Raw genomic sequence first — 143316 nt, forward strand, 5'->3', positions numbered from 1 at the left:
AAGACATCCAGCAAGTTAACACATAAAATTAACCATCACACCAGATCTGCTCAATCTGAATCTACATTTTAAAAGGATTTGCCAGGTGGTAACTCTACATAATCAAGTTTGAAAACTGCATTTTTCTACAACCCTTAGAGAGTGTAAAAATCTACATGGTAATTCAGTAACTCAGAAACAAGGCTTGATTTGCTGCTTTTAACTTGAGAACTTTCCTAGCATTTACTCATCTGGAGGTAGGGATGCCTACAGAAATCCTCGCCCTCCCTTCTAGGTAAAGGACCCTCCCCTTTGTTCTCACGTGGACCTCACTAAGCTTCTAACCTGGTTTACTGAATTAGTGGTTTGCGGGTCTTCCCTGTCTACACCAAACTCTCCGAGAGCATCTACATCTTATTTTCTACCTCCACAGAGACAGCCTTTATTAGCGGATCCAGATCTGCCCTGCCAAGGCAAGCTGGGTTTTCCTAGTTTCACTTTCTCAGAGTCCGCAATTGCTAGCACAATCTATCCAAATTCTATCGTGGAGATATAACATGCACACATACATCAGAGGATTCCATAGGTCGAACCATATGAAACTACCTATGTTGATTATTTTTACCTATAAAACCAGCAACATCATAGGACTCAACAAATTTCCATTGCTGTTTTTCTACCTAAAAGCTATTTTAGGACCAGGAGCAGTGGCTCACGCCTGTAATCCCAGCACTTTGGGAGGCCGAGGAGGATTGCTTGAGCCCAGGAGTTCGAAACCAGCCTGGGCAATATAATAAGACCACGCCTCTACAAAAATAAAAAGTAGAAACAAAAATAGCCAGATGTGGTGCCATGCGCCTGTAGTCCCAGCTACTTGGGGTTGCTGAAGAGAATCGCTTTGAGCCCAGCAGTTCCAGGCTGCAGTGAGCTGCGATTGCGCCACTGCATTCTAGCTTGGGCAACAGAGCAAGACCCTGTCTGGGAGAAAAAATAAAAAGCTATTTTAGGGACAATATGCCGTCACAGTCACGGGGTAGATCGTACAAAGGTTGCTAACAGTATGGCAACTGACTGCTAACAAGTGAATGTCAAATTGTAAAATGCACACCACCCACTTCCCTAGTTCGGTCGAAGCCCTCCCCTTAATTATGTGCAATTCAAGTCCCCACTGCCCGCCCGCAAGCTCCCACTCATCCTCGCTGCGGGAAGGGCGGCCCCTGCACTTTACAAGCGGGTGCAGGAGCGGGAAACAGTCGTCCGAACACCGGCTCCCCGGCATGCTTAGACCGGCAGGGCGGGCTCACTTTGCGCCAATCCTACGAGAACTCCCGGAACTCCCCGAACTCCGCTTCCCTAGTCCAACCCACACCTAAGATGGCGGCGGGGGCGGGGTCGGCGCCACCGCCTCTGGGCGGGACCGCGGCACTAGACGTGGCCGCTGGGCGGTGTCATCGCCCTCGCCCCGCCCGGTCCAGTCAGCTTGGCCCAGGGGCTTCGGGCTGTCGGGCCGGCGCGCACTTCTCTGCCAGGTGGCGAGTACACCTGCTCCACGTAGGCGTCATGAGGTCTCCGGTTCGAGACCTGGCCCGGAACGATGGCGAGGAGAGCACGGACCGCACGCCTCTTCTGCCGGGCGCCCCACGGGCCGAAGCTGGTAAGCGGCGGGGTAGTCCAGGGGCTTCGAGTGGGCGGCGGTCCCGGGGGCGGCGGTCTCTGGGCGGGCATGGCCCGGGTACCCCCACCCTGCGCCAGCGGGTCCGGAGCTGCTCAGGCGCGAGGGGACATTAGGAGGGGAGCCCGTTCAGAGTCCCGCTCACTCCCGCCTCCCTCGGTGCGCAGAAGCCCCTCGGGGACCCCGGGGGCCGCGACCGTGATCGCGGAGCCGAGCCGAGCCGGAGCCTCGGCAGGTGCGGCCCCACGGGCGGGGGGGGCGGGGAGCGGCGGTGCAGCCGGCGCTGAGCTGGTGGTTATTTTGGGTAGTGCTGAGCAAGGGACCCAGCGGAAGAACGAACTGGGAGAGAATCATCAAATCAATGGGCTAAGGTCCGGGCGGAGGACCCCGGTGTAAGAGCAAACTGGAGGAGAAACCTGGAGATCAGTAGGCAGAGGGCTGTCCTTCCCTGTCACCGCTAGGTTTCCGCCACTGCGTATCCGCCAGCATGTGACCTGGTAGCTTCTTAGGCGGGGAGGGAAGACAAAAAAGGACTGGAGTTAACATTTGTGAGTATGCAGAGGGCAATTATTGTATAACCCAGCGAATATCTTGACATTGTGCAGTAAGAGACTAAAAACATTGAGTACATTTTTTTTTCCGTCTGGCAGTCTATGATTTAAGTTAGGAAAAGGTTCAGTTATCCTCGAGATACCTATAGAGTTCTAAGGTAATTTGCCAAAGGTCTTGAAACAAATCGAAAAGCAGGTACTTCATAAAGCATCTTCCCTGAATTTGAGAAAATTACAATATTTTGCTATTTGACACTTTTGTAATATAGTTCATTTAAAAGTAACGAAAACTAAAGAACAAATCAGTTTGCATTCTATAGTTTCAAAGATCTGTGTGTGAGAAAGAGTTGCGTTGGAAATTTGACTTTGGCTGACCCAGAATTGCATAGTTTCTATATTTTTATTTGTTTTTAATGTTACCAGATGGTGGCAGTAGAGGTGGCAACATTATAGTTCCATCTGGCAGCTGGGAGCTTATTTTAGTCAACACAAACTGTAAATACCATACCATAGTTACGTTTTACCTGGAAGTCGGACTTAGTTCCATAAACTGATCATTTTCTGTGGCTTGTAGTGTTCAAATTGTATAATATTCCTCATAAAATAATATAGAAATACAGAAATAAGTTATAATAAAGATATTTGCCAGAGACTATTACATTGTTACAATTGAAAAATATGTATATGTATAATCAAAATTTAGCACAAATGTTAAACATTATTCTCAGGAAAATGCAGATTAAAACTACAACGAGGCACTATACACCCACTAGAATAGCTAAAATCCAAAAGGCTGATAATACCAAATGTTGACAGAGATGTGGATAGAAAAGTTATACATCTCAATAAAGATTGAGATGGACAAATGTATACATTTATCATGTAAATTATACTTCAATAAAGTTGATTTTTAAAAAAGTAGCTTATAGCATCACTTTTAAAAACAATCCCTACTTGATTCATGGGTTGAGTGTATGGATCTTATGGTACTGGCCCTGTCCTTCCTGGCTTGAGGTGGCTACCTTTGTTACAACCATTTCCTTTTTTATTTTCTCTCTTTACATACCCACTGGAGAGCAAGTGAAGTGGAAATAGTAGTAACATACTGTTTTTGCTGTTTAGAATATGATAAGTTTTACAGAGGAGGAGCATATATGGCAATTAAGAGAAGTATATAATGAGCCCCCATGTAACCAGCACCCAGATTAAACAGTTATCAATTCATGGCCAGTCTTGCCTTATGCACATACATACTGTGTATTTTGAAGCAAATCCCAGATACCATGTCATTTCATATGTAAATATTTCAATTATTTACCTCTAAAAGATAAGGACTCTTTAACATAACTACAGTACCATTATCACAGCAAATAAAAATAATACTTACGCACTTTGGGAAGCTGAGGCGGATCACCTGAGGTTAGGAGACCGAGACCATCCCAGCTAACAAGGTGAAACCCCGTCTCTACAAAAAATACAAAAAATTAGCCGGGTGTGGTGGCGGGCGCCTGTAGTCCCAGCTACTCGGGAGGCTGAGGCAGGAGAATGGCATGAACCCAGGAGGCGGAGCTTGCAGTGAGCCGAGATCACGCCACTGCACTCCAGCCTGGGGGACAAGAGCAAGACTTTGTCTCAAAAAATAATAATAAAATAATAATAATACTTACAAAATACTCAGTGTTCATATTTCCTCAATTATGTCCTGATTTTTTTTTTTTTTTTTGAGACGGAGTCTTGCTCTGTTGCCCAGGTTGGAGTGCAGTGGTGCCATCTCGGCTCACTGCAGCCTCCACCTCTCTGGTTCAGGTGATTCTCCTGTCTCAGCCTCCCGAGTAGCTGGGATTACAGGCCCACGCCACCACACCCAGCTAATTTTTGTATTTTTAGTAGAGACGGAGTTTCACCATGTTGGCAAGGCTGGTCTCTAACTTCTGACCTCAGGTGATCCACCCGCATTGGCCTCCCAAAGTGCTGGGATTACAGGCGTGAGCCACCGGGCCCGGCCTATGTCCTAATTTTTTATAGTGTGTTCAAAGCAGGATCTCAATAATGTCCATACCTTCCAAATGATTGAAATGTTTTTTGTCTCTTTTAATCTGTTTCCCCCGCCCCACTCCTTTTTTTTTCCTTGCAATTTTATATCCCTATGTTGTCCTTTAACATCTTCAGCCCTCCTGGTTTACTGTAAATTGGTAATTAGTAGATCTGAAGGTTCGATAGGATTATGAGTCTGTCTGTCTTAATTACTGTCATGAGTATTCCATAAGTAGAATGCAAAGTGTAGAAAGTAGAATTGTGTCAGCATGCTACTTCTCCCATACACTGCTCTAGACACTGGAGATACAAAGAAGTAAACACAACAGAACACAAGCTCCTGCCCTTATAGACTTTTATATTCTAGTGTGTATTTTCCTAAACTTTCAGCCCTCTCCATTTTGCTTTCTTCTTGGGTTACAAAGTCCAACACTTTATTTTCTTTTTTTTTCAGGGTCTCACTCTGTTGCCCAGGCTAGAATGCAGTGGCACAAACAGGTCTTACTGCAGCCTCAACCTCCCAGGCTCAAGTGACCCGCCTACCTAAGCCTCCTGAAGAACTGGGACTACAGGCATGTGCCACCACGCCTGGCTAATTTTTTTCTTTTTTTTTTTTCTTTCTTTTTTTTTTTTTTTTTTGAGACGGAGTCTCACTCTTTCGCCCAGGCTGGACTGCAGTGGCGCTATCTCGGCTCACTGCAAGCTCTGCCTCCCGGGTTCACGCCATCCTCCTGCCTCAGCCTCCGAGTAGCTGGGACTACAGGCGCCCGCCACCACGCCCAGCTAATTTTTTGTATTTTTAGTAGAGACGGGGTTTCACCATGTTAGCCAGGATGATCTCAATCTCCTAACCTCGTGATCCGCCCGCCTTGGCCTCCCAAAGTGCTGGGATTACAGGCGTGAGCCACCGCACCCAGCCTTTTTTTCTATTTTTTTTGTAGAGACAAGGTCTCACTTAGTTGCCCAGGCTGGTCTCAAACTCCTGGGCTCAAGGGATCCTCCTGCGTTAGCCTCCCAAAGTGCTAGGATTACAGGTGTGAGCCACAGCACCCAGCCCAACACTTTATTTTCTTGCCAATACTCTCAATTCCCTTGCCCCCTACTTTGTCATCACATCCATCTCAGTGCCAGCTATCTGCTTTCTTAGTGCCTACTCCTGAGCACAGGCATGCAGTGCTTATGAAGTTACACACTGGGGCAGATTGTTCCCACCAATTCTGTATGGGTATCTGCTCAGCATTCCTGTGTTTCACTGAGAACCTCATGCCCCCACTCTCTTCAACAATTTCTTACTTTTCCCGGATCCCAATTTCTCACAAATGAGAACTAACCTCAATTCCTAAGAAATAACCTCAATTCCTAATTTCCAGGAAAAAAAGCCATAATAATTCACAGTTACTCTGTGCCAAGCACTCTTCTAAGTATTTTTCATTACTAACTCAGTGAATCTTTATAATAACCCTAATTCAGGCAAAATACTTGGACTAGTGCCAAGCATATAGAAAGTGCTTAGTAATATTTGTTTTTTGAGACAGAGTCTTATTCTGTTGCCCAGGCTGAAGTGCAGTGGCACAATCACAGCTCACTGAAGCCTCAACCTCCCAGACTCAAGCCATCCTCCCACCTCAGCCTCCCAAGTAGCTGGGATTACAGGTGCACAACACCACAACCAGCTAATTTTGAAATTTTTTGTAGAGATGGGGTTTCACCATGTTGCCCAGGCTGGTCTTGAACTCCTGGGCTCAAGCAATCCTCCCCCATCTCAGCTTCCCAAAGTGCTGGGATTACAAATGTGAGCCACCATGCCCGGCTTGTAATAAATATTATCTATTATTGTCCAGGCATGGTGGCTCACGCCTGTAATCCCAACGCTTTGGGATGCCAAGGTGGGCAGATTGCCTGAGGTCAGGAGTTTGAGACCAGCCTGGCTAACATGGTGAAATCCCGTCTCTGCCAAAAATAGAAAAATTAGCTGGGCATGGTGGTGCATGCCTGTAGTCCCAGCTACTCGGGAGGCTGAGGCAGGAGAATTGCTTGAACCTGGGAGATGGAGGTTGCAGTGAGCTGAGATCATGCCACTGCACTCCAGCCTGGGAGACAGAGAAAGACTCCATCTCCAAAAAAAAAAAAAAATTACATATTATTTTATGTTATTAATACCCACTATCCCACTCAATAGTGTTAGTTCTTAGAGTTACTACAGTACATAATCTAGATACTGCAGATCATTTAGAATGTCCTGCTCTCCCTATGTTTATCTGTCTCGTTTCCATACCTCTGTACATGCTGCTGCCTTTGCTTGGATTGTTCCATCTGTCCCTACAGGTGACTTCCTGCTCCTTGAAGACTTCTCCAAGAGGCCTTCTCTGACTGTCTCCACTGTCCCCTCCATCAGATTAATGTGCCTCTTTTGTTCCTTTTTTTATATATGTACATAGTACTTTGTCTTATTGGCATAACTTTCTCCAGATAAAAAGGAGGAAGAAATCCTTTTACTAAGTGCCTGCTATAATGTCTTGCAGTATTTCATTTAATCCCCATGCAGCCCAGTGAGTAGATGGTGGTCTCTACATATTATAGCTAAGAAACCTGAGGAAGAAAACTATTAAGTAATTTCTACAAAAGCACACAGCCAGTGAAAAATCAGAAACAGAGAGATTCATTCCCAGGTCCCACTCTAAATTAGCCTGTGTACTTTCAGTTACACCCACACACATTCCTAAGTTTAAAACATATTTTAGAAGCTGATGTTTGTTTTGATGGGTGCCATGTTCCTTATGCAACCATCATTTTGCTTTGAACTTGATGCTCAATGGATGTTCTCTCTCCTGGTCATGCAAGCATGCTTTTGTTGGATCAATTTCAAAGAATATTCACATTCACAGACATGTTTTTCTTTACTGCTATGCCTTCTTGAAATAAAAATTTTCTGATTGAATATATTTGTAATCAGCAACCATTTTATTAGCTAGTAATTGTTTATTTTTAATATTTCTTAGAATCTCATAGTAATATACTTTGTGACACCTGAGTTGGCTTTTTATTTTTTTTTTTTTTTTGAGACGAAGTCTGGCTCTTGTCCCCCAGGCTGGAGTGCAATGGCGTGATCTCGGCTCACTGCAACCTCCACCTCCCAGGTTCAAGCGATTCTCCTGCCTCAACCTCCCAAGTAGCTGGGATTACAGGTGCCTGCCACCACGCCCAGCTAATTTTTGTATTTTTAGTAGAGATGGGGTTTCACCATGTTGGCCAGGCTGGTCTACAAACTCCTGACCTCAGGTGATCCACCCGCCTCGGCCTCCCAAAGTGCTGGGATTACAGGCGTGAGCCACCGTGCCTGGCCGCTTTTTATTTTCTAATTATTGACTATGCACCCAAAAGTTAAAGTTGCCTGATCTATAACTTGTAGGTCAGATTTCCAAGTAATACCACGAGTGATTTGAAATCATTTTACTTAACTTTCTTTCACTTCTCAACCTTCTAGCCCCTTGTAATTCACATGATAAGATATATCATAGTCCAAATAAAGCATCACTTAGAGAAAACTAATAACATACAGTAAAACAAGATAACTGTAAATAAGGATAGAATGAAGTAATAACATTACAAATTAGAGTAGCATAAAATACAGTTTTTTAGAGTAAGAGAATTACTAATAACTGCATCCCTCCCCTTCACTTACTCCCACATCTAACATTTGGGCAAGGCCTGTTAATTCTGCCTTTAAACATCTCAGATCTGCCCATTTTTCTTCACTGTTGCTTTCACTCTAGTTTAAGCCACCTTCATCTCTTAGCTGGAAAGCTACAGTAGTCCCTTAAGTGATCTCCCTGACTGTACATTGCTTACACCCTTCACACTTCTCCTTTGTATGGTCTCCATGCAGGGACCAGATGAGCTCTTTAAACCATCAACCAGATAAGCTCTTTAAACCATAAATCACATCTCATCACTCCTTTGCTGAAATAGGTAATGATCTTTTTAAATGCTGTATTGACAAAACAGACATAGTATGTAAATCTGGATTTTTCTTGCTCCAAATTGCTCAAAGTAACACATTTTAATGCACGAATTTAGTGAGATTTTTGAGTCCCCCATCCAGACTTCTAGGTAATATCACCTGACACAGAGCAATGATAAAGAAAACGTGTTCTGCTGGGCACAGTGGCTCATGTCTATAATCCCACTGCTTTGGGAGGCTGAGATGGGAGGATTGCTTGAGGCCAAAAGTTCAAGACCAGCCTGAGCAAAATAGTGAGGCCCTGACTCTGCAAGTAAAAATTTAAAAATTAGTCAGATATGCTGACATATGCCTTTAGTCCCAGCTACTCAAGAGGCTGAGGTGAGAGGATCACTTGAGCCCAGGGGTTCGAGGTTACAGAAAGTTATGATCACCCACTGTACTCCAGCTTGGGCAACAGAGCAAGACCCTGTCTCTAAAAAAAAAAAAAAAGAACAAAGAAAATGTGTTTTTTTTACAAAACATGCCTCACAATATCCAAACTGTCATTAACTGGGCAACTGCCCATTTGGTTGCGGCAGAAAGCAAATTCGCCTAGATTCTAGTAATAGAGATAATGTGAATAGAACTTTAGAAATTCAGTTCTTACAGATCTGGATCTAACTATGGTAGTGGTACCATAAATTTCATAGCTGTACGCCTGAAGAAAGGATTTAAGAATGCCAAATGAAAAGTTTCCTGTTAAAAGAAGTAAATCTTACACAGGGAAAAAAAATAATAGCAGTTGTTAAACATAGGAGGTCATACAGAAAAGTGAGTTGGATCATAATATATTAATATAAACCTAAGTATAGTTGTGCATATTCATTAATGTTTCAGTCTAAATCAGTTTGTCTAAGCCAGTATCAAGACTTTTGTATTCTGTAAAATATATTCTCTCCTTTGATGCTAGGTTAATGAAAACACCAGGATTCTTAAGTAGGGGAAAAACATACACACATTCATATGATGTTGATGTGTCATTACCAAATAAAAGCACACATTTTCATTTAATTTCAATTTTAATATGTCATTGCTTAATGAAATACATGTTTATATCTTTAAAGAGATATTTATCAGCCACTCAGAGTTTACTAAACTTAAAGATGTTCAGACTCTGGATTAGCTAATTTCTCTTTGTTACTAAGAGGTTGATTATCCTTAGTCAGCATCCTGAGTCCCATCCCTCTCCAATTCTGCAACTCAGTAAAAGAAGAAAAAAGAGAAACTATGCATAAGCCCACAGTTAGAGTAATAAATAGGTCAAACTCCTCCTCTCACATGATCCTTTTATTGGTTCCTCCAACCTACTCTGCATTCCTTTTTCTTTCTTTCTTTTTTTTCTTTTTTGAGACGGAGTCTGTCTCTGTCGCTCAGGCTGGAGTGCAGTGGCGCGATCTCGGCTCGCTGCAAGCTCCGCCTCCCGGGTTCACGCCATTCTCCTGCCTCAGCCTTCCGAGTAGCTGGGACTACAAGCGCCGGCGACCACGCCCGGCTAATTTTTTGTATTTTTAGTAGAGACGGGGTTTCACCGTGTTAGCCAGGATGGTCTCGATCTCCTGACCTCAGGTGATCCGTCCGCCTCGGCCTCCCAAAGTGCTGGGATTACAGGCGTGAGCCACTGTGCCCGGCATCCTTTTTTTTTAAACATCCTGGTACATTCACTGATTTCCCTTTTTACTGTGAGCCCTTTAGGCTTGATAACTACTGAGCAACTGTCACAGATGCTGCAACTGTCATAGGTTCTGCAAGTTTGCTTCTAGATTCTTAAATGCATTTAGTTTATGATGGCTTTCAGTATTAATCATGGCTTCTGATTCAAACCCAGCCTTTGAGGATACTCTTCGAGGTAAGAAATTTCATGCCCTACCCTTGGCAGTAAATTTTTTTTGCTATGCTACATTTAACAATGAGATAGCTACTAACTCATAATCAGTAATATATCATGTTATTGTAAGTACTCAAGTACTTATTGACCATGTTTCAGATAGTTTTTCAGAAATAGTAATGCCATTAAACCTCCTTACCTGCTTTTCTCATGCCATATATCTTTGCCAGCTGACAAGGAGTAGCGGTTCAGTTTGAATCTGGAATAGATCTTTTTCTCAGCAAAGGTGATAAAACTACTACCTCCATGTTTTAATGAACTTTCTTATAGTTCAGGCTCTCATGTGTGAAATTTTTACCAAAACTACGGATACGAGGAACAGCTAATCTTTGATAAATGTTTCTTAGATTTGCTTAATCTAAGAATATTCTTTAACATTTTTTCATAATTATTTTTGTACTTTTAAAAAGCAACCTTTTTCATTATTTAGACAATATCATATAATTAACTCTTTTAATTAAAGCAGCTGGGTGTGGTGGCCAATGCCTATAATCACAGCACTTTGGGAGGCTGAGGTGGGTGGATGGCTTGAGCCCAGGAGTTCAAGACCAGCCTGAGCAACATGGCAAAACCCTGTCTCTAAAAATAAAAATTTAAAAGTCAATAAAAATTTTCCCCAATCTTTATTTCAGCTCCAGTGTGCTGCTCTGCTCGTTACAACTTAGCAATTTTGGCGTTTTTTGGTTTCTTCATTGTGTATGCATTACGTGTGAATCTGAGTGTTGCATTAGTGGATATGGTAGATTCAAATACAACTTTAGAAGATAATAGAACTTCCAAGGCGTGTCCAGAGCATTCTGCTCCCATAAAAGTTCATCATAATCAAACGGTAGGTGCTATTTTTTAAGGAAACAATTTTAATTATTCTAAAATACTTGCAAGTAAAAATATTAAAAGATCTTTTTTCATCCTACAGAAACCATACTTCGTGTATACTCTGAATCACTTTCTTTTTGTGTTTTCCCAGGAACTGATTGGGCAATAACTTGTAACTATAGCTACTACTGCTATGCCATAATACACCTTCATCTGTTTGAAAAGTAGTTCGTCCATTCCCCCTATAAACATACCATGCTTAAAGAAAATTTGAAAAAACCTGTTTTATATAACAGAAAATTAAACTGTTTTAAATTTTCTAAATAGGTTTTATAGGAGTATTATTTATAACCCTATATCACTTACAGGGTTACAGCTGCAAGAGAGTTTAGGTAATCTCAGTTGCAAGATGAAAAACAAGAACTGGCCAGTTTCTTAGGACATTCTTTTCTGAATGTACACGTGCCTAACCTAAGCTACATAAGTCATTATGCCTGCCTTATGTTATAGTGGAATTGATAAATGTGTATTCATCATTTGTTTATAATTAAGTTATATATACTTCATTTTATGTTGCTTATCACACAATGAGATAGTACAGAAAGAAAAGCTAGTATTCTTTTTAGAAGTACATTTGCAGGCTGGGCACAGTGACTCATGCCTGTAATCCCAGCACTTTGGAAGGCTGAGGCAGGTGGATCACCTGAGGTGAGGAGTTCGAGACCAGCCTGGCCAACATGGTGAAACCCTGTCTCTACTAAAAATACAAAAATTAGCTGGGCATGGTAGCACACACCTATAATCCCAGCTACTCAGGAGGCTGAGGCAGGAGAATTGCTTGAACCTGGGAGGTGGAGTTTGCAGTGAGCCGAGATCACTCCATTCCACTCCAGCCTGGGCAACAAGAGCAAGACTCCGTCTCAAAAAAATAAATAAATAAAAAATAATAAATTTTCTGCTGGGCGCAGTGGCTCACGCCTGTAATCCCAGCACTTTGGGAGGCCGAGGCAGGCGGATCACGAGGTCAGGAGATCCAGACCATCCTGGCTAACACGGTGAAACCCCGTCTCTACTGAAAATACAAAAAATTAGACGGGCAAGGTGGTGGGCACCTATAGTCCCAGCTACTCGGGAGGCTGAGGCGGGGGAATGGTGTGAACCCTGGGGGGGCAGAGCCTGCAGTGAGCCGAGATCACGCCACTGCACTCCAGCCTGGGCAACAGCGAGATTCCGTCTAAAAAAAAAAAAAAAAAAATTAAAATAAATAAATAAATTTTCACCCATTTTCAGTACTCACGAAGGTACTAGTTCATACTTAGGTGAATCTCCTCTATCATTCACAAGCAGAGCATTCAAGCAGGAAAGAGGGTTTCTCTCTAAACAAAATAAATCTCTCCAAAAATCTTTTTTTTTTTTTTTTGAGACGGAGTCTCGCTCTGTCGCCCAGGCTGGAGTGCAGTGGCGCAATCTCGGCTCACTGCAAGCTCCTCCTCTCGGGTTCATGCCATTCTCCTGCCTCAGCCTCTCCGAGTAGCTGGGACTACAGGCGCCCGCCACCACGCCCGGCTAATTTTTTGTATTTTTAGTAGAGACGGGGTTTCACCGTGGTCTCGATCTCCTGACCTCGTGATCCGCCCGCCTCGGCCTCCCAAAGTGCTGAGATTACAAGCGTGAGCCACCGCGCCCGGCCATCCAAAAATCTTTATATTTGACTTTAATAATGTTGCTGAATAACATTTGGGTATACATCACTCACTTTCTCCACTCCAACCTGTGACCTTCAGGGACAATACTGCTGGATTGTACATGAAATCCTAGAATTCCACAGATAAACTGCAAATTGGTACCCTAAATGAGGAAAAGTAGGAGTTTGCTTTGTGTCTTTTTCTTTGCAAAGTGCTTTTGTTGACCCTGCTACTTATCTTCATCTGCCTTATATATCAGCAGTAGAAAGAAATCCCGGAATGGTTCTTGACATGTTGGCTTTGTTATACAGCTACTCTGCATTAAAGATGTCAGATACTCAGATCAGTCACTAAATCTTCATTAGTAACTTACTATGTACTGCTACTAATGAAAACACAGGTTCTATTCACATGCAGTTTGTGGCTTGATTTAAATTCTTGCTCTTTGGAATTGTTCCATATGCTTGTTTAAGTGCTTGGTCTGAAATGGGGAGATATTATTAATATCTATATTTATGCATGTTAATAGCCAGCATTAAGTGAACACTAACTGTACATCAAGACTTATTTTATGTGCCTATTTCATTTCCTCTTCCCAGATCACACATTCATTCGGTAAGTAGTAGATCTAGGATTAAAACCAAGCCTGGTTCCCAAAGCCTAGCTCAGCCACTACAGTTTTCTGTTTAATAGCTTTCTGGATTAAGCCTGTGACTCTTTTTTTGGGAGGGGGAGGCAGGGCCGGGGGGATGGCAGCCTCCCGAGCCATAGTAGGCTCAGAGATACCCAAGCCTTTTTTGTGATTCTTTTGTGAGCCTTCTTGGTCATAGTTATTATAAAGCTTCTGCAGCTCATCCTGCAGTCTAGTTTTATAAAATTGCAAGCCTTCTTGAAGTTTATGACTGTCAGTTCTTTTTCATTCACTTCTAAATACTATATGTCTGTATTGTTATGACTCACCCACCTACTAGAAAGTTTGCATGTTCTTCAGTCCAAAATAGTGGTTCAAAATCTCATTTATATGTACTTACATGCCAGTAAGAGAAAAGAGCTGCTCTGTGAAGGTCTTAAAGGATTGTTTTATTCTCTTCTGATTTTTGTAGGGTAAGAAGTACCAATGGGATGCAGAAACTCAAGGATGGATTCTTGGTTCCTTTTTTTATGGCTACATCATCACACAGATTCCTGGAGGATATATTGCCAGCAAAATAGGAGGAAAACTGCTGCTAGGATTTGGGATCCTTGGCACTGCTGTCCTCACGCTGTTCACTCCCATTGCTGCAGATTTAGGAGTTGGACCACTCATTGTACTCAGAGCACTAGAAGGACTAGGAGAGGTAATTTTCTTTTCTCTCTTGTTTTACTTCTTACCCTGTGTCTCCTTCTCTTCTTCTTAAAGATGTCATTCTTTGGTATGAATATGAACCAAAAAATAACATTGGATGATAACAGGGGTTTATTTTCTAGAGAAAGGACTAACTAGAAAATTACCTGAGTAGGTTTTGTTTGTGGTAAATGAGGTCTCTAGTAGGAGCACCCCGAAATTGGAACCTTTACTCAAAAACCAGAGAAAACATTTTTCCAAAAGAGACTTCATAGCTCATACTGTAGGAGAGAAGAAAATAATCCACTAATAAATGGTTAAGATCGGCCGGGCGTGGTGGCTCATGCCTGTAATCCCAGCATTTTGGGAGGCCGAGGTAGGTGGATCACCTGAGATCAGGAGTTTGAGACCAGCCTGGCCAACATGGTGAAACCCCGTCTCTACTAAAAATACAAAAATTAGCCGGGCATGGCAGTGCACACCTGTAATTGCAGCTACTCAGGAGGATGAAGTGGGAGAATTGCTTGAACCCAGGAGGCAGAGGTTGCAGTGAGCCAAGATCATGCCACTGCACTTCAGCCTGGACGACAGCAAGTCTCCGTCTCAAAAGAAAAAAAATGGTTAAGATTGACCGTCCTTACCTCTTGTACTCTTGCCACAGTTTAACTCTGGTCTATCATTGATGCCCAAGTCTGAAGCACATTTTACACAACAGACTGTTGAGTTGCGTTGAATTTCTTTTTTATCACTTATTCTTTTATTTTTTCTGGTCTTGTAACTTAGAGACAAATATTTTATGATTTTATATAACTATCTCAATTTAGTTCTATGATTCTGCTCTTTTTAGAAGTATTATTAATTTTTGCCTCTTTTATTTCCCTCCTCTTAATAGTTTTATCATTTTTTAAAATTTTGATTCTTGTCTTTCTTTTCCTTCCCACTTTTCTTTTGTATTTCATCATGTGTAACCCCATACTTAATAATTTTCACTTTTCCTTTATAACTTTGAACTTCTACCTCTGAAATCCAGGGAAAGGTGTATTTTGCGCTCTTGCATTTCTTTAATTCAAGCAAGATAATGGCCACTGGGCTTGGTGTAGAGCACGAAGATTATTTTAAGTAGCAGTGTATCATGCTGTTGGAGTGAACACTGGACCAGAGTTTGAATAATAGCTCTATTGTATCTAACAGTGAAACCTTAGGTAAGCTCTAATCCCTAGACCTCAGTCCCATCATTTTTTAAACTGGGACTAAAATACCTTCCCTGTTTTCAGTCACAGATTAGATATAAAATTCATATGTGATAAGGATTGCTAGAATACTTTGGAAATTGCCAGGTACTATTTAAAGATTTTTCATTCATCTGAATGTTTTTATTTTGTTCTTATCAATAGAGGTCAATTAAGTAAACCCTTCCTGATCACAAAATTAAAATTATTCCTCTATTACCAGGTTCCTATTCTTCTTGACAAAGTAAAATATACTTAAATCTAGCATATTTTCTCTGATCCTAGTATTGAATCTCCTTGCTGAATGTATTCCCATATTTTACTTCCAGTTTATGCCACTAATTTAACATTATGGCATATTGATCATATTACTACTGTTATCTCAGGTGACATTTTATTTATTCATTTATTTATTTTTTTCTAGTTTTTGAGACGGAGTCTCACTCTGTTGCCCAGGCTGGAGTGCAGTGGCATGATCTCAGCTCACTGCAACCTCCGCCTCCCGAGTTCAAGCAATTCTCCTTCCTCAGCCTCCCAAGTAGATGGGATTACAGGCATGCGCCACCATGCCTGGCTAATTTTTGTATTTTTAGTAGAGACGGGGTTTCACCATGTTGGCCAGGCTGGTCTCGAACTTCTGGCATCAAGTGATACACCCGCCTCCGCCTCCCAAAGTGCTGGGATTACAGGCATGAGCCACCGTGTCCAGCCGACAACTAAATAGAATTTAAGTTGTGTTTATACTCAGGTTCTCTCGTCCTTCTTCATCCCTTCAATATGTATCACAGGTGCATTTCCTCATTCATAAAGGACACTTAGATTACTATCTTGCATTCCTACCATCTGATTCACCATAAATATACCTACATTGTTCCTAGGTTTTATAATAAAGTTTTCTACAACATAATCTCTGTGGGCACTTCCAAACATCTTAAGTTTTCTTCTATAATGACTCATCCTGTGGATGCTCCATGATATAGATTCTTATTGATTTGCAATGTACCTAAATCATCTTTGCCTTCCATTGGTATTACTTTTTTTTAATTCCTTTTGTTTTTGTTTTTGAAAGAGTCAGCGGAAAGTACAAAGTATTAAAACATTTATTCTTCTCTCCACTAATAATAGCACTAGCTACCATTTATCTTTACAACAATTATGCAACCGCCTTGAAGTTCAGGGAGGTTAACTAATCTTTCTGAAGTGACACAGAGGGTGTCCAAGGAGAGCTGTTCTCTCTCACTGTCCTGTGGTATCTCCTCATTTACCCAGTCTCTATGAAACTCCCTGTTTGCACATCCTATTACCTCTCCGTGTCGGTAATTGGCATCTACTAGGCTTGTTATCACAGGAAAAAAAAGAAGAATGGCTGTAAACATGCTAATTGAATTCATCCTTTTTTAAATAGGACTGTTTTTCTGGTTGATTGTCAGCTTGAATTTTTTTTCAGTATCCCAAAGTATTAGCTCAGTATTTTTTAAAGTTATAAGTTAGTAATATTCCTTTTCATTCAGGTGATTAATAAAGTGAATGAGTAAAATTAACGTTGAGCATGATCCCTTTATGTCCTCACCCAGTACAATTATTTTAGATTTATCGTAACCCTTATCTTGTTGTCTTAAAACCAGTTCCAAAATCCATGAATCTTTGGGGAGTTTTACTTTTTTTTTTAAGAGTTGGTGTCTCACTATGTTACCCAGGCTGATCTCGAACTCCTGGGCTCAAGCAATCCTCCTGCCTTGGCCTCCCAAAGTGCTGGGATTATAGGCATGAGCCACCACACCCAGCCCTCAAATTCTGAAAGTACTTCATTATAAGGTATTTTCACTTAACACTGTAAAAATATGTCACTTCATGGAACCTGATTCTGGTTGGATTCTTATCCAGAAAATGCTTTTGTAGCAAAATACTTAACTTACTTTAAAGCATTAACAAAACTACCTTACATTTCATCAGAAATATCATGTTCCCTTCTCTCAGGGTGTTACATTTCCAGCCATGCATGCCATGTGGTCTTCTTGGGCTCCCCCTCTTGAAAGAAGCAAGCTTCTTAGCATTTCATATGCAGGTGAGATAACAATTATCAAATTTTGCTGTAATATGTTATGTATACATCAACTTTGGGGAAAAAGGGCCTGCATACCAGAATGATGCAATGTTGGATTGGATGCCCCTTTGGGGAGAACATTAAGTTTCGGTAGTATAACTTTATTACCAATTTTTCTCTTTGGCTCAACAACTTATAGTAATGTGGCTTAATTGACTAATGTCATTTTCCCCATCTGCCAGCATCTATTTCAAAGTATGTTGCCTTTTCAGCATATAGCAATAGAGATGCTATTTTCTTTTCTGTTTACTTTTTTGGGGTTTTTAAATTTTATTTTTGTTTGGAGATGCTATTTAAAAAAAAGAAAAAGGCCAGTAGCTAGAAAATTGAATGTTTTTGTCCTTAAATTGTGATTTCTGTTTTGATTAACTAATGAATGTATCATGATTCTCAACCCTTCTCTTCATGCATCTTTTTTCCTTTGCATCTTTATTTGCCATCATTTTGATCTACAGGTGAGATAACATGAGTTTTATATATGTGAATTATAATTTTACCAGATTGCATAAGAAATTCTAGCCTTTCTTTCATTGACTGAATTAAAATTTTTCCACCCGACTGCTTTCTAAATACAGTAGTTGAGAAATGGCCTCTCTATGGTACTTTTAAGCTAAAATCTGAAGGATAAGAACAAACCATTGGTGCAGGGAGAAGAGTATTTCAGCCAATCAGAGCAGCATGTACGAGGGCGCTCAGGCAAGAAATAACATAAGGGTTCAAAGAAGTGGAAAACTACTTTGGGTGGCTAGAACTCAGTGAGTAAGGAGGATGATGGCATAAGATGAGGTTAGAAAAAGAGATAAGAGCTGGGTTATATCAGGTCTTACAGGCTACAGGAAAGAATGTAGATTGTTTTTTAAGAGGCAGGATTCAATTACATTTTAAGAAGATTATTCTTGCAGCTATGTGGAGATTGACATGAGAAATCTGATGATAGGTTCAAGAACAAGTACTAAGGTTCCCCTTTACCTATTGAATAAATCCCAAACTCCTTGAACTAGGGGCAAGATTCTTTACAGTCTTCACTACTTTGTTGCAGCTAGCCTTATATCTCTGGCAGATAGTGCCTAGCATGCAGTAGGTATTCAGTAACTGTTCAACTGTCCAACCTATTTTTCCAGCTTTATCTTCTTTTCCTTTCCTTTACCCAAATGAAGTTCCCAAGCCTACTGTCTGCTTTCCTACTTCCATTCCTTTGCTTGTCCTATTACACTACCTCTATATCTTTTTTCTAATCTTGCTTCTATGGGACCAAATTTTAGCCTTTTTTTTTTTTTTTTTTTGAGACAGGGTCTCAGCCCAGGCTGGAGTGCAGTGGCACAATCGCCCCTCACTGCAGCCTCAACAGCTGAAGCGATCCTCCCACCTCAGCCTCCCAAGTAGCTAAGTAGCTGGTACTACAGGCATGCACCACCATCATGCCCAGATAATTTTTGTATTTTTAGTACAGGTAGGAGTTTGCCATATTGCCCAGGCTGGTCGCAAACTCCTAGGCTGGTCTCAAACTCCTAGGCTCAGGTGATCCACCCGCATCAGCCTCCCAAAGTGTAGGGATTACAGGCATGAGCCACTGTACCCAGCCTGTTACCCATCCTCTGTAAGCAGTAGACCTGTCCTATCCTTGTTTCTCTCTCTCCAAAGTTTATAAAATAGTCTTATGTGTTGTTCTAGGAGCACAGCTTGGGACAGTAATTTCTCTTCCTCTTTCCGGAATAATTTGCTACTATATGAATTGGACTTATGTCTTCTACTTTTTTGGTAAGTTTAAAATTTTAACTAAATTATAATGTAATAATAGTAGCCTAATAATGTGTTAAAAATATATCTTCCAAATCACTGAACCACAGTTCTAAAACACTTTCTGATAACCTGTTTTTCAAGTTGGTATGATTTACTTGACCTATTTGAGTTATGAGCTGATGTTAGTTTTGGAATATTTCTCAGTAGAAATGACTATTGATCCTGGACTTAAATAGTACATTTGCTATCAAAAAATCACTATCTTGGGTATTTTGAAGTTCTTCTCAACCAAAGTAGGATGTTCTCACTTGGTAGTTTTAATGTTTTTTTTTTTCTTTTTACTTAGTCCCAAGGCATTTTATTTCTCAATTTCTTTGGCAGCATGATACACATTTTTAATAAATTAGATTTTCACATAGACATGTCATGCAAGAAATATATCTGCAATCAAAATTTAAAAATCAACTAACAAAAACAGATACCTTTGGAAATATGTAGATTGTGGAAATGTATCTTCAAAAAGGTTTGTCTGGTAGACCCTGATAGGCAAAGTCGTGTGGTTAAAAGTTGTTTTCTTCTGGCTGGGTGCAGTGGCTGACACCTGTAATCCCAGCACTTTGGGAGGCCGAGGCGGGTGGATCACGAGGTCACGAGTTCAAGACCAGCCTGGCCTACATGGTGGAACCCCATCTCTACTCAAAATACAAAAATTAGCCAGGCATGGTGGCACGTGCCTGTAGTCCCAGCTACTCAGGAGGCTGAGACAGTAGAGTTGCTTGAACCCGGCAGATGGAGGTTGCAGTGGGCCCAGATCACATCGCTGCACTCCAGCCTGTGCGACACAGCAAGACTCTATCTCAAAAAAAAAAAAAGAAAAAGAAAGTTGTTTTCTTCAAAATGTATAAGCAATAATACAGTTACAGCAATTATCCCATTAAATAATTGAGAGAAACTTGAAATTGAATCCAAACTGAAGTCAGTTTTACATTGAATTTATAGTTACATAATTTTTTCAAGACATGTAAAAATTGTTGTTGGTACATTCGAATTTTGTGTTTTTGTTTTGTTTTGTTTGTCACTTGGTACATTCTAATTATATCTAACTATTATTTTTCTATTTTAAGGTACTATTGGAATATTTTGGTTTCTTTTGTGGATCTGGTTAGTTAATGACACACCACAAAAACACAAGAGAATTTCCCATTATGAAAAGGAATACATTCTTTCATCATTAAGAAATCAGGTATGGACTTCGACACATTTTAAAAATAATATCAGAAACTGTTTTTCTTCAGAATTAAGATATCAATTTTTAAAAATAGATATTTCTATTGTGCATGCTCTAGACAAAGTAGAATAAGCAAATGAAATAAATATCCAAAGTATTGTCTGGCTGGGTGCAGTGGCTCACACTTGTAATCCCAGTACTTTGGGGAGGTCTAGGTGGGAGGATCATTTGAGGTCAGGAGACTAGCCTAGTCAACATAGTAAGACCCTTTCTCTACAAAACATTTAAAATATTTTAAAATTTTTTTAAATACACAAATATGAACAAAGTATCGTCTGAAGAATTTCAGTTCTTTCATTTCTTATAGAAAGTATAGTTTTATAAGCTATAAAAAATATTTTTAAGTCATTTTAAAACCTTTTAGTGTAGTGATTATCAAATGAGTCTTAAGTTTGTTTTTTCCACTTGATTAGTACAAAATAAAATGTGTTATTCATGAAAGGATTCTCATTCTGACCATTAGTTGTTAGAAAACCAACTAGTGTGTTTATACAGTTGTGCATCCCAAATCTGAAAATTCTAAATCCAAAATACTCTGAAATCCAAAAGTTTTTGAGAACCCACATGATGCTCAAAGGAAATGCTCATTGGAGCATTTTAGAGTTCAGATTTTTGGATTTTAAGATTTAGGATGCTTGGCCAGCCCTGATGGCTCACTCCTGTAATCCCAGCACTTTGGGAGGCTGAGGCAGGTGGATTGCCTGAGGTTAGAAGTTCGAGATCAGCCCGGCCAACATGACAAAACCCCGTCTCTACTAAAAAATACAAAAATTAGCTGGGCATGGTGGCACACACCTGTAGTCCCAGCTACTCGGGAGGCTGAGACAGGAGAATTCCTTGAACCCAGGAGGCAGAGGTTGCAGTGAGCTGAGATCGTGCCACTGCACTCCAGCCTGGGCAACAGAGCGAGACTCCATCTCAAAAAGAAAAACAAGATTTAGGATGCTTAACTGGGAAGGTATGTGATACAAATATTCTAAAATCCAGAATCCAAAACACTTCTGGTTCCAAGCATTTCAGACAAGGGATATTGGACCTGTATCTATATTTTAAATGAGTGTCATTAAAGAAAGAGAACAGCACATTTATTATGATATAATATTATAATATGATATACATCTGTTTGCTCTTCTAGAGTAGGTCTTTAGAAAAAAATTTATATCTTACTAAAACCAGATTTCAATCACTTAATCGAGCACAAAGGCAAATCAGAAATAAAAATCTATCATAATTCAATATGCTAAATTCTCAAACCATGGAAACAAAATGTTTGCCTTTTGAGTAGAATAAAAGAACATAAAAACATTAGGAAAGATTAAAATATACACAGTTTGTTTTCAGCATTCTTATTGGCTTCAAAGTCACTTTATTAGTTTAAGAACATAAAATACTTAAAACTTTTCCTATTAAATTATCATGATTGATATTTTATTTTATTTTATTTTATTTTATTTTTTAGAGAGAGAGTTTCGCTCTCTCACCCAGGCTGGAGTGTAGTGGCACGATCTCGGCTCACTGCAACCTTCATCTCCCTGGTTCAAGCAATTCTCCTGCCTCAGCCTCCTGAGTTGCTGGGATTACAGGTGCATGCCACCACTCCCAGCTAATTTTTTGTATTTTTAGTAGAGATGAGATTTCACCGTATTGGCCAGGCTGGTCTCAAACTCCTGGCCTCAAGCGATCCTCCCACCTTGGCCTCCCAAAGTGCTGGGATTATAGGCGTGAGCCACTGCGCCTGGCCCAAGATTGATATTTTAAATATCTATATACAGTATAGCCAGGCAGTAAAATTAAAAATTTAGTCTTGGCTGGGCATGGTGATTTACGCCTGTAATCCCAGCACTTTGGGAGGCTAAGGCAGGCAGATTTCTTGAGCCCTGGAGTTCAAGACCAGCCTGTACAACATAGCAAGACCCCATCTCTAAAACGAAGAAAAAATGTACTCTTTAACATTTCTTTTTAAGTTTTTTTATTTTGCTATAAATGTCTCTACAAGCAGCTGAACTTTAAGAATTATGACCTGTCTTGATCTTTGCCAAAGATTGGCAAAAACTTAGAAACAGAAGAAATCAGCACTGTAATAAAGTTTAACCAGGTGGAGAGCTCATATCCAAGGTTACTTGGGTCTGAGTCTTCCCAAAAAAAAAAAAAAAAAAAAAATTAATACAAATAAAAAAGAAAGTTTTAGCTGGGTGTGGTGGCACACACGTGCAGTTCCAGCTCCTCAGGAGGCTGAGGCAAGGGGACTGCTTGAGACCAGCAGGTCAAGGTTGCAGTGAACTATGATAAGCCATTGCACTCCAACCTGGGCAACAGAGCAAGACCATGTCTCAAAAAAAAAAAGTTAAGTTACTTTGAAAGTTTAGAGTCCTACATGATGTTAATTGAGTTACCTACTTTTTCCCCTTAAGGAACAGGTAAAAAAATTTAACACATTATAAACAGATGTTGCCATGTAAAACTTGATATGTTTTGTCATTTTCTCAACATTGATGGGTAACAGCTTGCTTTCTTCAATATTTCATTTTTATCATGATCTTCCAGAACTTATAAAACTTTTGAGTTTGTTTAAATTTTTTAAAAAGCTTTCCCTTGGCCAGGGGTGGTGGCTTGCATCTATAATCCCAACACTTAGGGAGGCCAAGATGGAAGGATTGCTTGAGCCCAGGAATTGAGACCAGCCTGGGCAACATGACGAGACCTCATCTCTACAAAAAATTTAAAAATTAGCCAAGCGTGATGTTACGCACCTGTAGTCCCAGCTACTCAACTTGCGAAGCAGGAGGAATGAGTGAGCCTGGGAAGTCCAGGGTATAGTAAGCTGTGTTTGTGCCACTGCACTCCAGCTTGGGAAACAGAGCAAGACCTTGTCTTAAAAAAAAAAAAAAAGCTTTCTCTACATTGATATGTGTCTTAATCTGTCCAAACTTAGGTTGTTTCTCCACACACTTCAGAAAAAAGAATATTCAGAGGCAAGAGAGTTAGGAGGAGAAGCCCAGATTGCATTCTTTTTTTTTTTTTTTTTTTTTTTTGAGTCTAGCTCAGTGCCCAGGCTGCAGTGCAGTGGTGCCATCACAGCTCAGTGCAGCCTCAACCCTACAGGTTCAAGCAGTGTTCCCACCTCAGCCTCTCGAGTAGCTAGGACTACAGGTGCACACCACCATGCCTAGCTAATTATTTTTTGTAGAGACGGAGTCTCCCTATGATGATCAAGCTGGTCTCAAACTGCTGGGCTTAAGGAGTCTTCCTGCCTTAGACTCCCAAAATGCTGGGATTACAGGCGTGAGTCACTGTGTACAACCAGACTGCATTCTTAAAGCACATGACGTTATAGTTGACAATGTCATCAAATGATGTGTTACATGAAGCTCCACCTTTAAATCTTGGACCCAAGAAATGTGCAGCATCTACTCATTCATTCTTTAAACTTTTTTTTTTGATACTTTACTATGACCTAGGTTCTTTGTCAGCTGAGGACTTAAAAATGAATAAGAGGAAAAAAAATAAAACATGGTTCCTGTGGGGCCTGAGGTCTCCAGAGGGAGACAGACATGGATGGACAGAATTTCAATATAATGTAGCCTGCGTAATGCAGTGCTATAAGGTACAGGACATCTTTGGAACAGAGAAGGTGGCAGTCCTCAGCCAGCCTGGGGCAGATAGGAAAAGCTTCCTTGTGTCAGTGCCTTTTGGCCAAAGCCCATCAGGAACACACTTATAGTTGAACAAGTTGGGTTTCTTGGTTCGTTGCAGTGAGGAAGAAAGCACACTATGAAGAACCATGGGGCATCTCAGTGCAGAGCTGAGAGGAACTTGTTACAGTTTAGACTTGCATTAGGTGACTTTGGGAAGGGTTTAAAGAATTAATATTTTGCTCTGGATTTGATAATTCTATGATGAATTTTTATCTAGAAGGTGGGGTAAAGCTGTGATTAGTAAGGGCACAGCAGTCACTCATATTAGCTAGGAGAGGAAGATGTTTCTCGTTTTTTAGTAGAGACGGGGTTTCTCCATGTTGGTCAGGCTGGTCTCAAACTCCCAACCTCAGGTGATCCGCCCGCCTTCATCTCCCAAAGTGCTTGTATTACAGGTGGGAGCCACCACACCCGGCCTGACTGCTTTTTTTCTTTCTCACTTTCCTGAGAGAAAGAGTGATATCTTCCAGAGAAAGAGTGACACCTTCTAGGAAGTGTGGCTGTTGGGTGTTGCTCTCGTGCATAAGGTAAAGGCAAAAAACAGCAGGAGGAGGAACAGGTGGAAGTCAGGTCACAGAGGGTCCTCTGTGCCTCCCTAAGGAGCTTAGCCTTTATCCTTTGGGCACTGGGATGCCATGAAGTATTTGTAAGCTCGAAGTGACAGAATCAGGTTTGCATTGTAGATAGCTTATGCTGGCAGTCATGTCGAAGGAGATCTGAGCTAGACAAGCAAGAGTTGCACTTAGAATGTTTTCTCAGTTATCCAACCAAGAAAAAGTCAGTACTTATAGGTAGAAATGTGATTTCATTCTTACAATAAGTGGATTTTACAATTATGATGGCATATATAGTTCTAATTCTGATTCAGAAATTTCTACAAGAAGAGAAATAGGCTGGGTACGGTGGCTCACACCTGTAATCCCAGCACTTTGGGAGGCGAAGGCAGGCGGATCATGAGGTCAGGAGTTCGAGACCAGCCTGGCCAATATGGCGAAACTCCATAATTAGCCAAGTGTGGTAGCGTGTACCTGTACTCCCAGCTACTTGAGAGGCTGAGGCAGAAGAATCACTTGAACCTGGGAGGTGGAGATTCCAGTGAGCCGAGATCGTACCACTGCACTCCAGCCTGGGCGACAGAGCAAGACTCTATCTCAAAAAAAAAAGAGAGAGAAATAAAAATCTTCATTGCACACTGCAGTTAAATTCAGAAGGACCATCTCATGACTAGTGAGTGCTTCAAGATCATCAGCTACTCCTCTATGTTGAAGATCTCCTTTTAATGAATTGTGGAAAGACATTACCACTTCACCCGTTGAAGTGTTCTTTCCTATATATCTGCTATTTTTGTTGTTCTTCTTCTTTCTTCCTACTTTTTTTTTTTTTTTTTTTTTGAGACAGAGTTTCGCTCTTGTTGCCCAGGCTGGAGTGCAATGGCGCAATCCCGGCTCACTGCAACCTCCACCTGCTGGGTTCTAGTGATTCTCCTGCCTCAGCCTCCCAAGTAGCTGGGATTACAGGCATGCACCACCACACCTGGCTAACTTTTTGTATTTTTAGTGGAGACAGGGTTTCTGCATGTTGGTCAGGCTGGTCTCGAACTCCCAACCTCAGGTGATCTACCGGCTTTGGCCTCCCAAAGTGCTGGGATTACAGGCATGAGCCACCACGCCCGGCTTCTTCTTCTTTTCTTAATTCCGAGGATATCATGGGGTTTTCTTGTTTGGTTGGTTCTGGGTTTGTTTTTTTGTTTTTGTTTTTGTGTTGTTTTGTTTTTGTTTTGTTTTTTGACACAAGGTCTGGTTCTATTGCCTAGGCTGGAGTGCAGTAGCATGATCTCGGCTCACTGTAGCCTCCCTCCACCTCCCGGGTTAAGCCATCCTCCCACCTCAGTCTACCAAGTAGTTGGAATGACAGGTGTGTACCACAAAGCCTGGCTAATTTTTGTATTTTTTGTAGAGACAGGGTTTTGCCATGTTGCCCAGGCTGGTCTTGAACTTGTGAGCTCAAGTGATCTGCCCACCTCAGCCTCCAAAGTGCTGGGATTACAGGCATGAGCCACCATGCCCAGCCTGGAGATAGCATGTTTTGTAACTGTTTTACTTCTCCTTTATGCCTTTTAGGAAGAGTATACAATTTGGCAGCATTGGAAGCAAATCAAATGGGGACCTTGGTTTGAATATTTAGTTGTCAAATTAAGACAGAAATTAAGAGCGTTTTTTACATGTAACTTTGCTAAATCAATTTGCTGTTACTTGCATTTGACAAGAAAATTTTTTTAAATGGCATATTAGAAGATATTCAAGTATTTGTTGAGTGATCTTACCCTCTATATTTCACACATTTCATGACAAATAATTTTTATAGTTTGTCCTTTTCTGTTTCAACTTATATGTAAAAAAAGTTGATTGAGCTATTATTAGAAATTCGATGATACATTCTGTACACAAGATTCAGGATCTCATTGATTTTTCCTTCACAAATTCCATTATCATTTAAATCTCCAAAGTATATTTGCTTTCAAAATGTTGGCTGAGCAAATGATCTGGGCAATTTTAAATTTTTTTGCCCATATGTATTTTCCTTTTTGGGGGGTGGGGGTGGGAAGGACAGAGTCTCCCTCTGTTCCCCGAGCTGAAGAGCAGTGGCACTATCTATAGCTCATTGCAACCTCTGCTTCACGGGTTCAAGCGATTCTCATGCCTCAGCCTCCCGAGTAGCTGGGATTACATGCACACACCACCATTCCCGGCTAATTGTTTATATTTTTTGTAGAGCCAGGGTTTCAATCTGTTGGCCAAGTTGGTCTCGAACTCCTGGCCTCAAGTGATCCACCTGCCTTGGCCTCCAAAGTGCTGGGATTAAAGGTGTGAGCCACCATGCCCAGCCACGCATATATATTTTCTTTTATCAGCAGTGGTATTTTAGAATAATGTAGCCCTCTAATGAGAACTTTCAGGACCAGGTGCAGTGACTTATGCCTGTAATCCCATCACTTTGGGAGGCCTAGGTGGAAGGATCACTTGAGCCCAGGGGTTAGAGACCTGCCTGGGCAACATAGGGAGACCCCATTTCTACAAAAAATTTAAAAATTACCCGGTGTGGTGGCACATGCCTGTAGTCTCAGCTACTCAGGAGGCTGAGGTGAGAGGATCACTGGAGCCCAGGTGGTTGAGGTTGCAGTAGCCATGATCGCGCCTCTGCACTCCAGCCTGCGCAACAGAGTGAAACCCTGCCTCAAAAAATGGCAGGCACCGTGGCTCACGCCTGTAATCCCAGCACTTTTGAGACAGGTGGATCGCCTGAGGTTAGGAGTTCTAGACCAGCCTGCCCAACGTGGTGAAACCCTGTCTCTACTAAAAATACAAAAATTAGCCGGGCATGATAGCAGGCGCCTATAATCCCAGCTGCTCAGGAGGCTGAGTGAGGAGAATTGCTCGAATCCGGGAGGCAGAGGCTGCAGTGAGTTGAGATCGCGCCACTGCACTCCAGCCTGGGCAACAGAGTGAGATTCCTTCTCAAAAAAAAAAAAATGCTTTCATAATTTTTAATTTTTTGCCAACAATTAGAAATTAGATATGATGAAGCCATTGAGAGTATGTGTTTACATTGCTTGATTGGCAAGATAGTAGTGTGTTAGAAACAATAGCAAGAGAATAATTTCTAGATCCAGAACATCAAAAAAAGCTGTTTTGTACCTTCTTAACCCCAACCTTGTGCTGTCCAGTATGGTAGCCACTAGCCCCACGTGGCTGTTATATTTTTAATTTAACTGATTTAATTAAAAATTTAGTTTTGGCCGGGCACGGTGGCTCACACCTGTAATCCCAGTACTTTGGGAGGCTGAGGCGGGCTGATCACTAGGTCAAGAGATCAAGACCATCCTGGCCAACATGGTGAAACCCCATCTCTACTAAAAATACAAAAATTAGCCAGGTGTAGTGGCACGCGCCTGTAGTCCCAGCTACTCAGGAAGCTGAGGCAAGAGAATCACTTGAACCTGGGAGGCGGAGGTTGCAGTGAGCCGAGATCATGACACTGCACTCCAGCCTGGTGACAGGGCCAGACTCCATCTCAAGAAAAAAAAAAAAAAATTAGTTCTGGCCAGGCGTGGTGGCTCACGCCTGTAATCCCAGCACTTTGGAAGGCCAAGGTGAGCAGATCACCTGAGATCAGGAGTTCAAGACCAGCCTGGTCAACTTAGTGAAACCCTGTCTCTACAAAAATACAAAAATTAGCCAGGCATGACAGTGAGTGCGTGTAATCCCAGCTACTCGGGAGGCTGAGGTGGGAGAATCACTCGAACCCAGGAGGCAGAGGTTGTAGTGAGCCGAGATCACTCCACTGAACTCCAGCCTGGGCAACAGAGCAAGACACCGTCTAAAAATAAAAAAATTTAGTTATTCAGGCACACATATGTCACACATATGACAAGGGTTTTGTTTCACTTCATTTTCTTTCATCAACCTGTTAGAAGGACAAGATTTAATAACCGCATGTAACTACTGGTTACCCTGTGGACAATGTGCATACAGAACATTTCCATCATCATGGAAAGTTCTGTTGGACAGCACTACCTTAAACTCTTGAAGGATTTTTTTATAAATGTCTGCTAGATACTCGGATAGTTTCTCCTAGTAACATTTGAAAATTCATCTTTAACTTGAAAGTTTTTATAAATGAAGACTTTCCCCCTGAAATATAACTTGTAATGTGGAAATACTGTAAGTTGATCTTACAATTCATATTGGGAGAACAGAAAACTGTTGTGTTGTACCTAGGTTACAAATGAACACTAAGCTGGAATACGTACATTTCACATTCTTCTTTCTAAGCCTCTAACCCTGTGGGCCTTGTATTTGTTTGATAAGCAGCTATTGAGAACCTGCCATGTGTAGGGCTTATGTGTTAGACATACAGCTCATCTTGGTTGACTGATTGTCCAAAAACATCAGATTATCAAAAACTCAATATTTATAGGTTGTAAAAACATACCACTGTGACTAAAATTAAATATTTCTTATTTCAGGTTATATTTCCAAGAGGTAGGATACATTCTTCAGAATATATTCAGTTTTCAGAGATCAAATATATTTACGCTTGTACCTTTCAGCATAAAAGAATGATTTCACTTCCTTTGTGGATTTCAAAGCCATATAAAAAGAGCTATGTTCCAAATTCCTGCAAACTCTAAAATCCTCTCTGCCCTGAGCTTTTCAATCAAGAAGGATAAGGGCAGACTTTTTAAAATCTAATCTCTACAGCAGTGGGTCCCAAACTTGCTGCGCATTGAAATCACCCAGGGATCTTCAAAAACTAGGGATACCTACCTCCCACCCTCCCACAACCTATTTAATTGGTCTGTGGTGTGACCTTGGTCTCGGTGTTTTTAAGGCTCCCCTGGGTGATTCTTATATGCAGCAAAGTTTGGGAACCCACTGCTCTATAGAATCACCAGTGAAGTCTTTTAAAACTTAGATTCCTTGGCCCTACACTCAGAGTTTTTTTGCTTTACTTGTTTTTATTTTGTTTATTCAATAGGCAGAGAGTAGAACACAGGCCCCTATAATTGTAAAGTATAGCTGGAGTTGAAAACCACTGCTGTAAAAGAATCAATGTTCTCTCTCCTTCTCTTTCCCTATATCTGTACATCTTTGATCATATTAAAAAATACAACCTGGCTCACGCTTGTAATCCCAGCACTTTGGGAGGCCGAGGCGGGCGGATCACGAGGTCAGGAGATCGAGACCACGGTGAAACCCTGTCTCTACTAAAAATACAAAAAAATTAGCCAGGCGTGGTGGCGGGCGCCTGTAGTCCCAGCTACTCGGAGAGGCTGAGGCAGGAGAATGGCGTGAACCCGGGAGGCGGAGCTTGCAGTGAGCCGAGATCGCGCCACTGCACTCCAGCCTGGGTGACAGAGTGAGACTCCGTCTCAAAAAAAAAAAAAAAAAAAAAAATACAACCAAACGCAGTGGCTCACTGGCTCACGCCTGTAATCCCAGCACTTTGGGAGGCCGAGGCTGGTGGATCACCTGAGGTCAGGAGTTTGCCACCAGCCTGGCCAACACGGTGAAACCTCGTCTCTACTAAAAATACAAAAATCAGCCGGGGTGGCAGCGGGCGCCTGTAATCCCAGCTACTTCGGAGGCTGAGGCAGGAGAATCACTTGAACCTCAGAGGCAGAGGTTGCAGCGAGCCAAGATCACGCGACTGCACTCCATCCTGGACAACAGAGCAAGACTCCATCTCATAAATAAATAATAATTTTAAAAAATTTGTATTTAAAAAACACAAGAGCATATCTACAAAGATGTCAAATAAAAAGTCCATATGAAAAAGGCCAGAAGAAGGTTGGGCAATACTGGTTCTTCCTCTTTTTAAAATAACAGCAACTGTGAACTCTGAAGGCAGAAACATAGATTGCTCTTGCTTTTGAGAAAAACAACAGTCTTAGTGTATAGGAAATACAAAAATCTGATGCCCTAAATCGGTGGTATCCAAGCTTTCTTGATCATGCAAGAATCAATAAACAGGTGGGAGGCTCACAATCTGAATGTATGTGTATATATATATATATATATTTTTTTTTTTTTTTTTTTTTTTCTTTTTAGACGGAGTGTTGCTCTGTCGCAAAGCTGGAGCACAGTGGTGTGATCTCAGCTCACTGCAACATCCGCCTCCTGAGTTCAAGCGATTCTCCTGCCTCAGCCTCCCGAGTAGCTGGGATACAGGTCGCGCCACCACATCCAGCTAATTTTTGTATTTTTAATAGAGACAGGGTTTCACCATGTTGGCCAGGATGGTCTTGATCTCTTGACCTCGTGATTCGCCTGCCTCGGCCTCCCAAAGTGCTGGGATTACTGGCGTAAGCCACCACGCCTGGCTGTATATTTATTCTTAAGTTATCTATATGTACTATGATACTTATGTATATCATAAAATATATACACAAATAGACTTTTTAAAGGATGGATAGATGAAATAAACAGAATATACATAAAATTTACATCTTAATAGAAAAAAACTTTTTTGCTATAACTTAAAAATTACAAATAATTTGTTGTTTTTTTTTTTTTGAGACGGAGTCTCGCTCTCTCGCCCAGGGCGGGAGTGCAGTAGCGTGATCTCAGCTCATTGCAACCTCCGCCTTCCGGGTTCAAGCAATTCTCATGCCTCAGACTCTTAACCAGCTGGAATTACTGCTGCGCACTACCACACCCGGCTAATTTTTGTATTTTTAGTAGAGACAGGGTTTCACCACGTTGCCCAGGTTGGTCTCGAACTGTTGGCCTCCAGTTATCTGCCCGCCTCGGCCTCCCAAAGTGCTAGAATTACAGGCATGAGCCGCCATGCCCAGCCATAATTTGTTAATATAATAATGTTTAAAGGGGGCAACGTGTTTGACTATGTTATAGTTAATGATCTGCCATTATTTTGCTTGGTGAAGTAGCTGACAAAGGACTCATCAAGAAAAGTGGCAGCTCGGCCGGGTATGATGGCTCACGCCTGTAATCCCAGCACTTTGGGAGGCTGAGGCGGGCAGATCATGAGGTCAGGAGATCGAGACCATCCTGGCTAACACGGTGAAACTCTGTCTCTACTAAAAATACAAAACATTTGCCGGACATGGTGGCACGTGCCTGTGGTTCCGGCTACTCAGGAGGCTGAGGCAGGAGAATCACTTGAACCTGGGAGACGGAAGTTGCAGTGAACCGAAATCACGCCACTGCAATCCAGCCTGAGCAACAGAGTGAGACTCCATCTCAAAAAAATAAATAAATAAAAATAAAAGATACTTAAAATAAATCACTTACGCTGGGGGCAGTGGCTCACACCTGTAATCCCAGAACTTTGGGAGGCTAAGGCAGGCAGATCACTTCAGGTCAGGAGTTCGAAACCAGCCTGGCCAACATGGTGAAACCCCACCTCTACTAAAATACAAAAATTAGCCAGATGTGGTGGTGCACACCTGTAATCCCAGCTACTTGGGGGGCTGAGGCCGGAGAATCACTTGAACCCGGGAGGCAGAGGTTGCAGTGAGCTGAGATCGCACCACTGCACTCCAGCCTGGGCAATAGAGCAAGACTCCATCTCAAAAAAAAATACATAGGCCAGGTGTGGTGGCTTACGCCTGTAATCCCAACACTTTGGGAGGCCAAGGCAGGCAGATCACCTGAGGTCAGGAGTTCAAGACCAGCCTGGCCAACATAGTGAAACCTTGTCTCTACTAAAAATACAAAAATTAGTCAGGTATGGTGGTACATGCCCATAGTCCCAGCTACTCGTGAGGCTGAGGCAGGAGAATCCAGCTTGAACTGGGGAGGCAGAAGTTGCAGTGAACCGAGATCATGCCACTGCACTCCAGCCTGGGTGGCAGAGCAAGACTCTCTTAAAATAAAATAAAATAGTACTTAAACTGCAATATGTTATAATACTCTGAGGGCAAACAAACAAGTGAGGATGCCATTATTAACCCCTCTGAAATGGGGGACTCATACAATTTGTAATCACCTGACATACTCCAGGGCCAACATATTTATTAAATATTAATAGAGTGTTTTTTTATTTTTAGAATAAAAATGAGTAAAAATAGAAATAAATAGAAATATGTCTTTCCTCACCCCAGCAGATCATCTTGCATACCCCATGGTGCTTTTACCCTGCTTTAAAGACCACTACTGCATATGGCTGCATACAGAAACCTTGTATTGCCTAATTCTTATGATCATTTCAATTGAATAAAGATTGGATAATTAAACATGAATTCTAACAGGACCTTCCAATCTCTTTCCTTTACCCTTATGTCAACCTCTAATTTGACTGTGAAACTATATTTTAGAAATAGAGAATTCAGGCCGGGCACAGTGGCTCACGCCTGTAATCCCAGCACTTTGAGTCGGATCACTTCTAGTCAGGAGTTCAAGACCAGCCTAACCAACATGGCGAAACCCCGTTTCTACTAAAAATGCAAAAATTAGCCAGGCATGGTGGTGTATGCCTATAATCCCAGCTACTTGGGAGGCTGAGGCAGGAGAATCGTTTGAACCCAGGAGGCAGAGGTTGCAGTGAGCCGAGATTGTGCCATTGCACTCCAGCCTGGGCAACAAGGGTGAAACTCCGTCTCAAAAAAGAAATAAATAAATAGATAAATCAATGCTGCAGGTGACTTCTGACATTCATAAAGAATGTTTAGGGTTGACATTATAGCTCTACAAATACGTTTTTACTTTTTCCTCTAATCTGAATCATGGACTTTCTAGTTAATATATTTTTTAAAAAATCAAACAGTTAAATATTTATCATGTATTTTGCTATTTAATATTTCAAAGGAGTTGATTTAAAACTTTGGAATTTACTAATTAAGGTGATATTCTGTATGAATTCTGGATAGAGTTTTAGCTGTACGGTACAGATCTAAGCATTAACATAGCCGTAGTTTATCCTAATTATTCCTGTTTTCTTCAGCTTTCTTCACAGAAGTCAGTGCCGTGGGTACCTATTTTAAAATCCCTGCCACTTTGGGCTATTGTAGTCGCACACTTTTCTTACAACTGGACTTTTTATACTTTATTGACGTTATTGCCTACTTATATGAAGGAGATCCTAAGGTTCAATGTTCAAGAGGTAAGAAAAAATAATCATCTGCTTCTTATATATATAGTATAAGACCATACACAGAATTTGTTCTCAACTGTTTAAAATTCAGTTATTTTGTATCTTCCATTTTACTCTGCTGTCCTAAATTTTAGAGATTCTTATGCATCAAAGGACTATCAAGAAAATGAAAAACAACCCACTGAATGGGAGAAAGCATTTATAAATCAAACATCTGATAAGGGTCTAGTATCCAGATATATTAAGCATTCTTACAATTCAATAATAAAAAGACAACTCAGTTTTTAAAATGGGCAAAGGACTTGAATACGAATACACATTTTCCCAAAGATACACAGATGGCCAATAAGCACATGTATGGATGCCCGACATCAGGCCGGGTGTAGTGGCTCACGCCTGTAATCCTACCACTTTGGGAGGTCAAGGCAGGTGGATCACTTGAGGCCAGGCATTAGAGACCAGACTGGGCAACATGGTGAAACCCTGTCTCTGTTAAAAATACAAAAAAGGCCAGGCGTGGTGGCTCATGCCTATAATCCCAGCACTTTGAGAGGCCGAGGCAGGCGGATCACCTGAGGTCAGGAGTTCGAGACCAGCCTGACCAACATGGAGAAACCCCATCTCTACTAAAAATACAAAATTAGCCAGGTGTGGTAGTGCATGCCTGTAATCCCAGCTACTCAGGAGGCTGAGGCAGGAGAATTGCTTGAACCCGGGAAGCGGAAGTTGTGGTGACCTGGGATCAAGCCATTGCACTCCAGCCTGGGCAACAAGAGCGAAAGTCCATCTCAAAAAATAATAATAATAATACAAAAATAATCCCAGCACTTTGGGAGGCTGAGGCAGAAGGACTGCTTGAGCCCAGGAGTTCGAGACCAGACTGGATAATACAGCAAAACCGTCTCTACTAAAAATACAAAAAAAAATTAACCGGGCATGGTGGCACACACCTGTAATCCCAGCTACTAGGGAGGCTGAGGCACGAGAATCTCTTGAACCCAGGAGGCAAAGGTTGCAGTGAGCTGAGATCATGCCCCTGCACTCCAGCCTGGGCAGCAGAACAAGACTGTGTCCCAGGAAAAAAAAAAAAAAAAATACTAATAAGGCTGACTGCACAACCGCACTGGCTGCATGGACTTACCTGCTTTAAAAACTATTAAAGTGAATCCTCAGTCACTCACATTCCAAAGTATACTATAAACATTGGCCTGGCTATGTGGACCAAACCTTAAAACTTCAGGCAGCTAAGCTGTGAAGAACTCCTCTGTCTACTTCTGAAAAAAACATCACTGTATAGAAATATATCCACAAATTGCACTGACAGAAGTTAAATTGAAATTAGGCTTTGACAATATCATGGGACGGATTCATTGTGAACAATCTTATTTTTCCCAAGTTCTCTGTTAACAGAGCCTGATTATAATCTACTACCACATTTCAACTATAAACTGGGGCTGATTTTTAAAAAAGAAAAAAATAAATAATATACTACTACAGTGATTAATTGCATTCAACTGTGCATTGAAAGATTAATTTGGTAATTATCATTTGGGGTAAAACTGAGATCCACAGGAAGATTAAAAATAGCAAATCCAGCCGGGCCTGGTGGTTCACACCTGTAATCCCAGCACTTTGGGAGGCCGAGATGGGCAGATCACTTGAGGTCAGGAGTTCGAGGCCAGCCTGGCCAACATGGTGAAACCCCATCTCTACTAAAAATATAAAAATTAGCCAGGCATGGTGGCAGGCACTTGTAGTCCTAGCTACTCGAGACGCTGAGGCAGGAGAATCGCTGGAACCCAGTAGGCAGAGGTTGCAGTGAGCTGAGGCCACGCCATTGCACTCCAGCCTGGGCAACAGAGCAAGACTCCATCTCAAAAAAAAAAAAAAAAAAGCAAATTATCAAAATCATATTAACAAAATCTCTTATTTTACTTATAAAGTATATTTAAAGATTACTACACTGATGTTTCTATTTGAGATTTTCCAGGAAGAACTATATATAGAAGAAATAAAATATCAATAGCTGGCCAGTAATTATTGTTGTGTACTTTATTTTATTTATTTATTTTTTTGAGATGGAGTCTCGCTCTATCGCCCAGGCTGGAGTGCAGTGGCACGATCTCGGCTCACTGCAAGCTCCACCTCTTGGGTTCACACCATTCTCCTGCCTCAGCCTCCCGAGTAGCTGGGACTACAGGCGCCCACCACCACGCCGGGCTAATTTTTTGTTGTTGTGTACTTTAAAACAAGGATCTTTTATCTTGCATTTTCATAGACAAAAAGGTTTATCTTAATTAAAATTAAAAGAAATGTGAATATAGGACCTTCTTTCAGTCTGTAAAATAAAAAGAAATGTGAATAGAGTTTGAAAATAATTCTATAATTATATAGCCCATTTTTTAATGGATTTTTTTCTTGAAAATCAATGTATTACATTCATGAAATGGCCTAGGTGTTTTTGTTTTTGTTTTTTTTAAATAGTAGAGATGGGGTTTCCCATTGTTGTCCAGGTTGGTTTCATACTCCTGAGCTCAAATGATCCTCCTGCCTCAGCCTCCCAAAGTGTTGGGATTACAGGCATGAACCACCCTGCCTGGCCATCAAATGGCCTTTGTTCAAAATAAAGTTTGCTTTGAGAAGCATGGTGCAGGCATGCCTCCTTTTATTCCACTTTGCTTTATTATACTCTGCGAATACTGTATTTTTTATGAATTGAAGATTTGTGCTAACCCTGCATGGAGCAAATCTGTTAGCACCATTTTTCCAACAGCATGTGCTCACTTCAGGGCTCTTGATCCTTGATGTTAGTGTTGTAATTGTTTGGGGACACCATAATCCTTCCCCATAGAAGATGGCAAACTTAATAAATGTTGAGTGTCTTCTGACAGCTCTGCCAACCAGCCATTGCCCCATCTCTTTCCTTCTCCTTGAGCTTCCCTATTCCCTGAGACACAACAATATTGAAATTAGGCTGGTTAATAACCCTACAGTGGCCGGGCGCAGTGGCTCACGCACCTAGCACTTTGGGAAGCCGAGGCAGGCGGATTGCCTTCACTCAAGAGTTCGAGACCAGCCCGAGCAACACGGTGAAATCCCATCTCTACTAAAATACAAAAGAAGTTAGCCAGGCGTGGCAGCTCGTGCCTGTAATCCCAGCACCTCGGGAGACTGAGGCAGGAGAATTCCTTGAACCCGGGAGGCAGAAGTTGCAGTGAGCCAAGATCACAGCACTGCACTCCAGCCTGGGTGACAGAGCAAGACTCCGTCTGTACAGAAAAACAAAATAAATAACCCTACAATGGCCTGCAAGTATTCAAGTGAAAGCAAGAGTCACATATCTCTCATTTTTTTAAATCTTTTATCTAAAATGTGTTTATTGAGATGGTTTTCCACTCATCTTGATTCAGAGTGCTCTTAGGGCTGCTTCCTGCTGAAGGAACATCCTTCCATAAGCCTTGCTTTTTCTTCTGTAGGCTGGCAGAGGACAATGGAGCACCCAACGCACAAAACTACTCTTTGTGCATAAGTAAAGACCATGGTGATTTTATAGCATCCTGGGCACTTCACATCCATGAAATAGGAATTGGTGCTCTGCACCAGGCATTTCTTCTTGTGTTTCCTCTTCTCCTCTTCTGGAGAGGGATGGAGGAGATTTTTTGCAAGAGGTGTGTTCTCGTGGGTAGGTCGTCACCACCAGAAACTCATTTTATTTTATTTTATTTTATTTTATTTTATTTTATTTTATTTTAAGACTGAGTCTTGCTCTGTCACCCAGGCTAGAGTTCAGTGGTACGACCTCAGCTCACTGCAACCTCCACCTCCTGGGTTCAAGCGATTCTCCTCTGTCAGCCTCCCAAGTACCTGGGATTTCGGGTGTGTGCCACCACACCTGGCTAAATTTTTTATTTTTATAGAAACACGGTTTTACCATGTTGGCCAGGCTGGTCTCAAACTCCTGACCCCAAGTGATCCCTTTGCCTTGGCCTCCCAAAGGGCTGGGATTATAGACGTGAGCCAACACGCCTGCAAAAAAATTGGAATCAATTTTTTTAAATAAATGAATACAAGGGATCATATCCTTGAAGAGAAAACTTAACAACTGTGGAAGATGCCTGTGGAATGTATAAATGCTGAAGACTTTAGTGTATTTAGGTTGTTGCCCAGGCTGGAGCACAGTGGCGCAATCTTGGCTCACTGCAACCTCCGCCTCTCGGGTTCAAGCGATTCTCCTGCCTCGATCTCCCGAGTAGCTGGGATTACAGGCATCCACCACCACACCTAATTTTTGTATTATTAGTAGAGATGAGGTTTCACCATGTTCACCAAGCTGGTCTCAAACTCCTGACCTCAGGTGATCCACCTGCCTTGGCCTCCCAAAGTGCTGGGATTACAGGCATGAGCCACCGTGCCTAGCCGGCAGTTTTTAACATTGCAACTTGAAGTGGAAAAATTACTAACTGTGAAGAATTATCAACCTTATCCCACCAGGAAACAAAATCAAGATCAGAAAATTCACTTCTCTGATTTACTACAGCTTATTCTTTTTTATTCTCCTACTAATATTTTGAAACCATTTATTCTTACACAGGATTTTGCCACAGATAATGATAGATGTGATCCCACTGTGCAGAAGTCTAAATGGAGTGAAGTGTTTTTTTTTTCTTGTTTTTTGTTTTTTTTCTTTCTGAGACAGAGTCTTGCTCTGTCACCCACGCTGGACTGCACCAGAGCAATCTTGGCTCACTGCAACCTCCACCTCCCAGGTTCAAGCGATTCTTCTGCCTCAGCCTCCCAAATAGCTGGGATTACAGTCATGTATCACGATGCCCAGCTAATTTTTTGTATTTTTAGTAGATACAGGGTCTCGCCATGTTGGCCAGGCTGGTCTTGAGCCCCGTCCTCAAGTGATTCTCCCTCCGCAGCCTCCCAAAGTGCTGGGATTACAGGCATGAGCCACTGTGCCCAGCCAAGCTTTTTTTTTTTTTTTAAAGGAAGTAGAATAGGCAATGCTTGGTGATTGGACGTGAAATATGAGGGAAAAGAAACCATCAAGAAAGACTCTCAGAGGCCAGGCGTGGTGGCTCATCCCTGTAATCCCAGCACTTTGGGAGGCTGAGGCAGCCAGATCACTTGAAGTCAGGAGTTCGAGATCAGCCTGGCCAACATGGCGAAACTCTGTCCCTACTAAAAATACAAATTAGCCGGGCGTGGTGACACATGCCTGCAATCCCAGCTACTCAGGAGGCTGAGGCAGGAGAATTGCTTGAACCTGGAAGGTGGAGGTTGCAATGAGCCGAGATCACGCCACTGCACTCCAGCCTAGGCAACAGAGCAAGACTCTGTCTCAAAAGAAAAAAAAAAAAACGACTCTCCAGTTCTGTTAAAAATAAATGTGTGTGTGTGTGTGTGTGTGTGTAGTAAATGAACATGTAATGCACTTTTGAGTTATGGTTTTACTGGGCACCGATCTTTTAAATGCAAAATATGGCCTAGGTTCTTTAATAGATAAATTGTAAGAAAAAAAGGAATAGAAGGGAACTTACAGATTTAAAGAGACATAAAAGGCAAATCAAAAAAATTTTAATGGCCAAGACTAAACTGAAGTGTCTAGGGATGTACATTTGGGTGATGTAACTACAAATAAAAGTGAGTACATGATTACTATACACCAAAACGAGGTTAACGTTTATTTAAGGGGGGAGGAAGGGGGCTGTGATAGGACTAGGACCATGAAGGGTCTTCTGGCGAGGCTGGGGGGAAAGTTCTATTTCTTGACCTAGATGGTCATTAGAAAGACTCAGGAGGCCAGGCGCAGTGGCTCATGCCTGTAATCCCAGTACTTTGGGAGGCCAAGGCAGGTGGATCACAAAGTCAGGAGTTCAAGACCAGCCTGGCCAAGATGGTGAAACTCCGTCTCTAATAAAAATACAAAAATTAGCCAGGTGTGGTGGCAGGCGCCTGTAACCCCAGCTACTCAGGAGGCTGAGGCAGGAGAATCACTTGAACCCAGGAGGCAGTGGTTGCAGTGAGCCGTGATCGCACCCCTGTACTCCAGCCTGAGCGACAGAGTAAGACTCCGTCTCAAAAAAAAAAAAAAAAAATTTTTTAAATAAATAAGTGAGAATAGAAGATGAAAATGTTCAGTAGGGAGAATCCATAGGCTAACAGGAAGGCTTATCTTCTCCCACAACCCAAATCCCAGAGAAACAGTCAAAATTACCCGAAGCAGACAGGACTAGGGCAAGCCTTATTTCCCTCTGAGACAGACTCTTAGGGACTGCCTTGGACTGAACCCCATAATCCTTCTGAAAGCCAGACTTACTTACTGTAATTATATTAAAAAATTAACAACATATTGCTATGCATTTCCTTTGCTTTCGAGTGGTGGTCATTGGCTGTGATGAACGTGTACGTTTTGTTTTTTTCTCTCACTGTAATTAATCCTGTATCTTCTTATTCCTTCCAGAATGGGTTTTTGTCTTCATTGCCTTATTTAGGCTCTTGGTTATGTATGATCCTGTCTGGTCAAGCTGCTGACAATTTAAGGGCAAAATGGAATTTTTCAACTTTATGTGTTCGCAGAATTTTTAGCCTTATAGGTAAGTGAAGCAAATCAGGTTTTGTTTTGGTTTACAGTTATTGACCATGTTTACAGTTATTGGAGATAGGAAAACAAAGTGTGTTTCCCAGTTTTACACACAGTTAACACAATACTCAACACAGAACACTTCACTCTGATCACCAAAATGTTTATGGGGATTTCTGCCTACACATAACCAGTTCTGCAGCGGACACCAGCTAGGTATCCTGTAATTCAGTTCTGACACTGTCCAGCTGGCGGTAGCATCAGATCCTATAGGTTGAGGGCTCAGTTCCACAAGACCGCCCCCCTACTTCGGATACCAATCACAAGTCCCAGCTTGTGACCTCTGCTTCTGACTGACCGGCTATAAATCAGGGTTCCCATGACTCTCTTGTCAGGTTCAGTTAGTCTGCTAGAGCATCTCAGAGAACTCAGAGAAACACTTTATTTTATGTTTACCCACCTATTATAAAGGGTATTGCAAAGGATATAGATGAACAGCCAGATGGAAAAGCTGCATAGGGCAACATATGTGGGACCGAGTAGGGAGTTTTCATGCTGTCTCCTGGAACACCACCCTCCAAGAACCCCGACCTCAAAAGTTCTTCCAAACCCTGTCCCTTTGAGTTTGTATGGAGACTTCGTTAAATGGGCATGATTGATTAAATCATTGGCCATTGGTGACTGGCTCAACCTTCAGCCCCTCTCCCCTCTCTGGAGTTTGGGGGTGGTGCCAAAAGTCCCAGACCTCTAATCCAGCCACCATCCTGAAGCTGTATGGGGACCCCCAGCCACCAGTTGTCTCATTAGCATACAAAAGACACTGTTACCACTCCAGAAATTCCAAAAGTTTTAGGAGCTGTGTGCCAAAAAACCAGGGGCAGAGACCAAATATATATTTCTTTTTTAAAACCATTTTTTAATAGAAATGGGGTCTTGCTGTGTTGCCCAGTCTGGTCTTGAATTCCTGGCCTCAAGTGATCTTCCTGCCTCAGCATCCCAAAATGTTGGGATTACAGACATGAGCCACCACACTGGGATATTTGTTTTCTTTTCTTTTTTTTTTTTTCTTGAGACAGGGGCTCACTCTTAGCCCAGGCTCAAGTGTGGTGGCATGATCTTGACTCACTGCAGCCTCAACCTCCTCAGCCTCAGGTGATCCTCCCACCTCAGCCTCCTGAGTAGCTAGGACTACAGGCACACACCACCATACCCAGCTAATTTTTTAATTTTTACTAAAGACGGGGTTTCACCACGTTGTCCAGGCTGGTCTTTAACTCCTGAACTCAAGCCATCTGCCCGCCTTGGCCTCCCAAAGTGCTGGGACTACATGAGTGAGCCACCAAACCCAGCCCCAGCCATTTTGTTTAATTTTTTTCTTTAATGGGACAAGGCCTCGCTTTATTGCCCACATTGGCCTTGAACTCCTGGCCTTAAGCAATCCTGCTGCTTCAGCCTCCCAAAGTGCTAGGATTACAGGTGTGAGCCACCACACCCAGCCCCCAGCCATATTTTTTAAAATCACAATATCACAACAGTTCAAGACAAAATAAAAATGATAATATTAGTCATTTATTTTGTTCACATAACAAAACACTATGATGCATTTAAGTGCATTTCTTTACAATATTTTTCTTTTTGAATCATACATTTTGAGGATTAGGATTTGTAATATTCACTGTGTGCGGTGGCTTATGCCTGTAATCCTAGCACTTTGGGAGGCTAAGGCGAGCAGATCACAAGGTCAGGAGTTCGAGACCAGCCTGACCAACATGGCGAAACCCTGTCTACTAAAAATACAAAAATCAGCTGGGCGTGGTGGCAAGTGCCTGTAATCCCAGCTACTTGGGAGGCTGAAGCAGGATAATTGCTTGAACCCAGGAGGCAGAGGTTGCAGTGAGCTGAGATTGCACCACTGCACTCCAGCCTGGGCAACAGAGTGAGATCCTGTCTCAAAAAAAAAAAGATTTATAAAAGATTTATCTCCACCATGGCTTATAATTATTTTTAAAATGGCTTGCTGCGCCAAACATCACCCCTCACAATTTTATATATCACTGTGCTTTCAGCTCAGACTTTGCAATGAAGATTTTTATATCAACTTTAGACAAGATGTAATCAAAGTATTTTTAAGCCTCCATCCCTTTTCTAAGTGAATGCATTTTAAGTTTCAATCCAAAAATATTTACTAGCATTATTATATCAGATAAGGAGCTATAAATCAAAGAACTCAAAGAAACCATAAATAATCATGTGTTTCAGACTCTGCTTTCAAAAAAGTAATTTTTTTTTTTTTTTGAGACAGGGTCTTGCTCCATTGGCCAGGATGGACAACCATGGTTCACTGCAGCCTCAACCTCCTAGACTCAAGCAATTCTCCCACCTGAGTCTCCTGAGCAGCTGGGACTACAGGTCACGCCACAGCACCCGGCTAATTATTTTTGATTTTTTGTAGAGACATGATTTTACCATGTTGCTCAGGTTAGTCACAAATTCCTGGGCTCAAGCGATCCTCCCACCTCAGCCTTTCAAAGTGCTGGAATTACAGGCGTGAGCCACTGTGCCCGGCCTAGAAAGGTAACTTTTAAAACTATCTAATCAGTTGGGCATGATGGTATGTATCTGTAGTCCCAGCTACTCCAGAGGCTAAGGTGAGAAAATCTTTGAGCCTAGTTGTTGAGGCTGCAGAGAGCTATGATCACAACACTGCACTCCAACCTAGGCAGCAGAGCAATACCCTGTCTCTAAAAATAGTTAGAAGAGAAGTACATAAAAATAAAACTATCTAAGACAATCATTTAACTTTTTAAAGGTCTCCAGTAGAGACCCTGGAAGTCTCAGTGGCTATACTTGAGTAATTACATTATGGAAAGACCCTGGCTGGGCTCGGTGGCTCTTGCCTGTAATCCCAGCACTTTGGGAGGCAGAGGTGGAGGCGGGCAGATACTTGAGGTCAGGAGCTCGAAACCAGGCTGGCCAACATAGGGAAATCCCATCTCTAATACAAAAATTAGCTTGGCATGGTGGTGTGTGGCTGTCCCAGCTATTCGGGAGGCTGAAGCAGGAGAATTGCTTGAACCTGGGAGGCGGAGGTTGCAGTGAGCCAAGATTACACCACTGCACTCCAGTCTGGGCAAAAAGTGTGGAAAAAAAAAAATTAGCCAGGCATGGTGGCACATGCCTGTAATCCCAGCTACTCAGGAGGCTGAGGCACAAGACTTGCTTACACCTGGGAGCCAGAGGTTGCAGTGAGCTCAGATTGTGCCACTGCACTGCAGCCTAGGTAACAGAATGAGACCCTATTTCAAAATACATAAATAAAAGTAATGAAATTAAATTAAATCAGACATGGTGGTGTGCACCTGTAGTCCCAGCTACTCAGGAAGCCAAGGGAGAGGATCAAGTGAGCAGAGGATCACTTGAGCCTGGGAAGTCAAGGCTGCAATAAGCCATGATTATTGCACTCCACCTTGACAACAGTGAGACCCTGTCTCAAAAAAACAAGAAAATAAATAAATAAGTAAATAAATGTAATTGAAATTTTTTTTAAAGTTCCTCAGTTGCAGTATATACAAATACAGCATTTCTATCATCACAGAGAGCTATTGGATATCACCGCTGTAGACATAGAAAAACTGACAGCCCACTCATTAAGTCCCTTCTCATATTTTACGCTTAACTGCCTGTAATGACCAATGTGTATTCTTATCAGTTGTTAATACTAGGGAGGATTCCTGCAGATTATGTGGGGCAGAAAAAAAAAAAAAACCAAGGCTAGGCGTGGTGGCTCACACCTGTAATCCCAGCACTTTGGGAGGCAAGGTAGGTGGATCACTTGAGGTCAGGAGTTCAAGAACAGCCTGGCCAACATGGCAAAACCCCATCTCTACTAAAAATACAAAAATTAGCTGAGTGTGGTGGCCCAGGCCTGTAATTCCAGCTAGTCAGGAGGCTGAGGCAGGAGAATCACTTGAACCTGGGAGGCGGAGGTGGCAGTGAGCCCAGATCGCGCCACTGCACTCCAGCCTGGGTGACAGAGCGAGACTCCAGCTCAAAAAAAAAGAGAGACAGAGAGAGAGAATGAAGACAGAGATTTTTAAAAATCTTTTTAAGAGACAAGGTCTCCCTCTGACAACCCAGGCTGGAGTGCAGTGGTGCCATCATAGCTCACTGTAACCTTGAACTTCTGGGCTCAAGCAATCCTCCCGCCTCAGCCTCCTGAGCAGCCAGGACTACAGGTGTGCACTACCATGCCTGGCGAATTTTGTTTTTAATATTTCATAGAGACAGGGTCTTGCTGTGTTGCCCAGTCTGGCCTCAAACTCCTGGCCTCAAGTGATTCTCCCGCCTCAGCCACCTAAAGTGCTGGTATTACAGGTGTGAGCTGCCACATCCGGGCAAGATGGAGTATTATTCTAACCTCATCCAACAGAGTTTATTATTCAGTTTATCTCCTTTGGTTATATGTATTTTAAATCACATTCTGTGTCAGCTATTGCTTCTCTCTAGAAACATATTTTTAAGTTGTTCTTGTCTTTTTCTTCTCTAACACCATGGAATTTTAGCTGAGTTTTGGCCACATGTAGATTTAATAACATTGCATAATGAGATTTTCCTTTTATACTGTATTGGTTGTATTATGCCTATGTTTTCCAGCAGTTTTGTCTTTTTTTTCATGAAATTTGTTAGTCTTCCAGGCAATATAGTGTTTCTACAGTAGGTGGCAGCAATTTCAAATTTCAGATTTATACCATATTAAGCTAGAGCAAATATTAATGCTGGGTTTTTTTCCCTTTTATAACTTTTTAACTCCAGGAATGATTGGACCTGCAGTATTCCTGGTAGCTGCTGGCTTCATTGGTTGTGATTATTCTTTGGCCGTTGCTTTCCTAACTATATCAACAACACTGGGAGGCTTTTGCTCTTCTGGATTTAGCATCAACCATCTGGATATTGCTCCTTCGTGAGTACCAATATAAAGATTTGCTGTGATTGACTTTAAATTATATTTTTAAAAATCCTGATAAAAAGCTAGAGGCGGTGACTCATGCCTGTAATCCCAGCACTTTGGGAGGCCAAGGCAGGCGGATAACCTGAGGTCAGGAGTTTGAGACCAGCCTGGCCAATATGGCGAAGCCCTATCTCTACTAAAAATACAAAAATTAGCCAGGCATGATGGCAGGCACCTGTAATCCCAGCTACCAGGAGGCTGAGGCAGGAGAATCACTTGAACCCAGGAGGCAGAGGTTCAGTGAGCTGAGATCACGTCATTGCACTTCAGCCTGGGCAACAAGAGTGAGACTCCATCTAAAAAAAAAAACCTGATAAAATAGATATGATATAAAACTTACCATTTTTAAGTATGCAGTTCTGTGGCATTAAGTATTCACATTGTTTCATAACTAGCATCACCAACAATCTCTAGAACAATTTCATCTTCTCAATAGAAACTGTACCCATTAAACACCATCTCCCATTTCTCCTTCCTCCCAGGCCCTGGCAACCAACATTCTACTTTCCGCCTCTATGGATTTGACTACTATAGGAATGACTTTAAATTGTTAACAAGATTTTAGTTTACACAATAATTAAAGCAGGAAGTAGTTTTTAAATTTAAAGTTTTAACTATCATCACCTCTGTCCACAGTGCTCTCATTAGAACATTGCAATAACTCATTATAACTGTGTCTGTTCACCCAGCTAGACTAGGAACTCTGTGAAGGCAGAAACTCCTTTATTGTCCTCAGGGCTCTCCAAGGCACTTGGCATGTAGTAGGCGTTTTGTCAGATGAATGAATGTCAAAGAGTAGACCAATTGATTTGTCTGACTATATTACCCATGTGCAAATATATTTGTGTAGCACTTGATAGTTTACACATCACTTTCTTTTTTTTTTTTTTTTTTTTTTAGACGGAGTCTCGCTCTATCACCCAGGCTGGAGTGCAGTGGCGCGATCTCGGCTCACTGCAAGCTCCGCCTCCCGGGTTCACACCATTCTCCTGCCTCAGCCTCTCCGAGTAGCTGGGACTACAGGCGCCCGCCACCACGCCCGGCTAATTTTTTTGTATTTTTAGTAGAGACGGGGTTTCACCGTGGTCTCGATCTCCTGACCTCGTGATCCGCCCGCCTCAGCCTCCCAAAGTGCTGGGATTACAAGCGTGAGCCACCGCGCCCGGCCTACACATCACTTTCATAAGCACTATCCATTTTATCCTTAAAGTATTCCTTTGAAGTAAGTATTTTTGCCCTATTTGAATGCTAAAGAAACTTAAGAGAAGTTAAGTGATTTATCTTACAGCACACAGCTAATATAATAAATGATAGAGCCGGCCGGGCGCGGTGGCTCACGCTTGTAATCCCAGCACTTTGGGAGGCTGAGGCGGGCGGATCACGAGGTCAGGAGATCGAGACCACGGTGAAACCCCGTCTCTACTAAAAATACAAAAAATTAGCCGGGCGTGGTGGCGGGCGCCTGTAGTCCCAGCTACTCGGAGAGGCTGAGGCAGGAGAATGGCGTGAACCCAGGAGGCGGAGCTTGCAGTGAGCCAAGATCGTGCCACTGCACTCCAGCCCGGGCGACAGAGCGAGACTCCGTCTCAAAAAAATAAATAAATAAAAAATAAAAAATAAATGATAGAGCCAAAACTTGAACCTAAAATTTTTACTTTTAAGCCCAAAATTCTTTCTATAGCTACCTCTCTGGAAACATTCTTTGAGCCACATACTTCTAAAACCATTTTGTGCCAGTTGACAAGGTAAATAAGGGAGCTATGTAAATATTTTAACCCAAAAGTTTTAATACACTTTATTTGTAAAAATAATAGATATGAATTTATTTTGGAGAAAAGACAGATGGACTCTTACCCTCTTTTCACTACCTCAAAATCTTCACACCTGGACTGCTACAGAATCTTCTGATTTCTATGAATCCTCAGTCTCCTATCCCTTCAATAAATACTCTAAGATAAGCTGCACTCTGTCACCCAGGCTAGAGTGCAGTGACGCCATTGTAGTTCACTGTAGCCTTGAACTCCTGGGATCAAGTAATCCTTCCTGCTCAGCCTCCTGAGTCGCTGGGACTGCAGGCACACATCACCACGCCTGGTTAATTTTTCAAAAAATATTTTGTAGAGATGGGGTCTCCCTATCTTGCCCAGGGTAGTCTCAGTCTCCTGGCCTCGAGTGATCTTCCCGCGTCAGCCCCCTGAAGTGCTAGGATTACAGGCGTGAGCCACAGCACCTGGCTAAGACTTGAGGTTTTGTCAAGCCTAAGGTTGACGAATAGTCAAAGGGATATGGGAATTGAGAGTTTTGGCAAGAAATAGTTCTAGGCTATGTTATCGCTTAGGATGTTTTTAGTTGAAGTATAGAAATTCTAATTTAAACTGGGCTAAACAGCATAATCTATTGATTCACTTAATTGTGTCCAGAGATAATAGGCTTCAGGCAAGAGTTGATATCCAGCTGCCTACTAATATCACCACAGATTGTTTCTTTCTCACTCTCTGTCTTTTACAGTAGTAGTTTTGTCCTAAGGCTGGGTCTGCTTATAAAAATCACACAATGAAATGATTGCCAGCAACAATCAGGACTACATGCTTCTTCATTCACATCAAGCAGAAAGAAAAGGATCTTTTCCTCTCTCAACCATGGAAATAAGTCCTGGGCTTCATTTTGGTTGACCCAAACTGAGTCAAATGCACCAACCCCAATGGCCAAGAGAATATCATGTGACTTTAGGACAATCTGCACCTACCCCAAAAGTTAGAAGTCAAAGGGTCAGTGCCCCTCAGACATCATTATTGCTACACAGATGGAGGTGGGGAGTGGGAATGGACGCTGAGGAATCCATCAGTAACATCCACTATAACACATGAAGATGTGAATAAACATGAGTCATTTTGAGCCAGGCACGGTAGCTCACGCCTGTAATCCCAACACTTTGGGAGGCTGAGGCGGGTGGATCACGTGAGGTCAGGAGTTCAAGATCAGCCTGGCCAACATGGTGAAACCCCATCTCTACTAAAAATACAAAAATTAGCAGGGTGTGATGGCGCACACCTGTAGTCCCAGCTTCTCAGGAGGCTGAGGCAGGAGAATCGCTTGAACCCGGGAGGCGGAGGTTGCTGTGAGCTGAGATTGCGCCACTGTGCTCCAGCCTGGGCGACAAAGTGAGACTCCATCTCAAAAAAAAAAAAAAAAAATTATAAGGAACATGAAATTGGTTCAGCAGCCATCCAGCCAGAAGGTTTGGTAAGTCACCCACTCCATTTAATAAATCTAAAAGGTAGCTTAGGATTTATCACATTCCTGAAGTCTTGTCAGAATCTCTGGAATCTGATAGGGCCCCCAACCCTGCTCTCTTGAACTAGCAATGAAAGAAAATTGGATCATCACATAAAAATTGGAGCTATGGTCGGCCGGGTATAATGGCTCATGCCTGTAATCCTAGCACTTTGGGAGACCAAGGTGGGCAGATCACCTGAGGTCAGTTCAAGACCAGCCTGGCCAACATGGTGAAACTCTGTCTCTACTAAAAATATAAAATGAGCCAGGTGGGATGGTAGGACCCGTAATCCCAGCTACTTGGAAGAATGAGGCAGAAAATCACTTGAACCTGGGAGGTGGAGGTTGCAGTGAGCCATTGCACTCTAGCCTGGGTGACAAGAGTGAAACTCCATCTCAAAAAAAAAAAAAAAAAAAAAAAAAAATAGTGCTATTGTCAAAAGATGAAAATAGATGCTGAAGAAAAAGAAAACCAAATATCCATGGTACCTACCTTATAAGATCATCGTGAAGATTAAATAGAACACACACAGAATACTTTGCTCATAATGCAATAAAGGTATTTGAATATAATGCAATAAATGTAATTATTTTCTGGCTAACTTTGAGTCAGGTGTGGTGACCAGAGTCACAGATCAATCCAAGTAAAATATTAAAGTGATGATTGGTGTGCTTTCAGAAAGGAAAATGCTGACCACTAAAGAGCCACCACTGGGTCACTAAGAGCCAAAATGGCAAAACAGTCTAACTTCTCAACATAACTTTTAGCCTAATAGAATTAAGAAAATATAGTAGATTTGATATGTCAGGACTTCAGCCAGGTCTCCTATGGTAGATACCCTTTTGGCCAAGGTGGAGAAAGATGAATTGGATGTACCATTAGATAAATTTGTCACTACTAAATTTCAGTGTAATAGCATGCTCATTCACGGATCTAGTCATTTGAGAAACACTGTGTCAGGCACTGTACCAGATGTTGAAGACACAAACATGAAAGTAACATGATTCCTGCTGGCATCTGTATAAGCTTAAGCTGGCCTGGAGGATGGTGGGTCATATCATGAAGTATAATGCTGGACAGGCAGCAGGGGGACCCTGTGCCTGAGCTTCAAGCATCAGGTGGGTGGTTGAAGTCTACATCTTAAAGACCCAGGTCCAACCCTGAAATTTTATTTGTCTTATAAGCCGAAAAAGACATTTATCTAGATATCATAAGAAGCTAAACAGTTTTAGTAACATAAATAACGCCAGCAAATAGTTGTAGCAGTTGGGAGGATGGTAAGCAAGTGCCCTTATGCCTCAGATAATGAGGACTGCTGTACTTGTTCTCAGCTGACTGAGACACAACTATTCAAATGTAAGTAGGCTGGGAGAAGTGGCTCAGGCCTGTAATCCCAGCACTTCGGGAGGCTGAGGCGGTTGGATCGTTTGAGGTTAGGAGCTCCAAACCAGCCTCACCAACACGATGAAACCCCACCTCTACTAAAAATACAAAAATTAGCCAGGTGTGGTGGCGGGCGACTACAATCCCAGTGACTCAGGAGGCTGAGGCATGAGAATTGCTTGAACCCAGGAGTTGGAGGTTGCAGTGAGCACAGATTGTGCTACTGCACTCCAGCCTGGGCTACAGAGCGAGACTCAGTCTCAAAAAGATAAATAATAAATAAATAAATCTCATCAAAGTCAAAATTATTATTATTATTTGTTTTTTGTTTTGTTTTGTTTTTGAGACGGAGTTTCACTCTTGTTGCCCAGGCTGGGGTGCAATGGTGCAATCTCGGCTCACCGCAACCTCTGCCTCTTGGATTCAAGTGATTCTCCTGCCTCAGCCTCCCGAATAGCTGGGATTACGGGCATGTGCCACCACACCCTGCTAATTTTGTATTTTTAGTAGAGATGGAATTTCTCCATGTTGGTCATGCTGGTCTCGAACTCCCGACCTCAGGTGATCCGCCAGCCTCGGCCTCCCAAAGTGCTGGGATTACAGGCGTGAGCTACCATGCCCAGCCCAAAGTCGAAATTATTTATCTCCCTTAGTGTGTGTGTGTGTGTGTGTGTGTGTGTGTGTGTGTTTAAACCTTGCAGTTCTAGCTCAAAGGATAACTTTCTTATATTTTGATTCAGCTCTTCAGATGAGCTTTTTAGTTTTTTTTTCTTTTCCAACTGGAATTTCTTCGTTCAAAGCACACCAGTTATTTCTAGTTGCGGGAGTCTTGGCTACCTATCTTATTGGGGATTACATATCTTATGTTTTTCATAGTTGCTTTTTATTGTGTTAACAACTGAGGGCCAGGCCGGGCGCGGTGGCTCACGCTTGTAATCCCAGCACTTTGGGAGGCCGAGGCGGGCGGATCACAAGGTCAGGAGATCGAGACCACGGTGAAACCCCATCTCTACTAAAAATACAAAAAAATTAGCTGGGCGTGGTGGCGGGCACCTGTAGTCCCAGCTACTCGGAGAGGCTGAGGCAGGAGAATGGCATGAACCCGGGAGGTGGAGCTTGCAGTGAGCCGAGATTGCGCCACTGCACTCCAGCCTGGGCGACAGAGCGAGACTCCGTCTCAAAAAAAAAAAAAACAAAAACAACTTAGGGCCCATTCAGTGTAACACTCTACTAGTTAAAACAGGAGCACTTGAGGACCACAAACAAGCCGTAAACAAGTTCACCACCAGGGCTTGTGGTGGAAAATGAAGCATGAGAAAATTGATCTTTCCTACAGATTGGGTTCAGTGATTACTGTGTTTTGTTTTTTTTAACAAGGTAGCATTGTAGATTTTAACATTATAATATTAAGTACTGATTCAGAATCAGACAAATTGGGTGACATTTTATGGTTTTTCTTCATCTATAAAATGAAGATAATCCAGCTGGGTGCAGTGGCCTGTAATCCCAGGACTTTGGAAGGCCAAGGTGGGAGGATCATTTAGGCCCAACAGTTCAAGACCTGCCTGGGCAATATAGCATAATCCTGTCTCTAAAAAACTTAACAAAATTTTAAAATTTAAAAAATAAAATGAAGATAATCCATCCTCATGGGGTTGATTTTATAATTAAAAGATATAATATGATATATAAAACCCTTATAAACATGTCTGATATAAGGTTTTCCAATAAATAGTAAATAGATACAAGGTTTTCCAATAAATAATATTCCTATTAACATATAAATGTGTACTTGGATTTTATAGGCCTTTACTTCTATAGACTGAAATAGAGATTTTATTTTATTAATTAATTTATTATTTTTTGAGACAGAGTCACACCCTGTCACCCAGGCTGGAATACAGTAGCAAGATCACGGCTCACTGCAGTCTCAAGCAATCCTCCTGCAATCCTCCCACCTCAGCCTCCTGAGTAGCGGGTCTACAGCCTGAGCCAACACACCCAGCTAATTTTTTGTGTGTTTTTTTATTTTTTTGTAGAGAGAGGGTTTCACCATGTTGCCCAGGCTGGTCTCAAACTCCTGGGCTCAAGCAATTCGCCCACCTCAGCCTCCCAGAATGCTGGGATTACAGGCATGCACCACCACACCCAGCCCCCAAAATAGAGATTTCTCTATGGTAATTTTGTTGCCCGAATTCATGGGAATTAGATAGATTTTCAGCTATTAATTCCAATAGTACTCCAACAGCACAGAATCCAGACTGAGTCCATACAACTTGTTTTCTTCCAAGTAGTCATCAATCTTTCATGGCCTGTCCTGGCCAAGTGAAATATAAGTACTTGAATGAGCTTCTTGTTGCTGACATTTAGAATTTCACGGCATTCGTCTGCACTTAATATCTGTCACTGGAAAGGCTGGCAACATTGCAGTTGACTCGTCTTACTGCCAAGGTGTTAATGGTTTAAAAAGAAAAAAAAAAAGAGAGAGGCTCTGCCAAGCTTGGTTAATTTAGATACACCGCTAAAGGGGATAAGCCAAAAAGATCTGTACTTCATGGTTTTGTTATAGTGCTATGTGTATGCACAAGTTTTGAACATAAAACTTTGTGATCTTTATACATAACTGAATTAGTTAAGCAGCACTTTTTTTTAACTGAACTCCTCCTTCACCTTTAAGTGTTTTTTTGTTTGTTTGTTTGTTTGTTTTTTTACCAAAAACATTAAACCTAAATCTAATGAACCCCCTAGGATCTAGAGTCTAGAAACTATCAGTGTACAGGAAATACAGGAGGTATAAGATTATGTGAAATGGCTCCCTCTCTCCCTCTCTCTCTCTCTCTTTCTTTCTTTCTTTTTCTTCTTTCTTTCCCTCTGTGGCCCAGGCTGCAATCTACTTGGCTCCCTGCTGCCTGCGCCGCACACCGGCTCGCTCCACCGCTGCCTGCTTTTTCTCCTTTGGATGCAGGCACGCATTCGCCATCTTGGCCACGCTGGTCGCCAGCTCCTGACGCCGAGTGCTCTGCCCGCCTCAGCCTCCCGAGGTGCTGGCACTGCAGACGGAGTCTCGCTCACCCGGTGCTCGGTGTTACCCGGCCTGGAGTGCGGTGGCATGGTCTGGCCTTGCCGCAGCCTCCGCCTCCCAGCCGCCTGCCTTGGCCTACCAGGGTGCTGGGATTGCAGCCCCTGCCCGGCCGCCGCCCCATCTGGGAGGTGGGGAGCGCCTCTGCCCGGCCACCCATCGTCTGGGAAATGAGGAGCACCTCTGCCCGGCCACCCATCGTCTGGGAAGTGAGGAGCACCTCTGCCCGGCCACCCATCGTCTGGGAAGTGAGGAGCGCCTCTGCCCGGCCACCCACCGTCTGGGAGGTGAGGAGCGCCTCTGCCCGGCCACCCACCGTCTGGGAGGTGAGGAGCGCCTCTGCCCGGCCACCCACCGTCTGGGAGGTGAGGAGCGCCTCTGCCCGGCCACCCCGTCTGGGAAGTGAGGAGCGCCTCTGCCCGGCCGCCCCGTCTGGGAAGTGAGGAGCGCCTCTGCCCGGCCGCCCCGTCTGGGAAGTGAGGAGCGCCTCTGCCCGGCCGCCCCGTCTGGGAAGTGAGGAGCGCCTCTGCCCGACCACCCACCGTCTGGGAAGTGAGGAGCGCCTCTGCCCGACCACCCACCGTCTGGGAAGTGAGGAGCGCCTCTACCCGACCACCCACCGTCTGGGAAGTGAGGAGCGCCTCTGCCCGGCCGCCCCGTCCGGGAAGAAGTGAGGAGCGCCTCTGCCCGGCCGCCCCGTCCGGGAAGAAGTGAGGAGCGCCTCTGCCCGACCACCCACCGTCTGGGAAGTGAGGACCGCCTCTACCCGACCACCCACCGTCTGGGAAGTGAAGAGCGCCTCTGCCCGGCCGCCCCGTCCGGGAAGAAGTGAGGAGCGCCTCTGCCCGGCCGCCCCGTCCGGGAAGAAGTGAGGATCGCCTCTGCCCGGCCGCCCCGTCTGGGAAGTGAGGAGCGCCTCTGCCCGGCTGCCCCGTCCGGGAAGAAGTGAGGAGCGCCTCTGCCCGGCTGCCCCGTCTGGGAAGTGAGGAGCGCCTCTGCCCGGCCGCCCCGTCCGGGAAGAAGTGAGGAGCGCCTCTGCCCGGCCGCCCCGTCCGGGAAGAAGTGAGGAGCGCCTCTGCCTGGCCGCCCCGTCCGGGAAGAAGTGAGGAACGCCTCTGCCCAGCCGACCCATCTGGGAAGTGAGGAGAGCCTCTGCCCGGCCACCCATCATCTGGGAGGTGAGGAGCGCCTCTGCCCGGCCACCCATCGTCTGGGAAGTGAGTAGCGCCTCGGCCCGGCCGCCCCGTCTGGGAAGTGAGGAGCGCCTCTGCCCGGCCGCCCCATCTGGGAAGCGAGGAGCGCCTCTGCCCGACCACCCACCGTCTGGGAAGTGAGGAGCACCTCTGCCCGGCCACCCATCATCTGGGAAGTGAGGAGTGCCTCTGCCCGGCCGCCCCGTCTGGGAAGTGAGGAGCGCCTCTGCCCGGCCACCCATTGTCTGGGAAGTGAGGAGCGCCTCTGCCCGGCCACCTATCGTCTGGGAGGTGAGGAGCGCCTCTGCCCGGCCACCTATCGTCTGGGAGGTGAGGAGCGCCTCTGCCCGGCCGCCCCATCTGGGAAGTGAGGAGCGCCTCTGCCCGGCCGCCTCGTCTGAGAAGAAGTGAGGAGCGCCTCTGCCCGGCCACCCCGTCCGGGAAGAAGTGAGGAGCGCCTCTGCCCGGCCGCCCCGTCTGGGAAGTGAGGAGCGCCTCTGCCCAGTCGCCCCGTCCGGGAAGAAGTGAGGAGCGCCTCTGCCCGGCCACCCATCGTCTGGGAAGTGAGGAGCGCCTCTGCCCGGCCACCCATCGTCTGGGAAGTGAGGAGCGCCTCTGCCCGGCCACCTATCGTCTGGGAAGAAGTGAGGAGTGTCTCTGCCTGGCCGCCCCGTCTGGGAGGTCTACCACAGAGGCCAGGGGCAATGTGGGGGCTGGACGTGGTGGCTCACGCCTGTGGTCCCGGCACTCTGGGGGGCGAGGCGGGTTGATCACTTCGGGCTAGGAGTTCGAGACCAGTCTGGCCAACTTGGCGAAGCATGAAAAATACAGCAGACAAACCAACCAACCAACTCAGTGACAACAAAACCGGTCTACCCTGGAGTCATACTCTAATTTTTTCTATTTTCCTCCCTTTCTGATCCTTTATCCCACTTTCTTTTTCTTCCTCTTCCTTCTCCCTCTTCTTTGTCAAATAGAGGATTGAGTTATTATCACTGAAAAAAAAAAAAAAAAAAAAAAGATTATGTGAAATGATACCTAAGAGATACAATCTTCGAAGTCCAGAATTCATGAATATATGCAGGACAAACATCCTAGTAAAGAGACAGCAATTTTAGGCCAGGCGCAGTGGCTCACACCTGTAATCCCAGCACTATGGGAGGCCAGGGCAGGCAGATCACCTGATGTCAGGAGTTCAAGGCCAACCTAACCAACATGGTGAAACCCTGTTTCTACTAAAAATACAAAACTATTCAGGTATGGTGGTACATGCCTGTAATCCTAGCTACTTAGGAGGCTGAGGAAGGAGAATCACTTGAACTGGGGAGGAAGAAGTTGTAGTGAGCCGAGATCACGCCATTGCACTCCAGTCTGGGCAACAAGAGCAAAACTCTGTCTCAAAAACAAACAAAAAAGGCAGCAATTATAAAAATGAATTATCGGGCCGGGTGCAGTGGCTCACGCCTCTAATCCCAGCAATTTGGGAGGCCAAGGCAGGTGGATCACCTGAGATCAGGAGTTCAAGACCAGCCTGACCTACATGGCACACACGTGTAGTCCCAGCTACTCGGGAGGCTGAAGCAGAAGAATCACTTGAACCCAGGAGGTGGAGGTTGCTGAGCTGAGATCGCGCCACTGTACTCCAGCCTGAGCGACAGAGACTCTGTCTCAAAAAAAAAAAAGCACGTGTAATTAATGGAACAAGTAAATTGTATGTTTGATATGATCTCATGTCTATAATAACATACTAGAAATATATACAGATAGAAAAAAATAGGATATTTATGAAAATGTTAATGTTGATCATCTCTATGGGGAAGAATTATAGGTAATTTTACTTCCTTAGTTTTTTCTTTTTTCTTATTAATTTTCAAAAATTAATTGCAATTGAATTTTCAAATCAGGAAATAAATTTGTTTTAACTTAAAAAACTTTAAGCTAGACATGCCAAGCTTTCTGTATTAAAATGATATCTCAGAACTTTCCTATATCACTATAAAAGGAGTTATTTCCATGGCCGTGTTCCTCTATGTAATTTTTTTGGTTTTTGTTTTGTTTTTTTTTGAGACGGAGTCTCGCTCTGTCGGCCAGGCTGGAGTGCAGTGGCGTGATCTCGGCTCACTGCAAGCTCCGCCTCCCAGGTTCACACCATTCTCCTGCCTCAGCCTCCCGAGTAGCTGGGACTACAGGTGCCTGCCATCACGCCCGGCTAATTTTTTTTGTATTTTTGGTAGAGACGCGGTTTCACCATGTTAGCCAGGATGGTCTCGATCTCCTGACCTCATGATCCACCCGCCTCGGCCTCCCAAAGTGCTGGGATTACAGGCGTGAGCCACCGTGCCCGGCCTTCCTCTATGTAATGTTAAAATGCTACTTAACTATTGAAATGCAAGTTTTTCACCAGCTGAATATAAAATCCCATTTCAATAAGACATGTCATTTAGACATAAAATTTCACAAGAACACAACCTGGAGCAGAATAGCTGTCTATTGAAAGAAGCGGCCAGGCGCTGTGGCTCATACTTATAATCCCAGCACTTTGGGAGGCCGAGGCAGGCAGATCACTTGAGCTCAGCAGCTCGAGACCAGCCTGACCAACATGGTGAGACCCCGGCTCTACTAAAAATACAAAACTAGCCTGGCATGATGGTGGATGCCTGTAGTCCCCGCTACTCAGGAGGCTAAGGCACGCTTGAACCTGGGAGGCAGAGGCTGCAGTGAGCTGAGATCATGCCACTGCCCTCAAGCCTGGGCCACAGAGTGAGACTCTGTCTCAAAAAAAAAAAAAAGGAAAGAATGAAGCTGTTTAAATGTGTATCACAATAATAAACTTCTATGAAAATGTTCCTACAGGTATGCTGGTATCCTCCTGGGCATCACAAATACATTTGCCACTATTCCAGGAATGGTTGGGCCCGTCATTGCTAAAAGTCTGACCCCTGATGTAAGTAGATAATTTACTTGTAAACTGGAAAGGTTTTGGAGCTGCACATCTGTGTCAAAGTTCAGTGTATTTTAATTAAGTGTAAAATTCTAAATGTTCTTATGAAATTCTTTTTAGCAACAAAAAGCTAAATGCCTTAATGGATGGGAAAGTATATTTTCAAAGAACACTTTTTGGATTTTAGACAAAACAATTGAACTAAGTCAAATGAAGACATTGTAGCTGAAACCACATAAGTAGTTAAAAGTTGTGATATTGGCCGGGCACAGTGGCTCATCCCTGTAACCCCAGCACTCTGGGAGGCCGAGGCAGGTGGATCACGAGGTCAGGAGTTCAATACCAGCCTCACCAACATGGTGAAACCCTGTCTCTACTAAAAATACAAAAATTAGCCGGTGTGGTGGCAGGTGTCTGTAGTCCCAGCTACTCAGGAGGCTGAGGCACAAGAATCGCTCAAACCCAGGAGGCGGAGCTTGCAGTAAGCCGACATCACCACTGCACTCCAGTCTGGCAACAGAGCAAGACTCCATCTCAAAAAAAAAAAGAATTTCAGGACATGCTTACAGACTTTATTACCAAATATACTGATTTCAGACATATATGTGTTCCCCACAGATAGTGTTCCTATTTCTTCTCCACATCTACCATTTCTAATTCCTTAAGTGACACGGTACCTCCCTGTTACTATTTCCTCTCACTTAATAAAGAGGAATGTTGTAGAAATGCTTTTTCTAAAGTTCTGTGTCTCAATATGGACATGTCCAAAATGTTTAACCTTGTCCTCATGGAGCAGGGTAGCAACACCAGAACCTAAGTCAGCTCAGTACCATGTGTTCATTTCACTTACTGATAATGCCAGCACTTCTGCTAGGGAAATATGGATTCCTGAATTAAAGTCTTGTATGTTTACAAGTGGGAACTGCGCTTGATTTGGGATATGTTACAGCATTTGTTTAATGCTGTTAAAAGGATATCACTGTTTTAGCTGGGTGTGGTTTGCACATGTAGTCCCAGCTACTTAGGAGGCTAAGGCAGGTGGATGCATGAGCCCAGGGTTTTGAGGCTGCAATGAGCTATGATCGCGCCTCTGCATTCCAGCCTGGGTGAGAGCAGGAGACCCTGTCTCAAAAATAAAATAAGTTTTATTTTATTTATTTATTTATTTTTCAAGATGGAGTCGCACTCCGTTGCCCAGTCTGGAGTACAGTGGTGCAGTCTCAGCTCACTGCAACCTCTGCCTCCCAAGTTCAAGCAATTCTCCTGCCTCAGCCTCCCGAGTAGCTGGGACTACAGGCACCCACCACCATGCCCTGCTAATTTTTGTTTTTTGTTCATGTGTGTGTGTGTTTTTTTTGTTGTTGTTTTTTTTTGAGACAGAGTTTCGCTCTTATTGCCCAGGCCGGAGCGCAATGGCGCAATATCGGTTCACCACAACCTCTGCCTCCCGGGTTCCAGCAATTTTCCTGCCTCAGCCTCCCGAATGGCTGGGATTACAGGCATGCACCACCATGCCCAGCTAATTTTGTATTTTTAATAGAGATGGAGCTTCTCCATGTTGGTCAGGCTGGTTTTGAACTCTCAACCTCAGGTGATCCGCCCACCTCGGCCTTCCAAAGTGCTGGGATTGCAGGAGTGAGCTGCTGCACCCAGCCAAATAAAACTCAAAAGTATATTATTTTAAAAAAGGAAAAGCACACACTTGCCTTCACAATTGTAATTTCTTTCTTTTGTTTTTTTTTTTGAGATGAAGTCTCACTCGTCCCCCAGTTGGAGGGCAGTGGCGTGATCTCAGCTCACTGCAACCTCCACCTCCCGGGTTCAAACGATTCTCCTGCCTCAGCCTCCCAAGTAGCTAGGACTACAGGCACGTGCCACCACACCTGGCTAATTTTTGTATTTTTAGTACAGATGGGGTTTCACCATGTTGGCCAGGCTGGTCTCGAACTCCTGACCTCAAATGATCCACCCGCCTCAGCCTCCCAAAGTGCTAGGATATCAGGCATGAGCCACCGCGCCCAGCCTGTAATTTCTTACTTTGAGCACTGCCTCAAAAACTTTGTGGAATGAGTCAGCATATAAATAAATAATGCAATAATTAAAATTCAAAATGTGTCTGAGGTTCAATGTTGTTATAAACAAAACAGTATTCTCTAAAAACTGGTGGAATTTTTGTTAAAAAACAAACTAGGAGCTGTGTGAGACTTGTAGTACAATGATTGATTTTAAGTTCACTCATTGCCTTCAGATAACACTGAAGTTTTATTTTATCCCAGAGACCACACATGGCAGCTTTGTCTTAGTAATCCTAAGAAGCTGTTTCAAACATTTCTTTCTGGTATAAGATGCAATTATTGACTGATTCCTCAGCAGAATTTAAGATGAGTATCTAAGATTTTTTTTTCACTAAAATGCATTCATCTCAGACAAGTATAACCACCACAGGGTGTTTCTTTCTTCATGTTTCTCCTTTTTTCCCAAATAAATGACCTCATACTGGCTTCCCAGTGCCTTCTCTTTCACTTCCTCTTTGCTAGTTCTACTGCTTGTTTGTTTGGGTTTTTTGTTTGTTTGTTTGTTTCTTTGTTTTTTGAGACAGGGTCTCCATCCTCCAGGCTAGAGTGCAGTGGGGCGATCATGGCTCACTGCAGCCTCAACCTCCCCAGGCTCAGGTGATCTTCCTACCTCAGCCCCGCAAGTAGCTGGGACTACAGGTGTACACCACCATGTCCAGCTAATTTTTCTACTTCTTGTAGAGATGGGGTTTCACCACCTTGCCCAGGCTGGTCTCAAACTCCTGGGCTCAATGTATCCACCTACCTCGGCCTCCCAAAGTGCTGGGATTACAGGCATGAGCCACTACACCCAGCCAGTTTTGTTTTTTTATTGTTTTTTTTTTTTTTTTTGAGAGGGAGCCTTGCTCTGTTGCCCAAGCTGGAGTGCAGTGGAGCGATCTCAGCTCACTGCAAGCTCTGCCTCCTGGGTTCATGCCATTCTCCTGCCTCAGCCTCCCGAGTAGCTGGGACTACAGGCGCCGGCCACTATGCCTGGCTAAGTTTTTATATTTTTAGTAGAGACGGGGTTTCACCATGTTAGCCAGGATGGTCTCGATCTCCTGACCTCATGATCCGCCTGCCTCGGCCTCCCAAAGTGCTGGGATTACACACGCCTGGCCGTGTGTTTTTTTTAATGCTGCAAATATAGTCACCACTCTGGTTAGACTGAAATTGAAAAAATCCAAAAAATGGTTGTTAAAGGTAGTCACATGACCCAGAAATTTAGATAACTGTCTGGTATTTTTATGCCACAGGGTTATACACTGAACAGTTGTCTTACTGACAGATCCCATGTTATATCCTGCTTTGTATGCCATTCAAGATCTTTTATACTTGCCAGGCCTCTCTCTGATGTCTCAGATCCTCAAAGCTGAACTTGAGTTCATCTTAACTGTATTTACTTGATCCACCTGACACCTTTCACCTGAGAACCTGGGAGACCGTGCACAGGCATGAGACTTTCTTAGTGTTAGTTAGTGTTAGGCATGATTCAGGGACATGCCAGTACACTTTTTATTGAAGTATATCTATCTATCTTCAGTAAACTTTTTATTGAAGTATAACTTTTTTTAAATGCACAAATCCAGGCCAGGCGTGATGGCTCACACCTGTAATACCATCACTGTGGGAGGCTGAGGTGAGCGGATCACTTGAGCCCAGGAGTTCAAGACCAGCCTGGGAAACATGGCGAAACCCCATCTCTACTAAAAAAAAAAAAAAAAAAAAAAAAAAAAAAATATATATATATATATATATATACACACACAAAGAAAATTAGCCAGGCATGGTAGCATGCACCTCTAATCCCAGCTCCTTGGAAGGCTGAGTTGGGAGGATTGCCTCAGCCCAGAAAGTGGAGGCTGCAGTGAGCTGAGATTGTGCCACTGCACTCCAGCCTGGGTGACAGTGAGACTCTGTCTCAAAAATAAAAACAAAAATAAATGCACAAATCTAAAGTGTGCAGCTAGATGAATTTCCACAAAGTTAATACATCTGTGTAACCAGCACCCAATCAAGAAACAGAGTATTACCTCCCTCAGTAAGACCCCAGGTACCACTTCCTGCTATTTTTCCTTCACCCTCACCAAGAGGAACCACTCTCCCAACTTTTAACCCCATAGATTAGTATGGTCTGACTTTGGGCTTTATATAAATGGAATAATTTAGTATGTACCTTTTTTGTCTGGCTTCTTTTGCTTCATATTTTGTTTGTGAGCTGTATTTATGATGTTGTAGCCCATTCTCCTTGCTGTATCGTATTCCATTGAACAAATATACCACTATCCTACTGCTGGTGGACATTTGGGTTGTTTCAAGGATGAGGCTTTTATGAATAATGTGGCTGTTTTAACAGTCTTGTGACACTATCTTTTTAATGAAGTGAACTACAAACAAAATTTTATTTCATTTGCATTTTTTTTCTTTCTTTATAGAACACTGTTGGAGAATGGCAAACCGTGTTCTATATTGCTGCTGCTATTAACGTTTTTGGCGCCATTTTCTTTACACTATTCGCCAAAGGTGAAGTACAAAACTGGGCTCTCAATGATCACCATGGACACAGACACTGAAGGAACCAATAAATAATACTGCCTCTATTAATGTATTTTTATTTATCATGTAACCTCAAAGTGCCTTCCGTATTGTGTAAGCATTCTATGTCTTTTTTTTAATTGTACTTGTATTAGATTTTTAAGGCCTGTAATCATGAAATATCACTAGTTGCCAGATTAATAAAATGAACCATGTTTAATTATGAATAATATATATGCTAGGACTTCTACTTTAGGTTCACATACCTGCCTACAAGTCGGGCAACATGAAGTAGGAGAGTTCTGTTGATTTTTTAGGGCCATACTAAAGGGAATGAGCTGAAAAGACCTCCTAATACCTTTGCTTAATTAAACTAGATGATAATTCTCAGGTACTGATAAACACCTGTTGTTGTTCACTTTCCTCATAAAAATTGTCAGCTCTCACTGACACTTAGATATCAAACTTTGGCATCTCTGTGGAGCTGCCATCCACTGTATAATTTGGCCTGGCAACTGGACTGAGGGGAGTGTGCCCAGGCAGCTGCCAAGCACTCCCTCCCTGGCTTCAGGGTCAGAGTGCCCAGCGTTTATCAGAGGCTGCATCCAAGCCCAGAGCCAGTGTCGACTCTTCGGCTGGTGCCTTTCCTCTGAGGGGCTATTAATGTGTAGATAAAGCCCTGAGTAGGCAAGAGCAGTGAGATCCACTGCTGTGATCTTGATACATCCTCAAACTTTCCCTTCCCAGCACAGAGGAATATCAGCTGGCATGCAACCTGCAAAAGAAAAGTGCGAAGCGGCCGGGCATGGTGGCTCACGCCTGTAATCCCAGCACTTTGGGGGGCTGAGGCGAGCGAATCATGAGATCAAGAGTTCGAGACCAGCCTGGCCAGCATGGTGAAACCCCATCTCTACTAAAAATACAAAAAATTAGCTGGGTGTGGTGGTGGACGCCTGTAATCCCAGATACTCAGGAGGCTGAGGCAGGAGAATCTCTTGAACCCAGGAGATGGAGGTTGCAGTGAACCAAGATTGTGCCACTGCACTCCAGCCTGGGCAATGGAGCGAGACTCTGTCTCAAAAAAAAAAAAAAAAGAAAAAAGAAAGAAAAGTGCGATGCCTAGTCAATCACAAATATGATCATCCTGGTTTAAATCTACTCTCACGTGGATCACGGTATAAATTTCTATGTGCTGTGTTTTGTTTGTGTCTTGTAGAGATGGGATCTCGTTTTGTTGCCCAGGCTGGTTTTGAACTCCTGGCTTCAAGCGATCCTCCTGTCTCGGCCTCACAAAGTGTTGAGACTACAGGCATAAGCCACTGTGCCCAGCCTGTTCTGTGTTTTTAAGCTACACGAGAATTTTTTAAAAAATTAGTTCTCACTGTTCAGTCTGTCTTCATCTAAGTTTGTGGTTGCAGTTTAAAGTTAAAGTGACTTTTAAAGGCCACATCACCTGAGACTAGGGTAATCATCTTTACTTCTGGTTCCTGAAATCATATTTTTCCAGTGGACCATCCTCCAGTGGTTATGGTTGTTGAGCATGCTTTCAGAACACCTATGTGGCTTAAAACTTAGTTTATGTTTTGTGTTCAACACTACCTGTAATATTTTAAAACTGTTTAATGTGATGTGAATACATTTATGTAAATTTATTTTTAAATTTGTAAATAGCTTTAAATTGCTATGGCAATGTTTCTTTCATAAATCATCAAAATAAACCTTTGTGAATTGATTTTTGGATCTGACAGTTCTGTGATATTTCCTAGTGTCCACAGTGACTCTTTGACATCTTTTCTGCATCCTGCTGGAGTCATCGTCTTCTCTACACACATTTCTGCTACCACAAAGCCGAGGAACTTGGGCCTCCTAAGGGATACAGCATCAGAAATCTCTGTTGCCATCAACCTGCCCTTCCTAGCTCTGAATAGAGTCAGTCCTTCTTGCTATAGCATATGCCCACACTACACTGATTCTCTCTCTCCCACCTCCTCTAAGGACTTGCTTCAGTAATTCTTCTTTTTTTTAATAATTGAGACAGGGTCTTGCTTTGTTGCCCAAGCTAAGCTCAAGCGATCCTCCTGTCTTAGCCTCCCAAGTAGCTGGCACTACACAGGCCTGTGCTATCATGCCCAGTTAGTAGCTCCTCTTTCATTTACTTCTTCAGTCTCCCCCCTTGTTCTTTTCCTTCTATCTCAGAGATACACACGTCTTCTCTAGTCCTTAAATAAAAATACAGAAGTCTCCTGGGGACATTAAATCACAAGTGTACAGAATATCTCTAAGATAATACTCAAGAAACTGGAAAACTGTGTGATTTTATAGATATAGATATAGATATAGATTTTCATCCATGGTTCGAGGCTCATAACTCCCATAGCTCTTGTTATGTTAAGTGCCTTTAGCCCTCAGAAGTAGCCTCAGGAAACAGAATCTCTCTGATCCTCTCCTGCCCTCCTTTCACCTGCTGCTTTTTCTCCCAAGGCAGGAATCTTCCCCCACCTTTCTGTCTTGGAACTGGTCATAAAGAAATTCTTTGGCTGGGGCAGTGGCTCACACCTGTAATCCCAGCACTTTGGGAGGCTGAGGCAGGCAGATCACAAGGTCAGGAGTTCGAGACCAGCCTGGCCAATATGGTGAAACCCCGTCCCTACTAAAAATACAAAAATGAGCCAGGCATGGTGGTGGGCACCTGTAGTCCCAGCTACTTGGGAGGCTGAGGCAGGAGAATCACTTGAACCCAGGAGGCGGAGGTTACAGTGAGCCGAGATTGCACCACTGCACTCCAGCCTGGGAGACAGAGTGAGACTCCATCTCAAAAAAAAAAAAAAAAATTCTGTGGCCTACCTTGTTGGACTGTAGGTCACAAGACCCCATGCCCACATTTGAGAAGAGGTCCTCTCCATACCCTGGAGGAAGGAATGGCCAAGAAGAATCTGGACAGTACTTGCTGGGTTTCCCTCTGAGTCTATTAGTGTTAGATCACACCCTTTCTGTCCAATCACATTTCTACATGGTTGTTAATCATGACTATCCAATGAAGTCTCCATAAAAGGCCTAATAAGACAGGGTTTGGGGAGCCTACTGAGAGCTGAACACATGGAGGTTCCTGGAGGGTGGCACGCCCAGACAGGGCATGGAAGTTCCTCATCCCTTTCCCCAGACATTGCCCTGTGCGTCTCTTCATCTGTGTCCTTTGTAATATCCTTTATAATAAATGATAAACATAAGGGTGTCCCTGAGTTCTTCAAACCACTCTAGCAAATTGATTGAACCAAAAGAGGCAGTTGTGAAAACCTCAGCTTGAAGCCAGCAGGTCACAAGTTCCAGAAGCCTAGACTTGGGACTGGTGTCTCCAGTGGTGGGCAATCTTGGGGACTGGGCCTTCAACCTGTGGAATCTGATGCTACCTCCAGGTAGACAGTGTCAGCACTGAATTGTGAGACACCCAGCTGGTGTCTATTGCAGAACTGATTGCTTAGTCGGTGTATGAGGAAAAATCCACACCCTTTTAATCGCAGAAGTCTTCTGTGTTTATTGTTGTTGAATGAGAGCTAAGAAAAAAACACATTTGGGCCGGGCGCGGTGGCTCACGCCTGTAATCCCAGCACTTTGGGAGGCCGAGGCGGGCGGATCACAAGGTCAGGAGATCGAGACCATCCTGGCTAACAGGGTGAAACCCCGCCTCTACTAAAAATACAAAAAAATTAGCCGGGCATGGTGGCAGGTGCCTGTAGTCCCAGCTACTCGGGAGGCTGAGGCAGGAGAATGGTGTGAAGCCGGGAGGTGGAGCTTGCAGTGCGCCGAAATCACGCCACTGCACTCCAGCCTGAGTGACAGAGTGAGACTCCGTCTCAAAAAAAAAAAAAAAAAAAAAAAAAAAAAGAAAACCACATTTGGCCCGCCATGGTGGCTCACGCCTGTAATCCCAGCACTTTGGAAGGCTGAGGCGGGCAGATCACCTGAGATCAGAAGTTCGAGACCAGCCGGCCGGGCGCGGTGGCTCACGCTTGTAATCCCAGCACTTTGGGAGGCCGAGGTCAGGAGATGGTGACCACGGTGAAACCCTGTCTCTACTAAAAATACAAAAAATTAGCCGGGCGTGGTGGCAGACGCCTGTAGTCCCAGCTACTCGGAGAGGCTGAGGCAGGAGAATGGCGTGAACCCGGGAGGCGGAGCTTGCAGTGAGCCGAGATTGCGCCACTGCACTCCAGCCTGGGCGACAGAGCGAGACTCCGTCTCAAAAAAAAAAAAAACAAAACAAAAGAAGTTCGAGACCAGCCTGACCAACATGGAGAAACCCCGTCTCTACTAAAAATACAAAATTAGCCAGGCATGGTGGCACATGCCTGTAATCACAGCTACACAGGAGGCTGAGGCAGGAGAATCGCTTGAACCCAGGAGGCAGAAGTTGTGGTGAGCCAAGATCATGCAATTGCACTCCAGCCTGGGCAACAAGAGCGAATCTCAGTCCCAAAAAAAACAAACCACAGTTTGAGTGGATTTTTCCACAAACAACAGTTACCTCTATAGAGATAAAATCAGCAACTAGGGATAGGAAGGAGAATTAATTTTCACTTTACCAAATGTGGCAGTATGACCTATTCAAATAAATATATTGTTTCATTTATTTATTTATTTATTTATTTATTTTCAGACGGACTCTTGCTCTGTTGCCCAGGCTGGAGTGCAATGGCGCGATCTCTGCTCACTGCAACCTCCGCCTCCCAGGTTCAGTGATTCCCCTGCCTCAGCCTCCTGAGTAGCTGGGACTAAAGGCATGCGCCACCATACCTGGCTAGTTTTTGTATTTTTAGTAGAGATGGGGTTTCACCATGTTGGCCAGGCTGGTCTACGAACTCCTGACCTCATGATTCGCCCACCTCGGCCTCCCAAAGTGCTGGGATTGCCGTGCCTGGCCAAATATATTGTTTTAAAAACAAAAGACCTGTTGCCCAAGCTGTTGTGTAATCACCGCTAGGTTTTCAACTACCTGCTGGACATCGCCAACTGGCTATCCTTCCTTGCACCTGAGACTACTTAAATCCAACCTCACTCCCCAACCCCCATTCTAAATAAAACTGGCTGTTCCTGCCACCTTCTTATTTCTCTTAAAAGTACATTTCCCCAGTCACTTAGGCTTGGCCCAAAGTCATTTTTGTTCCTCCTCCCTAGCCTCTCACCAAACCCCCTACTCTGTGTCAAAACAACCACCTGCCGACCGGGGACAGTGGCTCACACCTGTAATCCCAGCACTTTGGGAGGCCAAGGCGGGGCTGATTGCCTGAGGTCAAGAGTTCTAGACCAGCCTGGCTAACATGGTGAAACCCCTTCTTTACTAAAAATACAAAAAAATTAGCCGGGCATGGTGGCCCCCGCCTTTAGTCCTAAAAAACACAAAAAATTAGCTGGACATGGTGGTGCAGACCTGTAGTTCCCAGCTACTCGGGAGGCTGAGGCAGGAGAATCTCTTCCACCCGGGAGTTGGAGGTTGCAGTGAGCCGGGATCGCACCACTGCCTTCCAGCCTGGGCGACAGAAGGAGACCCCGTCAAAAAAAAAACAAAACAACAAAAAAAAAAACACCTGCCTCTTCCATTTCAGTTTTTTCATGTCTCTGGAATTTTTTATTTGTTTTGAAACAGAGTATCACTCTGTCACCCAGGCTGGAGGGCATGGCATGGTCCCAGCTCACTGCAGCCTCTACCCCAAAGGCTCAAGAGATCCTCCCACTTCAGCCTCCAGACTAGCTGGTACTACAGGTCTGCACCACCATGCCCAGCTAATTTTTGTATTTTGTAGAGATGGGGTTTCACTATGTTGTCCAGTCTAGTCTCCTGGATTCAAGTGATCCTCCCGCCTCGGCCTTTCAAAGTGCTGGGATACAAGTGTAAGTCACCATGTCCGGCCTGGAATTTTTTTTTTCTTAATCCTTCTTCCAGGCCAGGCACAGTGCCTCACACCTGAAATCCCAGTACTTTGGAAGGTCAAGGTGGATGGATGGCTTGAGCCCAGGAGTTTGAGACCAGCTTGGGCAACATGGTGAAACCTGGTCTCTACAAAAAATACAAAAAGTTAGCCGGGCATGGTGGTGCATACCTGTAGCCCCAGTTATTCAGGAGGCTGAGTTGGAAGAATCACTTGAGCCCAGGAGGTCGAGGCTGCAGTGAGCTGAGATCTCACTGCAGTCCAGACTGAGTGACAGAGCGAGAGTCTTTCTCAAAAAAAAAAAAAAAAAACCCCTCTGTCATCTCCTAAATAAGAGTCTAGTGGCTTTTGTTTCCACCTAGAATAGAAAAATTAAGTGGTATCACTGCCTTTAGTCTTGCCCTCTTCTATCCCAGCTTCCCGCCAGTGTTGAGTTCATCGTCCTGATACAACTAATCTCTCTGATTAAGGTGCTCCCCCATGGTGAGCCCCATGGTGAGCCCCATGGCTTCACTTGGCCTACCCAGTAAACTCTCCCACCCAGCAGCTGTGCCCTCCTCACCCCTAGGTTCAGCCTACCCTACCCTTATCTTATGGTGGGAACCATCCCTTGTTGCAGCGATCTGGCTGCTTCACTTCCCCATGCCTTCCCTCCATCTTCCCTTTCCTCTTCATACCTTTATTAATTTCCTTCCTTGGGCCTGGAAGGTCTCTCCTCAACCTTGCCACCTCCTTCATGACCCCTAATTTCTTCCACCTTCTCTGATCTAGATGTGGTGTCTCCCTTTAACCTACTAAAGTGCCACATTATTTATTTATTTTGGGGTTTTCCTTTATTTTAAACTCAAGGATTTGGGCTCCGTTATGTGGAAGAGAGAATTTCTTCATTCATTCAGCAAATACTAAGTATCTACCCTTTGCTAGGCAACAAGGATACAAAGATGCATCTGACACAGCCCTTTCCCTCCCTGGAGCTCCTTCTGACTCCTTGACTCCTTGATCCCCTTCCTCATTTTTTTTTTTTTTTTTTTGGAGACAGAGTCTTGCTCTGTTGCCCAGGCTGTAGTGCAGTGGTATAATCTCCGCTTTACTGTGACTTCTGCTTCCCAGGTTCAAGAAATTCTCCTGCCTCAGCCTCCCGAATAGCTGGGACTACAGGTCCATGCCACCGCATCCAGCTAATTTTTGTATTTTTAATAGAGATGGGATTTCATCTTGTTGCCCAGGCTGGCCTCGAACCCCTGAGCTCAGGCAATCCGCCAGCCTCAGCCTCCCATGAGCCACTGCACCCAGCCCTCTTTCTTTATAATACTTATGAACACATGTCTGTGTCTGTCCCAGTAATAGATTCATCACAAGCATCTTGAGGGCAGGGTCCATTTCATTCATCTCAGCATGGTCTCACTCATAACAACATGTGCTTAGTTCACTTAGGATGCTTATTAAATAACAACCCTTTAGTTAAATAGACTATAAATTGATATTTTTGACCAGGCACAAAGGCTCACACCTGTAATCCCAACACTTTATGAGGCTGAGGGCAGGAGGATTGCTTGAGCCCAGGAATTCAATACCAGACTACACAACAAGGCAAGATCCCATCTCTACAAAAAATTTTCTAAAAACTTAGCCAGGTGTGCTGGCACAGACCTGTGGTCCCAGCTACTCAGGAGGCTGAGGTGGGAGGATCACTTGAGCCCAGGAGGTTGAGGCCACAGTGAGCCATGTTCACACCAAGCCACTCCAGCCTGGGCAACAGAGCAAGACCCTGTCTCAAAAATAATAAATAAATACATAATTTTTTTTTTGAGATGGAGTTTCGCTTTTGTTGCCCATACTGGAGTGCAGTGGCACGATCTTGGCTCACTGCAACCTCCACCTCCCGGGTTCAAGCAATTCTCCTGCCTCAGCTTCCCAAATAGCTGGGATTACAGGTGCCTGCCACCGGCTAATTTTTGTATTTTTAGTAGAGACGAGGCTTACCATGTTGGCCAGGCTGGTCTCGAACTCCTGACCTCAGGTGATCTGCCCACAAAGGCCTCCCAAAATGCTGGGATTACAGGCATGAGCCACTGCACCTGGCCAATAAATAGAAATTTTTGATCTCATATATTTTTTTCATATGTTTTCTGCTGCCCCAAAAAATTAAGTAAATGTGCCAACTGCTTTTTAATTTTTTTTTCAATAAGGCTCCAGGAGGTCAACAGTAGTGCAAGCTTTTAGTGAATAAATATGCTAACATCAAAATAAGTTATAAGTGGTAATTATTAGCAAATAGTTTTGAAAGTATTTGAGAATAGCTTAGTTTTGTATGTGCAAAATACTTCTCCTAGTTATTCAACAAGTATTTACTGAGCATCCACTATGTACCAGGCATCACTTTTTGCACGACAACATAGAAGTGGAAAAAAAAAGAAATAAGCCAAGTCCCTTTTCTCCTGGAGCTCACATTTTTATTTATCAAGCATTTTTTTTTATAAGCTCCAGCCTTCAAAACCTCTCATGGAGAAGCATTATTATCCACCCAACAAGCAAATCCAATGGGAAAGAAGCGTGCCAGCTGACCTCGAGAGTCCAGTTTATGAAAGAACTTGAGACAAACGCTGAAGACAGCAGTTTGTATTAGCCATGGTAATGTCTTTCTTACTTCAGCCTTTGTTTCATTTTCAGGAAATCAGAAATAGAGATATCTGAGTTTAGACTCCGTTGCAGAGTAGATTATCTTATCTCCCCTCTGGATGTTCAAAATAAAATTCCCCCAAATATTGGGACCAAAGCTATCACAAAAACAAAACAAACAAAAAAGCCAGCCATGGTGGTGCACGCCTGTGGTCTCAGCTACTCAGGAGGCTGAGGTGGGAGGATAGCTTGAGCCCGAGTGGTCAAGGCTGCAGTGAGCCAAGATCATACCACTGCCCTCCAGCCTGGGTGACAGAGCCAGACGCTGTCTCACAAAAAAGAAAAGAGAGAGAGAGAAGTTCCCCCAAACAGAAAAAGACTGATGTAATATTTAAATTTGAAGGCAGGAAGACCACTATAGGAAATGGCCTCGTTCCTCTCAGTAAAAGCATGTTACTGCCTCAGAAGAAGAGACATGGGGTAAATGTCTAATTTCAGTTAAAGAATAAATTATCTTTCTCATAGACATGTAAATTAAGATGGATCACAAAGCCTTTTCAGATGCCTCTGCCTTTTAGAGCAACCATAAGCAGAAAAGCCAATTATAAAAGTTTTTACTCTCAAAGGATAATATAGAAAATTCTTTCTAGGAGCTGTGCAATGGAAAGCTGTGAGCATAAGCAATACTGAAAAGAAATGAAATGTAAGGAATTTTCTGCCCCCTTTTCTTATGTGCCTGGAGGAGGAAGAACACTAGTAATTTTCCAAGTGCCTGTTTACTTTCACTTTATCTTGATGTTGGGGGAGGCGGAAACTTAGAAGTGTTATATCATTGCCAGTCCTGTGCTTGTGAGTGAGAAGCCACTGTTGCACAACTGAGCTGAAAAACTATTGAAACTATCATTTCCCTTAATACACATTCTCAGTCCGTAATCGTCTAGACTTTGGTAGAGGAGTAGGAATATACATATATATTGTATTAAATCTTTTTCTTAAGCACTCTCACCGTGAGAAACAACTGAAATATGCTAACATGTCCAACAGTGTTATCACCTCTCCGATCAAGTGTGCATCCTGGTCCCAATCATGCTTTAGAGCACTACAAATAGCCCCTTGTGTTAAGCACCTTTTATAGCCTTCACTCTACAGTCTGAAACTCGAACTTTCCCCAGAAGTTTTGTTGATATTAAAAGTGATCTGGAAAGGATAAAGAGTCTGATCTTTTTAATGTTTAAGAACTGTTTTGGGCTGGGCATGGTGGCTCACGCTTACAATCCCAGCACTTTGGGAGGCCAAGGTGAGAGAATCACTTAAGATCAGGAGTTTGAGATCAGCCTGACCAACATAGTGAAACCCCGTCTCTACTAAAAATACAAAAATTAGCTGGGCATGGTGGCGTGAGCCTGTAGTCCTAGCTACTCAGGAGGCTGAGGCAGGAGAATCACTTGAACTTAGGAGGTGGAGGTTGCAGGGAGCCGAGATCACACCACTGTACTCCAGCCTGGGCAACAGAGCAAGACTCCATCTCAGAAAAAAAAACAAAAAAAGAACTGTTTTGTATAAAGTAATGAATGCTGTTAGAAGAAATTCAAGTCTGTATATTGAATAAATCACCCATATAATATCTAATTTTTTTTTTTTTTTGAGACAGAGTCTCACTCTGTCACCCAGGCTGGAGTGCAGTGGCGCGATCTCGGCTCACTGCAACCTCGGCCTCCTGGGTTCAAGCAATTCTCTGCCTCGGCCTCCCCAGTATCTGGGATTACAGGCACCCACCACCACACCTCGCTAATTTTTTTGTATTTTATTTATTTATTTATTTATTTATTTTGAGATGGAGTCTTGCTCTGTTGCCCAGGCTGGAGTGCAGTGGCGCCATCTCGGCTCACTGCAAGCTCCGCCTCCTGGGTTCACGCCATTCTCCTGCCTCAGCCTCCCGAGTAGCTGGGACTACAGGCACCTGCCACCATGCCTGGCTAATTTTTTTGTATTTTTAGTAGAGACAGGGTTTCACCATGTTAGCCAGGATGGTCTCGATCTCCTGACCTCGTAATCCACCCGCCTAGGCCTCCCACAGTGCTGGGATTACAGGCGTGAGCTACCGCGCCCAGCCTGTATTTTTAGTAGATACCAGGTTTCACCATCTTGGCCAGGTTAGTCTTCAACTCCTGACCTCATGATCCATCCACCTGGGCCTCCCAAAGTGCTGGGATTACAGACGTGAGCCACTGCGCCCAGCCTACAATATCTATTATAATGCACTTCTCTCTTTTTTTTTTTTTTTTTTAACACTAAGAAGATATTTCAGGCTGGGCGTGTTGGCTCACGTCTGTAACATCTGCAATCCTAGCATTTTGGGAGGCTGACACTTAAGCCTAGGAATTCAAGACCAGCCTGGGCTGGCCGGGCGCGGTGGCTCACGCTTGTAATCCCAGCACTTTGGGAGGCCGAGGCGGGCGGATCACGAGTTCAGGAGATCGAGACCACGGTGAAACCCCGTCTCTACTAAAAATACAAAAAAAAAAATTAGCCGGGCGTGGTGGCGGGCGCCTGTAGTCCCAGCTACTCGGAGAGGCTGAGGCAGGAGAATGGCGTGAACCCGGGAGGCGGAGCTTGCAGTGAGCCGAGATTGCGCCACTGCACTCCAGCCTGGGCGACAGAGCGAGACTCCGTCTCAAAAAAAAAAAAAAAAAAAAAAAAAAAAAAAGACCAGCCTGGGCAACGTGAGACCCTCTCCTCTATAAAACAATAAAATAAAACAAAGAAAGGAAAGAAAAAATGTGTAAAGAAAAAAAAAAAGAAGGCCAGACACAGTGGCTCACACCTGTAATCCCAGCACTTTGGGAGGCCAAGGCAGGTGGATCACCTGAGGTCAGGAGTTCAAACACAGCCTGGCCAACATGGTAAAACCCTGTCTCTACTAAAAATACAAAAATTAGCCGGGCGTAGTGGTGGGCGCCTGTAATCCCAGCTACTAGGGAGGCTGAGTCAGGAGAATTGCTTGAACCCGGGAGATGGAGGTTGCAGTGAGCCGAGGTGGCGCCACTGCACTCCAGTCTGGGCTACCAGAACAAAACTCCGTCTCAAAAAAAAAAAAAAAAGAAAAGGAAAGGAAAGAGAAAAGAAATGCACACTAAACTATACTGAAATATTTTTTTTTTTTTTTTTTTTTTTTCTTGAGACGGAGTCTGGCTCTGTCACCCATGCTGGAGTGCAGTGGCGCAATCTCGGCTCACTGCAAGCTCCGCCTCCCAGGTTCACGCCATTCTCCTGCCTCAGCCTCCCGAGTAGCTGGGACTACAGGCGCCCGCCACCTCGCCCGGCCAATTTTTTGTATTTTTAGTAGAGACGGGGTTTCAGCATGGTCTCGATCTCCTGACCTCGTGATCCGCCTGCCTCGGCCTCCCAAAGTGCTGGGATTACAAGCGTGAGCCACCTCGCCCGGCCAACTATAATGAAATATTACTTTAGATCCATCAGATTGGCAAAAATTAGAAAATATGGCCGGGCATGGTGGCTCACGCCCGTAATCCCAGCACTTTGGGAGGCCAAGGCAGGCGATCACCTGAGGTCAGGAGCTCGAGACTGAGCCTGGCCAATACGGCAAAACTCGTCTCTACTAAAAATACCAAAAAAAAAAAGCCAGGTGTAGTGGCGGGCACCTGTAATCCCAGCTACTAGGGAGGCTGAGGCAGGTGAATCACTTGAACCCAGGAGGCGGAGGTTGCAGTGAGCCAGTATCACGCCATTGCTCTCCAGCCTGGGCAACAGGAGCAAAATTCCGTCTAAAAAAAAAATAAAATTATAAAACCTGATGCTAAGTGTTGGCAAAGGATGTGGGAAGACAAAAATTCTTGTCCACAAAGGGAGTGAGTGTGGGATATAAACTGACAAACCGCCGGGCGCAGTGGCTCACGCTTGTAATCCCAGCACTTTGGGAGGCCGAGGCGGGCGGATCACGAGGTCAGGAGATCGAGACCACGGTGAAACCCCGTCTCTACTAAAAATACAAAAAATTAGCCGGGCGTGGTGGCGGGCGCCTGTAGTCCCAGCTACTCAGAGAGGCTGAGGCAGGAGAATGGCGTGAACCCGGGAAGCTGAGCTTGCAGTGAGCCGAGATTGCGCCACTGCACTCCAGCCTGGGCGACAGAGCGAGACTCCGTCTCAAAAAAAAAAAAAAAAAAAAACTGACAAACCCGTTCCAGAAAGCAAAATGTTTGTATTTGAATTAAATAAAAATGTGTCCTTTGGCACTGTATATATGCCCCACATCTGGGTATATGTCCCAGAGTGATTTGCTGAAGTCCCTAAGAAAGCATATGCTCCACACTGTTTATTGTGACAGAGTTGGAGGCAACCCACGTGTCCATGATTAGGGAAATATAAGTTAAATCTGGTGGATGTTTATTATGGAATAATATAATTCAGGACCATATAGAGACCTCAAAAATGTTGAGTAGGCCGGGCGCAGTGGCTCACGCCTGAAATCCCAGCACTTTGGGAGGCCGAGGCAGGCAGATCACCTGAGGTCAGGAGTTTGAGACCAGCCTGGCCAAGATGGTGAAACCCCGTCTCTAATAAAAATACAAAATTAGCCAGGTGTGGTGGCGCATGCCTGTAATCCCAGCTACTCGGGAGGCTGAGACGGGAGAATCACTTGAACCCAGGAGGTGGAGGTTGCAGTGAGCTGAGATTGCACCACTGCACTCCAGCCTGGGCAACACAGCGAGACTCCATCTCATAAATAAATACATAAATAAATAAATGAAAGTGTACAATTCAGCTGGGCATGATGGAGTGCGCCTGTAGGTCTCAGCTACTCAGGAGGCTGTGGAGGGAGGATGATTTGAGCCTAGGAAACATAGCAAGACCCCATCTCTTTTTCTAAAAAGTGTACAATGTAGTGATTTTTTAGTGTATTCAGGGTTGTGCAACTATTAAATGTCTAATTACAGAACATGTCATCACCCTGTAAAGAAACCTCATATCCATTCATAGTCACTCTTCATTCCCTCTCTCTTCCCAGTCCCAGTCAACCACTAACCTACTTTCTGTCTCTATAGATATGACTATTCTGGGCATTTCTTATAGAATACGTGATCTGTTGTGACTGGCTTATTTCTCTTAGCATGTTTTCTAGGTTCATTCTCCTGTAGCATGTATCTGTACTTCATTCCTTTTTTATTGCCAAATAAAATTCCATTGAATGGATATATTATTATTTATTTGTTTATTCATTGGTTGATGTTTCTAATTTTTGGCAGTTACGAATAACACTGCTAGAACATTCACGTACAGGTGTTTTTTGTTTGTTTGTTTGTTTGTTTATTTTTTTTGAGACAGGGTCTCACTCTGTTGCCCAGACTGGAGTGCAGTGGTGTGATCTTGACTCATTGCAGCCTCCACCTCCTGGGTTCAAGTGATTCTCGTACCTCAGCCTCCTGAGTAGCTGGGACTACAGGCACGTGCCACCATGCCTGGCTAATTTTTGTATTTTTAGTAGAGACGGGGTTTTGCCATATTGGCCAGGCTGGTCTCAAACTACTGGGCTAAAGTGATCCACCTGCCTCAGCCTCTCAAAGTGCTGAGATTACAGGCATAAGCCACCACACCCAGACTGGTTGATTTTAGTATATGGTAAGAAATAGGGGTCTAGTTGCTTTTTTTCTTTTTTTTCCTGCTGCTGTGTGAGGAGCAGGGCTAACTCATAAGCAGTGTGTCCACAGATGGTGAGGGGTCCAGTTTCATTCTTCTGCATATGGATATCCAGATCTCCCAGCATCATTTACTGAGGGAGGTGTCCCTTTCCTGGTGTATGTCCATGGTGCCTTTATAAAAAAATGTTGGCTGTAAATATGTGGATTTATTTCTGGGTTCTCTATTCTGTTCCATTGGTCTGTGTCTGTTTTTATACCAATAGTATGCTGTTTCAGTTACTATCACTTTGTAGTATACTTTGAATCAGATAGTGTAATACCTCCAGCTTTGTTCATTTTGCTCAGTATAGCTTTGGCTAGTTGGGGTCTTTATGGTTCCATATTAATTTTAGGGATTTTTTTTTCTATTTCTGTGAAGAATGTCATTGGTATTTTTACAGCAATTGCATTGACTATAGATTGCTTTGGGTCGTTAAAAATAATAATAACAATCAGAAAAAGAATGCATTGTAAAAAAACAAATACAAAAACTCAAGGTCAGCCCCAAAACTGTTCGCCTGACTTTAGAACCCCAAATCCAGGGTCTCTGGCCCTTGGGCTTCAGGCTGGAGTGACCCTCCCCAATCTACCCTCAAACTTTACACCTCAGACTCGATGATCAGGTGGCTTCTGTGGCCTACAAAGTGGCCCTTGTTGATATTCATGTCAGCCCACTGGCCATGCCAAATGACCCATATTTACTTGCCAATAAAAACACCAAAAAACAAAACGCTGACACTCCTGGAGAATACCATTCAGTTCACTACTTTCTCCACTCTCTTATCCCAGTGTCAATGTCCATAACTTTCACCATAAGGACTTTGTATTTAAAAAAATACGTTTTAAAGAACCGATTGTTAAAGCATAAACACACACACACACATACACACACACACACACACACACACACACACACCCTCTCTGTCTTCAGAAGCTTGGAATACATTACAGTTTCACTGCCCTAAAAACCACTCACAGCAGGGATCGTTTTACCCCGGACACCAAAGAAATTCTCCAGATTTGAGCCACTCAGTGGCGAAACACGGACTGTGGGTATTTCCCAGTAGGGTGGGGTACAGCAAATATTTATAGCTCTCAGGAAACTTGTGTTTGACTCATATTTTAGCTGATTCGTGAATAAGAACTACCAAAGGCTAGATTTTTTTTTCTTTCTTTTTGGTTTAAGGAAAGAAGATGACTAGTGGAGCAACCATTTCTGCGCGATTGCAGAGAGAAAACACAAAGAAAGGCATTTAGAATGACTCAGCCCGGGCGGCGCAGCGGGTGAGGGCCTTGCGAACAAAGGAAAGTCACACTGGGGCCTCGGAACCCGGGTCTACACCCTCAGTGCCAGAGGCTGCTGACCGCTGGGGGCAGCGGGGACACTAGGCAAAAAGTGTCTTTCTTGTCCCTCATTTCTTGCTTTTTAGCCTAAAATGCAGAACTAGCTCTTAAGATTGAAATATAATTATGATAATTTTGTAAAACTCACAGGAGCTCTGGGACCTAAAAGCAAAGGTCTGGGTCCTCATTTCCAGAGGCCAGGGTCACCTGGGCAGCAAATAACAAATGCCAGGAATCCACACATCAACTCGCCTGGGCTGGGGATTGGGGTGGGGTTGGGTAGGACTCAGCACGTTTTTTTAACTCACCAGAAAACTATCGAAAAAAAAAAAAAAAGCCCAAAGGCCCCACATGGCAAGCCTTTGCTTCCAGGCCAGGGGTAAAAGGCTTTGCTGTACTTCCAAGAGGCCAATTTGGACCTCACAGGATAATGAATTTGCCCTTTCTGGCAGGAACAGGAACTCAGAAAAGAAATTGGCCAGAGGCCTGGTGGTTAGGAGATTGTTTCTGAAAAAATGCAATCATCTAACAGAGAATCTGTTGAGCTTAGGGTTTCTTGTGTGGGACTCAGTTACTCTCTAGGAATGTAGCAGCTGCAGCCAACATTTAAAAATCAATAGAATATATTGAATACCCGGGTTTTTTGTTGTTTGTGTGTTTGCTAGTGCATGGTATAGAAGATGTCCAGGCTGCGCCCTAAATATCTCCCAGAGGCCCTTCCAGTGTCCCCAGGGAGACCAGGTCCACACCCACCCCAATGCTGGGGCACAGCCCACGTGGTTTCTGCGGGTTGCACCCAGGCTCTGCATGTCAAGTGGCACAAGATCTGGAGCACATGCCCTGCTGGGGAAGGGAGGCATCGCCTCTGGCAAATCTCCCTGGCCGGTGCCTCTCCTCCCTATTGTCCTGGCCACACTGTGCCCTGTCCAGGACAGCTTCTTGCCAGCCCCACAGCCAAGGATGCCATCCAAATTGACAAATTGCCCTCTAAATCTTCCTTCCTGCCAGGTGCGGTGGCTCACACCTGTAATCCCAACACTTTAGGAAGCCAAGGTGGGCGGATCATGAGGTCAAGAGATCAAGACCATCCTGGCCAACATGGTGAAACCCCATCTCTACTAAGAATTCCAAAATTAGCCAGGCGTGGTGGCAGTTACCTTTAATCCCAGCTACTGGGGAGGCTGAGGCTGAAGAATCGCTTGAACCCAGAGGCAAAGGTTGCGGTGAGCTGAGACCACGCCATTGCACTCCAGCCTGGGCGACAGAGTGAGACTCTGTCTCAAAAAAAAAAAAAAAGGAAAAAAAAAAGACAGCCTAATTCAGCACTACACTTTGAAAAATATCCTGTTTTGTTAAAAATGCTTAGACCTAGTAAGTGTATTTTGCTCCACTTTTGTTAAATACTTGGAGATTTATCTGTAAACGCACGCAACAATTTCTGTTGACATCAGCAAAGCAGGGTTAGCAAGTGCTGCAGGGGATGTAGAACTAGCCAGACTGACCTAACAGTGGTATTTCTTCCCACAGGATTCTCTCTGTGCGTTATCTTTATACACGTGAGTTATCACTTACATAGATACAGATTTGGGGGAAAAAAGATTTTTTTTCCTGGCTGTGGCTTCCTAGCTGCCTATGTGTAGTTAGCAATAGCAAACCAAATTTTTTTAAACAAACTCTTATAGTAGGTACTGCATGTGCAAACACTGTGTAGTCTTACTCTTACATATGTTAATTCAGTTAATTCTCACAGCTCTATGAAGTAGCTACTAATATTATCATTCCCCCCCTCCTTTTTTTTTTTTTTTTTTGAGACGGAGTCTCCCTCTGTCGCCCAGGCTGGAGTGCAGTGGCGCAATCTTGGCCCACTGCAACCTCCACCTCCCAGGTTCAAGCGATTCTCCTGCCTCAGCATCCCAAGTGGCATGCACTACCACACTCAGCTAATTTTTGTATTTTTAGAAGAGACAAGGTTTCACCATGTTGGCCAGAATGGCCTTGAACTCCTGACCTCAAGTGATCCACCTGCCTCTGCCTCGGCCTCCCAAAGTGCTAGGATTACAGGCATGAGCCACCTCGCCCGGCCTTCATTTCCATTTTTACAGGTAGGGAAACTGAGGCAAAGAGAGGTTAAATAAATTGCCCAAAATCTCAAAACTAGTAAAATTGCACAGGTGGGATTAGAACCATGCTCCCAAGCACTAAATTATGCTGATCTGACCTGTGAATGCTTCCTAAGAGCAATAGGAGAGGTGCAACCTGGCTTAATTAAGCTCCTTTACTAAAGTACAGTAAGATGTGTTTTACTGCTGCCTATGCCTCTAATAAATGCTCCCGGCCGGGCGCGGTGGCTCACGCTTGTAATCCCAGCACTTTGGGAGGCCGAGGCGGGCGGATCACGAGGTCAGGAGATCGAGACCACGGTGAAACTCCGTCTCTACTAAAAATACAAAAAATTAGCCGGGCGTGGTGGCGGGCGCCTGTAGTCCCAGCTACTCGGAGAGGCTGAGGCAGGAGAATGGCGTGAACCTGGGAGGCGGAGCTTGCAGTGAGCCGAGATCGCACCACTGCACTCCAGCCTGGGTGACAGAGCGAGACTCCGTCTCAAAAAAAAAAAAAAAAAAAAATGCTCCCTTCGGGCATCCCATAATAAAGCTACCACTAAGATTCAGCTTGGTGCTATAAGGCCTTTAGCAGTGTGACCCAGTCTTCTTTCTCTCTAGCACTCAGCTTCGGCTAAACTAAAATTCAGTTTATGCTTTCCTGCCTCAGCATTTTCTCTGTGCTTTTCTCTCCACCTAGAATGCCTCCCAAGCCATCTCTCTCCACCTGACTTCTTTTATTGAAACCCCATCTACCTTCAAGGCCCAGATCAAGCCAGCATTCATTGTCACACAAGACAGAATATCTCTGAAGTCTGAAATTCTACAGGCTTTGTCTTCACCACTCACATGCCTACATATCTTATCTCCCCTACGTGGTCAGCAATTTCTTTTCCCCACAACACTGAGCACAGCACATTTGCACATAAATAGTTCTCAGTGAATGTATAGTCTCTCATTGTTTGCCCTTCATCCATCCTCTCTGTTAAATATCTGTAGAGAAATATAATGCATTATTTCAAAAAGAAAATACTTTCTCCTTCTTAAAAAACAAAACAAAACAAAACAAAACAAAAAAAACACGATTTTGTTCAGGAATTTATCCCTCTCCATTTCTGGAAATAGATCCTGATTTGTCTGAGCCAGTGCTATCAAACAGAAACAGAAATCAACTTACAAATGTAATTTTATTTTATTTTATTTATTTATTTTGGGACAGAGTCTCGCTCTGTCACCGAGGCTAGAGTACAGTGGTGCAATCTCTGCTCATGCTGCAACTTCTGCCTCCCAGGTTCAAGCGATTCTCCTGTCTCAGCCTCCCAAATAGCTGGGATTACAGGTGCATGCCACCAAACCCAGAGAATTTTTGTATTTTTAGTAGAGATGGGGTTTCACCATGTTGGCCAGGCTGGTCTCAAACTCCTGACCTCAGAGTGATCTGCCTGTCTTGGCCTCCCAAAGTGCCGGGATTACAGGTATCAGCCACCACACCCAGCCTGTAATTTTAAATTTTCTAGTAGCCACATTAAAAAATTAAAAATAGGCCAGGTGTGGTGGCTCACGCCTGTAATCTCAGCTACTTGGGTGGCTGAGGCATGAGAATCACTTGAATCCAGGAGGTGGAGGTTGCAGTGAGGCAAGATGGCACCACTGCACTCCAGCCTGGGCCACACAGCGAGACTCTGTCTCAAAAAAACAAAAAAATAGGCCGGGCGAGGTGGCTCACACCTGTAATCCCAGCACTTTGGGAGGCTGAAGTGGTGATCACCTGAGGTCAGAAGTTCAAAACCAGCCTGACCAACATGGTGAAACCCTGTCTCTACTGAAAATACAAAAATTAGCCAGGCATGGTGGCTCACACTTGTAATCCTAGCTACTGGGAAGGCTGAGGCAGGAGAATCACTTGAACCCAGGAGGCAGAGGTTGCAGTGAGCCAAGATCATGCCACTGTACTCCAGCCTGGGCAACAGAGTGAGACTCCATCTCAAAAAAAAAAATGAAATTATCAGGGAACCTGCCCCCAATAGTCACGTAGGTTCTTTTCTATTTTCCCTAAGTATCGGCCTGGTTGAGAAATAAACGGACAGAGTACAAAAGAGAGAAATTTTAAAGCTGGGCATCTGGGAGAGACATCACATGTTGGTAGGTTCCCTGATGCCCCACAAGCCGCAAAACCAGCAAGTTTTCATTAGTGATTTTCAAAAGGGGAGGGAGTGTAAAAATAGGGTGTCGGTCACAGAGATCACGTGCTTCACAAGGTAATAGAATATCACAAGGCAAATGGAGGCAGGGCGAGATCACAGGACCACAGGACCGGGGCGAAATTAAAATTGCTAATGAAGTTTCGGGCACCATTGTCATTGATAACATCTTATCAGGAGACAGGGTTTGAGAGCAACCTGTCTGACCAAAATTTATTAGGTGGGAATTTCCTCGTCCTAATAAGCCTGGGAGCACTATGGGAGACTGGGGCTTCTTTCATCCCTACAGCTCAACCACAGAAGACGGCCACACCCAAGGGGGCCATTTTAGAGGCCTACCCTCAGGGGTGCATTCTCTTTCTCAGGGATGTTCCTTGCTGAGAAAAATAATTCAGCAATATTTCTCCCATTTGCTTTTGAAAGAAGAGAAATATGGCTCTGTTCTGCCCTGCTCACTGGCGGTCAGAGTTTAAGGTTATCTCTCTTGTTCCCTGAACATTGCTGTTCTCCTGTTCTTTTTTCAAGGTGCCCAGATTTCATATTGTTCAGCATGTTCACACATGCTCTACAATTTGTGCAGTTAATGCAATCATCACAGGGTCCTGAGGGGACATACATCCTCCTTAGCTTATGAGATGACAGGATTAAGAGATTAAAGTAAAGACAGGCATAGGAAATCACAAGGGTATTGATTGGGGAAGTGATAAGTGTCCATGAAATCTTCACAATTTATGTTTAGAGACTGCAGTAAAGACAGGCATAAGAAAGTATAAAAGTATTAATTTGGGGAACTAATAAATGTCCATGAAATCTTCACAATCCACGTTCTTCTGCCATGGCTTCAGCCGGTCCCTCCGTTTGGGTCCCTGACTTCCCACAACATGAAATAAAATAAAAAAATTAAAAATAGCCAAACACAAAGAGTCGTGCCTGTAAATTCAACACTTAGGGAGGCAGAGGTAGGAGGATAGCTTGAGCCCAAGGGTTTGGGACCTGCCTGGGCAATATAACAAGGCCCCATTCTCCACAAACATGAAAAAAAGATCAAAAAAAAAATAAACAGGTTAAATTAATTTTAATAATAATTTTTTTTTTTTTTTTTTTTTTTTGAGACGGAGTCTCGCTCTGTCGCCCAGGCTGGAGTGCAGTGGCGCAATCTCGGCTCACTGCAAGCTCCGCCTCCCGGGTTCACGCCATTCTCCTGCCTCAGCCTCTCCGAGTAGCTGGGACTACAGGCGCCCGCCACCACGCCCGGCTAGCTTTTTGTATTTTTAGTAGAGATGGAGTTTCACTGTGTTAGCTAGGGTGGTCTTGATCTCCTGACCTCGTGATCCGCCCACGTCGGCCTCCCAAAGTGCTGGGATTACAGGCGTGAGCCACCATGCCCGACCTTGAGAGAGGTTCTTGCTCTGTCGCCCAGGCTGGAGTGCAGTGGTGCTATCTCAGCTCACTGCAACCTCCGCCTCATGGGTTCAAGCAATTATCCTGCCTCCTGAGTAGCTGGGATTATAGACATGAACCACTACGCCCAGCTAATTTTTGTGTTTTTAGTAGAGACAGGGTTTCACCATGTTGGCCAGGCTGGTTTCAAACTGTCCTGAAGCGATCTGCCTATCTCAGCCTCCCAAAGTGCTAGGATTACAGGCGTGAGCCTACACACCTAGCCTTCAACATGTAATCAATATAAAAAAGCAATAAATTAGCTGGGTACAGTGGCTCACTTCTATAATCCCAGCACTTGGGAGGCTGAGGCAGGAGGATCACTTGAATTCAGGAGTTGGAGACCAGCCTAGCCAACATAGCAAGACCTTGTTTCTAAGTAAAAAATAAAAATAAAACTAATTTTTAAAAGAAAAAAACATTAAATAGATATTTTACGTGTGTGTATGTTATGAAGTTTTTGGAATTTTTTTTTTTTAATTTGAGTCCAAGTCTCGCTCAGTCGCCTAGGCTGGAGTGCAGTGGCGTGATCTCCCCTGGCTCATTGCAACCTCCGTTTCCTGGGTTCAAGCACAGCCTCCTGAGTAGCTGGGACTACAGACATGTACCACCACACCCGACTAATTTTTATGTTTTTAGTAGAGACATGGTTTCACCGTGTTGGCCAGGCTGGTCTCAAACTCCTGGGCTCAAGCCCCCCTCGGCCTCCCAAAGTGCTGGGATTCCAGGCATGAGCCACCAAGCCCAGCTGAAGTTTTTGGAGTATTTTACACTTACAACTTAATTCAGACTACATTTTAAATGCTCAATAGCCACATATGAGTAGTAGCTTCCATATTGGACAGGGCACTTCTGAGCGCATTAGCACAACATTCCCATGGTGACAGTTATTGATCCAGGAGTGTAGGCTGGAGGTCTAAGTTGGGCTGATCAGACTGAAACAAAGGATTTATAGTCCATAATAGGAGACGTTCTGCCTGCTGGTAGTTACAAGAGAAGCCTATAACTCTGATTGCTACTGGCAGCGTTAGTAGGAATCATCTCGGAACCATAAGGAAAAATCAGCAGCATTGGTGTTAGGATGACACCAACGTTGAGAAGGAGTAGGGAGACAGAAAGTACCCTGGGCCCTTAATGACATTGCTGAGCCATTGATCAGACTGGGCCTAGAGCTCACCCTATTTCTGGTTATGAAAAATAATAAATTTCCCCTTTGTTTAAGCCAGACTGAGTCAGTTTTCTGTAGCATCCAACAATATCCCAACATCAGAGCTAACCCTGGACTCCAAGTCTACAGCCTCCTACACCCAGGTTTCTTGACAAGGATGGCTCTCAAGAAAGAATTCTGACTAATTCGTTTTTTTTTTTTTTTTTTTGGAGACGGAGTCTTGCTCTGTGGCCATGGCCCAGCGTGGAGTGCAGTGGTGCAATCTCAGCTCACTGCAACCTCTGTCTCCTGGGTTCAAGCAATTCTTCTGCCTCAGCCTCCCGAGTAGCTGGGATTACAGGTGCACACCACCACACACAGCTAATTTTTCTATTTTTAGTAGAGACAGGTTTTCACCATGTTGGCCAGGCTGGTCTCGAACTCTTGACCTTAGATGTTCTACCCACCTCAGCCTCAAAAAGTGCTGGGATTATAGGCATGAGCCACCATGCCCAGCCGAATTTTGGCTAATTCTTTTGGATCCCTCTTTGATTCTTTCTGTAGCACAGTAGTGGTAACTGCCAATGAATTGGAAGTAAAGATCCCTACAGATGCTAGTGCTTGTGAAGGCCTCACCTAACAGGTGGGTCAGCGCAGCTGCTGATGTCATCTCAGAGCACAAGAATGGCTGGAAGTCCCTTCTCAGGGCAGCTGTTATTACACTGCGCTCTCAAGCTAGCCAGAGCTTCCTCCATCTGCCAGGGCAGGCATTTGTCACAGCCCTTCAACACCTCTCCTGGAACTGATAGACCCTGGGGCTGACCCAAATCTGGACAAGCGAGAGCCCTTTGCCAAGAGGCAGCCCAGGAAGCCACACTTTCCACTGTGATAGCAGCCTTTTCTGCCAGGGTGCTGAAGATCAGCATGTTCTAGGCCAACTGCTGGTGCCAGGAATTTAGAGGGAAGGTTGGAAAGATGGACAGGAGCACTGACAACTGCACGGCCATAAACCTAAGAGGAGCAGCACAAAGAAAGTGAGCTGAAGAGATGCCACCATGGGACTGAGAGAACATTGCTCCCAAGCTCCGTTCATCCTGCATTGCTTAAAAGCAGCAGCAGGGTGTGAACTAACCTGCTCTGAGGCAAACAGACCTTATGGTTCACTTACACTGCACAGGTCTTACAGCCCCAAAACTACGAGGAAAGGCTGAGCTACAATTAATCAAGCCTCCTTCCCTTCTGTCTTGGAGAATGTGCATCGTGCAACAGTTGGTGAAAAATGGCAACATGGTATAGTGAGAAGAATGTGGCTTCCAGACCAGAGATCTGCCACTTAGCACTGGTGCAATGGTGGACAAGTCACATGGCTTTCATGAGGCTTAGTTTTCTAGTCTCTAAAATGAACATTATTACAAATCTCACAACTTCAGAAGGTCTAATTTCTAAAATACATGTGAAACCTTTTGTTTTTATTATTTTTTTAAATCGAGACAGGGTCTTGCTATGTTACCCAGGCTGGTCTTGAACTCCTGGCCTCAAGTGGTCCTCCCCTCTCAGCCTGCTAAAGTGCTGGGGATTATAGGACGTGAAACCCTTAGTAAGCTAAGTGCTATAAATGTTCACTGTTATAACTTCTTTTATAAGGAAAAAGAAATGTCTCTGATGGATTTTTTTTTTTTGAGACGGAGTCTCGCTCTGTCGCCCAGGCTGGAGTGCAGTGGCTCAATCTCGGCTCACTGCAAGCTCCGCCTCCCGGGTTCACGCCATTCTCCTGCCTCAGCCTCTCCGAGTAGCTGGGACTACAGGTGCCCACCACCACGCCCGGCTAATTTTTTTATATTTTTAGTAGAGACGGCGTTTCACCGTGGTCTCGATCTCCTGACCTCATGATCCGCCCGCCTCGGCCTCCCAAAGTGCTGGGATTACAAGCGTGAGCCACCACGCCCGGCCTTCTGATGGTTTTATAATACCCAGAAACTACTACCTACTCATTAATGCTTCTTCTGAAAAATAAATCAAAAACATAAATTTTTAAATACAATTATTTGTTCTTACAGCATTTGTTTCTATCCACTTACTTGCTCTGTGCCTCGGGTTCCTGGTTTACAAAAACAGACCTCGAGTACCTGTCCTGCACAATGCTGACGACTGGAATGATGGCCAAATGCACGGAACCCAAAGGTTTACTAAGCTTTAAGTCTTATACGTCTTCTTCCTGGTCATTTCACAAAGAAAAAAAAGGAAAACAAAAAAAAGAATGTAAAAAATAAGGCTTATACATCAAGGGTGACACTCCAAAACAGTTATAGCATCTAATTGTAAAACAGTTTGCCAAGACGTAGGATCCAGCTCCCTAGGCCTTCTGAATGGTACCACGTCTTGTTTCCTTCTAACCCTAATACCCATGGCTCACAGACACCTTCTGTCCCAGCCAAGGAAACACATACCACATGGAACTAAGCTTCTTGGTCCCCTGTATCTAAAGATGAAGGAGAACATGCTACATCAGCCTGGCTCACAGAATAATTGGCCCTGCACACTAAACTAGAAAACACACACACACACATACACGTGCAGATGCACGCATACACAAGCAAATATGGGCACGGTGGCTCACGCCTGTAATCCCAGCACTTTGGGAGGCCAAGGCGGGTGGATCACTTGAGGTCAGGAGTTCCAGACCAGCCTGGCCAACATGATGAAATCCCAACTCTACTAAAAATACAAAAATTAGCTGGGCATGGTGGTGAACGCCTATGATCCCAGCTACTCAGGAGGCTGAGGCATGAGAATCGCTTTGGGGAACCTGGGAGACGAAGGTTGCAATGAGCCGAGATCGCGCCACTGCACTCCAGCCTGGGCAACAAAGCAAGACTTCGTCTCAAAAAAAAAGCAAATTACTGAGTCCTACCCAAACCTACAAAATTAGAAACTCTGGGCCCACCAATCTGTGTTTTCAGTTCACGTGGCCTCCAGGTAATGTGGTGGGTGTATTGTGAGGTATGACAAACATTATTTTAAAGTGCTGGAGCCTTCCGCCGTAGCTCCAGAGTAGAGACATCAAGCAGATCATCATCATCCTGGCTTGCGTGGAATCTGGAGCCAGGCAGCCCCAGTTGGCCTGCTGTAATCATGGTCACTCCAAGAACCCATTTTCTACCTCAGTTCACAATCTTTGGCAGTCTAAATCCCAAATCCTTCGCTGCTAGTCCCATACCCTTCCCCACCTCTGCTCAGCTTCACCTTAATGCTTCACTTATTCTTCTTCCCAATTTGCCCTCACACCACCCACCCCACAGTATTTTCCAGATAATATGTGTAACAGACCAGGCGGATGCAAACTGAAGCACAACACATGTACTTTGTACTCTGCTCCCTTACGCAACCTCAATTTGTCACCAAGCTGGCTGAGCATGAGGAAAACCTGACTCCACTCTGTGAGCCGAGAACACACCAAGAATACACCAGAAACACACCAGGAAGCCCCACCTCCCGGGAATAACTGTGGGGCCACCAGCTAGGATGTGTTATCCTGGCTCCCTCAAAATAATGGGAAATCAAAAAAAAAATTTTTTTTTGAAACACAGTCTCTTTCTGTCAACCAGGCTGGGGTGCAGTGGCAGAAGCAGAGCTCACTGCAGCCTTGACCTCCCAGGTTCAAGTGATCCTCCCACTTCAGCCTCCAAAGCAGCTGGGACTACAGGCACTCACCACTATGCCTGGCTAGTCTTTTTGTATTATTTGTAGAGACAGAATTTCTCCATGTTGCCCAGGCTGGTCTGAAACTCCTGGGCTCAAGTGATCTGCCTACCTCAGCCTCCCAAAGTGCTGGAATTACAGGCATGAGCCACCGCGCCAGGACTTGAAATCAAATTATGAAAAGCAAATCAGGCCAGGCGCGGTGGCTCATGCCTGTATTCCCACCACTTTGGAGGCCAAGGAGGTGAATCTATTGAGGCCAGGAGTTCGAGACCAGCCTGGCCAACATGATGAAACCTCCTTTCTACTGAAAAAAATTACAAAAATCAGCTGGGCGTGGTGACAGATGCCTGTAATCCTAGCTATCCCAGAGGATGAGGCAGGAGAATCGCTTGGACCCTAGAGGCGGAGGTTGCAGTGAGCCAAGATCACACCACCGCACTCCAGCTTGGGCGACAGAACAAGATTCAGTCTCAAAAAAAAAAAAAAAAAAAAAAGCTGGGCATGGTAGTGCACTCCTTTAATCCCAGCAGCATCCCAGCTACTGGGGAGGCTGAGGCAAAGGGTTGCTTGAGTTGAGGAGTTCAAGGTTGGAGTGAGTTTTTTTTTTTTTTTTTTTTTTGAGATGGAGTCTTGCTCTGTCACCCAGGCTGGATGGAGTGCAGTGGCCCAATCTCGGCTCACTGCAAGCTCCGCCTCCCGGGTTCACGCCATTCTCCTGCCTCAGCCTCTCCGAGTAGCTGGGACTACAGGCGCCCGCCACCACGCCCGGCTAATTTTTTTGTATTTTTAGTAGAGATGGGGTTTCACCGTGGTCTCGATCTCCTGACCTCGTGATCCGCCCAGCTCGGCCTCCCAAAGTGCTGGGATTACAAGCGTGAGCCACTGCGCCCGGCCGGAGTGAGTTATGATTGTGCTACTACACTGCAGCCTAGATGGCAGAGCAAGACCTGTCTCTTAAAAAAAAGAGACAATATATACATATAGATACATACAAAGAGACAATATATACATATACATACCTATACAATATATACATATATACATGATATTTGTATATATGTGTATATGTATATATGTATATATAATATTTTAAAATAAAAATATTTGAAATGCATAACATATATATATCTTTACCAGAATTTATAGTCAGAGTCACTTGTTTCTTTCTCTGTGCTGGCCCAAAATGTTTTGCTGTTTACATTTTATAATATCTATCTTCTCTTTAGACTGTCAACTTTCTGGAATTCAGACCTTTTTGCTCTGTCTTGTTTATACATACATATCCTTGGGGCCTAGCATATTATCTATTAGTGGAGCAAATGCAAATTCATCCTTAAATATATAGTTTGGAACCACAGTCTCAGCAAATGGAAATACTGTGATGTTTAGTGGCATATAACAGGAGGTTATGAATGTAAATTCCAGGGTGGTTTCAAACTGCAGAGCCAGTAAATTCTTCCTTGAATTTGAGTAATGATTAAAAAGCAAATTAGAAGCTGGGCACGGTGGCTCACACCTGTAATCCCAGCACTTTGGGAAGCCAAGGTGGATGGATCCCTTGAGCTCAGGAGTTCAAGACCAGCCTGGGCAACATGGAGAAACCCCATGTCTACAAAAAATTAGCCAGGCGTGGTGGTGTGCACCTGTGGTCCCAGCTACTCGGGAGAGGTGGGAGAATCACTTGAGCCCAGGAGGTGGAGGTTGCAGTGAGCTGAGATTGCACCACTGTACTCCAGCCTGGGCGACACAGTGAGACTCTGAAAAGAAAGAAAGGAAATTAGAAAACCATCAAATGGCACCTTTGACGGAAGATGCAGGCTACATCATCTACTCACATCTACTCTAGCATTTTCAAAACTGCATTAGCAAAATGTTTGAGCTACTATCTCTTAAAACTTCCCTCTAAGCAGTCCTTCAGGCCAACTTCGGGGAGGTGGGAAGTTGAATATTGGCTCATTTGATTATGTTGGTTCAAAATGCCATGGCGAAACACACTTTAATAATAAGGAATACAGATTTGTATTTTAACTTGCATATGGCTTCCTATTCTCTACACTAAATATGCAGGAATCCCAGAGGCTTGGGGCAGGAATGTGTAGCTGCCTGTGCACACTCAAATGGCAGACATTCTTTAAATGTCTGTGGACCCTGTCCCTTCCGCCTCTGTCTCCTAGTCTTAAGCTACCCAATGTCCTAGTTGCTAGGCTTGTCCTTCTCTAACTCTTCAGCCAAAATAGCACAGTATTTTAACAATGCTTTTTTTTTTTTTTTTGAGATGGAATCTCGCTCTGTCACCCAGGCTGGAGTGCAGTGGCACAATTTCGGCTCACCGCACCCTCTGCCTCCTGGGTTCAAGCAATTCTTCTGCCTCAGCCTCCCAAGTAGCTGGGATTACAGGTGCCCACCACCATATTGGCTAATTTTTGTATTTTTAGTAGAGACGGGGTTTCACCACATTGGCCAGCTGGTGTTGAACTGCTGACCTCAGGTGATCCGCACGCCTCAGCTTCCCGAAGTGCTGAGATTACAGGTGTAAGCCACCGTGCCTGGCCAACAATGCTTCTTATACTTAACATGCATACAGATTCATTTGGGATCTTGCTAAAATGCAGATCTGAATTCAACAGGTCTAAGGGGTGCCCAAGATGCTGCCTTTCTAACAAACTCCCAGAGGTTGTCCCTTGTTCCTGGTCCACAGGCCACACTGAATAGCAAAGCTCTACAGGAGTCAGCAGACTTTTTCTGAAAAGGGACAGATAGTACAAATTTAAGACTTTGTGGGACATAGGATCTCTGTCCAACTGCACAATTCTGCTGTTGTAGCATGAAAACAGACAGAGAACATGTAAATCATAGGGGTATTACCAGAAAGGGTCCTGATCCAGACCCTTAGAGAGGGTTCTTGGATCTCGGGCAAGAAAGAATTTGAGCTGAATCCATGGAGCAAAGTGAAAGTAAGTTTATTAAGAAAGTAAAGAAATAAAGAATGGCTCCTCACAGGCAGAGCAGCAGCATGGGCTGCTGGTTGGTTATTTTATGGTGTTTTTTTTTTTTTTTTTTGAGATGGAGTCTCGCTCTATCGCCCAGGCTGGAGTGCAGTGGCACAATCTCGGCTCACTGCAAGCTCCGCCTCCCGGGTTCACGCCATTCTCCTGCCTCAGCCTCCTGAGTAGCTGGGACTACAGGCGCCCGCCACCACGCCCGGCTAATTTTTTTTTGTATTTTTAGTAGAGACGGGGTTTCACCGTGGTCTCGATCTCCTGACCTCGTGATCCGCCCGCCTCGGCCTCCCAAAGTGCTGGGATTACAAGCGTGAGCCACCGCGCCCGGCCTTTATGGTGTTTTTTTATTTTGTTTTTGTTTTTAAGACAGAGTTCTGCTCTTCTCACCCAGCCTGGAGTACAATGGTGCGATCTCAGCTCACTGCAACCTCCGCTTCCCTGGTTTAAGCGATTCTCCTGCCTCAGCCTCCCCAGTAGCTGGGATTACAGGCACCCGCCACCAAGCCTAACTTTTTTGTATTTTTAGTAGAGGTGGGGTTTCGCCATGTTAGCCAGGCTAGACTCGAACCCCTGACCTCAGGTGATCTGTTTGCCTCGACCCCCCAAAGTGTTGGGATTACAGGCATGAACCACCACACCCAGCCCACTTTTATGGTTATTTCTTGATTATATGCTAAACAAGGGGTGTCTTATTCATGAGTTTTCCCGGGAAGGGGTGGGCAGTTCCCAGAACTGAGAGTTCCTCCCCTTTTTAGACCATATAGGGTAACTTCCTGACATTGCCATGGCATTAGTAAACTGTCATGGTTCTGGTAGGAGTATAGCAGTGAGAACGACCAGTGGTCACTCTTGTCGCCATCTTGGTTTTGATGGGTTTTGGCCAGCTTCTTTAATGCAACCTGTTTTATCAGCAAGGTCTTTATGACCTGTATCTTGTGTTGACCCTGCATCTCATCCTGTGACTTAGACTGTCTGGGAATGCCACCCAGATGGTCTCAGCCTTATTTTACCTAGCCCTTATTCAAGATGGAGTTGCTGTGGTTCACACGCCTCTGACATGGGGACCCAAGTGTGGGTCTTAACTCAGCCATTTACTAGCTTTATGGCTCAAGTAAGTCACCTCTTGGATTCTCATTTAACTAAACCGTTACATGGGAGCAAAAATTCTTATCTTAGGGCTGTTTGCCTAGTGCCTGGCACACATCAGGTCTTCAATAGAAGGAAATTAATATTATTGGCATTTCCAGCTAACTTCCTTATACATTATTTTCATTAATTTAGTCATCCCATTAAAACCCCTTGTGGCTCCCTGTTTCCCACTGGATCAAGTTTAAACACCTCTGTGTGATCTTCAAGGCCCTCTAGTATCTGACACACCTTTTCCCATTTTATTCTGAGCCTTCCCACTTTCAGGTTAGTCAAGCAGATTTCTCACTGTTCCTAGCCTACTGTGACATATCCCCTTCACTGGAATATTTTTGCTTCTCTCCTTTGCTTTCTACAAACTAAGCAATTAGGGCTCAGTTCAATTCCGTCTCCTCCGTAAAAACCGACCTTAGAATTATTATTGTTTTCTATGGTCCATTTCATGCACACAGTTCCTCATACCACATGTTATTAAGTTCTTGGCTAACAATTACTTGAATAATATTTGCCTAATATGTCCATGTTGTCACTTTGTTTTTCTGTATATAAATAGAGACGGAGTCTCACTGTGTTGCCCAGGCTGGTCTCAAATTTCTGGGCTCAAGTGACTCTCCCACCTGGGCCTCCCAAAGGCCCATTACAGATGTGAGTTACCAACCTATGTTGTCCCTTTTTTTTTTTTTTTAAGACAGAATCTGGCTCTGTCGCCAGGCTGGAGTGCAGTGGCACAATCTCGGCTCACTGCAACCCGCGCCTTCTGGGTTCAAGCAGTGGTCTCAATCTCCTGATCTCATGATCCACCCACCTCGACTCCCAAAGTGCTGGGATTAGAGGCGTGAGCCACCGTGCCCAGCATGTCACTTTTTACAATACGAATCATGAGATGGTTTTTGTTTAAATTTCTCCATTGTAATTTAGGAATCAACTTAATTTCCAAAAAGATCATTCACTGGAACATTTATTTGTTTACTCGACAAAAATTTATCTGTTTGGGGCCGGGCGCGGTGGCTCACGCTTGTAATCCCAGCACTTTGGGAGGCCGAGGCGGGCGGATCACGAGGTCAGGAGATCGAGACCACGGTGAAACCCTGTCTCTACTAAAAATACAAAAAAATTAGCCGGGCGTGGTGGCGGGCGCCTGTAGTCCCAGCTACTCGGAGAGGCTGAGGCAGGAGAATGGCGTGAACCCGGGAGGCGGAGCTTGCAGTGAGCCGAGATTGCGCCACTGCACTCCAGCCTGGGCGACAGAGTGAGACTCCGTCTCAAAAAAAAAAAAAAAAAAAAAAAAAAAAAAATTTATCTGTTTGTTATCTAAGAATATTCATTAAGAATCAAACACCGGCTGGGCGTGGTGGCTTATTCCTGTAATCCCAGCACTTTGGGAGGCAGAGGCAGGCAGATCACCTGAGGTCAGGAGTTCGAGACCAGCCTGGCCAACATGGTGAAACTCTGTCTCTACTAAAAATACAAAAACTAGCCGGAAGTGGTGGCGAGTGGCTGTAGTCCCAGCTACTCAGGAGGATGAGGTGGGACAATCGCTTGAACTCAGGAAGCAGAGGTTGCAGTGAGCCGAGATCCTGCCACTGTATTCCAGCCTGGGCAACACAGCAAGGCAAGACTCCATCTAAAAAAAAAAAAAAAAAAAGGAATTAAACACTGTTCTAGGCTTTCAGGATACAAGGTTAAAAATAAATGAAAAGATCTCAACTGAGATTTACTATTAATAATTCTGTTTTATGATACAACTGTAGTCATACTTCATAGACAAATAAAATAATACCTAATGATTGTACAATCGCAGATACGAACTTTAGAGATTGGAGCCTAAATCTCCAAAACTATAACATCCAGGAGCAGAAATCCAAATCATTTCTTACATTATACGCCCCCTTAAAGCATAAAAAGATTAAAAAAGAAAAAAGGCAAATGGGAATGAGATTCCATTCATTCTCTTTGGGGAACAGTCACTAGGCCAATGACAGGAATAGGATGAATTCCTTGCTTATCCATTCCCTAGTCACCTTCTGATAAAGTTAGAGGGTAGTAACCCCTGAATGTACCCATGTAGCCCCAAATTGGTTCCTGGTGACACTAGGTATTCATGCACTGTTGGATAAATTCAACTAATCCCTTTGAAAATTTCCAGTGGCAAGTGAACATTATTATTTTTCAAGTCGTTTCCCAATTGCAAAGGGGCCTCTGTCAAATGTCTGGGTCAATGGTTAAAATGTCAAAGCCTTTTGGTGACTTAGAAAATGCTAAACTTGGTCAGGTGCAGTGGCTCACGCCTGTAATCCTAGCACTTTGGGAGGCCGAGGCAGGCAGATCACGAGGTCAGGAGTTTGAGACCAGCCTGGCCAGCATGGTGAAACCCCATCTCTACTAAAAATACAAAAATTAGCTGGGCATGGTGGCGTGTGCCTGTAGTCCCAGCTACTCTGGAGACTGAGGCAGAAGAATCATTTGAACCAGGGAGGTGGAGGTTGCAGTGAGCCAAGATCGTGCCACTGCACTCCAGCCTGGGCAACAGAGTGAGACTGTCTCAAAAAAAAAAGAAAAAAAAGGAAATTCTAAACTTTAGAGATAGAGCTTGAGCTATTAGCACTGACATTTAGTTATCAGTCAGGTATCAAGAAAGCTACGGTAATAGAGTGATGGGATTAGGGTGTTTACTGAGATTTTAATTCCTAGCTCTTTGTGTGTGTTTTTGTTTGTTTGTTAGTTTGTTTGTTTGAGACACAGTCTCACTCTGTCACCCACGCTGGAGTGCAGTATCCTGATCTTGGCTCACTGCGACCTCTACCCCCTGGCTCCAAGCGGTTCTCCTGCCTCAGCTTCCCGAATAGCTGGGATTACAGGTACCTGCCACCACGTCCAGCTAATTTTTGTATTTTTAGTAGAGACGGGGTTTCACCATGTTGGCCACTGGTCTTGAACTCCTCACCTCAAGTGATCTGCCCGCCTCGGCTTCCAAGGTGCTGGTATTACAGGCGTGAGCCACCGCGCCCAGCCCCTAGCTCTTTGAAGTTAACTTTTTGTTTACTCTAAAATTAGTTTTAACTTTGCATAGGGGATTAATTGTCATACATAAAATCTGACTCTGCCTATTTCAGTGATTAAAATAGGATTAGAAATTGGAAGGAGGGGTTGCGGAATGATTTGTGTCCTAGAAACTGGATTTGGTAAGAAATGTTGAAAGCAGAAGTGAGATTCCTTTGAATTTTTTTTTCTTTTTCATAAGTGACATCTCTATGTCATGTCTAGTTTCTTTTCTTTTTTATTTTTTTCATTGAGGAAGGCCAGGAGACATGTCTAGTTTCTATTATGGTTATAAGCAGTGGCAATTTGCAATTATTAAGGAAGGAGAGAGGGAGAAAATTCTGGAAACTGTTTACTCTCATTTCACCTTCAGATGCCAGATTTTCTCTATTTCTATTTGCTAGCAAAGCATACTGTCACCCAAAATAGCCACTGAGTTTTCTTGTAAAAGTCAAAGCAATTGTCCCTAAATACTTCATTTGTGTTCTTAGATACAAAGGCTTACAAAAGAAGATAAGTATTTCCCCTTCTTTGAGGATAAGATGGTATGAAAACATAAAGCAAAAGAGGGCAAAAGGTTGAATATTCAAAGGTTAAGTAATTCAAAAAGAGAAACAAACAGATGGATTTTTGTCACACTTACTGTTCTTTGTTGAAAACCTTGGTAGTGGCAGAAATAGTCCAGGGCTAACAACGACCTGCGTTGACTCTAGGCGCTGCAGCTTTCTGCTGTGTAAACCTTAGTCACCTCTGCGCCTTAATTCCCTAGTATTTAAAATAGAAAATATCACCAGCTACCTCGGAGTTTTTTAGGCCTTCTGCCAGATAATTTTTTTAAAAAAATGTTTCAAAGCTATTTCATAGGTACTTGTGGGCTTTTCCTGGGTTTTTTCAAGGATGATGTCACAGATCCTATATCAATAAAACACATATTTCTGTTCATCTGGGGTTTTCTTTTTTCTTTTTTTGAGTCAGAGTCTCACTATCGCCCAGGCTGGAGTGCAGTGGCGCGACCTCAGCTCACTGCAACCTCCGCCTCCCAGGTTCAAGCGATTCTCCTCCCTCAGCCTCTCGAGTAGCTGAGACCACAGGCGCCCGCCACCATACCCGGCTAATTTTTGTATTTTTAGTAGAGACAGGGCTTCACCTTGTTGGCCAGGCTGGTCTTGAACTCCGACCTCAGGTGATCCGCCTGCCTCGGCCTCCCAAAGTGCTGGGATTACAGACGTGAGCCACGGCGCCCGACCTGTTCATTTTGTTAATGCCAAGGGTCAACAATGGGAAGAACCAGGTTCTAGGTGAAGTGTGTAACCAAACGAGGCAAAAAGGTTTGGTAGCCATTTTGAAAAGCACTCGGCCAGGAGTGGCGGCGGGCGCCTTTAATTACAGCTACTCGGAGAGGCTGAGGCAGGAGAATGGCGTGAACCCGGGAGGCGGAGCTTGCAGTGAGCCGAGATTGCGCCACTGCACTCCAGCCTGGGCGAGAGAGCGAGACTCCGTCTCCAAAAAAAAAAAAAAAAAGAAAAGAAAAGCACTCAGCCAGGAGTGGTGGCCGGCGCCTGTAATTCCAGCTACTCGGGAGGCTGAGGCAGGAGAATCGCTTGAATCCGGGAGGCAGAGGTTGCAGTGAGCCGAGGTCGCGCCACTGCACTCCAGCCTGGGTGACAGAACAAGACACCATCTCAAAAATAAAAAAATAAATACAATAAAATACAAACACACACACACACATGCACACACACACTCACTTAGAAAAGAAAGGAGTGAGGCCGGGCAGTGTGACTCACGCCTTTAATCCCAGCAATTTAGGAGGCCAAAGCGGAAGAATCTCTTGAGCTCAGGAGTTCACAACCAGCCTGGGCAACATGGAGAGAACCCCCTATCGCTACAAAAATTAGCCGGATGTGGTGGCACACACCTGTAATCCCAGCGACTCGGGAAGCTGAAGTGGGAGGATTACTTGAGCTCCGGAGTGGGAGGTTTCAGTGGGCTAAGATCGTCCCACTGCACCCAGCCTGGATGACAGAGCAAGATGCTGTCTGGGGAAAAAAAAAAAAAAGGAAGAAAGGAAAATTTACAAGTATGGAAGTTTCTCTATGATTAGAGAGAAACAACGGGACCAAGTGCAGCCCTAAACTCTAGAACCTTAACTAACCAAGCCCACCACCTGCAACATACCTCAGTATAGAGCCCAAGGCTCTTTGTTATTTTTGTTTAGTGAGAACAAAGGAAGCGGCAAGGTAGGGAATGAGGATGGAGAAAGAACAAAATTTGACCTGTGTAACAGCAGAGGTCAAATTAGCGAAGAAAGAAAAAACGTGAGGGAAAATCAGCCTGTCTTCAGTGTGGGTGAGCTGTTCCCTAGTAGACCCCAGGTGCTGCTCCCCCTCCTGGAGGATGAAGCTCCTCCCCCTCCCTTCCCCCGCTCTGTAACTGTCCTGGGCAAAGCAAGACAATAACTAAGCTCTGTCCTAGACACCCCCAACCCTGTAAGACATCCCTTTTCTGAGCTGCCCAGAAACCTCATATTTCAAGGTTGGAAGGATGTGGGGGCCTGTTAATACCATACTGAAATACGTATCACTTTCTGTTCACACTTGTCCCCTCCAGTGCCATCAGTCCACCCCCACCTGCCCTCCAGAGGGTGAAGGACCTGACCGACCTGTCTTTTGTGTTTCTGGATCACTAAGGCTGCAGCTACTCCCTGGGGCATATTGGGTGAATTAATGTGGTTGAATGACATCAGTAGTCATTCATCACAACACCCACTGGAGTGTTAAAGTTCTTTTAATTGGGAGAAGCATATAGATTACTGTTGATAAGAGAATCTGATTTTAGCTAGGCTTTCTTATGCATAAATGTAGCAAATAGAGAGGTTCCTAATCTTTTTTGCTTTTGGTTTATCTATGTATATTTATACTGGGCAATTCAAGTTAAAATATTCCTTTCAGCTTACAACCCTGATTAAAACTTCCCATTTTCTGTTTCTCCCTGAAGTCTCATCCACTAGCCTACATTTAGTCTCTAATGTAAAAAAGTAACCCAAAATCAAAAGAAAGATGAGAGCAAGATTGGTTGAAGTAGTTGTATGAAGGACGAGTCCCTAACCAACTATAAATGCCCTGACAACTATAAATGTGAATGTACGGCCACAGTCATTTGTGGTGGTGAGAATGCCTTAAACTATTTTCCCATTTTTCTGAAGAGTCAAGAGATTTCTGCCTTTAGGACTATTTAAAATATTTAAGGCCGGGCGCGGTGGCTCAAGCCTGTAATCCCAGCACTTTGGGAGGCCGAGGCGGGCGGATCACGAGGTCAGGAGATCGAGACCATCCTGGCTAACACGGTGAAACCCCGTCTCTACTAAAAATACAAAAAATTAGCCGGGCGTGGTGGCGGGTGCCTGTAGTCCCAGCTACTCGGGAGGCTGAGGCAGGAGAATGGCGTGAACCCGAGAGGCGGAGCTTGCAGTGAGCCAAGATCGCGCCACTGCACTCCAGCCTGGGGGACAGAGAAAGACTCCGTCTCAAAAAAAAAATAAAATAAAAAATAAAAATATTTAAGCTGGGCACAGTGGCTCATACCTGTAATCCCAACATTTTGGGAGGCTGATGGGGAGGATCACTTCAGCCCAGGAGTTCCAGACCAGCCTGGGCAACATAGTGACACCCCCATCTTTACACACATACACACGCACGCACAGCCAGGCATGGTACACACACACATACACACACAGCCAGGTGTGGTGGTGCATGCCTGTGATCCTTTCTACTCCAGGAGTTTGAGCTGGGAGGATCCCTTGAACCCGGGAGTCCAGGCTGCAGTGAGCCCTGATCGCCCCACTGCACTCAAGCCTGGGCCACACAGCGAGACCCTGTCTCAAAAAAAAGGGGTCGGGGTGGGAGGGATGGTTGATGTCTTCACACTTGGAACACAAACCCAGACTAGAGAACTGGAGATACCTAAAATAATCCCCATAGCTAAAAGTGAGTGCTGCGTCTGGAGTTAAAATTCGTTTCCTTCTTCACCAAGCAGGGCACAGGCGAGGCAGCTTGCCTGGGCCTCCTATTCTTGGGTATAATTCTCTGCCTGCAAGCTGAGCGCCCTGGGCACAGCCATGGCAACAGGGCAGTGCTCAGGGTACCTTCTCCAGGAGCTGACTTACCTTCTTCCTCTGCATTCACTGGACAATTATAGCTCTGTTTCAAGTGCAGACTGAAAAATTAACAGTTTCCAGAGTAATTCAGAAAGTTATCAAGGCCATAATGGCTCGGGGACTGAGAGCCTGGAGCGCCTGCTGGAATATCTTTTGCCTTTGCCGGATGTACTGAGCTATTCATTGTCTGGGGCATTCTTCACTCAGGATTAGAAAGCAAAGTTGTGTGATGCTGCTGAGGTTATAAATGATTATGAGATCATTTTCCCAATACAAAACAGTATGCATGTGTTTTCCTGATTTCCCTATGGCTTTTTTAATAACTAAGAGGTCTGGATTCTTTAAGAGTATGGAAAGGGGTAATGACCCAAGACCACGTTCTAACTGTGAAGATCTCTGCTGCTCTGTATTATCTGCCCTGGGAAAATGGAGATTCAGAAAACGAGTGACCAGCTCAAAGATGAAGGGACTAGCTTTCTCTTTGCTCTGTGAGGATGTTAAAAATAGCAGTGGAATTATAAAGAGATATCTCAATCCTCCAGGAGAAAGAGGCTATACATAAATGCAGTGTGGCTTAAACTTAAATAGCAAGACTGGACAGTGGCTCTTTCATTCCAGCAAGTGTCAGCCAGCTGCTTTGCTAATAAAGAATTCTCAGTTGGGGAGGGTGAGAAGATAGGATCAGCAAGAAAAGGAGGAAAATGGAGCAGGAAAAAAAAACTAGAGAAAGTTTTAATTTTTCCTTACTATTTTCAAAAACGACATATAAGTGGTGAAGAAACACAAACATATCATGAGTCTCCCTACTTTCCCTCTTTTTAAGTTAGCCAGTGATCCCTTCCACAGGGTTCTCCCTTCTCATACACATGTGGCTTTGTTGTTGTTGCTTTTTCAGATGGAGTCTCTCCCTGTTGCCCAGGCTGGAGTGCAGTGGTACGATCTCAGCTCACTGCAACCTCCGCCTCCTGGGTTCAAGCAGTTCTCCTACCTCAGCTTCCTGAGTAGCTGGGATTACAGGCGCCCACCACTTTGCCCAGCTAATTTTTGTATTTTTAGTAGAGACAGGGTTTCACCATGTTAGCCAGGCTGGTCTTGAACTCCTGACCTGAAGCGATCCACCCGCCTTGGCCTCCCAAAGTGCTGAGATTATAGGCGTGAGCCACCAAGCCCGGCCACATGTTTTTTGTTTTTTGTTTTTTTAAGTTTGCTGACTGACTTAACATTGGCAAAGGTGAAAGTAGAAAGTGGAGAGGTAATGAAAATTACCTATCCACAGTCACACTCACTAGAGACAACCAGTTAACATTTTAGTGTATCACTTTCCAGCATTTTTATACCAGAGAGAGAAAAGAGAAACCACAGGGGAAGAAATAGGAAGGAAAATGAAAGGGGAGGGAGAAGATGGAAAATATTTACATCTTCAATAGCATCAAGTGTTGAAAGCATCATGCTATGCAGGAAGGCCAAGTACATTCGTCTCTTGGAGGAGCCATCTGTAACAATGGAAGGCAACAACTAAGCTGTTGTAGCTACTTGCTTTGTTTTTTTTTGAGATGGAGTCTCCCCTCTATCACTTAGGCTGGAGCGCAGTGGCGCAGTCTCGGCTCAGTGCAACCTCTACCTCCCAAGTTAAGGCATTCTCCTGCCTCAGCCTCCCAAGTAGCTGGGATGACAGGCGCCCGCCACCACACCCGGCTAATTTTTTGTATCTTTAGTAGAGACGGGGTTTCACCATGTTAGCCAGGCTGGTCTCAAACTCCTGACCTCGTGATCCGCCCACCTCGGCCTCCCAAAGTACTGGGATTACAGGCCTGAGCCACTGTACTCGGCCGTATCTACTTGCTTCTAAAATGTGATCTGTGCTTGAGCCAGGGATTGCAGTGAGCCGAAATCATGCCACTGCACTCCAGCCTGCTCAAATAAATAAAATAAAATAAAATAAAATAAAATAAAATAAAATAAAATAAAACAAATAAAATGTAAAGTAAAATAAAATAAAATATCTGTAATTTCTTTTTTTTTTTTTTTTTTTTTGAGACGGAATCTCGCTCTGTCACCCAGGCTGGAGTGCAGTGGCCCGATCTCGGCTCACTGCAAGCTCAGCCTCCCGGGTTCACGCCATTCTCCTGCCTCAGCCTCTCCGAGTAGCTGGGACTACAGGCGCCCGCCACCACGCCCGGCTAATTTTTTGTATTTTTTTAGTAGAGACGGTGTTTCACCGTGGTCTCGATCTCCTGACCTCGTGATCCGCCCACCTCGGCCTCCCAAAGTGCTGGGATTACAAGCGTGAGCCACCGCGCCCGGCCAATATCTGTAATTTCTAACTCTTTTTTTTTTTTGAGACGGAGTTTCGCTCTTGTAGTCCAGGCTGAAGTGCAATGGTGCGATGTCAGCTCACCAAAACCCCCACCTCCTGGGTTCAAGCGATTCCCCTGCCTCAGCCTCCTGAGTAGCTGGGATTACAGGTATGTGCCACCATGCCCAGCTAATTTTGTATTTTTAGTAGAGATGGGGTTTCTCCATGTTGGTCAGGCTGGTCTTAAATTCCCGACCTCCGGTGATCTGCCTGCCTCGGCCTCCCAAAGTGTTGGGATTACAGGCATGAGCCACCATGCCCTGCCTCTAATTCTTGTTACTGTTATTATTTACATTTCTAACCCAGAAACGCTTGCTTCCCCCTAACGACCTCGAGTTCAAGGCTACCAACAAAGATCCATCAAAGTGAAGTGATTGACTTTGAGAGTTCTTGGCAGCAGCTGTGGGAGGACATGAGTTCAAGAAGTGTGGATCACCCAGTATGGTGGCTTATGCCTGTAGTCCCAGCAGTTTGGGAGGCCAAGGCAAGCGGATCACTTGAGTCTAGGTGTTCAAGACCAGCTTGGAGAACACGGCAAAACCCATCTCTACAAAAAATACAAAAATTAGCTGGGCACGGTGGCACATGCCAGTAGTCTCAGCTACTTGGGAGGCTGAGGTGGGAGGATCACTTGAGCCCGGGAGACAGAGGTTGCAGTGAGCCAAGATTGAGCCACTGCACTCCAGCCTGGGTGAAACAGCCAGAACCTGTCTCAAAACAAACAAATGACAACAACAACAAACCCATAGTGTAACTTGAAGTAATGTAAAAAAAAGTTATTAAAAAGCATAATTTATGGCCAGGCATGGTGACTCATGCCTGTAGTCCTAGCACTTTGGGAGGCTGAGGCAGGAGGATCACTTGATCTCAGAGGTTCAAAACCACCCTGGGCAACATAGTGAGATTTTGTCTCTATTCTGCTAAATGTTTTTTTAAAAGACACATTTTTAAAAAAAATATGGATGGACTGTTGAAAAATATCACTTTTTTTTTTTTTTGAGACAGAGTCTTACTCTGGCACCCAGGCTGGAGTGCAGTGGCATGATCACAGATCACTGTAGCCTGAAACTCCTGGTCTCAAGCAGTCCTCTCACCTCAGCCTCCTGAATAGCTGGGCACACACCACCATGCCCAGCTAATTTTTTAGAAAATATTTTGTAGAGACGGGGATTGCTATGTTGCTCAGGCTGGTCTCAAACTCCTGGCCTCAATTAATCTTCCTGCCTCAGCCTCCCAAACTACAGGGATTATAGGCATGAGCCACCTCGCTCCCTGCCCCACTCTCTTTTCTTTTTTTTTTTTTTGAGACGGAGTCTCGCTCTGTCGCCCAGGCTGGAGTGCAGTGGCACAATCTCGGCTCACTGCAAGCTCCGCCTCCCGGGTTCACGCCATTCTCCTGCCTCAGCCTCTCCGAGTAGCTGGGACTACAGGCGCCCGCCACCACGCCCGGCTAATTTTTTTTTGTATTTTTTAGTAGAGACGGGGTTTCACTGTGTTAACCAGGATGGCCTCGATCTCCTGACCTCGTGATCCGCCCGCCTCGGCCTCCCAAAGTGCTGGGATTACAAGCGTGAGCCACCGCGCCCGGCCCACTCTCTTTTCATACTACATGCATATAAAGCTGGGTGCAGTGGCTCAAGCCTGGAATCTCAGTACTATGGGAGGCTGAGGTGGGTGGATCACCTGAGGTCGGGAGTTCGAGACCAGCCTGACCAACATGGAGAAACCCCATCTCTACTAAAAATACAAAATTAGCCGGGCGTGGTGGCACATGCCTGTAATCCCAGCTACTCGGGAGGCTGAGGCAGGAGAATCACTTAAACCCAGGAGGCGGAGGTTTTGGTGAGCTGAGATCGCACCATTGCACTCCAGCATGGGCAATGAGAGCGAAACTCCATCTCAATAAATAAATAAATCCATATAAATTTACTTGGGACGGCTGGGTGAGGTGGCTCACACTTGTAATCCCCAGCACTTTTGGAGGCTGAGGATCACGAGGTCAGGAGATCGAGACCATCCTGGCCAACATGGTGAAACCCCATCTCTACTAAAAAAACAAAAAAAATTAGCTGGGTGTGGTGGTGCACGCCTGTAATCCCAGCTACTCAGGAGGCTGAGGCAGGAGAATCACTTGAAGCTGGGAGGCAAAGATTGCAGTGAGCCGAGATCGTGTCACTGCACTCCAGCCTGGCAACAGAGCGAGACTCTGTCTCAAAAAAAAAAAAAAAAAAAAAATCTACTTGGGACAACTGGTTAAATGGGCATATTTCCAGACCCCACCCCAGAGATTATGATTCAATTGATCAGAGACTGGGCAGCACCCCAAAATTGGCATTTTTACCCTGTAGCCTGGGTAATTCTGATGTATCTGGCCATAGACCATGCTTTGAAACACTGTATGCATTACATAATTTTTTTCTTTTTTTTTTTTGAGACAGGGTCTCACTCCGCCATCCAGGCTGGAGTGCAATGACATGATCTCGGCTCAGTTCAACCTCCACCTCCATGGCTCAAGTGATCCTTCCACCTCAGCCTCCCAAGTAGCTGGGACCCCTGGCATGTGCCACCATGCCCAGCTAATTTTTGTATTTTTATTTTATTTTATTTTGAGATGGAATCTTGCTCTGTCACCCAGGCTGGAGTGCAGTGGCACGATCTCAGCTCACTGCAATCTCTGCCGCATGGATTCAAGCGATTCTCCTGCCTCAGCCTCCTGAGTAGCTGGGATTACAAGCACACACCACCACTCCTGGCTGATTTTTTTGTATTTTTAGTAGAGACGGAGTTTCAGCATCTTGGCCAGGATGCTCTTGAACTCCTGACCTCGTGATCCACCCGTCTTGGCCTCCCAAAGTGCCAGGATTACAGGCGTGAGCCACTGTGCCCAGCCATTTTTGTATTTTCAGTAGAGACAGCGTTTCACCACTTTGGCCAGGCTGTTAAACTTCTGACCTCAAGTGATCTACCTGTCTCGGCCTCTCAAAGTGCTAGGATTACTACCGTGCCAAGCATATGCATTAAATTTAGCAATCACATAAGTGTGAGGAAGAAAATACCTAAATAAATGGGCGAGAAACTTGCTATACAGTGTAGGGTGGTGGCAAAACACTTTTAAATCTGTCAGATCTACCATCAGAACTTGCCGCCACTTTTTCACTGGCTGGAGATTTATAGAAAGTTTTTGTCTCTGAATCTTGCTCCTAGGCAAACTGGTTTTATATTGAACACTTTAGAAAATCTTTACTGTACTATAACTTTATTCCGTTCCTTATTATAATGCCTCAGTTGTTTAAAAATGTAAATGGCCGGGCATGGTGGCTCATGCCTGTAATCCCAGCACTTCGGGAGGCCGAGGCGGGTGGATCATGAGGTCAAGAGATCGAGACCATCCTGGCCAACATGGTGAAACCTCGTCTACTAAAAATACAAAAATTAACTGGGTGTGGTGGTGCATGCTTGTAGTCCCAGCTACTCAGGAGGCTGGGGCAGGAGAATCGCTTGAACCCGAGAAGCAGAGGTTGCAGTGAGCTGAGATCGCGCTATTGCAATCCAGCCTGGCGACAGAGCAAGACTCCATCTCAAAAAAAAAAAAGTAAATAATGTAACTTTTAATTGTCTATTTTGCAGGGGAACTTGAAAGAGTTATTGCACTAACAGTGTAAATAAAATTGAAACAAAAACTAAAATGGATTTCCATGTGAGAACAAATATTGATTTTTTTTTTTTTTTTTTTTTTTTTGAGGCAGAGTTTCCCTTTGTTGCCCAGGCTGGAGTGCAGTGGCACAATCTCAGTCACCTCAGCCTCTGCCTCCTGGGTCCAAGCGAGCACATCTGGTTAATTTTTCAATTTTTGGTAGAGACAGGGTTTCACCATGTTGGCCAGGCTGGTCTCAAACTCCTGACCTCAAGTGATCTGAACACCTCGGCCTCCTAAAGTGCTGGATTACAGGTATGAGTCACCATGCCCAGCCTATTATTTTTTTTTAATACAATCTTTTTTTGAGACCAAGTCTCGCTCTGTCACTCAGGCTGGAGTGCGGTAGCGCAATATTGGTTCAATGCAACCTCTGCCTCCCAAATTCAAGCGATTCTCCTCCCTCAGCCTCCCTAGTAGCTGGGACTTCAGGCACCTGTCACCATGACCAGCTAATTTTTGTATTTTTTTAGTAGAGCCCAGGTTTCACCATGTTGAGCAGGCTGATCTGGAACTCCTGACCTCAAGTGATCCTCCTGCTTTGGCCTCCCAAAGTGCTGGGATTACAGGCGTGAGTCACCGTGCCCAGCCACAAATACTGATTATTTAAGTTTACATATAGGATAGTTAGCTTCTTAGGGTAACTTCCCAGTGCTTTTACTTCCCATTCTAGCAGTAAAAGACTATTAGGATTTCGTGGGTTTCTTGGGGCTTCCAAAATACATTGCTGGGGAAGGGGGATGCATCCCTCCAACACCCCCGCTTTCCCTACCCTCCACCCCTAACTCCCCCACCAGACTCCTCTGCTCTTTAATCCCATCAAGGAAGTGATAAGATTTTTTCTTCAACTATTTTCTCTAATTATTTTGGAATAATTTGGATTTACAGAAAATTTGCAAAGATAGTTCAGAGAGTTCCCATTGTACACTCACACAAGATAAGACTTATTTTTAGAAATAATCCTAAGTACTTTGTTATGTGTAACCATCAATCACAACATCCTATCATAATCTTGATTAATTGGTTGTTTTGCCGATCATCCCAGGCAAGATTCTCCCTTACTTTTACTTTTTTTGTGTCTATGTTATCATTTCCTAATCTCACTGAATCTCTGGACAAAGCTCTTTAGGGGATGATAATGCTCTCTCCACCTTCCATTCTAAGCCCTAGGAATTTTGGCATATTTTGGCATGGGCCTACATGTTGAATACCCTGGTGGCAGCCTGGCCTTGACCTATTGATGACATTATCAGTGCTGACCAACAGGAACTTTAATTAAATGAGCTACCCCTTTTGCAAATCTAAGTAGGAGACATTCTGGTTTCTTCCTAGTCTGCCAGAAACAAACCTTGGAGGCCTGGCTGACGTGGTCTTCTGGGGACTGACTGAAATGATCTCTGCAAGCATGATAGGCACCAAATCACAATTATATCTACCTTCCTTGGTAGATTCTAGCACTGTAGCTTTACTTTTAAAATAACTTTAGAGTTAAATGCAAAATTTAAAAAATTTAAGTTAGGTGGTGGGCGCCTGTAGTCCCAGCTACTCGGAGAGGCTGAGGCAGGAGAATGGCGTGAACCTGGGAGGCGGAGCTTGCAGTGAGCCCAGACTGCGCCACTGCACTCCAGCCTGGGCGACAGAGCGAGACTCCGTCTCAAAAAAAAAAAAAATTTAAGTTAAATTTAGATTAAATATTTTAAATTTTAGTTTGAATGTTTTTTCTTTATAGCATTTACCCCATGCAAAACATATTCTTATGAATGAATTATCTGGTATGAGCTTCTTATATCAGCACGACCTTTTTGCCTAAGCACATTATTCTTGTTACCTGATTTTAACAACAGCTATTGTTATAAATTAGGAAGAAAATAAGTTGCTTTCCCCATGCTAACTCTTTATTTCTTAAATGGAGGAGAGTGGACCAGATAATCTGAGTGGTGGAGGGGGAAAAGAATTTGCTTTGGAGGCCAGGCATGATGGCTCATGCCTGTAGTTTCAGCACTTTGGAAGGCTGAGATGGGAGGATGTCTTGAGGCCAGGAGTTTAAAACAAGCCTGGTCAGTATAGTGAGACCCCATCTCTATTTTTTTTTTAATTTATTAAAAAAAAAAAAGAATTTGCTTTGGATCCAGGCAGTCACTTGTGGGTTGCTATCTTAAGCAAGTTTATTAATTTCTCAAAGCTTCTGTTCTCTTATCTGTGAAGTGGTTTTAATATCTATCTCATTTAATAGTTGTAAGGACTAAATAATTTATAATACAGTGACTTGCAGCAAATGGGAGTTGTCCACTTCATTAATAAATGCATTATAGTTTCGTGTACATTTATCTTGTCTTTCCCACTGAAATGAAAGCTCCTCAAAGATAGTGTAGTTCTTTTTTTTTTTTGAAACAGAATCTCGCCCTGTCACCCAGTCTGGCGTGCAATGGCACAATCTTGGCTCACTGCAACCTCTGCCTCCTGGGTTCAAGCGATTCTCCTACCTCAGCCTCCTGAGTAGCTGGGATTACAGGTGCCTGCCACCATGCCCGGCTAATTTTTTTGTATTTTTAGTAGAGACGGGGTTTCACCGTGTTGGCCAGGCTGGTCTCGAATTCCTGGCCTTGGGTGATCCATCCACCTTGGCCTCCCAAAGTGCTAGGATTACAGGTGTGAGCCTCCACACCCGGCCAGTGTGGTCCTTTTGTATCCCCTGGGAACTCAGGACAGCACTGAACAGGGAGTAAATTCCAAGTGGCTGTATTATTGCATTGCTGTTTTCCAGGTTAACAACTGGTTTGAATTTTAATGAATGTTAACCCTGAGCTAATATTGACTCGCCAAAACTCTCACAGTTGCAACATGGCCACACAAATTGAGTAATGTTTTAGCTTAAAAAAAAATAAAAAATAAAACCCTAGCTATTTCATTAGGCCTTTACAAAACTACTTTTCGTGGACTGGAATAGTTTAATACTGATGAAGGCATAAGTTAAGTTACTGAGAAGGACAAACTATGAATGGATTTGGGAAGTACAGAGAATGAGATAATGCCTCACATGTGACCAGCAGGGTGAGTAACTTCAAAAAGAGCTTTGGAAAAGAATAACAAGGCTGTTAATTAAGGTACAGTTTGTAGTTTTATCTTAAAGAATAATAACTTGTTAGCATAAGATCTTATTTTTTTAATCAGTACTTTCACTGTTCAGACATGAATAGGACTTGACACTCTAACGAAATGTTGAAGTGTTCACAAATTGTGAAATTCAGGGGAACTAAATAAGCTATAAAGACCTCTGTAAAAACAAGCATATTAATAAAGAGCAGAAGGGCTGGGCTCGGTGGCTCATGTCTGTAATCCCAGCACTCTGGGAGGACAAGGCGTGTGGATCACTTGAGGTCAGGAGTTTGAGACCAGCCTGGCCAACATGCTGAAACCCCATCTCTACTAAAACTACAAAAATTAACCGGGCCTCATGGCATGCACTTGTAATCCCAGCTACTCAGAAGGCTGAGGCACGAGAGTCACTTGAACCTGGGAGGCAGAGGTTGCTGTGAGCCAAGATAGCGTCACTGCACTCCAGACTGGGCAACAGAGCGAGACTCTGTCTCAAAAAAAAAAAACAAAAAACAAAAAACAAATATTTAAAACACTCTCGGCCGGGCGCGGTGGCTCAAGCCTGTAATCCCAGCACTTTGGGAGGCCGAGGCGGGTGGATCACAAGGTCAGGAGATCGAGACCATCCTGGCTAACACAGTGAAACCCCGTCTCTACTAAAAACACAAAAAATTAGCCGGACGTGTTGGCGGGCGCCTGTAGTCCCAGCTACTCGGGAGGCTGAGGCAGGAGAATGGCGTGAACCTGGGAGGCGGAGCTTGCAGTGAGCTGAGATCGCGCCATTGCACTCCAGCCTGGGGGACAGAGCAAGACTCCATCTCAAAAAAAAAAAAATAAAAAAAATAAAATAAAACACTCTCTGGTAGAGGAGAGTCTACCAGGGACTATGGGGAATGGGAAGGGAGAGGTTTTTGTTTTGTTTAATTTCCATGCCACCTTGTCTAAGAGAGTTGTTAGTTAATGAGTATAAAGTTTTTGTCAGAGATGATAAAAAAATTTTAGGTATAGATAGTGATAATTACACAACATTATGGATATAGTTTAGCTACTGAATTGTACACTTGTGTGTGGTTCAAATGATGGACATTATGTTATGTGTCTTATTGCGATAAACCTTGCCACCTCCCAGGGAGAAAAAAGTTATCAGGCTGGGTGTGGTGGCTCACACCTGTAATTCCAGCACTTTGGGAGGCAGGCAGATCACTTGAGGTCAGGCGTTCAAGACAAGCCTGGCCAACATGGTGAAACCCTGTCCTCTACTGCAAATACAAAAATATTAGCTACTCGGGAGGCTGAGGCAGGAGAATCACTTGAACCCATAAGGCAGAGTTTGCAGTGAGCCAAGATGGTGCCACTGCACTCCAGCCTGGGTGACAGAGCAAAACTTTGTCTCAAAAAGAAAAAAAAAAGTTATCTTTGGGCTATTTCAAAAGTTTGATGATTTTCTACAAGGAATGTACCTGCCCTTGCACTTTGCTTATAGTACAGAAGGAAGAAAAAATATTTGACCTCTTCGAGCTCAATATTTAGGGTTATTTTTATTCTATCTTGAGTTAGTAATTAATTTCTTTTCAATTCTCAGACTCAAGTTTCACAACCACAAACCACAAAACAAAACAATCAGTACCAGGACAAAAACACACAACAAAACAAAACAAAACAAAAAACCACACAATACATAAATCAGGAACTGGGAGAAATGGAGTAGTGGTGAGAAGAATATGAATGTAATTTCCCTCTTTCTACAGGATTCTAAGAATTTCTTTTCCATTACTGTTGATTCAAAAGAGGCCGTTTCAGCTTTTGGGCCCAAAAACTGGTAATGTGATTTCAAACAATATTGTCTTTTTTTTTGAGATGGGGACCTCACTCTGTCACCCAAGCTGGAGTGCAGTGGCACGATCTCGGTTCACTGCAACTTCTGCCTGCTGGGCTCAAGCGATCCTCCCACCTCAGCCTCCTGAGTAGCTGGTACTACAGGTATGTGTCACCACATCCAGCTAATTTTTGCAGGTATTTTTAGTAGAGGACAGAGTTTCACCATGTTGCCCAGGCTGGTATCGAGCTCCTCTGAACTCAAGTAATCCACCCACCTTGGCCTTTCAAAGTGCTAGGATTACAGACATGAGCCACCGCACCAGGCCAAATATAGTCATTATATGTCACTAAACCATAACTGGAGGCCCAGTGAGTCAATTAAATTTTGTGCATATGTGTGGACAGTATGCTTTTATGCACATATAAACACATGGTAACGTAATGACCTGAAGGGCTTTTAGAAAAGAATTTGATTGGCCGGGCGCGGTGGCTCACGCTTGTAATCCCAGCACTTTGGGAGGCCGAGGCGGGCGGATCACGAGGTCAGGAGATCGAGACCACGGTGAAACCCCGTCTCTACTAAAAATACAAAAAAATTAGCCGGGCGTGGCGGCGGGCGCCTGTAGTCCCAGCTACTCGGAGAGGCTGAGGCAGGAGAATGGCGTGAACCCAGGAGGCGGAGCTTGCAGTGAGCCGAGATTGCGCCACTGCACTCCAGCCTGGGCGACAGAGCGAGACTCCGTCTCAAAAAAAAAAAAAAAAAAAAGAAAAGAATTCGATTTATTTATTTATTTATTTATTTATTTATTTATTTGAGATGGAGTCATGTTCTATCACCCAGGCTGGAGTGCAATGGCCTGATCTCGACTCACTGCAACCTCCACTTCCCGGGCTCAAGCAATTCTCCTGCTTCAGCCTCCCAAGCAGCTGGGATTACAGGCACCCACCATCATGACTGGCTAATTTTTGTATTCTTAGTAGAGATGGGGTTTCACCATGTTGGCCAGGCTGGTCTTGAACTCCTGACCTCGTGATCCACCCATCTTGGCCTCCCAAAGTGCTGGGACTACAGGTGTGAGCCACCACACTCGGCCAAGAATTTGGTATTTTAACAGTATCCTGCCAAAAGAAATAAAATGATTTGGGAAGAGGGATGAGTAGTTGAGACACTTTGGTCTTTTTTTTTTTTTTTTGAGACGGAGTCTTTCTCTGTCCCCCAGGCTGGAGTGCAGTGGCGCGATCTCGGCTCACCACAACCTCCACCTCCTGGGTTCACGCCATTCTCCTGCCTCAGCCTCCCGAGTAGCTGGGACCACAGGCGCCCGCCAACACGCCCAGCTAATTTTTTGTATTTTTTAGTAGAGACGGGGTTTCACTGTGTTAGCCAGGATGGTCTCGATCTCCTGACCTCGTGATCCACCCGCCTCGGCCTCCCAAAGTGCTGGGATTACAGGCTTGAGCCACCGCGCCCGGCCCGACACTTTGGTCTTTAAAAAATCAACTTATTGAGGTACAATTTACATATCATAAAATGCACTCATTTTTTTTTTTCTTGAGACAATGTCTTGCTCTGTTGCCCAGGCTGGAGTGCAGTGGTACAATCACAGCTCACTGGAGCGTCGACGTCCCAGGCTCAAGTGATCCTCCCACCTCAGCCTCCCAAGTAGATGGGACTACAGCGTGCCACCATGCCCAGCTAATTTTTTTTTTTTTTGTAGAGGTGATGTATCACTATGTTGCCCAGGCTGGTTTCCAACCCCTAGGCTCAAACAAACCTTTTCCCTTGGCCCCCCAAAGTGTTGGGATTACAGGTGTGAACCACTGAGCCTGACCTTCATTGATTGATTGATTTTTTAAAAGACTCCTGGCCAGGCGTGGTGGTTCACACCTGTAATCCCAGCACTCTGGGAGGTCAAGATGTGTGGATCACCTGAGGTTAGGAGTTCAAGACCAGCCTGGCCAACATGGTGAAACCCCATCTCTACTAAAAATACAAAAATTAGCCTGGGGTGGTGGCACACACCTGTAATCCCACCTACTTGGGAGTCTGAGGCAGGAGAATCGCTTGAACCTGGGAGGCAAAGATTGCAGTGGGCCAAGATCATGCCATTGCACTCCAACCTGGGCAAAAAGAGTGAAACTCCATCTCAAGAAAAAAAAAAAAGACTCCTGACTTCAGCAAGAATAGGGATTTTTTTGTAGTCCTAATGTAGTCCTAATGAAACAAGAATAGGGATTTTGTTGAAAAGAGGTGTAGAGGTAGAGAAGGAGATGCAAGAATGTCTGCAAATTGACTCTGGAGGCTGAGGCAGGAAGACTGTTTGAGCCCAGGAGGTCAAGACCAGCCTGGACAACACAGCAAGACCCCATCTCTGCCGGGCGCGGTGGCTCACGCTTGTAATCCCAGCACTTTGGGAGGCCGAGGCGGGCGGATCATGAGGTCAGGAGATCGAGACCACGGTGAAACCCCGTCTCTACTAAAAAATACAAAAAATTAGCCGGGCGTGGTGGTGGACGCCTGTAGTCCCAGCTACTCGGAGAGGCTGAGGCAGGAGAATGGCGTGAACTCGGGAGGCGGAGCTTGCAGTGAGCCGAGATTGCGCCACTGCACTCCAGCCTGGGCGACAGAGCGAGACTCCGTCTGAAAAAAAAAAAAAAAAAAAAAAAAAACCCATCTCTACAAAAGAAAAGAAAAGAAAAGAAGCCAGGTGGGGTGGTGTGCATCTGTAGTCTCAGTTTCTCGGGAGACTGAGGTGGGAGGATCACTTGAGTCTAGGAGGTCAAAGCTGCACAGATCGGTGATCATGCCACTGCCCTCCAGCCTGGGCAACAGAGAGAGACCTTGTCTCAAAAAAAAGAAGAAGAAGAAGAAATAAGAGGAGGAGGAGGAGGAAGGAGGAAGGAGAAGGGAGAAGAAGAGAAAGAGGAAGAAGAAGAGAAAAATTAGCCAGGCATGGTGGTGTGCACCTGTAGTCTCAGCTACTTGGGAGGCTGAGGTGGGAGGCTCACTTGAGCCCAGAGGCAGAAGTAGCAGTAAGCCAAGATTATACCACTACACTCCAGCCTGGGTGACAGAACAAGACCCTGTCTCAAAAAAAAAAAAAAAAAAAAAACCGACAAAGAAGATGAGAGAAGACGAGGAAAAAGAAGGAGGAGGAGGAGAAAGAAGAAAGGAGAAAGCCAGGTATGGTGGTGCATGCCTGTAGCCCCAGCTTCTTGGGAAGCTGATGCAAGAGGATCGCTTGAGCCCAGGAGTTTGAAAGCAGCCTGGTCAACATGGCAAGACTCTGTCTGAGAAGAAAAGAAAACCCTCTGTAACAAGCAGACCTGGCTCTAAAAATAGCCACTTATATAACTAATTATGGAGTGTCTAGTGTAAAAGAAGCCCAGGATCTATGAGAATGGTGCAAACATTTGCCTATTCTCCGTGCAGCTCTATCTTCTCCAGTCTTGGAATGATCATTCCTGTTGATTGCCTTCTAGCCTTCTAGCATTAAGGCAGCCTTCTAGCATTAAGGCAGCCTTCTGTAATAAAACTAGTGTTTTGATTTGTGAAGTGTCAAGTGTTTTCATTTGCTCTCACACGAATCTTTTTTTTTCTTTCTTTTCTTTTTCTCTTTTTTTTTTTTTTTTTAGACGGAGTCTCACTCTATTGCCCAGGCTGTTGTGCAATGGCACAATCTTGGCTTACTGCAACCTCCACCTCCCAGGTTCAAGCGATTCTTCTGTCTCAACCTCCCAAGTAGCTGGGATTACAAGTGTGCACCACCACATCTGGCTAAATCGTGTATTTTTAGTAGAGACTAAAACATAGTTTCACCATGTTGGCCAAGCTAGTCTCGAACTCCTGACCTCATGATCTGCCTGCCTCAGCCTCCCAAAGTGCTGGGATTACAGGTGTCAGACACCACGCCCGGCCTCTCACACAGATGTTCAAACAATACACAGGGTCACTTATAAATCCTAAAAAAGACAACATAGGAATAGCCATAACCCAGAACAAAGCAATCACACATGTTGAGATCAGTTGTTTCAATGCAGACATTTGCATTTCAATACTCTGGGCTTTAGACAGTATTACAAGGCTGTCTTGACTTCCTACCAACCAGCTATGCATTCTGATTAAAAACTTTCCCCCTTAACTTCTTTTATTTTTCTTTTTAATTTTTGGGGTTTTTTTTCAGACAGGGTCTCACTATGTTGCCCAGGCTGGTCTCGAACTCTTGGGCTCAAGTGATCTGCTCACCTCAGCCTCCCAAAGTGCTGGGATTACAGGCTTGACAGTCACCATGCCTGGCCTCTCCTTAACTTCTAATTGAGCATTATAAAAGAAAAGCTCTGTGACTTTATTAAGAGTTTTAACCTTAAGATGTCCATTTTTTAAAAACAAAATAAGGCAAAAGATTGACTAAAGTAGAAATCAGTGACTGTATCTTAATAGTGTTTTACAATCTCTAATACTGTCCTTTGGAAACTCTTGAGTGATACGCACAGCATTATACCCTCTTTTTTCTTTTTTGCACAAACAGTCCCACTGTAGTTATTCCCCACTCTCGAACTCATTTGCTATTTTCAGCTTGATATTGTGCCTTTTCTATATTAATAGTTGTACATTTTGGTTATTTTATTTTATTTTCTTTTGAGACAGGGTCTCGCTCTGTTACCCAGACTGGAGTGCACTGGCACAGTCATGGCTCACTGAAACCTCTGCCCCAAGAGCTCAAGTGATCCTCCCATCTCAGCCTCCCAAGTAGCTGGAACCACAAGTGCTCCCCACCACACCCAGCTATTTTTTTTTTTTTTTTTTTTTTTGTAAAGATGGGGTTTTGTCATGTTGCCCAGGCTGGTCTGGAACTCCTGGGCTCAAGTGATCCACTCGCCTCGGCCTCACAGAGTGTTGGGATTACAGGCCGTGAGCCACTGCACCCGGCCTGGTTAATTATTTTTTGATTCAGTAATCTGTTTACTTCTAAAAGGAGTCCCATACGGTTAACCTCAGAAATTCAAATGTATGCTTAGTAACTACAAGAAATAATTTTATTTTATTTTTTGAGACAAGCTCTCTGTCACCCAGGCTGGAGTGCAGTGCGATCACAGCTCACTGCAGCCTCAATCTCCAGGACTCAAGCAATTCTCCTGCCTCAGCCTCCCAAGTAGCTGGGACCACAGGTGTGACACATGCCCAGCTAATTTATTTTTATATTTTGTAGAGACATGGTCTCCCTATGTTGCCCAGGCTGAACTCGAACTCCTGAGCTCAAGCAATCCTCTCGCCATGGCTTTCCAAAGTGTTGGGATTATGGGCGTGAGCCACCATGCCCAGTCAAGAAACAATTTAAGAATACTTAATGGCCGGGCGTGGTGGTTCACACCTGTAATCCCAGCACTTGGGAGGCCAAGGTGGGTGGATCACCTGAGCTCAGGAGTTCAAGACCAGCCTGGCCAACATGGTGAAACCCCGCCTCTATTAAAAAATACAACAATTAGGCCGGGCACGGTGGCTCACGCTTGTAATCCCAGCACTTTGGGAGGCCGAGGCGGGCGGATCACGAGGTCAGGAGATCGAGACCACGGTGAAACCCCGTCTCTACTAAAAATACAAAAAAATTAGCCGGGCGTGGTGGCGGGCGCCTGTAGTCCCAGCTACTCGGAGAGGCTGAGGCAGGAGAATGGCATGAACCCAGGAGGCGGAGCTTGCAGTGAGCCGAGATCGCGCCACTGCACTCCAGCCTGGGTGACAGAGCGAGACTCCGTCTCAAAAAAAAAAAAAAAAAAAAAATACAACAATTAGCTGGGTGTGGTGGTAGGCACCTGTAGTCCCAGCTACTCTGGAGGCTGAGGCAGGAGAATCGCTTGAACGTGGGAGGCAGAGGTTGCAGTGAGCCAAGATCACACTACTGCACTCCAGTCTGGGCAACAGAGTGAGACGCTGTCTCAAAAATAAATAAATAAATAGAATAAAAAATAAAGGTACTTTCCATGTGGCAAATTATATGCAAGACATCGCAAACAGCGATGGGAAAGCACAGACAAGGGCACAGCTCAATGTGGGGAATTCACAAGACCTCCAGAGGCTTCATTACTCTTACTCAGAATTGTAGAAACTCAAGCTCATGCACTTTGCCCAAGATCACAGATCTCTGTTCGTGAGGAACAGAGACCTGATTCAGTGCCAAGTCTCTCCAAACCCAATACTGTATTCTTTCCATTCCCCCAGTGTCCTTCCTGCAGCCACAGCACTTTATTTCTCCTGTTTAGCACTGACTTCATCTTAGAATGTATAACTTATATGGCAACAACACTTTCCATAATCCTAAAACGGTATATGTAATTTTGCTTAAATACTGTTCTATCATCATTACATTTCAAAAATGATTTGGAAAATTATCACAGCTTTTTTTTTTTTTTTTAGATGGAGTCTCACTCTGTTGCCCAGGCTCGAGTGCAGTGGTGCTATCTCGGCTCACTGCAACTCCGCCTCCTGGGTTAAAGCAATTCTTCTGCCTCAGCCTCCGGAGTAGCTGGGACTACAGGCGCCCGCCACCAGGCCCAGATAATTTTTGTATTTTCAGTAGAGATAGGATTTTACCATATTGGCCAGGCAGGTCTCCAACTTCTGACCTTGTGATCCGCCTGCATCGGCCTCCCAGAGTGCTGGGGTTACAGGTGTGAGCCACTATCATAGCTTTTTTTGTAAACTGCATTATCTGACCCTATAATGGTTATCTGATCATTCTCAAAGACCACTGAACAATAATGCTTAATAGGTGCTTATCAGGTTTCTCATTTATTTTATTTTATTATTATTTTTTTTTTAAAGAGTCTCGCTCTTGTCTCCCAGGCTGGAGTGCAATGGCGCAATCTCGGCTCACTGCAACCTCTGCCTCCTGGGTTCAAGCAATTCTCCTGCGCAGCCTCTCGAGTAGCTGGGATTACAGGCACCTGCCACCATGCCCAGCTAATTTTTTTTTTTTTTTTTGTATTTTTAGTAGAGATGGGGTTTCACCATGTTGGCCAGGCTAGTCTTGAACTCCTGACCTTAGGTGATCCACCCACCTTGGCCTCCAAAGTGCTGGGATTACAGGTGTGAGCCACCATGCCTGGCCATAGGTTTTCTCATTTATAAACTGGGGATATTAACAGTATTTACCCTTATAGTAACTGTAAGAATTAAATTAGTTAATATGTATAAAACATGTAGAATGGTTCTTGTCTGGGTCTGAGATCAGTAAACACTATAATTACTGAAAGAGCGGATGGATTAATGGTTGGATGATAAACAGAGGCATGTCTCTGTTCTCAATGAGTTCCTTCAGCCCTTACCATCCCCTACTTGTCTTTAAGCCAATCCTAGTTACAAGTGTGACCAATTCTTCTGATTAGGCCACATGAAAACGTCATTTTTTATTTGCTAAGTAGACATCAAGGCAACGATGTTTAAGGATGTTTCCTACTTCTACCAGGGCCTGGGTGAACCCCTCACTCCCAGGCAAACTTTAAAAAACCAAGCAATTAGCTAGGTGTGGTGATGTGGACTTGTAGTCCCAGCTACTTATGAGGCTAAGGCAGGCGAATCCCTCGAGCCCAGGAGTCAGAGGTTATAGTGAGCTATGATCACGCACTGTAGACTAAGTGACAGAATGAGACCGTTTCTTTGAAAGAAAGAAAAAAAAAATGCCAGGCGAGGTGACTCCCGCCTGTAATCCCAGCACTTTGGGAGGCCGAGGTGGGTGGATCATCTGAGGTCAGGAGTTCAAGACCAGCCTGACCAACACGATGAAACACTATCTCTACTAAAAATACAAAAATTAGCCAGGCACGATGGCGCATGCCTGTAATCCTAGCTACTCAGGAGGTTGAGGCAGGAGAATTGCTTGAACCAGAGAGGTGGAGGTTGCAGTGAGCCGAGATCGCACCACTGCACTCCAGCCTGGGCTACAGAGCGAGACTCTGTCTCCAAAAAAAAAAAAAAAAAAAAAAAAACAAGCAAGAAAACATAGTGCAAGTCCAAACTAGAAAAGGAGAAAGACCAAGGCACATTAGGAAGATGGCTGGAAAACATATGAACTATAGAATGATTTTTAATACCCAAGGGCAGGTTTTCATAGTTAAAACTGAAGACAATGTCAGTGAAATATATGTACTTGAGGGGAAGCAGACTGCATTCCCAGATTCCCTATTTATTCGTTCAACAGATGTCTACTGAACATCTACTATGCACCACACACTGGATACCATGGTTAAAACAAAAAAAGTCAGGAAAGATCTTTGCTTTGGAATTTCAATTCTAGTAGAGGAGACAAAGCTGAAATAATAGTCAAATGAATAAGATAATTACATGTCGTGGTAAGTGTTTAGAAGGAAACAAAGAAGAAGCTATAACGGAAAATAACAGGGGACCTTCTTTTTTCTTTTTTTTTTTTAAATGGAGTCTTGCTCTGTCGCCAGGCTGGAGTGCAATGGTGGGATCTCGGCTCACTACAACCTCTGTCTCCTGGGTTCAAGAGATTCTCCTGCTTCAGCCTCCCGAGTAGCTGGGACTACAGGCACCAGCCACCACACCCGGCTAATTTTTTTTTTTTTTTTTTTTTTTGAGACGGAGTCTTGCTGTGTCACCCAGGCTGGAGTGCAGTGGCGCGATCTCGGCTCACTGCAAGCTCCGCCTCCCGGGTTCAGGCCATTCTCCTGCCTCAGCCTCCCGAGGAGCTGGGACTACAGGCGCCCGCCAACACGCCCGGCTAATTTTTTGTATTTTTAGTAGAGACAGGGTTTCACCGTGTTAGCCAGGATGGTCTCGATCTCCTGACCTCGTGATCCGCCCGCCTCGGCCTCCCAAAGTGCTGGGATTACAGGCTTGAGCCACCGCGCCCGGCCTAATTTTTATATTTTTAGTAGAGATGGGGTTTCAGCATGTTGTCCAGGCTGGTCTTGAACTCCTGACCTCAGGTGATCTGCCCACTCAGCCTCCCAAAGTGCTGGGATTACAAGCGTGAGTCGCCATGCCCAGCCGTTTTTTAAAATTTTTAAATAGAGATGGGGGTCTTGATATATTGCCTAGGCTGGTCTCAAATGCCTGGCCTCAAGCAAGCCTCCCACCTTGGGCTTCTGAAGTGCTGGAATTTATAGGCATGAGCCACCACGCCCTGCCCAGCACAAGTATTTTGAAAGTCATTCATGTCTTTGGATTTGTCAATAGTTCATTCGTCTTTATTGCTAAGTAGTTTTCTAGTATATGGATATACCACCATTTGTTTTCCATTCACCTATTGATGGACATTTGGGTCGTTTCCATGTTTGTGGATAAAATAAAGCTGCCATGAACATTTTGGCCCAATTCTTTGTTTGGATATATGCTTTCATTTCTCTTGGGTAAACACTTGAAAGTGGAATGGATGGTCATATGGTAGATGTATGTTTAACTTTTTTAGAAACTGCTAAACTGTTTTCCTAAAAGATTATACCATTTTACATTCTCACCAGCTGTATAAGACTCCTAATTGCTTGCCAAGAGATGGTATTGTTAGTCTTTTTTTAATTTTAGCTACTTTAGTGGGTGTGTAGTGGTATCTCATTGTGATTTTATTGTCTTCATTTGTGAAGGATAGTTTCACTAGATATAGAGTTTTAAGTTGACATATTTTGTTTTTTCCTTCAGTACTTTAAGATGTTGTTCATTTAACTTCTAGCTTCCATGTTCCTAATGAGAAGCGGTCAACCATTGCTCCCATGTATGTAATGTGTCCCTTGCGTGTAATGTATTTTTCTCTGAGAACTTTCAGTTTTTTCTTTTTCTTTTCTTTCCCTCCCTCCCCCCCTCCTCCCTTCCTTTCTTCCTTCTTTTTTTAATGTTACAAACTATCTTTATTGGTTACAATGGAAAGTGGAAGAGGAAGGAATATAACTGCTCCCATTCCTGGGGTGGCATTTACAGACTTGGCCACTGCCCTCCAAAAGGAGTTTTTCGTTGTGTCGTTTGTTTTTGTTTTTGTTTTTGAAACAGGGTCTTGCTCTGTCACCCAGGCTGGAGTGCAGTGTCGCAATCATGGCTTACTACAACCTCAACCTCCTGGGCTCAAGTGATCCTCCCACCTCAGCAACCCAAGTAGCTGGGACCACAAGCTACTAGTTAATTATTTGTAGAGATAAAGTCTCTACATGTCAAGTTAATTATTTGTAGAGATAAGATCTCACTTTTTTGCTGAGGCTGGTCTTGAACTCCTGGGCTCAAGCAATCCCTTCTTGCCTCAGCCTGCGAAGGTGCTAGGATTACAGGTATGAGCCACCAGCCCATCCAAGTTTTTTTCTTAAACTTTAGTTTTCACCAGTCTGACTGATGACTACAATGTGCCTAAACAAAGTCTTACTATCTTGCTTGGTTTTCATTCATTGGGTTAAATCTATCCTTCACTAAATTTGGGAAATGTTCAGCCATATTACTTCTTCATAACATATTAATGTAGATCAAAAATCTTAAAAGTAGTCCTACCTACGGTTTTCACTTACCTTCTGCAACTCAAACTAACCTATTGATGTCTGACAGTGAGAACCATCCTTCCACAAAAATATATGTTAAAACAATTTTTTTTTTTTTTTTTTTTTTTTTTTTTTTTGAGACGGAGTCTTGCTCTGTCACCCAGGCTGGAGTGCAGTGGCACAATCTCGGCTCACTGCAAACTCTGCCTCCCGGGTTCATGCCATTCTCCTGCCTCAGCCTCTCCGAGTAGCTGGGACTACAGGCGCCCGCCACCACGCCCGGCTAATTTTTTGTATTTTTAGTAGAGACGGGGTTTCACCGTGGTCTCGATCTCCTGACCTCGTGATCCGCCCGCCTCGGCCTCCCAAAGTGCTGGGATTACAAGCGTGAGCCACCGCGCCCGGCCTAAAACAATTTTTTTAAGTCAACTAGTCAGTGACAACATAGGGAGGCAGCTTACACTTTATCCATTCAATTATTCATTTAGCAAACAGTCATTGTGCAGGTACTGTTTTAGGTCCTGAAGGTAGAATAATGAACAAAACATGATAGTTAATACTTAGACAATGTAAATAATTTAGAATACGTATATTAACTTGTCATAATTTTATAAATGAGGAATATTATCCTCATTTTGCAAATAAAGAAGCTAAGACTTAAAGAGTTTAATATGCCTCAGGTCACATAGCTATTAAATATTAAGAGCTGGGCTTGCAACCCAGCTAGTCTGGCTCTAGAACATACACTTTTAATCCCTAATGCTTTACTTGCTAAAGGCAAAAAATGGAAGTCATAAGGTGGGCAGGCTTGATCTTTAGCCACATGAGCACTGGGCAAATCGCTCAGTCATTCCCACACTTTCTCACCTGTAAAATTAGTGGTTTTCACTACATGGAGATTAAACTGTCTTCCAAAGTGAAGAGTTTGTTGTTCTAGGTCTGGAGCACAAAGGTTGGTATACGTTAACTGGAATTAATGAAATCAAGTGTGAAAATAATACAGTACTATCCATAAAGGAACAGTAGTAGTTATTTTACAGTGGGTCCCCAGGTGGCCGGGTATGGTGGCTCACGCCTATAATCCCAGCACTTTGGGAGACCAAGGCAGGTGGATCGCCTGAAGGTCAGGAGTTCAAGACCAGCCTGGCCAACATGGTGAAGCCTTGTCTAGACTAAAAATATAAAAAATTAGCTGGATGTGGTGGCGGGCACCTGTAATCACAGCTACTCGGGAGGCTGAGGCAGGAGAATCATTTCAAGCCAGGAGGCAGAGGTTGCAGTGAGCCGAGATCACGCCATTGCACTCCAGCCTGGGCAACAAGAGCAAAAACTTTGACTCAAAACAACAACAACAACAACAAATTAATGGAGAGAATTGTCAATAGTTTGTATTCACATGATGGCTTCTTCCAGATTCTTTCTTCATTGTGAGAAAAAAAAAAAAGAAGAAGAAGAAGATGATCTAAGAGCTTACCATAGTGGTTTTCTAGTTATTGAGACCTGGTTTTCCCTTTTCATTGATGAGTATGTGACATATGAAATGGTTGGGCATTTTTTAAAACTAAATCTGCGAAGTTCCTTTTGCAGCAAGAACAGCTTGCCAATAGATATAGCAGAAGCAGATGGTACTAGATAAACAAAGGCAATGACATAGCAACAATTCAAGATATACTATATTTTAAAATAAAAAAATTAAAAAGAATAAAGAAGATTCAATCTTAGAAATGACAGGATTTTAGAATTAGAAGTGATTGTTTATACTGCTTTTCATTTTTTAAAGATCCTAGGTTTTTGGCCAGGCATAATGGCTCATGCCTGTAATCCCAGCACTTTGGGAGGCTGAGGTGGGCAGATCATCTGAGGTCAAGAGTTTGAGACCAGCCTGGCCAACATGGCAAAACCCTGCCTCTACCAAAAATACAAAAAAAAAATTAGCCAGGCATGGTGGTGGGTACCTGTAGTCCCAGCTACTTGAGAGGCTTGAGGCAGGATAATCGCTTGAGGCTTGAGGCAGGAGAATCGCTTGAACCTAGGAGGCAGAGGTTGCAGTGAGCAGAGATTGTGCCGCTGCACTCCAGCCTGAGTGACAGAGTGAGACTCCATCTCAAAAAAAAAAAAAAATCCTACGCGTTTTTTTTAATTAAACAAACTTGTTTTCCTTAATATTTCTAACTCCATAATGTTCATAATAATTTATTTATTTTTGCTTTTTTTTTTTTGAGACATGGTCTCACTCTGTCACCCAGGCTGTGTGACAATGGTGCAATCTTGGCTCACCTCAACTTCCACCTCCCTGGTTGAAGCAATTATCTTGCCTCAGCCTCCCGAGTAGCTGGGATTACAGGAGTGCGCCACTGTGCCCAGCTAATTTTTGTATCTTTATTAGAGAGGGGGTTTTGCCATGTTGGCCAGGCTGGTACTTTTACATTATATTTTATCTTTTTAGAGGTAGTGTCTTACTGTGTTGCCTAGGCTGGAGTGCAATGGTACAATCATAGTTCACTGCAGCCTTGAACTCCTGGGCTCAAGCAATCCTACAGCCTCAGCCTCCTAAGTAGCTGAGATCACACTGTGCGCCACCACGCACAGTGAATTTTCAAAATTTTTTCGTAGAGATGCGCACTCACTATGTTGCCCAGGCTGGTCTTGAACTCCTGACTTCAAGTAATCCTCCTATCTCGTTCACAATTATTTAAAACATGACATCATCGGGCGTGGTGGCTCACACCTGTAATCCCAGCACTTTGGGAGGCAGAGGCAGGCGGATCACCTGAGGTTGGGAGTTCGAGACCAGCCTGACCAACATGGAGAAACCCCGTCTCTACTGAAAATACAAAATTAGCCAGGCGTGGTGGTGCATGCCTGTAATCCCAGCTACCTGGGAGGCTGAGGCAGAAGAATCACTTGAACTCAGGAGGCAGAGGTTGCGGTGAGCCGAGATTGTGGTGAGCCGAGATCACGGCATTGCACTCCAGCCCGGGCAACAAGAGCAAAACTCCGTCTCAAAAAAAACAAAAAACAAACAAACAACAAAAAAACCATGACATCTGGCCAGGCTTTATGGCTCACGCCTGTAATCCTAGCACTTTGGGAGGCGGAGGCCAGAGGATAGCTTGAGCCCAGGGGTTTGAGATCAGCCTAGGCAACAGAGGGAGAGCCCATCTCTACAAAAAATTTAAAAATTAGCCAGGTGTGTTGGCACACGCCTATAGTCCCGGCTACTCTTGGGGGCTGAGATGGGAGGATTGCTTGAAGCTCGGGAGGTCAAGGCTGCAATAAGCTATGATTGTGCCATTGCACTCCAGCCTTGGTGACAGAATGAAACTGTCTCAAAAAAACAAACCAGGGCCAGGCATGGTGGCACGCAGCTGTAGTCCCAGCTACTAGGGAGGCTGAGGCAGGATAATTGCTTGAACCTAGGAGAGGGAGATTGCAGTGAGCCAAGATCACCCACTGCACTCCAGCCTGGGCGACAGAGCAAGACTCTGTCTCAAAAACAAAAACCATGGCATCTACTATGGTCTGAATGTTGATGTCCCTCCAAAATTCATAAGTTGAAATGTAATAGGTATGATAGTACTAAGAGGTAGGGCTTTGGGGAAGTGATTAAGTCATGAGAGCTCTATCCTTTAATAAATGTCCGTATTAAAGAAGCCTGAGCCTGAGGGAACTCCCTTGACTTTTCTGCCATGTGGGAATGCAGCTGAAAGGCACAATCTTTGAAGCAGAGAGGAAGCCCTCACCAGACACAGAATCTGCTAGTGCCTTGATCTTAAACTTCCCAGGCTCCAGAACTGTAACAAATTTCTGTTGTTTATAAGTTACCTAGTCTAAGGTATTTTGTAATAGCAGCCCAAGTGGACTAAAACAACATCTTTTTTTTTCTTTTTTTTAAAAATAAAATAGTCCGGTGCGGTGGCTCACATCTACAATCCCAGCACTTTGGGAGGCTGAGGCGAACAGATCACGAGGTCAGGAGATCTACACTATCCTGGCCAACATGGTGAAACCCCGTCTGTACTAAAAATACAAAAAAATTAGCTGGGCTTGGCAGCGCACGCCTCTAGTCGCAGCTACTTGGGAGGCTGAGGCAGGAGAAATGCTTGAACCTGGGAGGTAGAGGCTGCAGGGAGCCGAGGTCACGCCACTGCACTCCAGCCTGGGTGACAGAGCGAGATTCCGTCTCCAAAAAAAAAGACAGGGTTTCGCCACATCACCCAGGCTGGTCTTGAACTCCTGGACTCAACTGATCTGCCTGCCTCAGCCTCCCAAAATTCTGGGATTAAAGGCATAAGCTACCATGCCCAGCGAACAGCATCTTTAAGATTCTGAAAATGCAAGTTATAGGAAAATTAATAAGGAAACCTGAAATGCAGGAATATTAAACACAGAGCTCACGGCAAGGTCATTATGGCATTTTCTTAGTAAAGAAATTTCCTTCTATAATAAGATGCTAGTTAATGAGGAATCTCAAATAACAAAAAATTAAATAATATATCAAAGAACAATTAAAATTTACTGAATGCTTACTACATGTCCAGCACTGGGTTAAGTAGTATTTTATATTGATTGTCTCATTTAATCCTTACCACGAGCCTATGGGGTAGATATTATTTATTATTATCATCACTTTATAGCTATGAAAACTGAGGCTCAGTGAGGTTAAATCACTTGCTAAACCTTCTACCTCTGGTTGTGGTAGAGCCAACAGAGATATGAGTGAAAATGTTCTAACTTCAGAGCTTCTTTGCTCTTAAAGTAATATGTAATAAACACAATGGATTGAAACAAACAAAAAAGAACAAACGAAAAAGTTCCTGCCAATTGCTATTCTAACTTGGTGCAAAGAAATCTTGCTCAGCATTTGAAATACTTTTCTTATCTAATTTTTCACAGCAGTCTTACGGAATAGTTATTATCTCCTTTTTACAGACACGGGATCTGAAGCTTAAACAGACCAAATACCTTGCCCAGAGCCACATGTTCAGCAAGTGGCGGACGTGAGACTTGGATCCAGGCCGGTCTGTCTCCAGAGATTCAACGTTCTTCACAGGCTCCTTGAGGGCCTTGGTGAATGCCCCCAGACAGATCTATCTTGCTATCTGTTACTGTCTTGTAGGAGTAACTCTTCCTCCCACTTTCTTTCCTAGAGCAGTCAACTCCATAGCCTCCCACCTTCATAGCCTCCTTTCATCGGCTTATGCCCACAGTTCATACCAAACCCAGGTGAGACTTTCTGTCCTTTGAGAAGGTTTCCCTGCTGCTGTCCTCCAAACCCAGGTGAGAGTCTCTGCCCTCTGGGAAGCTTTGCCTGCTGCTGTCTTCATCCCCTCCCTGAGTCTGGATCTGTCCTGAATGCTCAAAAGGCCCTAGGCATACTTGGTTCCAGGACTCATGCTCCCCTGGAGTTACCTGTTTACTATTTGTCTTCCTTCCCCTACCTCTCCAGGGCTCTGCCACATATGCTATGCAGCAGAGATTGCTTTTTGTCTCCTAGTGCCTAGCTCAGTGCCTGGCACAGAACAGATGCTCAATAAATGTTTGATGGATAGATGAATAAAGACTGACTTCAGAAGTCCTGCACAATTACCATCATCTTTTTTTTTTTTTTTTTTTCAGACATGAGGGTCTCACTCTGTTGCCCAGATGGCAATAATCATATCTCACTGCAGCCTCAAACTCCTGGCCTTAAGTCATCCTCCCACCTCAGCCTCCTGAGTAGCTGGAATTAGTGGCACAAGCTGCCATGCCCAGAACCAACATATATTGAATGCCAAAATTCAGAAGTCCTTGCCACTTACAGAACACACACATTGTCACATGTATGTAAAACACCTGTATAGATTGGTGAATCTATAGTTCTAATACTTAAATGAAATTGACCAAATAGTACTCATTATTAGGATAAATGTTGAGAATTTCTAAATTACTCTACATTTTAAACAGATTTTTGCTTTTTTTTTTGTCTTTTTTTTTTTCTTCCTTTTTGTGGAGAACGGGATCTCACTATATTGCCTAGGCAGGTCGAGAGCTCCCGGGCTCAAGCTATCCTCCTGCCTCTGCCTCTCTGAGAGCTGGGATTACAGACATGAGCCACCGTGCCCGGCCAAATCTTTGCTTTTTAAAAGAGCTGGCTGGGCGCAGTAGCTCACGCCTGCAATCCCAGCACTTTGGGAGGCCAAAGCGGGCAGATTTCCTGAGGTCAGGAGTTCGAGAACAGCCTGGCCAACATGGCAAAACTCCATCTCTACTAAAAATACAAAAATTAGCCAGGCGTGGTGGTGTGTGCCCATAATCCCAGCTACTACGGAGGCTGAGGCAGGAGAATTGTTTGAATCCGGGAGGTGGAGGTTGCAGTGAGCCGAGATCATGCCACTGCACTCCAGCCTGGGCGACAGAGCAAGACTCTGTCTCAAAAAAATAAATAAATAAAATAAAAGTGCTAATGATTATTTTCTAAGTATAATGAGTGCTGACATTTGTAAAAATAGTTTGCATCATCTGGTCCATTATCTTATTTAATCCTTATGATCAATTCTATGAAATAGATGTTAGATTATTTTACTATGAAATAATGAGCTCAGGCCAGGCGCGGTGGCTCATGTCTGTAATCCCAGCAATTTGGGAGGCCGAGGAGGGCAGATCATGAGGTCAGGAGTTCAAGGCCAGCCTGGCCAACATAGTGAAACCTCGTCTCTACTAAAAATACAAAAAAATTAGCCAGGCATGGTGGTGGGCGCCTGTAATCCCAGCTGCTTGGGAGGTTGAGACAGAAGAATCACTTGAACCCAGGAGGCCAAGGTTGCAGTGACCAGAGATTGCACCACTGCATTTCAGCCTGGGTGACAATGCAAGACTCCATCTCAAAAAATAAAAATAGCTAGGCCGGGCGCGGTGGCTCACGCCTGTAATCCCAGCACTTTGGGAGGCTGAGGCGGGCGGATCACGAGGTCAGGAGATCGAGACCATCCTGGCTAACACAGTGAAACCCCGTCTCTACTAAAAATACAAAAAAAATTAGCCGGGCGAGGTGGCAGGCACCTGTAGTCCCAGCTACGTGGGAGGCTGAGGCAGGAGAATGGTGTGAACCCTGGGGAGCAGAGCCTGCAGTGAGCCGAGATCGCGCCACTGCACTCCAGCCTGGGTGAAAGAACGAGACTCCGTCTCAAAAATAAAATAAAATAAAATAAAATAAAAAATAAAAAAAATAAAAATAGTCCGGGCGCTATGGCTCGCGCCTGTAATCCCAGCACTTTGGGAGGCCAAGGTGGGCGGATCATGAGGTCAGGAGATCGAGACCACGGTGAAACCTCGTCTTTACTAAAAATACAAAAAAAATTGGCCGGGCGCTGTGGCAGGCGCCTGTGGTCCCAGCTGCTCGGGAGGCTGAGGCAGGAGAATGGTGTGAACCAGGGAGGCAGAGCTTGCGGTGAGCCGAGATCGCGCCACTGCACTCCAGCCTGGGCGACAGAGCAAGACTCCGTCTTAAAAAATAAATAAATAAATAAAAATAAAAATAAAAATAAAGAAATAATGAGCTCAAGTGAGATTTATTTGAGATCACTCTGATAAAGAAATTACGTGGGACTACGAATACATTCCAGCTTGTCTCTTAGTCAAGTGCGCTGTTAACTATATCACCTATGAAGACAAAGAAATACTGAAAATTGATATGATTTATAAAATATGGATTCACAAATGAATACTGAGTGAGGGGGCCCTGCTACTGGGCTTACAACTGCTGGGCTCTGCTCAGGAACCCTCATCTGGTCCAGAGTGAGCAGTATGGTCTCAGCCCAGCGTTTCACGAGTCTTCAAGCCTTCAGGCTTTCTTTTAATCAAGACGAGTGATAAACCCAGACTTGTCAGAAGTGAAGTTTGACAGGTCAAAATTGAAGAAAACTAACACTGGAGAAAAAAATACGCTTTCTTCCAAGGAAACTATCCAGCAGGAGAAACAGGGTGTTCAAACATCATATAATGGGGGCTGGGCATGGTGGCTCACGTCTGTAATCTTTGATAGGCTGAGGTGGGTGGATCACCTGAGGTCAGGAGTACGAGACCACCCTGGCCAACATGGCTAAGCCCTGTCTCTATTAAAAATACAAAAATTAGCCAGGTGTGGTGGCACGTGTCTGTAGTCACAGACAGTCGGGAGACTGAGGCAGGAGAATCACTTGAACCCAGGAGGCGGAGGTTGCAGTGAGCTGAGATCATGACACTGCACTTCAGCCTGGGTGGCAGAGTGAGACTCTGTCTCAAACAAACAAACAAATGAATCAGGCATGGTGGTGTATGCCTGTAATCCCAGCTACTTGGAAGTCTCAGGCGGGTGAATCACTTGAACCCGGGAGGTGGAGGTTGTAGTGAGCCAAGATCATGCCACTGTATTCTAGCCTGGGTGACAGAATAAGACTCCATCTCAAAACAAAACAAAACAAAGCAAAACACCAAAAATCTTCCCATTGGTGCATAAATTCCACATGGCAGATGCTGCCAATAATCTAACCATTGATGATCTGTGTGTGTATAGTCTTTGCACCTCCTACAGGAAAAGCCAATTTTAACCTTCTATGAGTGTCTCCATTGCTTCATAATCTTCATGAAGTTGCATGCTTTTGCAGCTTCTCAGAGTTTATTTTCATTTCTAATGTTGCAATAAAATAATATACTTACTAAAAAAAATAGCGAGAGAAGAAAATCATTTCCTTCATACCAAGTAAGAGAGCACTTATCATGGTAGGCACTGGCTTTGCAATTATGAGACCAGTAGTAGAAATAGCTTTAGTTTCCTCAGTTTTCCTGGAGTATTCTTCAGACTTTCTTTAAACTGCTAAAATGAGAGTAACATTTCATTGTATAACCTCTGTACAATTTCTTACCATGTACATGTATTACCTACGTAAAAATGCTTACAATTACAAAGATACCAATGAGTTTATTTTCTCTACTGACTCAAGTTGGTGTCACAGGCATACCAATTAAGGACAGGCATTCTCCAAAAAGCCTGTAGAAACACTGTCTTTTGTACTAATAAAGAGCCCCCATGTCTTTTCGTGTCATGGCATATTAGAATTGTGACACAGGTGTTAAGTAGGAACAAACAGGCGACCCATTTCACAGATGTACTCAGAACTGCTAGGCTGTCACAGGTCTAAGCAGAAGAGTGAGGACTAAATCCCTAATTGTCTGACACCGATGCCACTGATATTTTCATTATATCAGGCTGCCTCGACCTGCTGGTAAGGGTTAGGACTAGCTCTCCGACAGATTACCCTGGTTCCAGTCCTGCTCTGCTGGGCCCTAAGGTATCCATGAAAAAAGATCACCAAGCTGTATTAGGTGAAAAAAGCAAGGTGGCATATTGTATTTTACCATTTTGTGCAAAAAAAGGTAAAACTTTAAAAAAGAATATATATCTATATGTGCTTATGCATAAACTGCCTGTTGCCCATTGCTGCTCCATCTATACAATGTGGGTGGTAGGATTACAATAAATATTGCAAATATTAGAACAGTGCCTGTCACACTAAAGTGCCATTTGATTTGGATTCTCAGTCCAAATAGTTCCTTGGCTTAATCATATTCTAAAATACCCCTTTAAAAAAATATATACATATAGTTTTTTCTGAGATGCAGTCTCACTTTGTTACCCAGGCTGGAGTGCACTGGCACGATTTCTGCTCACTGCAACCTCCTCCTCCCGAGTTCAAGCGATTCTCCTGCCTCAGCCTCCCAAGTAGCTGTGATTACAGGTGGACACCACCACGCCTGGCTAATTTTTGTCTCTTTAGTAGAGACGGGAGTCTCACCATGTTGGCCAGGCTGGTCTCGAACTCTTACCTCAGGTGATCCGCCTAACTCGGCCTCCCAAAGTGCTGGGATTACAGGCGTGAGCCACCGCACTGGGCCGTCATCTTTTCTTCAGAGGTAGCTACAGCAGATAAAAAGATTTAAAAATCATTTTCACGTGGCAAGCCATGGCAAAATGTAACTATTTAAGGCTGCTTTAAATTAGACTAATAGCAGAGTGGTTAGACTGTACTGAAATCTTGGTGAATCACAATTATATACCTCAAAGAACGATTCTTGTTTGCCTTATTCCTATGTAAATAACTGAAATCTTTGTTTTTCTTCCTAAAAGAGGTCATGTTGATGTTTACTTACAATGTATTTTAAGTTTGTCACTCTAAATGGTTATGAGCAAGTTTAAGAAAAATCTTCAGCAAATACTACTTAGATTATGACCCCAAAACACATTTACGAGCCTCAACATCTTTACTGTTACCGCTTTAACATTTAAGGCAGTAAAAAGCAGACTGGATCTCTGTAAAGGCGTAGGGGTGCGGGGAATCCGTTATGATTATGTTGAAAACATGGGGTCTGGGGAAAAAGGGACTTAAAATAAGAAGAAAAAGAAGACTTGAGACTTAAAAGTCTTTTAGAGACCAGCTCACGGTGACAAAAACCGACCCTCACTCCGAGCCACGTGAGGTTTTCTGCTTCCTCCCAGGCCCTTCCGCAGTCAGAAGGCGGAAGAAAAGTGACCTGAAGGTGGGGCGAGTGGCAGGGCGGACCCTGGCGACCTGACGCTGGGGAGGCTCGAGCGGCGGATCCATACCGCCCAGCTATTCGCCGCGGGACCCCGCCGGCCCGCAGGTGACCCAGCGCTGGAGAAACGCCAGCATCGTGGCCTGGCGAGCTGGCGGGGGGCAAGGACCACCCGCGCCCGCCTTGCCGCTCCCGCCTCCCTCCCTAGGAAGCAGGGTGCGCCCCGGTGCGCGCGGGGCTTCCCCGGGACCGGCGTTCCAGTCCCTCTCCGGCTTCCGACCCACCCCGGCCTCACTGAGAGCAGAAATGTGATCTCTGCCCTGAGAAAATGCTCGTGGCCAGTGACTACCCCTAACGCACAATAATATGGCTCCGATGGGCTCAAAGGTATTGGTGTTTTGTTTTGAGACAAAGTCTCACTCGGTCGCCCAGGCTGGAGTGCAGTTGCGTGATCTTGGCTCACTGCAACCTCCGCTTCCCGGACTCAAGCGATTCTCCTGCTTCAGCCTCCCGAGTAGCTGGAATTACAGGCATGCGCCACCACGCCCGGCTAATTTTGTATTTTTAGTAGACACAGGGTTTCACCATGTTGGCCAGGCTGGTCTCGAACTCCTGGCCTCAAGTTATACGTCCGCCTCGGCCTCCCAAGGTGCTGGTATTACAGGCGTGAGCCACCACGCCCGGTCCAGTGTCGGTTCTTAAACGCGAGAATTGAGATCTCCCTTCACCTAATGAAAGTCTCGGCCACTATCGCAACATTCAGAACACCCAGTCGGTGTTGCACAATATGTTACTTAGGTATAAATTAAGGATTTATGTAGTTTTGCCATTCCTTGCATGGTATTTTAAAAAACATTCTGTGTAAGGTATTTATAAAGCGTTTACTATTATCCACAATCACAGGGGCTTGAGGAAAAACTTTGACTGTGGCCGGGCGCCGTGGCTCAGGCCTGTAATCCCAGCACTTTGGGAGACCGAGCCGGGTGGATCACTTGAGGTCAGCAGTTCGAGACCAGCCTGGCCAACATGGTGAAACCCCGTCTCTTCTAAAAATACAAAAATTTGCGGGGCGCGCTTGTAGTCCCAGCTACTGGGGAGGCTGAGGCAGGAGAATAGTTTGAACTCGGGAGGCAGAGCTTGCAGTGAGCCGAGATCGCGCCACTGCACTCCAGCCTGGGCAACAGAGTAGGACTCCGTCTCAAAAAGAAAGAAAGAAAGAAAAAAAAAGTGGACTGTGAAAACTGAAAGGACTAGAAAAACTTTACACTACAAAGATATAGAAACCAAGAAAGCACCATACGCGTTTGCCTTTAACTGCTTCCCAACTTGTTTTCCTCTTCCAATTTGATTGTGGTTTCCTCTCCAGAAGGAACTCTACAGTACTTAGCGCTGGCCACATAGTAGGTTCTCAAATACTTGTTAATAAATAAGTTTGTTCGAGAAGCTGGGCAGTGATATTCTACAGCTGGAAGAAGAAACATAATGATCTAGTAATTAGCTCATTAAAAATAAACGTTCTTCTTTCCTCAGAGGAGCATTTCCCAAGGCCTGCCTTGATAGCCATCCAAAAAGGCCAAGCTCATCCAATCTTGCCCTAGATTTATGCTAAAATGCAGTTACAATCTATAGGATGACAGATAACGACAGCACTTATTTAAATATAATAGGCACTTATTTAAATAGGAGAAGCTGTGACTTCATAGCAAGTGTTGGGGTTAGGAAACTGGGTGGATAAACTTGCTGATGCTGTAGATCTTAGTCTCTACATGAGATCATGTGGAAAATCTGAAAGCATTTTGGGTTCCTTATGTTTGCAATCAAATGACTGTACACCTTTTAATTTAAAAAGTACCATGAGGCGCACACACACACACTCGCAGAACTTTTTGGCGTAACACAACTAGAATTAGATCTAAAGCTAACTGTAGGACTGAGTCTATTCTAAACTGAAAGCCTGGACATCTGGAGTACCAGGGGGAGATGACGTGTTACGGGCTTCGATAAAAGCAGCTGGTTTTGAATGGAAGGAGCCAAGAGGCCAGCACAGGAGCGGATTCGTCGCGCTCACGGCCATTGAGCCGAACCTCTCGCAAGTCCGCGAGCCGTTAAGGAGGTCCCCCGTCCCGACCCTTCGCACCAAGCCCCTCGGGGTCCCCAGGCCTGGTACTCCCTTGCTACACGGGAGGGGCGCGGAAGCCGGGGCGGAGGAGGAGCCAACCCTGGGCTGGGCTGAGACCGGCAGAGGAAGACGCTCTAGGGATTTGTCCCGGACTAGCGAGATGGGAAGGCTGAGGACAGGAGGCTGATTGAGGGGCGAAGGTATACCCTAATCTCAATACAACCTTTGGGGCTAAGCCAGCAATGGTAGAGGGAAGATTCTGGGCGTCCCTTCCAGGCCGCCTCCTAGTCACCACCCTCCCCACCCGCCCCGACCGGAGCTGAGAGTAATTCATACAAAAGGACTCGCCCCTGCCTTGGGGAATCCCAGGGACCGTCGTTAAACTCCCACTAACCTAGAACCCAGAGATCGCTGCGTTCCCGCCCCTTCACCCGCCCGCTCTCGTCATCACCGAGGTGGAGAAGAGCATGCGTGAGGCTCCGGTGCCGGTCAGTGGGCAGAGCGCACATCGCCCACAGTCCCCGAGAAGTTGGGGGGAGGGGTCGGCAATTGAACCGGTGCCTAGAGAAGGTGGCGCGGGGTAAACTGGGAAAGTGATGTCGTGTACTGGCTCCGCCTTTTTCCCGAGGGTGGGGGAGAACCGTATATAAGTGCAGTAGTCGCCCTGAACGTTCTTTTTCGCAACGGGTTTGCCGCCAGAACACAGGTAAGTGCCGTGTGTAGTTCCCGCGGGCCTAGCCTCTTTACGGGCTATGGCCCTCGCGTGCCTTTCATTACTTCCACGCCCCTGGCCGCTGTACGTGATTCTTGATCCCGAGCTTCGGGTTGGAAGTGGGTGGGAGAGTTCGAGGCCTTGCGCTTAAGGAGCCCCTTCGCCTCGTGCTTGAGTTGAGGCCTGGCTTGGGCGCTGGGGCCGCCGCGTGCGAATCTGGTGGCACCTTCGCGCCTGCCTCCCTGCTTTCGCTAAGTCTCTAGCCATTTAAAATTTTTGATGACCAGCTGCGACGCTTTTTTTTCTGGCGAGATAGACTTGTAAATGCGGGCCAGGATCTGCACACTGGTATTTCGGTTTTTGGGGCCGCGGGCGGCGACGGGGCCCGGGCGTCCCGGCGCACATGTTCGGCGAGGCGGGGCCTGCGAGCGCGGCCACCGAGAGTCGGACGGGGGTAGTTTCAAGCTGGCTGGCCTGCTCTGGTGCCTGGCCTCGCGCCGCCGTGCGTCGCCCCGCCCTGGGCGGCAAGGCTGGCTGGGTCGGCACCAGTTGCGTGAGCGGAAAGATGGCCGCTTCCCGGCCTTGCTGCAGGGAGCTCAAAATGGAGGACGCGGTGCCTGGGAGAGCGGGCGGGTGAGTCACCCACACAAAGGAAAAGGGCCTTTCCTTCCTCCGCCGTCGCTTCATGTGACCTCACGGAGTACCGGGCGCCGTCCAGGCACCTCGATTAGGTCTCCGAGCTTGCGGAGTACGTCGTCTTTAGGTTGGGGGGAGGGGTTTTATGCGATGGAGTTTCCCCATACTTAGTGGGTGGAGACTGAAGAGTTAGGCCAGCTTGGCACTCCATGTAATTCTCCTTGGAATTTGCCCTTTTTGAGTTTGGATCTTGGCTTATTCTCAAGCCTCAGACAGTGTTTCAAAGTTTTTTTTTTCTTCCATTTCAGGTGTCGTGAAAACTACCCCTAAAAGCCAAAATGGGAAAGGAAAAGACTCATATCAACATTGTCGTCATTGGACATGTAGATTCGGGCAAGTCCACCACTACTGGCCATCTGATCTATAAATGCGGTGGCATCGACAAAAGAACCATTGAAAAATTTGAGAAGGAGGCTGCTGAGGTATGTTTAATACCAGAAAGGGAAAGATCAACTAAAATGAGTTTTACAGCAGAATCATTAGGTGATTTCCGCAGAGCTAGTGAGTGGTTTAGATCTGAATGCTAATAGTTAAGACCCTACTTATGAAATCAGTTTCCTTTTGGTTACTTCTGTAATCATATTGCTAGTGAGTTTAGATTTTTATGTTAAGAGTTAAGATGCTACTTATAAAAGTTTGCTTTTTGGTTGCTTCTGTAACCCTATCGAAGTGACTAAAATCACTTTGGACTTGGCAGTTATAAAGTGGAAACTGCCATTAAGGGCTGGGGGCAAGGAAATTGAAGCTGGAGTTTGTGTTTTAGCAACCAAGTAACAACTCTTAATCCTTACAGATGGGAAAGGGCTCCTTCAAGTATGCCTGGGTCTTGGATAAACTGAAAGCTGAGCGTGAACGTGGTATCACCATTGATATCTCCTTGTGGAAATTTGAGACCAGCAAGTACTATGTGACTATCATTGATGCCCCAGGACACAGAGACTTCATCAAAAACATGATTACAGGGACATCCCAGGTTGGTGGGATTAATAATTGTAGTTTTCTTGACCCCAAAAGGCCTGTTTTGTACACTGGTTTTGTCCTTTGGAGAGTTGACAGGGATATGTCTTTGCTTTCCTTAAAGGCTGACTGTGCTGTCCTGATTGTTGCTGCTGGTGTTGGTGAATTTGAAGCTGGTATCTCCAAGAATGGGCAGACCCGAGAGCATGCCCTTTTGGCTTACACACTAGGTGTGAAACAACTAATTGTTGGTGTTAACAAAATGGATTCCACTGAGCCACCTTACAGCCAGAAGAGATATGAGGAAATTGTTAAGGAAGTCAGCACTTACATTAAGAAAATTGGCTACAACCCCGACACAGTAGCATTTGTGCCAATTTCTGGTTGGAATGGTGACAACATGCTGGAGCCAAGTGCTAACGTAAGTGGCTTTCAAGACCGTTGTTAAAAAGCTCTGGGAATGGCGATTTCATGCTTACACAAATTGGCATGCTTGTGTTTCAGATGCCTTGGTTCAAGGGATGGAAAGTCACCCGTAAGGATGGCAATGCCAGTGGAACCACCCTGCTTGAGGCTCTGGACTGCATCCTACCACCAACTCGTCCAACTGACAAGCCCTTGCGCCTGCCTCTCCAGGATGTCTACAAAATTGGTGGTAAGTTGGCTGTAAACAAAGTTGAATTTGAGTTGATAGAGTCCTGTCTGCCTTCATAGGTATTTAGTATGCTGTAAATATTTTTAGGTATTGGTACCGTTCCTGTTGGCCGAGTGGAGACTGGTGTTCTCAAACCTGGTATGGTGGTCACCTTTGCTCCAGTCAACGTTACAACAGAAGTAAAATCTGTCGAAATGCACCATGAAGCTTTGAGTGAAGCTCTTCCTGGGGACAATGTGGGCTTCAATGTCAAGAATGTGTCTGTCAAGGATGTTCGTCGGGGCAACGTTGCTGGTGACAGCAAAAATGACCCACCAATGGAAGCAGCTGGCTTCACTGCTCAGGTAACAATTTAAAGTAACATGTTATTAACTTACTGCGGAGGCTAAAGTCATTTGAGACTTTGGATTTGCACTGAATGCAAATCTTTTTTCCAAGGTGATTATCCTGAACCATCCAGGGCAAATAAGCGCTGGCTATGCCCCTGTATTGGATTGCCACACGGCTCACATTGCATGCAAGTTTGCTGAGCTGAAGGAAAAGATTGATCGCCGTTCTGGTAAAAAGCTGGAAGATGGCCCTAAATTCTTGAAGTCTGGTGATGCTGCCATTGTTGATATGGTTCCTGGCAAGCCCATGTGTGTTGAGAGCTTCTCAGACTATCCACCTTTGGGTAAGGATGACTACTTAAATGTAAATAAGTTGTGTTAAAGATGAAAAATACAACTGAACAGTATTATTGGTAACAATTAACTTTTTTTTAATAGGTCGCTTTGCTGTTCGTGATATGAGACAGACAGTTGCAGTGGGTGTCATCAAAGCAGTGGACAAGAAGGCTGCTGGAGCTGGCAAGGTCACCAAGTCTGCCCAGAAAGCTCAGAAGGCTAAATGAATATTATCCCTAATACCTGCCACCCCACTCCTAATCAGTGGTGGAAGAACGGTCTCAGAACTATTTGTTTCAATTGGCCATTTAAGTTTAGTAGTAAAAGACTGGTTAATGATAACAATGCATCGTAAAACCTTCAGAAGGAAAGGAGAATGTTTTGTGGACCACTTTGGTTTTCTTTTTTGCGTGTGGCAGTTTTAAGTTATTAGTTTTTAAAATCAGTACTTTTTAATGGAAACAACTTGACCAAAAATTTGTCACAGAATTTTGAGACCCATTAAAAAAGTTTAATGAGAAACCTGTGTGTTCTTTTGGTCAACACCAATTCTGGTTTTATGAATTTGTAAACTTCTTGAAAATGTAATCGTTAACACTTCTGGGAGGGGATAGGGTTTTCCCACCACGTAATTGGAAGGGGAAGGAATCTCCTTTTAAGCTATGGGAGGGCTGCTTTGATTACAACACTGGAGAGAAATGCAGCATGTTATTGATTGCCTGTCACTAAAGCAGGCCAAATGCTGTGAGTCCTTGTGCTGCATAGAAAGCTTCATGTCGCTAAATCAATGTTAAGTGAATCTTTGGAAACATAAAATAGTTTCCAAATTACTGGGATGTGCATTTTAAAGCAGGCTAAAATGACTGGGCAGTGAAAGTTGACTATTTGCCGTGACATAAGTGTAGTGGCCAGTGCATACCCTGTGAGTGGAAGGATCCATTCTTGAAGTCAGTGGAGTAAGCTGTATGCCAGTTTGATAGTTTCACAAGTTTTATTGAGTGCTATTCAGAATAGGAACAAGGTGCTAATAGAAAAAGATGGCAATTTGAAGTAGCTATAAAATTGGACAGCCTAATCTTACATTTCTTTTCTCCTGCAGAGTCTAATACCTTTTATGCTTTGATAATTAGCAGTTTGTCTACTTGGTCACTAGCAATGAAACTAAGTGGTAATAGGCTTAACAGGTGTCAGTAATAGCCCACTTACTCCTGAATCTTAAGCGTTTCTGCATTTGAAAAACGCTTTTCATGATCTTCCTGCTGGGATTATAGGCATGAGCCATTGTGCCTGACCTCCCATATGTAAAAGTATCTAAAGGTTTTTTTTTTTTTTTGCTTATAAAAGGAAAATTTTCTTAAGTTTGAAGGATAGGTAAAATTAAAGGATATGCTTTTTGTTTGTGTGGTAGTTTTATTTTTTAAGATGGAGTTCTTGTTCAGGCTGGAATGCAATGGTGAAGTCTCACTGCAATCTCCTCCTGGGTTCAAGCAATTCTACTTCAGCCTCCCAAGTAGCTGGGATTATAGGCATGTGCTAATTTGGTGTTTACTGAGATGAGGTTTTTCCATGTTGGTCAGGCTGGTCTCAAACTCCTGACCTTAGGTGATTGCCTTGGCCTCCTAAAGTGCTGGAATTACAGGCATGAGCCACCATGCCTGGTTCTATAAGGACATGCTACGCAGGAGTTAAAGCAGTCCAAGAGACAAGGCCTCTTAAAGTGATTGGCAATGTGTGTTGCTCAAGATTCAAAGATAATTGAATTGGCCATAGACAAGTTTGTAACTTGAAATGTTATCCCTTTCCCTCATCTAAGTCTGAGTTAGATAAAATGCCTTCCCATCAGCCAGTGCTCTGAGGTATCAAGTCTAAATTGAACTAGAGATTTTTGTCCTTAGTTTCTTTGCTATCTTATTTAATGTTTACACAAGTAAATTGTCAAGATTTGCTGGATGACAGTAGAAAAGACAGGTAAGGCCTTTAATAGATGGCCAGTAGATGCCCTGATAATGAAAGTTGACACCTGTAATATTTACCAGTAGAGAATTCTATTGACATGCAAGGAATCAAGATTTAACTGAAAAATTGTTGCCAATGGAAACAGGAATCAGTTTACTTGCATACTGAGATTAACTTCCTCTGTGAAACCCAGTGTCTTACACAACTGTGGCTTGAGCACCACCTGCTGGTATTGATTACAAACTTGCTCACTACAATAAATTTTTAAGCTTTAAAATGAAGTGGCATTTCTCTTAACAGTTACTATGTTGGAATTGGTTAAAAATTTTGGAGTGGATTTCAAAAGTGAGAACTTCAGTTGGTTTCAAGGTAGTGCTTGGCTTTTTTTTAGACAGGGTTTTAACTCTTGCCCTGGCTGGAATGGAAGTTATGGCTAACTGCAGCCCTGACTTCCTGGGCCCAAGTGATCTTCCCTGAATAGTGGGGACCACAGGTTTTTGCCACCACGTCTGGCTAATTTTTGTATTTTGCCATGTTGCCCAGGCTGGTCAACTCCTAGGTTCAAGTGATCTGCCTGTACTGTAACTTTGCCAGTTAATCTGATATTTATCTTTCAAATCTTAGATGTACCAGGGCCTCGCCTCGGCAGTGACTCAAGGAAGAACCCATGTGCTCTTACTGGGACGCGATTTGTTCAGACCTCCTAACCTCAACCCAATTTCAGTTCTTTCTAGTGGAGAATGTTGACATTTACATTGATAGGCCAGATTTTAGCACTGCGTTATCTTCGTGATCTTTTTTTTTTTTTTTTTGAGACGGAGTTCCAAACTTAGTAACTTACATTTATTTTTTAGTGTAATTCTAAAAGATTTCATTCAGCTAGAACTACCCTGATACTTAAATGTCCTTTTTCTCTTACCTAATTATTTGCAATTAAACATTTTTGTCATTTACTTTGGGACTTTTTAGCAGGCCCATGGATCTCAGGGTTTAGTTTGTGGGCTCTATGGGAGACAGTGACAACAAAGATAACGTTAATGTTGCAATAATTCTAAGCAAGGGATATTAGAAAATGAAGCAGGCCAGGTGGTGGCTCACGCCTGTAATCCCACCATTTTGGGAGGCCGGGGTGGGGGTATCACAAGGTCGGGAGTTCCAGACCAGCCTCACTAATTGGTGAAACCCCATCTACTGAAAGTACAAAATTAGCTGGGCGTGGTGGCGGGTGCCTGTAGTTCCAGCTACTCAGGAGGCTGAGCCAAGATGACACCACTGCACTCCAGGCTGGGCGACAGAGAAAGACTCTATCTCAAAAAAAAAAAAAGGCCGGGCGCAGTTCCTCGAATCCTAGCACTTTGGGAGGCTGAGGCGAGATCTGCTAAAAATACAAAAGAAAAGCAAGGCATAGTAGCACATGCCTATAGTCCCAACTGAGGCTGAGGCAGGAGAATCCCTTTAGCTTGGAAGGTGGGGGTTGCAGTGAGCCAAGATCTTGCCAGGGCACTCCAGCCTGGGTGACAGGGTAAGACTCTCACAAAATAAAAATGCCGGGCGCGGTGGCTCACGCCTGTAATCCCAACACTTTGGGAGGCCGAGGTGGGCGGATCACGAGGTCAGGAGATCAAGACCATCCTGGCTAAAACGGTGAAACCCTGTCTCTACTAAAAATACAAAAAAATAGCCGGGCGTGATGATGGGTGCCTGTAGTCCCAGCTGAGGCTGAGGCAGGAGAACGGCGTGAACCCGGGAGGCGGAGCTTGCAGTGAGCCGAGATCACGCCACTGCACTCCAGCCTGGACGACAAAGCGAGACTCCGTCTCAGAAAAAATAATTAGCTGGGCATGGTTGTGCACACCAAGCTACTGTGGGGGGGTTCAGGCAGGAGGATCGCTTCATCCTGGGAGGCTGAGGCTGCAGTGAGCTGTGATGGTGCTACTGTACTCCAGCCTGGGAAACAGTGAGACCCCGTCTCCTAGGTTCAAGGAATTCTCCTGCCTCAGCCTCCTGAGTAGCTGGGACCACAGGTGCCCACCACCACACCCGCCTAATTTTTGTATTTTCAGTAGAGACAGGGTTTTAACCATGTTGGTCAGGCTGGTCTCCAACTCCTGACCTCAGGTGGTCTGCCCGTCTTGGCCTCCCAAAGTGTTGGGGTTACAGGCTTGAGCCACCGCGCCCAGCCGAGTCTGGCCTCTTTAACTTAGCATGATGCATTTGAGATGCATTCATTCTGCATATATCAGTAATCTCTTCCTTTTTAATGGGTGTATGACAGTTTGTGTATTCATTCCCAGCTGAGGGGCATTTAGCTGTTTCCAGTTTGGGGCAATTATTAATAAAGCTGCTATAAATGTCCACATATAGTTTTGTTGTAATGATGTTTTTATTTTACTTGTGTAAATAGCTAGGAAAGTGATTACTGGGCTGAGTGGCAAAGCGTATGCTTTTTAAGAAACTGCTGAGCTGTTTCCAAAGTGGCTGAACCATTTAGTAATTAAGAGATTAACTTTTTTGAGGAAGACAAATAGACTACATGAGTGTTAAACTGATATTTTGCAGGTCAGTGAAGTAATTCGTTTAGAAAATATTGTGCTTACTATGTTCTAGGTACCATTCTAGGCACTGGGGATAGAGCTATGAACAAAATGGACATGGTTATTGACCTTTGAGTTTATAGTTAGTGGGGGAGATATTCAATAAATAAAAGTAGCTAATTTTGAGTTGTGATGGAACTATGAAGGAAAAGAGAAATATACCATGAGGGAGAAGAGTAAATGAAAGGGACATAATTTAGACTGGCCAGAGAAGGTATTTGCCAGGAATAGCTGAGACCTGAAGGATAAGTAGGAGTTAGGGGAGAATATGAAAACATTGTGTGTGTGTATGCATATATGTAATATAAATAACATATATATGCATAAACACACACACACATATATATATATTTTTATTTTCTTGAGACAGTCTCGCTCAATCACCAGGCTGGAGTGCAGTGGCTTGATCTCGGCACACTGCAACCTCTGCCTCCCAGGTTCAAGCGATTCTCCTGCCTCAGCCTCCCAAGTAGCTGGTACTACAGGTGCACGCCACCATGCCCAGCTAATTTTTGTGTGTTTTTTTTTTTTTTTTTTTTTTTTTTTGAGACAGAGTCTCGCTCTGTCGCCCAGGCTGGAGTGCAGTGGCGCAATCTCGGCTCACTGCAAGCTCCGCCTCCTGGGTTCACGCCATTCTCCTGCCTCGGCCTCTCCGAGTAGCTGGGACTACAGGCGCCCGCCACCACGCCCGGCTAATTTTTTGTATTTTTAGTAGAGACGGGGTTTCACCGTGGTCTCGATCTCCTGACCTCGTGATCCGCCCGCCTCGGCCTCCCAAAGTGCTGGGATTACAAGCGTGAGCCACCTCGCCCGGCCATTTTTGTGTTTTTAGTAGAGACGGGGTTTCACCATGTTGGCCAGGATGATCTTGATCTCTTGACCTCGTGATCCGCCCAACTTGGCCTCCCAAAGTGCTGGGATTACAGGCGTGAGCCACCACATCCGGCCCTATGTATTTTTATTTTATTTATTGTTTTGACACTTTTTTTTTTTTTTGAGACAGAGTCTCACTCTGTTGCCCAAGCTGGCATGCAATGATGCTGTATCAGCTCACTGCAACCTCCACCTCCCCAGTTCAAGCGTTTCTTGTGCCTCAGGTTCCCAAGTAGCTGGGACTACAGGCGTGCACCACCACACCCAGCTAATTTTTGTATTTTTAGTAGAGATGGGGTTTTACCATGTTGGCCAGGCTGGTCTTGAACTCCTGACCTCAAGTGATCCACCTGCTTCGGCCTCCCAAAGTGCTTCTATTACAGGCATGAGCCACTGCACCCGGCTTGTATTACTTTTTAGACATCTCAGTATTTAAGGCTTAATTTGGCCTCAGGACAATCATAGAATCAGAAAATCTGAGAAGAAAACTTAAAAACCTTTGAATCTAACCTACTCAAATAAACTTTGAATATATTCATTGAAATATTTGTTTATTTTTTATTTTTTTACTTTAGAGACAAGGTCTCACTAAAGTGCAGGCTAGAGTGCAGTGGCACAATCATGGCTATGGCTCACTGCAACCTCAAACTCCTGGGCTCAAGCGATTCTGTTGCCTCAGCCACACGAGGAGCTGGCACTACAGGTGCCACCACACCTGGCTTTTTTGGTTTTTTTGGGGGGGTAGAGAAGGGGATTTGCTATGTTGCTTAGGCTGATCTTGGAACTCCTAGCCTCATGCAGTCCTGCTTCGGCTTCCCAAAATGTCGGGATTATAGGCATGAGCCATGCGCCTGACCTTGATTACCTCGATGATGTGTATGTCATACATTGGAGGGCAAAGACATCT

The 143316-nt window shown here is 44.4% G+C and overlaps 3 protein-coding genes and 1 long non-coding RNA gene across 19 annotated transcripts; 2 read left to right on the top strand and 2 right to left on the bottom strand.

The window, feature by feature from the left end:
* The first annotated feature begins 1416 nt into the window (after positions 1 to 1416).
* On the top strand, positions 1417 to 63411 carry SLC17A5 (solute carrier family 17 member 5). Of its 12 annotated transcripts, none has more exons than XM_055256145.2 (12): positions 1433 to 1633; positions 10065 to 10085; positions 10757 to 10953; positions 13729 to 13962; positions 17156 to 17243; positions 18954 to 19040; positions 20147 to 20265; positions 33471 to 33629; positions 40090 to 40222; positions 45022 to 45169; positions 57003 to 57093; positions 61580 to 63411. In XM_055256145.2, the coding sequence occupies exons 1-12, from the start codon at positions 1540 to 1542 to the stop codon at positions 61715 to 61717; spliced, it is 1509 nt and encodes a 502-aa protein (XP_055112120.1). In that variant the 5' UTR covers positions 1433 to 1539; the 3' UTR covers positions 61718 to 63411. The 12 variants fall into 12 exon arrangements, 11 of the variants coding, with proteins under 11 accessions (XP_055112129.1, XP_055112120.1, XP_055112111.1 ...); XM_055256136.2 differs by lacking the exon at positions 10065 to 10085 and adding an exon at positions 58492 to 58589; XR_010118450.1 differs by lacking the exon at positions 10065 to 10085 and having other exon boundaries at positions 1436 to 1633; positions 61580 to 61793; positions 62427 to 63411.
* LOC134735426 (uncharacterized) lies at positions 19399 to 95791 on the bottom strand. 3 transcript variants are annotated; one of them, XR_010118529.1, is made up of 3 exons: positions 95682 to 95791; positions 86228 to 86364; positions 19399 to 19874 (listed from the first exon to the last, which is right to left on the bottom strand). It is a non-coding gene; the product is annotated as an uncharacterized lncRNA (long non-coding RNA). The 3 variants fall into 3 exon arrangements; XR_010118530.1 differs by lacking the exon at positions 19399 to 19874 and adding an exon at positions 25023 to 25151; XR_010118528.1 differs by lacking the exon at positions 19399 to 19874 and adding an exon at positions 55696 to 55812.
* On the bottom strand, positions 37001 to 37307 carry LOC129463731 (small ribosomal subunit protein eS27-like; the record flags this gene model as incomplete). The annotated part of the gene is made up of 1 exon (XM_055244446.1): positions 37001 to 37307. A coding segment is annotated over one exon (270 nt), but the record flags the coding sequence as incomplete, so codon positions are not given.
* A 37266-nt stretch (positions 95792 to 133057) lies between the features above and the next one.
* Positions 133058 to 137508, top strand: EEF1A1 (eukaryotic translation elongation factor 1 alpha 1). 3 transcript variants are annotated; one of them, XM_063630069.1, is made up of 8 exons: positions 133058 to 133501; positions 134958 to 135131; positions 135503 to 135682; positions 135791 to 136087; positions 136171 to 136321; positions 136409 to 136665; positions 136760 to 136994; positions 137089 to 137508. In XM_063630069.1, the coding sequence occupies exons 2-8, from the start codon at positions 134988 to 134990 to the stop codon at positions 137211 to 137213; spliced, it is 1389 nt and encodes a 462-aa protein (XP_063486139.1). In that variant the 5' UTR covers positions 133058 to 133501; positions 134958 to 134987; the 3' UTR covers positions 137214 to 137508. The 3 variants fall into 3 exon arrangements, with proteins under 3 accessions (XP_063486139.1, XP_055112169.1, XP_063486144.1); XM_055256194.2 differs by having other exon boundaries at positions 133187 to 134007; XM_063630074.1 differs by lacking the exon at positions 133058 to 133501 and adding an exon at positions 134525 to 134646.
* Positions 137509 to 143316: the final 5808 nt, after the last annotated feature.

The sequence above is a fragment of the Symphalangus syndactylus genome, chromosome 2 (genome assembly GCF_028878055.3).
Source record: "Symphalangus syndactylus isolate Jambi chromosome 2, NHGRI_mSymSyn1-v2.1_pri, whole genome shotgun sequence".
Taxonomy (NCBI): domain Eukaryota; kingdom Metazoa; phylum Chordata; class Mammalia; order Primates; family Hylobatidae; genus Symphalangus; species Symphalangus syndactylus.

Bases quoted from the DNA above. Each gene is read 5' to 3' on its own strand.
- SLC17A5 (XM_055256136.2), top strand. From the start codon at position 1,540: ATGAGGTCTCCGGTTCGAGACCTGGCCCGGAACGATGGCGAGGAGAGC. The intron at 1,634-10,756 runs GTAAGCGGCGGG...TCTTTATTTCAG, and splicing joins CGCCCCACGGGCCGAAGCTG to CTCCAGTGTGCTGCTCTGCT. The intron at 57,094-58,491 runs GTAAGTAGATAA...CTTATTGCCCAG, and splicing joins CTAAAAGTCTGACCCCTGAT to GCCGGAGCGCAATGGCGCAA.
- EEF1A1 (XM_063630069.1), top strand. From the start codon at position 134,988: ATGGGAAAGGAAAAGACTCATATCAACATTGTCGTCATTGGACATGTA. The intron at 136,088-136,170 runs GTAAGTGGCTTT...CTTGTGTTTCAG, and splicing joins TGCTGGAGCCAAGTGCTAAC to ATGCCTTGGTTCAAGGGATG. The intron at 136,322-136,408 runs GTAAGTTGGCTG...AAATATTTTTAG, and splicing joins GGATGTCTACAAAATTGGTG to GTATTGGTACCGTTCCTGTT.